Source organism: Acipenser ruthenus, chromosome 1 (genome assembly GCF_902713425.1).
Source record: "Acipenser ruthenus chromosome 1, fAciRut3.2 maternal haplotype, whole genome shotgun sequence".
Taxonomy (NCBI): domain Eukaryota; kingdom Metazoa; phylum Chordata; class Actinopteri; order Acipenseriformes; family Acipenseridae; genus Acipenser; species Acipenser ruthenus.
The window spans coordinates 88,016,161-88,147,106 of NC_081189.1; the positions used below are offsets into that span (position 1 = coordinate 88,016,161).

At 38.5% G+C, this 130,946-nt stretch overlaps 3 protein-coding genes across 6 annotated transcripts; all 3 read right to left on the reverse strand.

Annotated features, from left to right (window-relative positions):
* Positions 1-18,858: 18,858 nt before the first annotated feature.
* LOC131736893 (toll-like receptor 2) lies at positions 18,859-21,023 on the reverse strand (the record flags this gene model as incomplete). The annotated part of the gene is made up of 2 exons (XM_059022529.1): positions 18,859-20,814; positions 20,856-21,023. Coding segments are annotated over 2 exons (516 nt in total), but the record flags the coding sequence as incomplete, so codon positions are not given.
* A 3,229-nt stretch (positions 21,024-24,252) lies between these two features.
* On the reverse strand, positions 24,253-92,184 carry LOC117421274 (transmembrane protein 131-like). 3 transcript variants are annotated; one of them, XM_059031621.1, is made up of 34 exons: positions 91,897-92,184; positions 91,087-91,157; positions 88,971-89,014; positions 61,125-61,193; positions 57,252-57,375; positions 53,279-53,395; positions 51,431-51,535; positions 44,441-44,518; positions 42,428-42,563; positions 41,529-41,587; positions 41,267-41,372; positions 40,933-41,035; positions 38,214-38,361; positions 37,829-37,999; positions 37,372-37,438; positions 36,882-36,999; positions 36,436-36,505; positions 36,102-36,211; positions 35,215-35,278; positions 34,655-34,779; positions 34,256-34,398; positions 33,476-33,662; positions 32,842-33,027; positions 32,326-32,436; positions 31,497-32,082; positions 29,872-29,999; positions 29,513-29,682; positions 29,091-29,279; positions 28,452-28,512; positions 27,640-27,743; positions 27,421-27,544; positions 26,937-27,016; positions 26,230-26,366; positions 24,253-24,707 (listed from the first exon to the last, which is right to left on the reverse strand). In XM_059031621.1, exons 1-34 carry the CDS (start codon positions 92,021-92,023, stop codon positions 24,420-24,422), a joined length of 4,506 nt encoding a protein of 1,501 aa, XP_058887604.1. In that variant the 5' UTR covers positions 92,024-92,184; the 3' UTR covers positions 24,253-24,419. The 3 variants fall into 3 exon arrangements, with proteins under 3 accessions (XP_058887604.1, XP_058887599.1, XP_058887595.1); XM_059031616.1 differs by having other exon boundaries at positions 29,513-29,676; positions 42,413-42,563; XM_059031612.1 differs by having other exon boundaries at positions 42,413-42,563.
* Positions 92,185-101,169: 8,985 nt separating this feature from the next.
* On the reverse strand, positions 101,170-109,716 carry LOC131738129 (uncharacterized). 2 transcript variants are annotated; one of them, XM_059031690.1, is made up of 2 exons: positions 109,640-109,716; positions 101,170-108,377 (listed from the first exon to the last, which is right to left on the reverse strand). In XM_059031690.1, exon 2 carries the CDS (start codon positions 107,091-107,093, stop codon positions 105,693-105,695), a length of 1,401 nt encoding a protein of 466 aa, XP_058887673.1. In that variant the 5' UTR covers positions 107,094-108,377; positions 109,640-109,716; the 3' UTR covers positions 101,170-105,692. The 2 variants fall into 2 exon arrangements, with proteins under 2 accessions (XP_058887673.1, XP_058887670.1); XM_059031687.1 differs by having other exon boundaries at positions 101,170-108,329; positions 109,640-109,708.
* Between the last annotated feature and the right edge of the window lie 21,230 nt (positions 109,717-130,946).

The window sequence follows — 130,946 nt, forward strand, 5'->3', positions numbered from 1 at the left end:
AAACTTAAGCATGTGGGAATCAACAAAGGGATAGATAGCAATATACATGTCATATTGTTCTTTTTTTTATCTACAGTCTTGTCATGTCATAATGCCATGTCAGCCATGGGAAAAAATAAAATAAAACATGAATGCCTCCATTAAAATTACTGCATGTAACATTTAAACACAGTAAAAGAAAAAAAAACCAGAAGGATGTTGGACCTTTATAAAAATGAAAGTTCCACACAGAGTAACAATCAAATCATTATTGTCTTACTAAGCAACTAATAAGGCGGTGGCTGTAAAATGTACATGCCTGGAAAGTGGCAGTGTATCCAGGCAGTTGTTACAGTGGTCTGTAGATAAATTAAAATTTGGTTTCCTAATTAAATTTAACGAGGTAGTACAGAAATGCTACTGTAGGGTTTTTAGAGGTTTTCAAGTGGGTTTCTGCATTTCTTTGACAGATGGTGACCTTGGTGCAGATGTGGGTCGTTCCTTTGTATTTCACAGTAAAACTTTACTGGTGGCGTTTTCTCTCCACATGGAGAATGTTCTCTGTAATAACCAGCTACATCATCATCATCAGCAAACCCTCTCAGGAAGGACGCCACAGAATGTATTGTATTAAATCCTCTCCAGCAGATCTACATGGAGGGCCACTGTCATCATTCATTTGCTTTGTTGTGAAAATGCTGAGGCTGAAAGACATCAAAAGACAAATGTGACAAGGATGACAGAGGTTTGAGGCTCAGAGACAGTGAAAAGGGCAAAATAATGATCTTTATTAAACAAAAAATAATCAAATAAATAGGCACAAGGGCCAAACAAAAAGGTTTTAAACACAACATAATAAACACAAAAACAAACTTACAAATAAAGCTTCCAGGCTGGGCGTTGCCTTCACTGGTCAAAAACTTACAAAACATAGCACACACAGAAAAACACTTCTCCTTCCAGAACTCTCTCCCTAGCCAGGCCCTCTCCCCTGGCTTTTATCCCCTGTGGCTGGAGCCCAATTAATCAATAATTGCTGATTATTCAATTAGGCCTCCAGCCACATTCTCACATGTTTTCCTGGCAGGGAGGAATTTATCCCCCTCCCTGCCAGTCCCAACCATGTTCATAAAGACAGGGCAGTCCCCCGTCACAACAAATCATTATGGATTTGATTAGGATAGATGGGCTTTAGTGAGTTACAGGAAAATAATTCCATCTAGGGTTTGTGTGACGTCATAAACTACGAGAGTGTTGGGTCTCTTAAACCCGAGATGGAATTATTTTCCTTAACTCACTGAAGCCCATCTATTATTTTTTCATAATACATGGATATTAGTATCTGTAATTAAAAAAAGACAATAAACGTGTGTTGAGGTTCAAATTGCAAGTTAATGTAATGAATAATAACGTAAATTAAGTCAATATTAAAGAATCTTAAATATAATGTTTTTTCTGATAATTCAGGAACTGGGTCGATAATGAACTGCAAAAAATAACTTATTTTTAAGGAAAAGGTGTTCAATGGTGTATCCTTTTTTTTTTTTTCTTAGTTGCTGTCAGTCAAAGAATATTGGTCTCGCTCGCTTGGTTGGTGCTCCCCTTGGTGGAGGATGATTGTAAATCTTCACAGAGACAGATTTGTGAAAAGTGCCTAAAGACTATGAATTGTGGGGTGTTGGCTAGTGATTGAAAACGACACATGTTTTGTTTGAAAGTGGTCTTGGGGTGCACAGGAGGCAAATATGGGTCAAAGGTCAAGTATTATCTTCTAGAGGAATATGCCATTTTGATGTAATTACTGCTGTGTTATGCCTTTTTTTCCCCCGAATTGCTCAGGATGCAAATATATATATATATATATATATATATATATATATATATATATATATATATATATATATATATATATATATATATATATATATATATATATATATATATAATTATTTCTTAGCAGACACCCTTCTATATAGCAGTGTGGAGTAGTGGTTAGGGCTTTGGACTCATGACCGGAGGGAGGGTCGTGGGTTCAATCCCAGGGAGGGACACTGCTGCTGTACCCTTGAGAAGGTACTTTACCTAGATTGCTCCAGTAAAAACCCTACTGTATAAATGGTTAATTGTATGTAAAAATAATGTGTAAAAAATAATGTAATTGTATATAAAAATGATGTGATATCTTGTAACAATTGTAAGTCGCCGTGGATAAGGGCATCTGCTAAGAAATATATATATATATTGTAATGACCCGGTCTGGATGCCTCGGCACGGCGCCCTCACGCCCCAGAGGGACTTTGTTATTGCTGTTGCATTAATGTTATTATTTACTGTTATTGAAAGGTACACGGGCTACACCATTTAGGGCAGGGCTACTCAACCCTGGTCCTGGAGGGCCTCTGTCCCTCCTGGTTTTTCTTCCAACTGTATTCTAAATTACTTAATTGGACCAATTCAATGTTTATTAGAAGCTTGATTGGTCCAATTAATCAATTTAGGGGGTGGTTGTGGTAGTTAGCTATGGGGAGGTTCTGGGGGAGTTAACGGGTGGGAGAGCCTTAGAGGGGGTTGTGTGTGAGCGTGGGTGTCTGTGGGTGCTTGGGGATGGGAATGTGCAGGAGGTTGGGGTGCCTAGACTGGGTGGTTATATAAATAGTAAAACCAGAGAAACTGATAATTTTGCAGTGGTCTCTTAATTTTTTCCAGAGCTGTGTATATATATATATATATATATATATATATATATATATATATATATATATATATATATTAGGGATGGGCATTTGGAATTATTTCACAATTCGAGTACTCTCATGATATTATTATCGAGTACTCTTGAGAGTATTTATTGCGTGCACATTTCTGTAAATTATCCTAACGCCAGCCATGATGTAAGTCTTATTAACCATGACAGATTGTAATGGCTAAGGTTTGCCATTTCATACATGAGTCAACAACGAACACAAGTGCAATTTGAAAATAATTTATTAAACATGAGAACGGAGGATCACTTTGTGTCCTTCTAAGTAACCAGGCTACATTTAGCCTATTACAATTAAACCGTTTTTAATGAAACCGTCAAAAGTTAACATAAATAAGTTATTTCATTAACTGAAATCTGAGCGAAACAAATACTTAGCGTAGGCCTGACGCATTCTTGTGCAACAGTTTTAATAAAGTTCACATAGCCTAAATATTTCGCTAGCAAATTAATATTTTTTGTTAAAAAAAAACGAGCATGTCGACATGCTCAGGGCAGAGGTGAGTGCGGCGCCGATTTACAATTAGTCCCGCTGTGGAAAAGACCCTCTCTGCTGGAACTGAGGTTGCAGGGATTGATAGGTACTGCTTAGCCAGGACGCTGAGTTTGGTGTACTTTTTTTCGTTGATTTTCCACCATTGCAATGGGTTTTAATCGGGTGGGATGCATGGCTCAGTGAAATACTGCTCAATCTCGTTCCGATCGGCATCGGGGTCGGCAATGCAATAATTTTCCCCAAAGAGTGTGTTGAGCGCTGCGGCGATTGTGATGTGGGAGCTCGCTGTGGGTGTGTCATTGCGGCTTGTTGCTTCTGTCTGGGCATCAGCTCTGAATACCGCACCGTTGCAAAAACTGCATTAAAAATGTATTGTTAATGTAAGCATTTCAAATGTCATGGTCTTTGTATTTCACAATACCACACTGACATCACGTTTTTTGTGTTTTATTTTACGAAGCTTATGAAATTAATCCAGCATATTGTTGTAAATCTAAAAAAAAACAAAAAACATATATATCGTAAAACTTAAAATAATCGCCGGCCTCCCATACTCACCGGGTCTCTAATAAGCGCATGGGGCTGCTGGGAAATATGGTAAATATATTCGGGTCTCTTAAACACTGGGTTAAGTATAATAATATCATGCGTGTCATACTGAATGTTTCAGTCCATACACACACGGTACCAGCGTTGCCAGACGTACGATAATTATCGTATTTGTACGATAATTTCAACCATTGTACGATGTACGATCAATAATTGCAAAAAAAGGCCAAATATACGATAATTCAGGCATGTTTAAATTCCTTAAAACTTGTCTCACTCAGTTGCGCTACGTCAACACGTCTCTGGCTTCAGCAGCTTCAGCAGCACAGATGTGCAGCCAACTACAGTACATTGTGTACTACTGAGGCTTTTCACGTGACGTCACTGCTGCTGAGACGTCACCGGCGTTACCACAAGATTACGTGTGTGTTGTATGTCTTTTTTTTATATTCAAACATGTAAGGGAAGTTGCAATAGAACAAAGAGTTAAACAAAATGACTTGTGATCATTGCTTTTTTTGTTCATTTCAGTGCTTGTGATGCAGTTTATCAGGTAATATGATGTCACATATTAAGGATGGAAAAATAACACATATATTCTTAAAAGTTTTACAGTGTACTATAATTTTTCTGAAAATGCGATCATTTTGAGGGTCCAATACGGTATTTCCACATTTCAGATCTGGCAACGCTGCACGGTACCCTAAGGCTCAAGATGAATGAAAAGAAAACTGAATTTATTTTAAGGTACACGTAATGCATACAGTTTTTTTTAAATGACGTTATTCATTTTAAAACCAGCTGTGAAGCTTTTTTGAGCGTTCTGAAAGTAAGCCAAATACAAACTTGTTTTTTTTATATTAACAGGGTTGCTTTTTAGTGTATTTGCACGCGTTTTTTGTTTTTTTTTTCTTCAGTATTTCGTGCAGTGAATATTCGTATTTTGCTCCTTTTCCAGCGTTCTTATTTATCTACACGGTTTTAAAATAAATTAGTCACTTTTGTTTTGGTTTTTGTTGTTAATCTTAAAACCAGTTTGAAGCATTTTTGAGTGTGTTGTAGGCCAACAGTATTGTTTTGCGATGAAGATTCGTTGCTGGTTAATTTTTCATCGATTGTTCATGCATACCAATGTACACGTTTTGAGGGCGAACAATAAATATAATATATGTTAATAAAGATGATACTTATTGCATTTATTAATTTTAAAATGCTAGTTTTGCGATATTTACAAGGCTGTCTTTAGTGGATTTTCTTCTTCTTCTTCTTCTTCTTCTTCTTCTTCTTCTTCTTCTTCTTCTTCTTCTTCTTCTTCTTCTTCTTATTATTATTATTATTAACAATGGTAGATGCAATTGAGCATTGCAATACAGATTCTTTCTTCTGCTTGTTCATTTTCCAATGTTTTGCATATCCTTAATTACCAATCTATACTATATATATATATATATATATATATATATATATATATATATATATATATATATATATATAGTTTGTAAACGTTCTTATGATCTTACTTTCGTTTATACTTGGGGGTGTACATACAAACTGTTATTACCCACTGACACAACCCTTAATGACGTTGCTGGAAGGTTGTGTACAGGCAGCCTTTTCATGATGCAATCTGAAGTATTTGCAGGTTTTAGTGATCTTACGTAATGAACGCTGAGTCCCAATACGCGCCGGGGATACTAGCAAATATTGTAAATAAACGCCGGGGCATTTATTTAAAGTTTTACAAAATTTACATTTTAAGAAAGTGGTTCAGTCTCAGAAAAAAACTAAATAAAACAGGAATTATTATTATTTATTTCTTTAGCAGACGCCCTTATCCAGGGCGACTACAATTGTTACAAGATATCACATTATTTTTACATACAATTACATTATTATTATCATTATTTTTTACACATTATTTTTTACATACAATTACCCATTTATACAGTTGGGTTTTTACTGGAGCAATCTAGGTAAAGTACCTTTTACAGCAGTACAGCAGCAGTGTCCCCCACCTGGGATTGCCCAATGTAATTGTTACACTAATATTTTGTCTTTTCCACAGAATGGTTTACAAGTGGTTCCTCCTCATTTACAAACTCAAGTATCTTGGGGTATCTGGCCGTAATGTTTACCATTGGCTTTAATTTATTATTCAGATAGTTGTTTTTTTTTGTTGTTTTTTTTAAGTTTTGTTTATTTTGTTTATTTATGCTTTTGAAGAGAATTGTAAAATCTCCAAGACCGTAAACTTGAGTTTTTGTACCTGTTTCTGATAAAGCTGTAATATCTGGTCTAGTTCCAGGGTTTACTTCCCATCTTTTCCAAGGAGCAACATTTAGACTAATGAATATCTACCCCAACCCCCCCCCCGTTCACTAACTCCCCACCTTTATAAGAATACAGTTATGTGAGAAATTTACCACCCAAAGCTACTGGAGTTGTCATATTCTTTAGAATCTTTGTCCAGACATTATACTCTATGCAGAGCTGGAGATTGTAACATTTTTCAAGAATAAACTGAACATTTTCAAAAAGGTATACCTACTAATATGTTGAGTCATGTTTTTAATTATACAAAACAGGAGTAAAGTATTCTATGTTCCAAATCAGGTTGACTTGATCAGTGTGCACAGCCAAAGGTCAAGCTAACAAATCAACCAGCTTTTGGATTTTGTCAGGATATTGGCAACCCACTGTATAGATTTATGATTATTTTTTAAAAGCAAACGAGGGAGAAGGAGAGGATTCTGGTGAAGTATGAAGCCCACTCCATTCCTTCATCTTTGGTCTTGCCATGATGTAATTTACCCTACATTTATTAAACATTTTTACAGTACATGATGATGATAATAAAACTTGCTTCTTTTGCACAAATTATTGATTTGTAATAATTTGACTGTCTGTTGGTGAGATTTTCTGTGACATTTATCTTGAAAACTCTGTGCTGGTGAAACTTAAAGGGCATTATCTATCTGTCACAAGTAATTGAGGGGTTATCTGTCAGACTGTCTGCCTGTATACAACATTTACAATTGTACTTAGATCAAGAGAACTGCTTATCCAATTGTGATGACACTTAAAAAGGACAAGTTATTAAGAGTATAAAAACCTGGGAATATACAGTATGGAGGTGTACTCTGTTTGTACAGCTATCTCTTTGTCCATATTTCTCACTAAATTCTTAAATATCTGGAGAAACACTTATTCAGTCAATTCTGGTGATTCTTGGTCTTGACATCTCCCACTACTGAGAGTATCAGAATCTGGGGTATATAAAAGTATGTCTCTGTGTCAGACTTACCTACAGTGGCTATAGGTCAACCCTGGTGGGAATGAATGTCATTGGTGTGCTTGTTTTAGTGAAGTGCATTATTTAAGGTTGCAGGGAAGAGGGTTTTGTTAGTTCAATGTTCTGACCACACGAGGTCACTGTTGTAGCAACTGAAGGTTAAAGTCTATCTTGCAGGTCAAACACACCAATACATTTCTGTATAGATTTCATCAATAAAAAATGGTTTTTATGTGTTTAAAAAAATATTAATAAACAGCAAAGATATGATGGATGTTGTGTGGTGTGTGGCCACACCCACTCAAAAATCACGCTGCCCAGAATAAAACCGGAAGTTACGCACGAAAAGATGAACACACCTGGCCACTGCCGCTGAAAACATAGAAGATGAAGTCGAAGACCCAATTAATTTTAGGGAACAGGGGCCACAACCTTACATTTTTTAACTGCTGGCGAGGCAGCGGGATCCCACTGAGCAACAGAGGCAGCGACTAAATGGGGATCGACAAGAAATAGACTTGTGGATCCTCAAAATCTGTGGCAGATCGGCAACACTGCATGGTGAGTGTCATTTCCAAAATTGTAATGTGTTTGATCACCAATAATATACGCTTCAGTATCTATACTCTGTCATTAGTTTATATCAGTTTAGCGATTGTCTGTTATGGCCTATTACCCAATTTTGTCATTTTGTCTGTGATCACGCGGGCCACAGACTGTCACAGCAGACCACTGACAGTGACACTGAAATCTTTTCAAAGACGATGAATTACAACCATTACAATATGTACAGTAGAAATAAGGATTGATAAGATGGCTTTATATAAAGCAGATGAGACAACTTCAGCAATGGAAAAGTAAACGTTTCTTTACTCACCATTACGTCAGTGGTAAAAAGTTCAGATAGTTGTTTTTAATCCAGAAATACAGATTTATATTCCAATATGGTAATGCCATAACAACTATTTACATGTTTTGTATCCTGATGATGCACACACCGTAATTAAAGTCTCTATATAATTTTAAAAGTGAGTTCCGATATTATGACCATAGGTTTCTGTCAAAAATATTAATGTAACTGAAATACTGTAACTTACTTACTCGTTAGGTAAGCAAGGAAATTAAGAAACAGACAACCCACAGTCGTTGTTTAGCAGTTGTGTTGTCCCCATCTGTGTGTTTTAGGTGACATGACTTTTTCAACAGCACGATCCTTGCTGGATGAATCAACTTTTCTGACAACAACGATCTTAAAAAATGCATCATAACTTCTTCGTAATCCCTTTGATATTTGACACCTTTTTAATCCACTCTTTTTCCACATGATCACTGCAGCTAGTTTTATCCATTTTCATTACTGTATACTGTACTCAATACGCACTTTCGCAACAGCCTTTACTTGAAGACGAGTTATATTTTTCAAGTCTTATTTTCATTACAAAAAAAGAAAAAACCTTGCCTTATATTTGGGCTAATGCGGATATATATGTATATATAAGTTTGAGAAAAAGGAAAACTGCTGTTTACCAAAATGATCAATAAGAAAAAAGAAAAGGATATTTCAGATACTTAAAAAGGTAGAATAATTGATTACAAATCAATTATCAGAACGTTTCGTACAAGTCCTTCATCGGCTGAATACAAAAAAACAGTGCTTTGAAGTTGATAAAAAAAAAAAAAAACAAGTAGTCTTTTAAACAAAATTCCAGAATGTTGATGATGATGATGATGATGATGATGATGATGATGATGATGACCTCAGAATAGAATGTTCATTCCAAATGGCTCCAAAGTGCCTAGTTTGAAAATAAGTTCACATTCCTTTTGTTTCCTGACAGCATTAGTTCCATAGCGTTGAACCATCGCACAAATTGTGATGTCTTCTATAGTGTGGTCTTTTCTGTTAAAATGTCTGGTGACAGGAAAGGTAGAGGTGTTAATTCGTATACTTCTCAGATGTTCCACGAAGCGATCAGCCAAGCGTCGTTTTGTTTCACCAATATATAGCTTGTTACATTTGATGCAGCCAATGCAATATACTATTCCTTTTCAAGAACAAACTTCTTGAAAGAAGCAGATTGTTTATTTATTGTTTTGTTTTATTTACATCCATCATTTGTGAGATTTATTTTAATATCTTCCCATTGTAAACACTTATTGAGTACATTGAAAATCTTAAGCCGCTTTAAAAAAAAACAAAAAAACCTGCCATTCAACTAGTATTAACAAATTATGTGGAAATATATTTTCTATTACCTGTACTGTACTTGGCAAATTGCACCCTATAGACAAGAAATTAGGCAACACTTTTGGAGCTTCAAAAAGCAACATTCTACTCTAAGATACTATAGTGCATTTAATATAATAGTAAGCCGATAATGAAACATGGTAGGGACATTTGACTGTGTATGGTGGTATTTGAGACTTCATAAAAGCACAGAGGAAACACATTATGAAAATGGTGCACTTCTGAAGTCCTGCTTTACAGTGCCTTGCGAAAGTATTCGGCCCCCTTGAACTTTGCGACCTTTTGCCACATTTCAGGCTTCAAACATAAAGATATGAAACTGTAATTTTTTGTGAAGAATCAACAACAAGTGGGACACAATCATGAAGTGGAACGAAATTTATTGGATATTTCAAACTTTTTTAACAAATAAAAAACTGAAAAATTGGGCGTGCAAAATTATTCAGCCCCTTTACTTTCAGTGCAGCAAACTCTCTCCGGAAGTTCAGTGAGGATCTCTGAATGATCCAATGTTGACCTAAATGACTAATGATGATAAATAGAATCCACCTGTGTGTAATCAAGTCTCCGTATAAATGCACCTGCACTGTGATAGTCTCAGAGGTCCGTTTAAAGCGCAGAGAGCATCATGAAGAACAAGGAACACACCAGGCAGGTCCGAGATACTGTTGTGGAGAAGTTTAAAGCCGGATTTGGATACAAAAAGATTTCCCAAGCTTTAAACACCCCAAGGAGCACTGTGCAAGCGATAATATTGAAATGGAAGGAGTATCAGACCACTGCAAATCTACCAAGACCTGGCCGTCCCTCTAAACTTTCAGCTCATACAAGGAGAAGACTGATCAGAGATGCAGCCAAGAGGCCCATGATCACTCTGGATGAACTGCAGAGATCTACAGCTGAGGTGGGAGACTCTGTCCATAGGACAACAATCAGTCGTATACTGCACAAATCTGGCCTTTATGGAAGAGTGGCAAGAAGAAAGCCATTTCTTAAAGATATCCATAAAAAGTGTCGTTTACAGTTTGCCACAAGCCACCTGGGAGACACACCAAACATGTGGAAGAAGGTGCTCTGGTCAGATGAAACCAAAATCGAACTTTTTGGCAACAATGCAAAACGTTATGTTTGGCGTAAAAGCAACACAGCTCATCACCCTGAACACACCATCCCCACTGTCAAACATGGTGGTGGCAGCATCATGGTTTGGGCCTGCTTTCTTCAGCAGGGACAGGGAAGATGGTTAAAATTGATGGGAAGATGGATGGAGCCAAATACAGGACCATTCTGGAAGAAAACCTGATGGAGTCTGCAAAAGACCTGAGACTGGGACGGAGATTTGTCTTCCAACAAGACAATGATCCAAAACATAAAGCAAAATCTACAATGGAATGGTTCACAAATAAACATATCCAGGTGTTAGAATGGCCAAGTCAAAGTCCAGACCTGAATCCAATCGAGAATCTGTAGAAAGAACTGAAAACTGCTGTTCACAAATGCTCTCCATCCAACCTCACTGAGCTCGAGCTGTTTTGCAAGGAGGAATGGGCAAAAATTTCAGTCTCTCGATGTGCAAAACTGATAGAGACATACCCCAAGCGACTTACAGCTGTAATCGCAGCAAAAGGTGGCGCTACAAAGTATTAACTTAAGGGGGCTGAATAATTTTGCACGCCCAATTTTTCAGTTTTTTATTTGTTAAAAAAGTTTGAAATATCCAATAAATTTCGTTCCACTTTATGATTGTGTCCCACTTGCTGTTGATTCTTCACAAAAAATTACAGTTTCATATCTTTATGTTTGAAGCCTGAAATGTGGCAAAAGGTCGCAAAGTTCAAGGGGGCCGAATACTTTCGCAAGGCACTGTAATTACCCTCCTAAGATGAGTTGGACAAAATATCCTTACACCAATGTTAGCATTAAATTAAGATTGCATGAAAGATATAATACAGTGGGCTCTATTCAATTCAGTACTGTTGTTGTTTAAATCATTGCAAGAAGGGAACTTTGAGAAATGCAAGATTGTGTGTGACTAGCTCTTAGGCACATTTTTCCTTTAAAACTATGTAACATGACAGATGTGGTCCTAATTTGATGTTTAAAAGGTGGTGGAATTAGGATCTGTCAAATACACCCTTTGTGTAGTTTAGTATGATTATCTAAGAATCGTATTAAAATATAAGTGTTAAGTACCAAAATACTTTGATCAGAATAAAATAATTTTATAAATATGGAGAGATTGCAGTATTTTCCACAAGAAACTGAATGATCGAAATGGTTGTTTTATCACTGTGAAAACACCTCACTATACAGTAAATAATGTAGTAAAGTGTATGCTATGTATGGTTACCATACTATGTATAGTTGTTGTTGTCTAATGAGTGGACATACAAGTACAATGTGTTTTAAATGCTGCATGTACAGCTTCATGTAATTTTTTGGGGGTCTTTTTATTTGTTTATTTGCAAAATTATTGGTACCTGTTATAGTGAAACAAGTCCTAGGGTCTTACATTTTCTGAATTTACTGGAAAAGAACCATTCAAATTGTTGTATGCTCCAACGAGATCTGAGATCATACTGTGTAACATCGTTAAATAAAGAAGAATGAAAAATGTGTGATGCTATATTTTAATACTGTGCAAGGTAGAAAAAAAAAACAATTTTCAACCAAAACATTTTTATTCCAATTGGCAATCTTATACAAAATACAAGAAGAACAACAACAAAAAGCAACGCAAAGTATGTAGCCTACACTTTTATATTAATATCACATTACTGCCTACAATTAGTTAATATAAGTATGGTACGACGGGGATCTAAAGGACACAGTTCGTGTGGGAGAAGTTAGACAACAAGCAGTGGAAGGGTTGAAGAGCATAGACAGCTGCGCTCTACCAGGTAAACTAAAACTCTGGTGCTTTCAGTTTGGTCTACTGCCGAGGTTGCTGTGGCCACTGACTGTGTACGAGGTTTCTTTGACAACAGTAGAGAAGCTGGAAGCTTTAATCAGTTCATACATCAGGAAATGGTTGGGAGTTCCACGCTGCCTCAGCAGAGTGGGACTTTATGGTAAAGGAATACTGCAGCTACCAGTCTCTGCTCTAACCGAGGAGTTTAAGTGCGCCAAGGTCAGACTGGAAATGACATTAGTAGAGTCACGCGATAAATGCGTAAGGGAGGCAGCACCTGTGTTGAAAACTGGAAGAAAGTGGGCGGCAAAGAAAGCTGTGGAAGATGCAAAGGCTGCCCTTCGAATTGGTGATATCATGGGGCAAGTTCAGCATGGAAGAGGGGGTCTTGGTTTCAGTTCAACTCCTCCTACATGGCACAAGGCGGCCCCAGCTCAAAGGAGGAAGATGGTAGTCAACGAGGTGCAAAAGCAGGAGGAGAGGATGAGGTGTATAAAGGCCATTTCCCAGGCCAAACAGGGAGAATGGATGAGATGGGAGAGTGTGGAACAACGCAAGATTGGCTGGCAAGACCTATGGTCAATGGAACAGAGCAGGATCAGTTTCCTCATCAGGTCAACATATGATGTTCTCCCATCACCACAGAACCTAAACCTCTGGGTAGGAGAGGATCCCTCATGTCCTTTGTGTTCATCACCTGCAACATTAAGGCACATTTTGACAGGATGTAAGGTGGCTCTTAGCCAAGGACGGTTTACTTGGCGCCATGACCAGGTGCTGCGATGTTTGGCCTTAGCATTGGAAGACAAGCGTAACATGACCAATAAGTTGCCACCTGTTCCATCAAAACATTACACACAAAAGACAACATTCCTCCGCCCAGGAGAGCAACCACCAAGAAAAGGTGTTAAAACCAATCCTCGCCCAGGACAACTGGAAGCTGCTAGAGACTGGAAAATGCTGGCAGATGTTGGTCAACGGCTTATTTTTCCACCTGAGATTGCCACCACTAACCTTCGACCAGATATTGTCTTGTGGTCTGGATCAGCACGCCTTGTTCACCTGGTAGAGTTAACAGTGCCATGGGAGGATGCTGTAGATGAGGCGTATGAGAGGAAGAAACTGCGGTATGCTCAACTAGCCACTGAAGCGGAACAGCGAGGATGGAGAGTTCGGGTTTACCCAGTGGAAGTGGGTTGTCGAGGATTTGTGGCACACTCTACAACCCGGTTTCTCAGAGACGTCGGATTCAGTGGCCAAGAGTTGCGTCGCACAGTGAAGAACTTATCTGAAGCAGCAGAGAGGAGCAGCAACTGGCTGTGGTTGAGACGGAAAGATTCTGGCTGGGGACAGGTAAGTAAGCTGGGCTGAGTTGAGTGGGGGACGGAGGGGGGTGATGCTGGGACGCCAGAATCACCGTCGAGCCCTCTTGAGGTGTCGTGGGCTAGTCGACGAAACACTGAGGATGGAAGGTGCCCACTTGAAAACCCCAGAGATGTACCCTACTTAGCTCAATCCAGACGGTTGTCATGCTGATGCGCTGGGGAGGCCGCACTTTGGTTGATCCCCGGAGCCAGCATCGCAGCCGTTGTGTGTGCTGATGCGCCAGGGAGGCAAAATAAGCTGATCCCTGGAGCCAGCATTACACTTCAGCCATTAACACCAGACAGAAGGATATCTACATCATCATATGGAAGGAAACGTAAATGGAGGGAGACACATATGGATCACATTAGTTTACTGTAAAGCTACGTCTTAGTTGGTGCTTATCTTGGCGAGAGCCGAGTTCAAATCAGCATGAAGTTTTAACATCTACTCTCGTGTAATGGAAATCATGAAGATCTGGATACGTCCAGTGACTGCTGTGAATAGTGCAGCTGGCAACAAGGGAAAGACCTTGTGACAGCCTGGAGAGACAGCTGACAGGAGGAAAGAGACCCCACTGGGGCTGGTAAGGGTTAGCTACCCTTGTCGGCAGTATCCAGCTCTGTGTTTACAGGATGCTGGAGACACCCGCCCAAGGCTTCTAAGAAATTAAAGAGAAAAATACCCCTAGAGTCTGCGAGAGCGGGGGCGGAAGATGACTCAACGTTGGACAACACGGTTAACGACTTAGGAACGGAAACGGATATGAGTATGGAGAGTACTTCACAAAAGACTAGTTCAAGATCTGCAGTTAACAAAGACATGGAACTCCAGGTTTGTGTCTGCGGCTGGAGCAAGGTGACAACGGTCAGGGGTTTGAAGATTCATCAAGGGAGAATGAAATGCTTGAGGGAGAAGGGACAAGGGCCTCGCATTGATCAGTACTTCTTACGAAGTCAGTCAAGTCAGTCGAATGAAATCCAGCGACAGGAAGCAAACCACAGTTCGCAGGATATCAGCACCCCTGTCATAGATGTGAGGAGGACTTGCATGGACACAGTTAGTGATGAACCTAATGATCCTTGTGAACCCGGTCAGACAAACCAGCATAAGAGAGAAAAGAACCTCAACGGGCACAAGCCTGGAGTTAAATGGCCAAGAGCTTGTGAGAAAACTGCATGGGACACAGTAAACACAGATCTCTGCGTTGCATTGGAAAGATTAAGTGGAACAGTTGAAAAGAAGCTGGATAAATTTGGGGACATCATCTACGCATATGGAAGTGAGAGGTTTGGAGTTAAAAAAAGGAAGGAAAAAGTACAAACTATTCCTGGAAAGTCTAGACGGCAGCAGGAGATTGAACGCTTAGTTAGAGAAAGGAGACAGCTGAGGAACCAATGGAGAAGAGCAGAACAAAGTCAGAAGGAGGGACTCAATCTCTTACAAAGGGTCATAAAAGATAAGCTTGCAACATTGCGCAGAGCTGAGCGCCTACGGAAACGCTACAAAAAGAAGGAGCGTGCGAGAGCGAACTTTTATAAAGACCCATTCAAATTTGTAAAGAAGTTATTCACCAGTGAGAAGAATGGCACACTAAAAGCATCTAAGGTTGAGCTGGAGAGATATTTGGAGGAAACACATACAGATTCAAAAAGGCAGGAGCCTATGTCAGTTCCGTCAGACATCCCACCTATCAATCCACCAGAATACCAAATGGAGGACTGTGCACCTAAGTGGAAAGAAATAGAGCAAGCTGTGAAAAAAGCAAGGGCTTCATCATCTCCAGGGCCTAATGGAGTTCCGTACAGTGTACAAGAGTGCTTCAGGAGTTCTACGAATTCTGTGGAAATTGATGAAAGTGGCATGGGAAAAACAGGTTGTACCAAGAGCTTGGCGCCGAGCAGGTGGAGTCTTTATACCTAAAGAAAAAGATTCTACAAGCATCAGTCAGTTTCGTCCCATTTCCCTATTAAACGTAGAAGGCAAGATTTTCTTCAGCATTATTGCTCAGAGATTGTCAGCTTACCTATTAAAGAACTGCTTCATTGACACTTCAATACAAAAAGCGGGCATTCCAGGTTTCCCAGGTTGCTTAGAACACATCAATGTGATCTGGCAACAAATTCAATCAGCTAAAAAGGAGAGGAAGGAGCTCCATGTGACATTCCTGGATTTGGCTAATGCATATGGTTCAGTGCCACATGAACTACTTTGGGCAGCATTTGATTTTTTCAGTGTACCGATGACAATAACAAATTTAGTGAAAGCCTATTTTGGAGATTTGCAATTCAGTTTTTCAACTTCAGAATTCAGCACTACATGGCAATGCCTAGAGGTTGGAATAATGGCAGGATGCACCATTTCTCCACTGGCTTTTACCATGGCAATGGAAGTAATCATTAGGGCATCAAAATGGGTAGTAGGAGGAGAGCGCTTGGCTTCTGGAATGCGACTACCACCAATTCGAGCATACATGGATGACATGACAACCATGACTACAACAGTAGCCTGCACTAATCGATTATTGGGCAAATTAACCAATAACATTGAATGGGCACGAATGCAATTCAAGCCCACTAAATCAAGGAGCATCTCTATAATTAAAGGCAAAGTAGTAGATAAAACATTCTTCATTAATGGTGAGGCAATACCAACAGTGTCTGAGAAGCCAGTGAAGAGTCTTGGGAGATGGTACGACGGGGATCTAAAGGACACAGTTCGTGTGGGAGAAGTTAGACAACAAGCAGTGGAAGGGTTGAAGAGCATAGACAGCTGCGCTCTACCAGGTAAACTAAAACTCTGGTGCTTTCAGTTTGGTCTACTGCCGAGGTTGCTGTGGCCACTGACTGTGTACGAGGTTTCTTTGACAACAGTAGAGAAGCTGGAAGCTTTAATCAGTTCATACATCAGGAAATGGTTGGGAGTTCCACGCTGCCTCAGCAGAGTGGGACTTTATGGTAAAGGAATACTGCAGCTACCAGTCTCTGCTCTAACCGAGGAGTTTAAGTGCGCCAAGGTCAGACTGGAAATGACATTAGTAGAGTCACGCGATAAATGCGTAAGGGAGGCAGCACCTGTGTTGAAAACTGGAAGAAAGTGGGCGGCAAAGAAAGCTGTGGAAGATGCAAAGGCTGCCCTTCGAATTGGTGATATCATGGGGCAAGTTCAGCATGGAAGAGGGGGTCTTGGTTTCAGTTCAACTCCTCCTACATGGCACAAGGCGGCCCCAGCTCAAAGGAGGAAGATGGTAGTCAACGAGGTGCAAAAGCAGGAGGAGAGGATGAGGTGTATAAAGGCCATTTCCCAGGCCAAACAGGGAGAATGGATGAGATGGGAGAGTGTGGAACAACGCAAGATTGGCTGGCAAGACCTATGGTCAATGGAACAGAGCAGGATCAGTTTCCTCATCAGGTCAACATATGATGTTCTCCCATCACCACAGAACCTAAACCTCTGGGTAGGAGAGGATCCCTCATGTCCTTTGTGTTCATCACCTGCAACATTAAGGCACATTTTGACAGGATGTAAGGTGGCTCTTAGCCAAGGACGGTTTACTTGGCGCCATGACCAGGTGCTGCGATGTTTGGCCTTAGCATTGGAAGACAAGCGTAACATGACCAATAAGTTGCCACCTGTTCCATCAAAACATTACACACAAAAGACAACATTCCTCCGCCCAGGAGAGCAACCACCAAGAAAAGGTGTTAAAACCAATCCTCGCCCAGGACAACTGGAAGCTGCTAGAGACTGGAAAATGCTGGCAGATGTTGGTCAACGGCTTATTTTTCCACCTGAGATTGCCACCACTAACCTTCGACCAGATATTGTCTTGTGGTCTGGATCAGCACGCCTTGTTCACCTGGTAGAGTTAACAGTGCCATGGGAGGATGCTGTAGATGAGGCGTATGAGAGGAAGAAACTGCGGTATGCTCAACTAGCCACTGAAGCGGAACAGCGAGGATGGAGAGTTCGGGTTTACCCAGTGGAAGTGGGTTGTCGAGGATTTGTGGCACACTCTACAACCCGGTTTCTCAGAGACGTCGGATTCAGTGGCCAAGAGTTGCGTCGCACAGTGAAGAACTTATCTGAAGCAGCAGAGAGGAGCAGCAACTGGCTGTGGTTGAGACGGAAAGATTCTGGCTGGGGACAGGTAAGTAAGCTGGGCTGAGTTGAGTGGGGGACGGAGGGGGGTGATGCTGGGACGCCAGAATCACCGTCGAGCCCTCTTGAGGTGTCGTGGGCTAGTCGACGAAACACTGAGGATGGAAGGTGCCCACTTGAAAACCCCAGAGATGTACCCTACTTAGCTCAATCCAGACGGTTGTCATGCTGATGCGCTGGGGAGGCCGCACTTTGGTTGATCCCCGGAGCCAGCATCGCAGCCGTTGTGTGTGCTGATGCGCCAGGGAGGCAAAATAAGCTGATCCCTGGAGCCAGCATTACACTTCAGCCATTAACACCAGACAGAAGGATATCTACATCATCATATGGAAGGAAACGTAAATGGAGGGAGACACATATGGATCACATTAGTTTACTGTAAAGCTACGTCTTAGTTGGTGCTTATCTTGGCGAGAGCCGAGTTCAAATCAGCATGAAGTTTTAACATCTACTCTCGTGTAATGGAAATCATAAAGCAAGTTCTAGGTTTCGATAAACATATGCACTTCTGTGATACTGGAACGATACTGGAACTCACTTTGTCAAGTAACCCTCTTACTATCCAATGAACCATCAGATATTAAAAACGATTTAACATTTTACAGATGCTGTGTGTTTGTTTTCCAATAAATCATATAATTGGAAATATTTAACAAATTTAATTAGTTTTTAATTTTGTACAACAGATTTAACATTCCATAAATAATATTCATTAGAAAATGATTCAGTACCATCAGCCAATCATCTTCCAACTTTAGCAGGCATCTGTCCGATGGTAGAAGCCCGCTGCTATGTCACAGGCTCACAGCATCAAGTGTGGATCAAATTTAAAATCAATCCACTCAGGTAGACTTTTTCATTTTGACTTGCCGTAATGAAAACTCAGTTCACATCTATTTTACAACAAATACTAAACAAAAACACAACTGGCCGAAGTTTATTTTATAATCTGCCAAAACCGCCAATCAATACTTTGCACATCGAAAGCAACCAGTCCTGCACCGGCAATGGCCAAATCAGCCAATCGCAGCTTGAGTGGAGCTCAGCATCTTTCAACAACAAACCGAGACCCAGACAGTTCAGTAATACTGCTCCATTTAGATATCTGGCCATATGAACTTTATGCAACTCTGACAAGTAAAAAGGTTTTTTTTTCTCTAATTATGTATGTGATCCTTTATGAACATTTTGGGGACTATTTTTCTGAAGCTTGTCTCAGTGGAAGGGTACCGGGCGAATAATTACAAGTTCAAAGTAAATCTAGGTTTTAAAGAAAATAATGAGAAAATAATTTTCTAATAGCGATAGTGCCCTCTCAAAGGCTCTACTGTGTGATACTTGACCTTGACGATCTTTAGTGCCCTCGCCATTGGCTTGGGACACAACTCCCATCGTGGTCAACTACCACATGGTAGAGCCTTCATCGGTGGGCACTATAGCTTAAGTATACAATGGTTCTACCGTAAACCAACACAAGTCATACATAGGCTTTGTAACTTGCTATTTATAAGATTCTCATATTTTCCTGGAAGGATGGTGGATTCCAAATTTTCCATAAAATGCAGTATACATGATGTTGCTTTCACAGAAAATGCATACATTCAGTAAGCCGTAAATGGTTGAGCACAAAAAAATAAAATGTTAAAAAGAAAAATATGCAAATGTATAGAGGTAACCCCCCAAAAATGTAGAATATATATAAGGTATAAACGATGAAGGGCCGTGCGGTTCCCATGAAATATACGCAAGACTGGGTGTTGAATAGACCCGCGGTGAAGTCAAGTGCCTTTAACCACCCAGAAGTGAGTATATTTCATGGGAACGGCCCAGTGGTTTATACCGCTTGTAAAACGGCTATTTCAAAGTCAATTGTCGTTTAGGTGATGAAAAATAATTAAAACACTTTTTTAAATTAAAAAATACACTTGTATTATGTGTACATCCACAGTGTTATATAGTCCCAAAGGACATAATATTTCATTTCAATAATTTGTTTTAAGTTTTACTTGTTAAAAATAAACCGCACATTTCCATTTATTGTGAATTTCTTCATTGAAAGCGGCATCTCATAACTAGAGGGCAGAGTACAAGCTGGTGAAGAGTTTTTCTCTGGGTGGAGTTTCTTGAAACTAAGGAAATGGTGTAGCTGCAATGGAGGCTGGAGTCTGATTAAAGGTGAGTTTAAAGAGAAAATGTAACTTTGCTGTTTTTTGTTTTGTAGTGTTGGAGTCCAGTAGCTTAGCAAACTGCTTTCAGATTGATGTCTGGTTACAGACATTATTTCCTTTCATGCCATCCTGACTTCTGAAAGTAGGTGCACCGCTGAGCAGCGTTGCATGAAACTGGCTTTGTTGCTTAGTTTTGGCACCATTTCGCTGAAGAAATGTATTCCCATCAGTTCTAGTGTTCAGGATTTGCAGAGGAGCCCTGAGTGGTTGCCGGTAAAAGGCTGTTACATCAGAAGGGTATTTTAGCAAACATTTTTTTAAAGCTCTGCACCGGACAACTGGGGTCACAGTGTTAAATAACTGGAGACTGAATACTGATCGCCAGTTGAGCTTCTTTCACTGGCATAAAATGTTCTCAGAATGCTGTTGAGGTTTTCTGGACTTATTTCCTTAAAATTAATGTCCATATGTTTTTCTTTAAGTCAGCCTTTAAATAAATTAATGCTGTAGTCTTTTATGTGTCTACTGTAGACAGTTTATGTAGCACTTATGATTATGTTGTCCAGTATCCATTTTCCAGGCAGAAAGTCACGTTTGTGAAGGCAAAGTTTGAAGGGAGGTTGGGAACTTTCTAACTTGGACCAAATATGTCTCCACTCACCCCAAGTCCATCTCATGTAAGAAATTAATGCGTCATAGCAAATATCTTCTTGTCTAGTGTTGGTTGACCTCCTTCTGGTATATACCAAATTACATGCAGCTTCTTGCAAAGGATGACAGTGCTGACAAGTATATAAAAGAAATACTTGTGCAATAGCTATTGTCCTTTGGCAATCAAAGACAGAAGGGCTTGCGTCCCTAACCAGTGGTCCTCTCAATGCAGAAGGTGAATCACATAGTTTTTAGGTCATTCAACCAACCTAACCATATTTTCTGCTTCCTGGTGCATGAATGAAAGAAATTCACAGGAACACATGTAGCAATTATTACCCGCCTCCAAATTACCAAGCTTCTTGAATGCTTTCAGTTCGTCCTTGGACAAGGTCTTTAGTTTGTTCCCACCAACAAAGAGCACTTCTAGGCTAGGAGCTAATCATGCTTCAGGTAGGCTCATGAACTTGTTATTAGACACATACACCTCTTTGAGAAAAGGCAGGTTAATTGTAAAGAAATGTTGCTGTCAGTCTTCAATTTCTACATGTAAGGAGGCTGTGTGGTCCAGTGGTTAAAGAAAAAAAAAAAAATAGAAAAAGCCATTTTTTTTTTTTTTTTAATTACAAGTGGATTCTACTCAATGGTATATATTGAGCAATGTCATTAGTGTAGGAGTCTAATGAGAGTTGTAGTCCAGTGCAGGTTCAGTCTATGTAACTCAGAGTGCAAGTCAGTATAAGACATTAGATTCTATGGAAGGCAACTAGGAATCTAAAGTACTCCTATCTAAACAGAATCCTATTTTGTTTTTGTACTTCAGTAAGTTAACAAAGATTGAATTAATTTTATTATGAAGTTAACGATTCATTTAAAATCACATATAGTATTTGGGTAGTTAAAAAAAAAAAGAGAAAAACCACAAAGAAAGTGACTTCTATAATTTCAAATTGTTCTATATAAAGATATAAATTAAAGATTCAGCTTTATAATAAAACAACAAATTATCACAACATGGATAACATGAAAAATGACATGCAAAAACTAATTTTATACTTTGCTAAAAGTATTTGTGCAACCTTACATTAGTATTTTGTGTGCCCACCCTTTGCTTCCTTTTGCAGTCTTTTTTTGTATTTCAAAACCAGTTCCTGGCATCTTGCCAGATACATTTTTGCACATTCTTCAACACATGCAGCTTTGAGTTTGACTTTGGTTTCCGTTTTGCAAAAGCAGCCTTTAAGTCAATCCACAACATCTCAATGGGATTCAAGTCTGGGGACTGAGATGGCCAATCCATAATCTTCCTTTTTTTCAGAAATTCCTTTGTAGACGTCACAGAATACTTAGGGTTATTATCCTGCTGGAATACAAACTTCCGTCCAATAAGCCTTCTAGCACTGGGTAACAAATGAGAGTGCAACATTTCTTCGAATTTTGCAGCATTCATTGATCCTTCTACAATAGAGCTACTTCCTGTTATCCTGTGTTTGTTTATAATAGTCCACACAGTGCTTTTCGGAAAACCAAGTCTTTCTGCTATTTTTCTGGTAGTTTCTCCTTTTTCGTTTAGTTGTATCACTGCCATTTTGAGATCGTTGCGGTACTCTTTATTTTTAACTATTTAAAAAAAAATTTTTTTTTGCTTTTTTAAAATCACAAATTTCCAATTTATTTATTACAGCACTTGATTATATATTTTATATTTGTCATCAGGTGTTGGGTTTTCAATAATGATAATTGTCAATGTGTTTCATACGAAATATGTTGTTTGCCCACATACTTTTGTCAAAGTAGTAAATGTCATTTTATGCATGCTATGCAATAATTGTTTTATTATAATATCTTATCTTTAATTTCTATCAATAGAACAATTAGAAATTATACAAATCAATTTGTTTGCAGTTTTTTTTTTTTAACTGCTCAAACACTTGTCTCTGACTGTATATCCCAATACAATCTCTTTTTGTTAAAAAGCTGAAATAAAAACAATACACTTTAATGTAAATATATATACAAACTAGAAATAAAGTTTATGAGATTACTAATTTACGTGGAAAGGCATCTGTGATTGAATAGCTTTCAGGTACGAAACAAAACTAATCTGAAAAAGATTTATAATGGCCAGAGGTTAAAATAATGAAAACAGTTAAAAATTGACAACATTTGGGATGACAGTGCATTCATACTCACCAGCTGTAACAGGTTTCTTTTTTCCTATCTGAAAAAATGATTTTGTTACTGCACAAAACAGTTTTCTTTTAGGTCATATCAATAATTTAATGGTGTGTGCTTTTAAAACACATCAAAGGTAAATAATGTAACAGTGCCATTTTAACTGTGCTACAGCCCAAGCATCAATGTTTTATTTGCATGGTAATTCTTCATGTGCATTACAAAATGAAATTCTGTGGAACTTCAGCTCAAGTGGACTAAGGAGGGAGGCTTGACTCATCCCCTTACATCAACAATTTGTTTTTTTTGACGAAAAGCCTTTGAAAGCTTTAATCTGATAGCAATAAGATTGTCGAGGTCAAACCACACAAAAAAAGTAGGCCAAATTTACAAAACTCTTCTTTCACAATCACTCAACACCTACTTACTGGAACCCCGTTCTTGTGTGGTTTATATATTAACAAAGGAGAGAAAACTTTCCAAGATCATGATACACTCAAAAACTGTACATTTTTATATATCATACATTGCAATACAGTTCAAACACTGACATTATAACAACCTCAAATGTATCCAGCAGGCTGATACAAAATATTTGTACCAAAGACAACATTTTTTACCTTCAACTCAAGCCACGATTGGGAACTTAAAGATTTTATGAACTACATGCATTGAATACACAATTCAACAATGGTCAATTCTATCATACAATATGGATGTAACAATTGTAAAATCTGTTTGAAAACAATTACAAAATTGAAAATGATGTAAGAAAATGGTACCTACCAAAATCCCTTTGTAGTTTCATACAGAAATATTCAAGTGTCTGTGCTTGATTAACATTTAACATCCGGCTTGAAGTTTACAGAATCAGTTATTTATAGTACAGGTTTTTAAACAGGATGCACGTCAATTTAGCCAACTGAGATTTACCACAGCTACCAAGATTATCCACTTCTGAAGCACATAGAATCAACTCAGTTGCCTAAAGCAAATTAAACATCTTAGAACTTCATCTACCAATCAGGAAGCTCCATTCCATGGCACTACCACACTGAATAGAACATGCAGATAGAATGCTTATCCTTAAACAAAACAGAAGGAACGCCAAGAATTGACTACAGATGGGGATATTTCTCTGACTACTAGTGTCCTTGTCTTTATGGTAGTGATGCTGTTACCTTCTACCACAGGGGAATGCCCTCTGATCAGGGTTCTATTGTGTGTAAATTGTAAGAAAAAAAACAAAAAAAGAAAACCTTTAATCTGTACTTAAATGACCTGTATTTGTCTCTATCAAATCTGCCATAATGAAGGCTACATGTGAGTTCTTTATTTCTGACCCAATGACTTGATGTACCCGTCATTGTAAATTGGGGTAACACAATTATAATTCTTTGTTGTAAGATATTACAAAAAATAGAATTTCTACAATAGAAGGCTTGAACCATTTTGAAAAACAATTACTAATATGGACAAGAATTAAACAACACACATTCAAGTACAAAATGTTTATTTTCTATGATCCAAATCTCCAAAACATCCAGAAAAATATACAACAAAAGGCTTACCTTTTCACAACACAAATCTTGAAAAAAAAAAAAAGTATATTCACATTTTTCTTTTTTTGTTTGTTTGTTTGTTTAATAAAACCGCATTACACTTAGACATCCGCACAGTACCCTGAATCATTGGAGAGCTGCGAGTTGGTACTCCGACTGGATGAGGAATTCCAAATGTCCAGGTTCATGTGGCACCTAAAGGGATCAAAACTAGAAAATTGCTTCTGTCTGCAGATCACAGCCTGCTCTTTGCTGACAGATGACTGAGGCGAATGGGATAATGATCTGTCACGCTGGAATTGGCTTTGGTAAGGGTCGCTCTTTGGAGTCCATATGGAGCCAAACAGACTAGACATTGGTGAGAGACTCCTTGTGCCTGAGAAGTATGGCTGCAACAAAGAAAAGAAGGTTTAAGAGACACAGGACCATTTCAAAAAAGACATGTACGTCGTTTCCACTATACAACCGATCTGTTCTAGGTCCAGGCCAAGCCAGTCCTGCAGAGCCTGAGCCGTGCAACTGACGTCACACGCAATGAGACGATGCGGTATTAAGATGCACTGTATTTGAGTTGAGAATGGCGGATCCAGAGGTTATGGTGGTTTTACTTCGTTTTCATTATTCATATTCTACTCAATACAACTGAAATGCAATGACGGGCTGATTACGCAAAGAGAAGGCTTCTCGGAGAGAGCAGTAATTTGGATCTCACGAGCGAGACAAAAAATCGCCCCTAAACGCTGCAATGTAATGATATAATGATTAACCCTGTACCTGGCCCTGCTTGGCTCCAAGACAGATTCAAACCTGTTGTGAGGCCAGAGTTTCACGTTTTGGTTCTAAACAAAATGTAGTGCTCATTAACCCTTTGCGGTCCATTGTCGGACTGGGTCCGACATTGCAATTATCCCTCACAGGTCCTTTGTCGGACTGGGTCCGACATCATTATAGCAACGCAATAAACGGGTGTTTAGTCGTTTTTTCTCCGGAAAAAGCCGAGAAAACCATTCAATTGCCGAGTGGTAGCGACAGGAGCCGAGACAAGTCGGAAAAAATGAATAGTCATACATGGTATCAGGTATCAGATAATGGGCGTCCATAGTAAACAAGCTGGCTAAGTGCGTCAGCGCACTGAGACTATCATGGACATTTGCAGAGCTTTTTTCAGATGTTATAGTAATAAAATAATGACTTGGATCGCATTATTGAGGAGTTTGGTGATAAAACGAGTGATCTGGAGATGATCGATCGGTATGTACGACTATTATTATTATTATTATTTATTTCTTACATAGCTGAAAGCTATAGCAAACAAAAGGCTGGGGCGGGGCTGGAGATGCCTAGTGTGTGCTTTGTTGATATGCAGGGCCATTTAAACCCGTTTGACTGTGAAAAAAAATACTTTTAAACAGCGCGTATAAAATTAACTGCGCGTGTGAAAATTAATTAGACCTGGCGTGCCTGACGCGCGATTAATAAATGGACCGCAAAGGGTTAAAGAAAGAACAATGGAACTGACTACAGTCAGCCACATTGCCAAATCCCAGTGCTAATGCATACACACACACAAGAAGTAGTAATACCAGCATTCAATTTTTACTTTCACCACTGGGGCACTTTGAGTCTATTCAGAATATTTGAGGCTGCCGTTTCGTCTAACACTGACAATCAAAGTGAACCACCTCGTTCTTTTTTGCTGTTCAGTGATCTCAAGAGTCAGAAATCAGATCAAACTGAATACCACTAAGTAATTACATACAGGATATGGTACGAATGTTCATGCAGTACCATGTTTATTTATATGAGGTACTTAGCGACACGTGTGGTATAAAAGGTATTTATGTACTGTTAAACCAAATTTACCAAAACAATTAAAAGAAAATGTATCGTTACAAATTCTGGCTAACTCACTTTGCTGCCCACACAGCCTGTTGATTCCCAGGCTGAGGTAATGCCTTGTGTCTCTTCTTCATTCCAGCAGGGTTGAGTGGCATAGGGTAGGCTCTGTGTCTCCTGGCCATGAAAAGCATTCTGGAAATTTGCATTCCCTGAAAAATAATAAAATGAATGTGTCATTGTGTATTACTTATTAAAAATGAGTACCTTTCAAAACAATTCAGCAATACATGGGAAAAACAACAGTTCATACACTAGCAATAAAACAAGAGATTAAATCAATTGATCACAAATACATTCTAAAGTAAAACATGCAAGTCTTGTTATTAACTAATAAATTCAAATGGTTTACCAAATCATGACTACCATTGAGGCATTTCCTGCTTTATGCGTTTACGTATTTCTAAGGGAACAATACACAGTTAACAATTTTTACAAAACCTAAAATATTTTGGCATGAACCTTGCTGTGAATGTTTAAGCCCCAAAGGGTTTGCAGAATGTGGTACCCTTATAAAACTTACTGTGACCTTTTAAAGCTAAACAAGAAAAGGTATCCTGCTGCTATTCTTGCATTACCTGCATTCTTAGACATTAAAAGATAACCTGAAACATTCAAAATAACTGAAAACATTTGGAAATAGTTTACTACCCCCCCCCCCCCCCCCCCTTCAAGTCATGTTGTTTTGAGAATAGATTCACGTTCCCTCAAAAAAAACTTACCATCTAGCACTGGACAATAGGTACTCTGTTCACAGTAAGGATATGTAGTGGCACACTGGCTGTTAACATTCCAAGGAAAGCTTAAAAAAAACAAACAAAAAAAAAAAGTTATGTTCTTTTGTGTTCAACAGTTTTGTTTAGTTTTGCTTTTTGAATACTAACAGGAAAAGCAAAACATTAAAACGGTAATTTAAAATCATTATAAGTAACAAATAATATATATAAAGTATGAATTCAGTACCGAGGCTAAAGCGGGTAATAGTGAGAAGGAAAACAAAAGCGCTCTCTCCCCAATCTTTTCTTGGCAGCCGCAAGTACCGTGAAATACAGAAACTGCAGCAATGATCAGGCTCAATGAAAAAGCTGTACAGTATTTCACCATGTGCTGGAGGCAGTTCATGTCTTTTTTTTTTTTAGGAGGAGGGTATTAGATGTAGAACTCAAAGCAGTTAAGACCATGCCCTCACCCACACCTGCAACTTACCCATTATAAATAGTTCCTTGGGGGATGCAGGGCAAGCTTTCTGGTGGATTGTACCTGAATTCAGTGGTTAAAGGAACTGATGGTGCAGACCACATTTCTTCTGTTTGGTAAGGACTTGAAATACCTTTTAAAAAAAAAGAAACACGCTTAATATAGTACAACAGAAAATCTGGGTAGTATATCAAATAAATCGGATAACTAAATCTATAAATCACTCACCTGGGTTCCTCTCCACACCTGCAGCAACAGCAGCAAAACTGGGAGTGAAGTTTTTGGCTGGAACTGTTTCAGGCATTTGGGTTTTCTCCATTTGATACAGCAGGCTTAACAAGACAGGAAATGGTTCTAGTCAATGTATTAAAAATGTACATGTACCCAGGCATTATTTAACAAGATTATGATCCATTGCAAAGTTTGAACTTTTTTTTAATGAAAAATTAGAAATACACATATTTTTTAACAGAAATAGAAGCTTATGAGACATTGGGTGACTTGCTGAAACATCAGGGTTGCTAAATGAATTCATGTAATCTGTCTGCTCCTAAGACCTTCCCAAAATTAGAACCTGAAGACTAACCAAAGAGGCTGTCTAAAGAAACCAAAAAGATTAACACCAAAAATATCCCCTTCGTTCATGATCATCCTTGCATGTCACCTTTTAGGTTCTCACAGTGCGAATCACAGTAAGTACATTATGTGGGAGGCTTTTTACAACAAGTTAAAGTTCTGTTCCGCACATACTGCATAATTTGACTCTACATTTTAAATCTGGAAGAAACTATATCAACTACAATTACATTATTTCAAATTGATCAAAACAAGTAACACCATGTCTAACTCCCTTCAAACAAGCTACAATTCAATGCTGTGCGATTTCTTTTTTTTTACTTATCTGCCAAAGGAGCCAATGCTCAATTGTGAGGTTCTAACTCACAGCTGCCGTTTCATTTGTTCATTTCACGTGTTTGTTTTCTTTTAATTACTGTAAAATAGTTAAAGCAACACACAAATTAATTATAAAATATGTATACCTGTAATTCGGGTTCAGTGTCGGACAACAACCTCTATCAGCTGGAAAAACACCATTTTCCCCTAGGGGAAAAAATAAATAAATAAAATCAACCATAATTAAGTTTACAGCAATATGTGTGAAATGTTACGAAACATTTCCATAACACAGAAAACATGAAGCTGCCAGTTGAAATGGTTTAGGAGAGATTAGTAGTAGTAGGTGGCAGGGCTAGCGGATTTGCAAACTCATATAAGCTCCCCTCCATGAGATGCTTATTTAAACCAATTCAAATAGGAACAAGTAAACCCTGTATTGCACAGTGTTCTCCTGATAATTAAATATCATTATATTAATACAAATAATCTCAAAAACACATTTTATTAAACCTTTCATAAATACATATTTTTCCCCCTCAGTAAAGGTTAAATGATAGACAAATATTTTTTAAAAATAGTCATAATATTAATACAAATAAGCTCAAAACAAAAAAAGGTTTGAAATACATTTTATAAATATACATTTATTTTCTTTCCCTAAGTAAATGTTAAATTAAAATGTTAACTAACTTCCAAATATAAAAAGAACACAAAATCTGATCAAACAGCAATTGTAGTATTGTGGAACTACAACAAGGAGAGAGACATAGACAGTAGTTTACTTTTAGCTGTGGAGGTTGTGCAGTGCAGTTTGGTGCTGTTGTGGTCCTTCTCTCCCTCCAGGCTGCTCCAGCTCCCCCAGCTCCCCCTGCTGGCTCTCACACTGCCTGATGAGCTTCCCGAGTCTGAGCTGGAGTCTGAGAACAGCCTCCTGTCCTGGCACTTCTGTATTGGGTTCACCAAACAGATAGCTACATGGGGGAACAACAACATTTATATAGTCAATACACAGGGCTCGGTTGCAGTCTTATCCTATGCTAAGCTATTCTTCCTTTTCACTTCATTCAAGTTTAAACCCTTCTTCAGGACAGGTTGTCCAGATTCTGTTTGCTTATTGGCTGAAAGCTCTACATTTGAGTTATACAGAATAGTCCTCCCACCAGAATGGCAGACTAATGCTAAATGTATATGAGGGTTTCCCTACCACTCTGCAGCTGCTTGGGAGGGCTGTCCAGGTTTCTACATGATTTTACAGTTTCCGGTTTTCCATTTAGGTAGCGATTTCGTGATCTGTTTAAATTTCTTGGTTCTTTGCGCTCAAGATCTCTGTTCTTCTCTGTGGACACAGCAACACTGTGTTCGGGAACTCTGAAACTCAGAGAGATCAAGGAGAAGACAATAATTACTACAAGTACCATGACAATAATAACATTAAAATCAACGTAGTACCATGTTAAAAACTTTGTACTACAAAATACACTGGCTAGACAAGGACAATAAAACAAAGTGAATGGAGACTTAAAAGGCCAGAGAACAAATGATGATATAAAATTGTCCACTTACCCAACAACCACATCCGCTACCTTCCTTCTGTTTTTCCCAGAGTTCCTCCTTGCCTTTCCATTGGCAGCTGTGGTATTAAACTCCACTCTCTCCTGAGGCTTTTTCTTTAAATGTGTGTTTTTCCTAAGCTAAATGAAAAACATCAATAGAAAAATTGAGCATTAAGAACTAAAACTATCACTACAGCATAGAATGGAAATAATGGAAAGTGAATACAATTATGATATGATGCAGCTTAGAACCTTGCTATCCAACCCGAGCCCGACAGGGCCCAACAATAAGTGTTGGGTTTGGGTTGGGTCGGGTCGGGTGTAGTTTGTTTATTATAGTTCGGGCTCAGGTCGGGTCGGGTTAGTGTGTTATCAGTGAGTGGATTATGGCGTTTTTAATTTTAAGTGAGTAGTTTTTTTTCTTCCTCTGTGTGCTAGTGTTTCATAAAACTCACTTCCTGCTTCACAAATTTTGAAAAACCACTTGCCATGCACCATAGGTTCTTTGAGAAATTACCTCTCTTACTATCATCTCACATACCCGTTTACTCATTTTGTGCAGCCTGTCAAACGTTGCGTGGCCGGCCTTTACTAACCACAGGACATAATTAATTTCCAACACACCTAACAACCAATAATCATCTTGGCTGATAAACTGACATTTTGTGCAGCCTGCAAAATGCTGTGTGGGCGGTCTTAACGGGATAGAGTTCAGTTACAAAACACCAACATCACCAAATGTCTTACACAAATGCACGCAAAAAAACACCAAGTATTGATAGCTCTCATCAGTCGACAACTCATGCCTTTTTTAGATAATGACAGAAACTCTTTCGTTCCAGTTAATGATACCAAACGTATTTGTCCTGTAGTAAACTATTTGTTTAAATGTAAAGAACGACTAAATGTACAGTATAAAGCACTGCTTTTAATTCACCGCTCGTTTTCTTCCTTTTTTTCTCGCACTCGTAATGTGCTGTCATAGTCAAACGTGAAACCCGGTTTATATCATGACCCGCATTATATCACATATCACGCCTGCACGGCAATTGTGACAAAGCGGGTTCATCTGTATATAGGCTGATGGAGCAAAACATGAGTATGCGAGTTTGCAAGAGCATCTTCTCTGTGGCTATTTATGGCAACAAAGTTTTGAAGAAGCCTGATGTTGTCTTCTTTTAAATCATGCAGTGTTGGATTATTAGGAAAGGAAGTAAATGAGACATGATTAATTGAGAGTGATTTTTTATTTATTTATTTATGTTTTAACTGGAAACCGGGAATAGTTTACACTGAAGGTACTTGGTTTCAATAGCGTATGTTTGGAATATATTTGTGGAGATGGTCAGGTCAGGTATGCAAATATTTCTCGCTCAGGTTCGGATTTGTTTGGTCCGGTCGGGTTTGGATCAGGTTTTAAATTTAGGACTGAGCGGTCCTCAAATGCTGCTGCAGCAGACTGGAGTAAAGAAGAAAAAAAACCACCTTCTGAAACAACACAGTATTACCATGCTGTCCTCAATTACAAGGGAGATAATTTGGTTTGTTTTTCAATCTTGGGTATTTGCATTCATAAACCCAGACAAAGAATTAAAGAATGTGCAATAAGATGAAACAAATGGAAAAGACACACACCTCTGTGGTGGAGGTATCCACTTTCTCACATGTCTTTTTTTCCATAAAAGGCAAAAAAGTGCTGCACTGTTGTATTCTTGTGACTTGGTTGCTGAGCAGTTTCTCCTCCAAGCTGCAAGCACAGAGGTCTGGTCTGCTGCTTATGGTCTCCTTCAGATTCTCATTGTGGTTTGAGTGTGTCTCCATGGGAACCAGACATGCTGCCACCTCCCCCTCGTCTTCAGCACTCTGGGAAGGACCTTTAATACATTGTGCTGATTTTTCTGGCAGGGCCACGTCTTTGTCAGTGTTATTATTGCAGGTAGTGGGATCCTGATCCGTATAGTCACCCAGGCTGTCCATTTCCTTCATTGGCAGACACTCTTCCTCTGCAGCAGTAGCCACAGTAGCAATGGGGTTCACTTTGTATTTACTATAATACACAGAGACTTTGTGTTTCTTATGCTGCTGAGCTGGTGCCCCAGAGTTCTTTTTTGACCCGTTCTGGCTTCTGTTTGGACCATTTGCCACGGCAAGAGACCCTTTGCCTTTGCCTTTATCTGATGTACTGCATGAATCGACAAATGTCTTGCAACTACCTGTAATCCTGGTAAAAAAAAAAACAAAAAAAAACAACAAACACACTGTTTTAATATATACAGTATGTTACTACCACATGTGGTCTAAGTATTAATATTTTAATACATGACACAGTGTAAAGTTACCCATACACACACTTTTTTTTTATATTCCACTGCCAATGAATCAAGCACCCCGACTGTCATGTATCCTTAAAGATTTACAATCAATGTAAACTCTTCTCTGAAGTGGGCCACAGATGCCTTCTTACCTAGCGGAACTGGAGCGGACTGTATCAACAGGGCTGTTGTCTTGAGAAAATTCAGTCAAAATGTAGCAGGCTTGACGACAGGCCATCCAACACACCCCACACAATGACAAGCTGTTAAAACAAAACAAGCAAATTACCTTCAATTATATAAATCCCACTAAGAACACCATTAAGCTTAATGTTTGACCATTTTCAGTCTGACGAAAGCAGTACTCCCATTATAAAGATGTAGTCAGGTGCCTTCAGTGACCTTGCATTTTGTGTTCTGCCAAATAACGTGTAATGACAATGTGGGGCAAATGGAAGCCATGACCATACTGCCTTATAACTCGTACTGTGATATAAAGAGCAGCCTTACAACAAAGGAGCACTGTAATATCAAAAGGAAAACCTTTTTTTTTTTTTTTAAATCTGATTTAGACATTTGTTTTAGACTAACCATTTGCATATGATATTTTACTAACTTGGTTTTCATTAACCCTTAACTTAACCCATAGCTGCATTATTTTGCCTTACCATATAAAGATGATGGTGACCACCCAGAAGTTCTCCTCCCAGCTGGGTCCTGGAACAACCTGTGCACACAGTGGCAACATGTGATGAGGGAGAGTCACGTTGAGAGTGAAGGAGAACAACGAGCCCCGGCCTGTCACAAGGGTTAGATCTCTGATCACCCAGGACGAGGTAAAATCTGGTGTGAAACTGTGAGAAGGAAGAGCACAAGGCATTTAATCACATTCTTAAAAAAAAAAAAAAAAAAAAAAAAAAAAAAGGCGTGCTTCTCTTACACCTGAAAATCCGAAAACACTTTATAAAAAGTTAACTGCACAATTTGGAAAATTGACTAACTTCATGTAACAGTTTATTATGAAGGATCATTTAGACAAAGCAACACATTTAGGGATCAGCAGCAACACTCATCTTGAAACCCCCCCTGTTGGTTCTTACTGCATTCTGATAAGAACACTCCGATACCCCGGCTAACAGTTTCACGTCACCCACAAAGACAAGCTCCAACAGACTTGTGACGTGTGACAGCACTCTGCTCAACAGGTAGCAATGTTTAAATGTCCCTCTGCTTGTTTTAAAGAACCTGTTTCAGTATGACAGTGTGTATCACTAGTGAATAACAAAGACATTCTGTACGTACGCAATGCTGATTTCACGGGAGGAGTTGTAATCCATCTGGAATGAATGACACTCCAGTACTTCAAAGCCAAACCCTTGGCACTTGTATCCATTGATGTTCATTGACATCACTTTTAATGGCAGGTCTCCTGCATTTTCCACTTTAAAGCTCTTTTGAATGACAAATGGTGGTTTATTGGTTTTCAACCCTAACCAGGAATAAAAAAAGGAAATATAAATTCTTTGCAAGTTTGCCATGATTTGATATTATCTATGTGGACAACACAGCCTTGGATTGCAGCGTGGAGATGATTACCAGAACATGTAGGAAAGTGATATTTTGTTTGTCTGCATGATGCTTTGCTAGGCTAATAATAATAATAATAATAATAATATTACATTGCTTCCATGTAAGGGCTAATTACACATTGATGGTACTGGGCAGCAGTGTGGAATAGTGGTTAAGGCTCTGGACTCTTGACCGGAGGGTTGTGGGTTCAATCCCAGGTGGGAGATACTGCTGCTGTACCCTTGAGCAAGGTACTTTACCTAGACTGCTCCAGTAAAAACCCAACTGTATAAATGCATAATTGTATGTAAAAATATTGTGTAAAAAATAATGTAATTGTATGTAAAAATAATGTGATATCTTGTAACAATTGTAAGTCGCCCTGGATAAGGGTGTCTGCTAAGAATAATAATAATAATAATAATAATAATAATAATAATAATAATAGTCTATTAACTACTTGGCTGCTGTATCCTTGAATACAAATGCAGGTATCGGTATCAAGGCCCTCACCGTTTCTACATTCCATGAGCGTAGACTGCGGGAAGTTGAATCTAAGCGAGGCCTCTGGCCCTGGCAGCTTTCCTCCCACTCGCAGCATCTCTTTGGCACCTAACCCTTTCACAGTGACCATGTCAAACACTGTCAAGTTATTCCTGATTAGGAAAAATACAAAATACATTATATAAAAAAATAATATGGCAAGGATGTATTTTTATTGAGGATTGAGTTACACACACACAATTTAGGAAACACTGTTTAAATTCTAATATCCCCATACCAATAAAATGGTCAATTAAGTAATATTCTAGAACTCCTGAAGAAATCAATCTAATAATCCCAAACTAGATTCCGTTGGTATTTAACTATTAGGGACACATACAGAATACAGTTACTTGTGGTCATAGTCACCTCATCAGTATGACCGACGTTACGGTTTTGTGTTCTGCCGGTGTAAAAATGACACCAATTTCCTTTGTCTCCCAAGGTTGTAAATGGATCTGTTGCACTCTCTCCCCAGGCATGCTGCTGGTATCCTGCATTACACATATTGAATACTGTTAGATAAATCCCTGTAAGGTCCATTTAAAATTTGCTGTAGCTTGCCAACATTTTTAAAGTACATATTCAGTTGTACTACAGTAAATAATAACACATTTGTCCCTCACTAAATTCTTTATCGTATTAGTACTTGCATATTTTATAGTTTACAATAATGAAGAGTTGCAGCTGTCTAAAGGAAATATCTCAGCTTCAATTATATTATTAAAATTAATAAATAAAAGAGTCTTCCATAAGCACAAAAAATATTTTTTCCACTGTCAGGAAGACAGTTCCCCCATACATCCCCAGACTTGGAGACTCTCAATAATCAGCTGTTCTCTGGATTTCCAGTATGTATAACATGTTAATAAAAGGGATCACACCCTGCAAGACATACAGATATGCTGAAAAATATAAGATAAACATACCAGATTTTTTGCCAGTGTGAACTCGGTTGTTGTGACATTAACAGCTAGTGGGTTTATCTTGAACCTTAAAGAAAGAGAAAAAAATAATAACTAAAAACACCAAATTTTGGCCTACAGGCCAAACCACTTTATTAAATTGGAAACAATGATTAGCTATGAAGGAATTAGGTTAAATGCATTCTCTTTTACTTCACTCCACCAGTTTCAGGTGCATTCTTCTGTGTCGTCTCACTTGATCGTAGGTCTTAGAATTTGTCCATACTTCTTCATTTGATGTGAAGATATTCTGCATCTATCCATCAATGTGATGCTGATCATTACTGGCAATAAAATATTACTAAAGGAATGCTTTTATGTATTCGTTGACTCTGCATTTTGGCAGTCTGTATGATACAGGTGTTTTTACTGCCAGACTACCACTTATTTTGTCCTTTCATGGGGCAGTTATATCGATTTATTTATTTATCATATATTATATATATATATATATATATATATATATATATATATATATATATATATATATATATATATATATTCAGGATAGTTCATTTACTTGGAATTAAAATAAATTGCTGCTATTCAACCCATGTAATGTGAAATAATATCAAATTATAGGTGGAGAAGGTGATCCAAACTCTCAAAATCATTCTTTGTTTCATTTTACAGAGTATATTTTAACCCTTTATAGACCTCACTCTGTGCAGCACTATTTGTCCATCTGACTGCTTTAAATACGTAAAACTTTACTTCAACAATCTATATTTTTACTGGTAAGACCTTCAGTCTTACAGTAGGTTGAAATACATATCAGTGTGTAAGCTGTCACCTGGAACAATTGGGTTAACATGTAAGAAGTACACTACCATTAAAACGTTTATAATTACCACTTTGTGAGTAAATCCAGGGCTCCCAAGGGATCTGGATATAAAGACAGTGGAAGAAGTTGCACAGTAATCGGAGAAGCCGACGGGTTCTTTAGTGTGAAATGCTTCATCTGTTTGGTGAAAATAACAATTGAAAATATCACTGCTATGTGCAAAAACAGTCAGAGTAACGGCTTTAACAATTAAAGAAGGTAGCAAATCAGAATCCTTTTCTAGACAAACATATTTTGCAAGTAAAAACAAAACATTGCCATAATATTGCATGGCATAGCACTTGGCATTTACTGACCCCCTACTTAGATTCAGAAACGGTTTATTGTATATATTTCCAGACCTTGCTGTCATTGACCAGAGTAGCACCAAAGTCCATTGTGACACCAGTTTCCATCGGTAGCCGTGGCCAGCTGTAAAACAAATGTAATAAAGCTCAACAAAAAACCTAACTTCCAATAAGGTCTTCCTTTTACCTAATTTTACAGCTACAGCTACAACATGTAAAAGCAGGTCAAGCAGCCACAGGCATTCTTAATCCTCCGCTCTAACCATAGATCACAAAACATACAATTTAATCAAATCCTATTTACCATTGTCTATATTCTATATTCAATAGACCTCTTTTGCCGAATGCATATCATCAGAGATAGAAATAACTCCTAGTGCAGGCTTCACGAAACACAGCCATGGCAGACTGAAAATCAAACCCAATAAATCTATGCATTTGCCAGTAAGCTCAGGCAGACTAACTGAAGGTTTGTGAAATAAAATCCATGTTTAAATTACCTGCAGGTCTTTAGGTCCTTTCTGTTTTGCCTCATGTCGCACAGCTCTGTAGCAAGACCGATGTCTATCTTCCAGGTGCTGGAGTCCAACAGAAGACTCTTCTGCCACTGAGGACTCGCTGCCACACCAAACAGAAGTCATGCACCAAACACAGCATTACTATTATGTAGCTAAACCAACCTTAAAACTACTTTTTTTGTCTGCACCTTTTTCCATCACAGAAATATAGTAATTTAAGCAAAGTGGATTCCTTAAAAAAAAAATTGTTTTATTTTACAGTGTCAGGCATTCATCTGATTCTTTTCAGTTGCTTGATTTATGTCACAGCAAATAATGTGCCACTCTCAACCTGAAGTACAAGGAGAGCACACACAGTACACAGTAAATGTTGCAGAGCCTTATTTTATTTTCTGTATGGTGAGGGATGGCCGCTATGTGCACTACTTCACAATGCACCTTGTGATTCGAAAATGTTGAGGGTCCATTTTACCTGTGTCAGGCATCCCTAGGAGACACCGAGTATTGCGTTCTGCACTGGCCTCAAAAATCAGATCCCCCTGCGTGTGATAAAGAAGGATGCATGCATTGAGAAATGTGACATCAGGTAATTTATCAGATCAATACAAAAATGTATGCAAGCAACATACACACATACTCCCTCACAGCTGTAAATACAAGATCTGAGCTATCAGAACACCATGAAAAAGTAGATCACCATGACCTGCAGCCACCATATAAGTACCATGTAAAAATACATACAGACTGCTACACTCCAAAACGTGCTACAGAGTGACCTGACATAGTTTCAGAACAAATCTAGATATATGAAAAAATATACATGTCTGCAGCATTTAACAAATATAGGCAATTATTTAAATAGGGAAAATATGTATTACTTCTATTATACTTTATTATGAGTAAATCAGGGTATGGGACAGCAAAAGTACCTTTGACATGGTGGAACGAATCTGCAGTGGTATCTCCAAAGAGAAACCAGCGCTAGTGACCAGGACCAGACTGGTCATCACATTCACTGGAGCATCCCTGGCTGTGAACTGCAAAGAGAACACCTTCCAACAACCAGTAGGCAGAGTCACTGGACCACTGAAGTTCAGAATCTAAACAGAAGAAAGGAAATACAATACATAAGTATATTAGTGTGTATTCCTCAGTAAGAACAAATTGTGTTAGAAACACACAGGAAAAAAACATATTGTCAAGGAATCTGTCAATAGACCGGGTCATGAACAAGTAACCAGAAACTGCACAGACAGGTATGCACTATGAAAGCAGAAATATTCCAATTAAAATCAACCTTGAACATAACTTTACCTTTAATAAGCCTTCCACTTCATGGGGTCTGATGACAGAATTTACAGTGAAGGTAAAATCAAACTCATTTGTCAACCAAATGTCCAACAATTCTCCTTCATTCTGTTTCTGCTTCATGTGAAATAAAGTTGGAGATTGATAGCCAGAACTACAACACAAAACAAAACAAAACAAAATAAAACAATATTGTATGCTTGACTTTTCTAGATAATGCACTTGTGTACACTGATGATGGTTCAACTTTCTAATTTTTGCACTACCAATGTGCTGCAGGACAGGGCAGGGCAAGGAGCAGTGCAGCAGAGTCAGGGGTGTGCAATTTGTATCGCCCGACACCCGGGACAACAAGATTTTTGTGACGGACAACAAGTTTCGCTGTTATACTTTGTCCTTCGGACAAGTAGTTTTTATTTATTTATTTGTCTATGTTCATTTTGTTGATAGAAAGACACTCGAGTTTCTGAAAACTGAACTGCAGAAGTCTAGCACCAAAGCACAAACATTTTAAAAAGTGTTTACGTCCCACCCCTATCACTTCTGATTGGCTAGCTGTGGAAGAAGCTGGTCTTCGACTGGTTACAGAGAAACCCAGAAATGGCTGCCAAGAGCCTCTGGCAATGCAAGGTGTTATTTACGTTTTTTTGTAAATTAGCAAATAAGTGATACTGCTTTCTTAATACATAAATGCTGCAAGTTACAAAAACAAAAAAACACCAGTCGCTAAGGTATTAGGGGATTAGAAAAAATCGTGTTGTCAAATTTATAACACTTTATAAACTTTCCCTGGCAAAATAATTATATATTTTTTTCTTTCAATTTTAGTGTTGTTAACCTACTTTACTATTTAGCATATTTACATATTTTTTAGATTTAAATGCTATATTACAAAAAAAAGAAAACAAATTTTAAAGGTATGAAACCAGGGTCACCCTGCTTTCATACATTTAAATGTTATACACTGTTTAAAATAGAGGCAGCGGTGTGGAGTAGTGGTTAGGGCTCTGGACTCTTGCCCGGAGGGTCGCAGATTCAATCCCAGGTGGGGGACACTGCTGCTGTACCCTTGAGCAAGGTACTTTACCTAGATTGCTCCAGTAAAAACCCAACTGTATAAATGGGTAATTGTATGTAAAAATAACATGATATCTTGTAACAATTGTAAGTCATCCTGGATAAGGGTGTCTGCTAAGAAACAGCTTATAGAGAAAATGGAAAGAAACAGGCAAAAGCTATTTTTATATTTTAACTCCCAAGTATTGCTTATTATAGTTGTATTCTTAGTATGTTACTTAAAATTTACGAGCAAATGTGTTCCAAACTGCACTGAAAGGAACATTTCCTTAAAGTATGTACATTTGTTGAGGTGAGGTGGGGTCACAGGGAACCTTTTGTGTATCTTGAATTTAGTGAACCAGTCAAGCTACAAGGCTAGCTCTGTCCCTGCTAATCACTAATTGATTGATTGTGTTCACTGTTAAATAAAACCAAAATCCTACAAGTTATATTCTACTCTTTTGTGTGTGTTTTGTGAGATGGGTAGGGGGCAAGTAGATTTTTAAGGACAAGTACATTTTTATAGCATTTTTTTTTTTTTTTTTTTTTTTAATTGCACACCCTTGAGAGTACATGCATAGTATATGATAAATACAGAAACATAGTTAAGGAACTGTAAAAGCCCTCACACCCTCCTACAGCCTAATCATTATTTATCCTGCTGGCACAGATTGAGTAGAGCTGTATCTTTCGTGTGCTAACATTGATCTAATTTTAGAGCAGTCTTTAGCACTGATGAACGTTTTATGAGTGGATGTTTACATTTATGGATGGTTCACATCTAAAGCTACATGTTCAGAGTTCAATGTGTCTTCTGTCACCACAAAACTAGGCCGTGTTTTTAAAAAGCTTGGTAATACCTCAGGTCATCATATTAGCTTTCGTTAAAACGTTCACATGAATTCATGGATGGATTAAAACAATATTAGATTGCTGTTACTACCTGCTGCAAACTAAGGCACTAGAGGCATGCATTTGGTAACGATTCAGGAGACACAGCAACAGTTCTTATGCTACAAATATATTTAAGCAATAAATGAAAGGACACCAAGGTCTTCCAAATGGATAAAATGATGGAGTCCAGGTTTGTATGCTTGCAAGGCTACAGTTGTCTCGATGTGCACTCAATATGTCCTCTACTCAAAACTGTGGAATTCACGTTGCCCTGGATTTTGCCGAGTCTCAATTCAAAGGGAATCAGCATTCAGGCTGTGCTGTGAATTTGGAATGCCGGCGGGAGTGAAAGGCAGGGAGAGATTTCCTTTGTCATATAGTTACTGATTTACAGCTGTGGACAAAGGTTTTGCAACACCCTATAGAATTAACATTTTGCTTCATAAAGTTGAATGAAACCTACTGAATAATGTTACATTTACATATTGAATTGCATACCGCTTTGTAGTTTCCCATATACTTCACGAAAAACTGACAAAAATGAAAAAAATTTGACATTTTGAAATCCAACATAAAATACTGTACTATCATGGCTTCCGATAGACTTTTGCAATATAATTTTGTAGTTTCTTTGATTAAATGATGTTAAATACAAGATCTAAATTATGTTCACATACACACATTATATATATATATATATATATATATATAAAAAATGATGTCTCAATCCTAAAATTGTAGGTGATGCAAAACTTTGTACATGTTTACTTACCGATCTGTGACGTGGAAGCCTGGGTATGTTTTCAATGTGTAGCTGCCTTTCAGTACCTGCATACTGATTTGACTCGAGCACTTGTTATTATCACGTGAGTTAGCTGAAAAAAAACAAAAACAGACAGGTGAAAATTGTATAAACCAATCCAAAAGTGCACTGATAAGCCTGGGTGATGGTGGTTGGGAGGGTATATTTACAAATACAAATCTGCTGAGGGGAGCCTCATTTTATGTTATCATATGTGATCAGCATTGTCAAATAAAACAGAACCAATTAAACAGAATAAACAACTTTCTTTAATTAGTGGATGCCACTCAGACAAAATACATACCTTTAAATACTACTGAGGCAACATGTGTGAAATTTGCTGCAGAAGTACTCAATGGCACAGGCTTAAATTCTACAGTGCTTTCAGTCTTTGAAACAACTTCTATTTCCTAGAACAAAAACAACCAAGTAAAGACCATCACTACAAAGGATAACATGACAATAATCTATGCATGTTAAGTGCTACTACTTATTTATTTAACGACAAAAATAAAAACTACAATTTAGCACAAACATTCAGTACAAAACAAGAATTGAATTCTTACCTTTACATACAAAAGTTTGGCTCCTGAATTCAAAATATAAATATTAATCTTTGACTCCCCTGAAAAAAGGAAATGGCAACATTTAAAGCATTGTCAATTTCCTTGAAACTATTTAAAAACTTTTACATTGGCAGGCTTCAATGCATCAATTCATAGGGCAGCAGTGTGGAGTAGTGGTTAAGGCTCTGGACTCTTGACCGGAGGGTTGTGGGTTCAATCCCAGGTGGGGGATGCTGCTGTACCCTTGAGCAGGGTACTTTACCTAGACTGCTCCAGTAAAAACCCAACTGTATAAATGGGTAATTGTATGTAAAAATAATGTGTAAATAATTGTGTAATTGTATGTAAAAATAATGTGATATCTTGTAACAATTGTAAGTCGCACTGGATAAGGGCGTCTGTTAAGAAAGAAATAATAATAATAATCAATTGTTCACAGTGGTGTTCACCGTTATTTGGCTGGACAGACAAAATATAATTTTTTTTAAATTGGAGAAATACTGTGATTTTCCACTAGATGGCACTCTATCACTTTATTACATGTTTCATGACATAACTTCAGACTGCGCTTCTATAGAGAAAATGACAATATAGTACAATTAATACCTGACCGGAAATCCAACACTAATTATTTCCTGTTTGAAAACTGCTAACAAAGCTTTTGAAAAGCTTGTTAAAATTAATAAATACAATATAAATACAGCTATTACCCCCTTGACAGCAATATAAAATGGCTGATCCCATGTGTAACATTAATCACTAAACTAAAAATGAAAACGTCACATCATCCTACTCAGATTTCTTGAAGGTTTTGTGCCTTTCAGAAAGATATATTAAAATTCAACTAGTGTTGTATAAACCACATAATAATCTAGTATACTTACACAATCCATTCTCACCTGTTGGTATTACAAACAGCACAGAAATATTTTCTAGTATATACTGCTTCAACTTTTCAAACTCTTCATGTTTTTCTCTTTTTTCAGAGAGACTGATTTGTGCCACAAGCTTTTTGTCCGTCACAAAGGAGAACCCCTGGGAAATAAACGGGAAACAACAAGAAAACATTCCAGTCAAGCAAAAAATAAAAATAAAAGGCCAGGCGTTAAGGCCTACTTCAATATACAGTAATGTCCTGCTGAAAAGTTACTTAAAATTACAGTGTGTCTATGCACTGCCTGTTTTGCGGTAAACATACTTCCATAGCTTGATTTTGTCATTTAGATATCCGCATCTTGGTGCAGTCAGCCATGTTTGAGCATGAGACTCCTAAGACCAAAATCTCTCGACTCATGGAGGAGACAGACATTGTTAATCTTATGTTCAAAGAGCCAACTTCCCAACGTTTCGGTATGTTTAACATACCTTTGTCAAGGGAAAGTGTGTTTGAAAACAAACATTGGAGGTATTTATAGGCTTTTGATGCCATGGTAAATGTGCCACACATTTACTTCTCTTTAAATCTAATGTCTTTGTGATGTCATTCACTATATAGCTATAATGATGTAACAATCTACTGTTCCTTTCTATTTAAACCTTCAGGTATCATGTTATCAAGTCTATTTATCCATTTACTTTCTTTTATTCTTCTATACTGTACTTTATCTAATTTTATTTTTTCTAAAACCACAAACTTTAGGTCATCCATGGTGTGTCTGTTCCTTGTAAAGTGCTGAACTATTGGTTCATTTACTTTTTTTATTTCTTATATTTTATATAATTATGTATCTGTCTCTCCTACATATTTTCTTTTATTACATTTAATGCAAAATATACCATAGACAAGGCTGCTATCCTTGCATGGCAGATTGCTTTAAGACTGAATATTTATTTTCTTTATTTGCGATTTCACTTTTATCTTTACCAATATATTTGCACACTTCACATGTGCTTTTACAGGTTTCAATGTTACTTAATGTGTATCTATGATCCCTTTATGTTTACTGAGGACTTAGCATCCCTTCTAAAAACTACGATCTGTGCTTTCAGAATATTTCTCATTTTTTCTGAATTATGAAGTGTATGTGTAAATGCTTCTTTTAAATGTTGGATAGTCATTTTGAATATGAAATTATTAATGGTACTCTGTTAACCCTCTCTTCCCTTTTCTTATAATCAAGTAGTTCATTCCTATTGAGTTTGTCAACTTTTCTCAATTCTCTAAATAATCTGTTCCTTATAGCCTCTTTTCTTAAGATTTATTTTTAATTCCTTTCTCTGTTTTTTGTAGTCATTTTCATCAGAACAGATTATTTTTATCCTTATACCCAGTCCTTTAGGAATTGGTATTTTAGTATAGATAGGATGTGCAGATGACATATGTAGGTACTGATGCATATCAGTAGGTTTCGAGTAAAGATGTTTTAATAAATCCTTGATCAACTTTAACCAAGGTGTCTAAGATATATATATATATATATATAATTCTGGCATGTGATTGGTTAAAACCTCATCACATGACCAAAAACTATTGCCTCTGTGACGCTGATTTCAGTCAATAGTTTTTATTACAAACTCCCTCAAATTACATCATCACGCTGAGTGTCTTTCACAACAAAGGGTTAGGATACAACAAAGCACAATGGCAGACAAACCTGCATCTCGACCTGGACAGAGATTTTATCAGGTAAAAAAAAAAGAATTACAAAATATACTACAAAACAAACAAAGATGCTGCAAGCACTAAAATCGTCATAAAAACTCAGCTTTCAGTGTTTTCTGACCAAAAATCCAAACAAATTCAACGAGACGATGCAAATAACTACGACGTTCACAAACTCAACCGACTCTTCCAAGAATTCTATGCCGCAGTAAGAAAGTCAGACAAATTAGAACTCTTTTTGTAACTGTTTCTGTTACATTTATAATATAATATACCACAAGTACTATCTGATCAGACAGATTCATTTTACCTGAGAATATCTGTAGCCTTTATTCGGTAAACTGCATTCGAGCTGCAGTCCCAGAATGCGGATATTGGATGCATCTTCCTGTAAGCACAAAAAAATTGTGAATTAGATACTGCTCTATCACATGAGGATATGAGGATATTCCAGCAATAATTCAAATATTCAGTGTCATTCCACGCAGACCTTACAGACATTTACATATTGAATTGCATAAACAAATATAATCTTTATTTTAGGTTTGAGATGGCATGAAGAGTTACATCTGTGCTCAAACCTAGATGTGGGTCCATACTGAAAGAACTTAACCCCTAAGAAGAGCAGAACAGGGGAGTTTCTTACCCTTGGCAAGTAAGCACACTATAATTTTGATTCACAGATTTCTGGTGCCTGGGTAGTGTTTTAGTTTAGTCTCTCCACTTAGGACTGGGTCAAGAAGCCACCTGATTGATACCGACCCACACAGTACAATACTGTACCAAGTGGCATTACTGTATAGGCAGTGCCTACATATGACATGCTGTAGTGATACCTGCAATTCAATGAAACTGTGGGTGGAATGGAGATATTGTGAAATTAAAAATCCTTTAATAAAAAGAAACTGCATTTTTAGGAATTGCCTAAAGGGTTCCTCTGAGAGTTGCTGGTCTAATACAGTTCACCAGCAGTACTGAAGGGTGGAAATATTCAAACAAACTGTGAAGCTTTTATTTTTTCATTCCAACAATAATACAAAGGTTTTGTTATTATATTAAAGAATCTCACCGTGAAAGCGTAATTGTTCTAGAACGGGGGTGCCCAATCACAGTCCTAGAGGGCTATTCCACTCCAGGTTTAACAGGTAAAATTAGATAAAGAACTACTTCAGGGTCTGGATGGAGGTTTAATTGGTTCAGTTAAACAATTTAGAACAGGGTTGGAACACAGACCTGGGGCCATGTTACAAACGCATCCTAAGTGACCTTCTTATCTTATCTTCAGAGATAGAATGTTCTAACTGAAATGTAGGACAGCTGATATTACAGAAAATGCTCTTCACTTATTATCCTATCTTAATTTAAAATAGGAAATAGCATATTACAGAGCGTTCCTAACTTGTTAATTTCCTAAGTTTCTTTCCTAACATTTAGGACTTGGTGGAACCTTTCCTATCTGTCGGTTAGAAAAAAGAAAATTGTTAGTTTGCAAGATCTGAACAAACCATGCAAAAAACAACAAGAGATAATGATGCTCATGTATTAGTGTTGTTGTGCTTTAGATTTTAAGTTTTGTATTGAACTAATATTTGAGCATTTAGGTCTTATTATATCAGCATATTCTATAGTGAACCACAATGATCCATTAGTATATTTTAGGATGTGTATCTTTAACAGTAAGCTACGTGTATATGTCTAGATTTAGCCCCACCTCCCTTGAGAGAAGTGTTATGGAGTTAGAGTTAGATGTGGTCACAAGTTACTGTCAGTGATTATGATAATTATAATAAATGATATTTGAACCTTTACTGAGGAATAAGATATGAAGTATTTTGTGTTGATTCTGCTGTGTTATTGTATTACACAGCGAGACGCTTCCATTGAACTATAACCAGCGACTCAGATGTAATGTAACTAGAAAAATACAAGTTTGGACTTGAACGTACACAATTATATTACATACCTTCACACGGAGGCATGAACAGCACAGTACTGTTCTTATTTTTAGTTTTACTTTAGCCTGTGAGATAGGAATGCCAACACACAACAAATTAAAATAAAATGGTGTTTATGACTGAAAGTGAATAAGTATTGCTTTATTTTTACATACCGGTATTTATTTATTGTTAAAAAGATTTTATTGTAGATTTTTTTCTGTGATCAAAACCTTATTCTCTTCCCGAGTAAAATCTAGAGCCCTGCGTTTCTTTGCCACAACTGAATCGAGTTTAGACGCCACAACTTAAAAACATGTATATTCTGGTGACTGTTACCTGAAGCTCAAGCTGTAACCGGCTCTATTCAGACTCGACCAGTCGTTTATGGGTAAGATTGGCATAGATAGGATTTCCTCACTAATGTTAGGATAGGATGAGACACTTAGGAAATTGTAGACACTGCTGACTTAGGAAATGCTTTTGTAAAACCAATTTAGGAAAAATCCTATCCTAGCCATGAAAGATAAGCTAGGAAAGCAAGTTTGGAAATTGTTCTGTAATACAGCCTTGCTGGAGGGACCAGCATTGGCCACTCCTATTCTAGATGAACCACTTTTTTTTACCAAGCATTTTTATGGAAGAATGAAGGGTATGTCAATTACCACTGGATGAATATGTACTTCCTAACACTAAATGCTTAAATGTGCTAAAAAGGAAGACCACTGAATACAGGTTCATTAACGGTAAACTCTGTCAGGCTTCTTTATAAAGGCTTGTGCTTGCAGAACAAATGAAAAAACATTTCTATGTAAAATAAAAATAAAAATGTGTTTGCACTTTTTAATTGCATTGTCATATACAAGGAGCTTGGTCTTTTAAAAGCAACGCTGTCTATATAAAACAAACTGATTAAACAACTACTAATTCAATGATTATATCTAATCTGAAGTAATCTAAAACATGTTCTATAGACTTACTCTATAACTTTTGAAATTGCATTGTAAATGACTTCTATCAAAACTAGGACTTTAATGCAGTATATAGCCTGTTAGATTAGATATTTTAAATCTGCCATGCCCCTGTAATGCTGTAAATGGTCTTGAAACTATTCCAGGCTCTAAACATGTTTTTCACCACTCTTAAACATGACCCTGTGTAAACGCTCTTTAACAAATAAATACACTTGAATTGGTCTACCATGCTGTTCTTGTTCCCTTTTACCACACAAAATAAACATTACTAAATTAAGCAGTCAAAATTGGATACCAAGCATGCGTTGAATGCTGTATCTCCGCCCATGAAAACTAAAATAAAATTGCTTCCAGGTTAAAAAAAAAAAAAAGTTCCTGTGTTTTTTTCTGTAAAAGTGGCTATGGAGTTTTATTAGGCATTACAGAGCCTGCACTTAAAGCTAATTAAAATCAACGTAAGTATTTAAAATGTAAGAAATAATGTACTGGACAAATTTGGAATCATTAAAGAAATTACTTAAAAATAGTACCAACAGTAATCAAAGCTAGCTTTTAAAAAAAAAATACTGCAAGCAATAAGTAGATGATTAAGCAATTAATGTTTTGTATTTATTTATTATTCCACTACATTTAAAATAATTTATGTAATTTAGTCAATGTTCAAGTAATTATATTTAGTACATCATTTTTCTCCCCCATAGTATGCAAACATCAGTACCCTGCTAATGGAGAAGAAACCAGACACACAACATAGGCAGGTAAATGATGGGTTTGTTCCTTAAAAGTATGTGAGCAATGCACTATAGACGGTGGTAATGAAAACTGTCAACCGTGAAGAAACTGGAAAAGTCACAACGTGCTTTAGCATGACAGATACAGTAGCTGCATCTGTGTATTCATGAACGAGTGTGTACCCTTAAAACAGCTACCCTGTCAAAACCCTCTTTCCTTCTGAACTAAAACCTTTTAACAAACTAAAACAAAAAGCTAAAATGGTAATCATTCAACCCTAACCCTAACCCTGTTCATACATTAAATAGGTCAACAGACTGCGATTGAGGGAAATCATGACAGATTATTTTAAGTCATTGTCCTTAGATACATTTTTGATCAACCCTCCCCTGAAACAGTAAATGTGAAACTATTATTGTGTCAACAAACAGTCACTGTGAAATGGCGTCCAAAAACGTCACCAACTAGATTTGTTATAATTTAACACTATATAATACTAATATAATACTATAATTTTTGGGTGTCACAGGGAAGCAGTAGACGCAAATTAACAATTTCATCACAATTATATCATGCCTTGCATAAAAATAAAAACAAAAAGTGTGTCAACGATATACACCCACTCCCACACCTACAGTATAAGTATTCACCCCCCTTGGACTTTTCCACATTTTGTAGTGTTACAACCTGAAATTAAAATGGGTTTAATTAGGATTTTTTGTCACTGATCTACACAAAATAGTCCATAATGTCGAAGTGGGGAATAAAATCTACATATTTTTCAAAATTATTTACAAATAAAAAACTGAAAAGTCTTAATTGCATAAGTATTCACCCCCTTTGCTGTGACACCCCTAAATAAGCTCTGGTGCAACCAATTGCCTTCAGAAGTCACATAATTAGTTGAATGGAGTCCACCTGTGTGCAATTAAAGTGGCACATGATCTCAGATTAAATACACTTGTTTCTGGAAGGCCCCAGAGTTTGTTAGAGAGCATATCTAAACAAACAGCATCATGAAGACCAAGGAGCTATCAAAACAAGTCTGGGATAAAGTTCTGGAGAAGCACCAATCAGGGTTGGGTTATAAAAAAATATCCCAAACTTTGAACATCCCCCGGAGTACCGTTAAATCCATTATTAAAAAATGGAAAGAATATGGCACAACCGCGACTCTGCCTAGAGAAGGCCGTCCACCAAAACTCAGTGACCAGGTAAGAAGGGCATTAGTCAGAGAAGCAACCAAGAGGCCAATGGTAACTCTGAGGGAGCTGGAGAGATCCACAGCTGAGATGGGAGAAACCGTCCATGGGACAACTATAACCCGGACGCTCCACAAAGCTGGGCTTTATGGAAGAGTGGCGAGAAGAAAGCCATTGCTGAAAAAAACCCATATCAAATCCCATTTGGATTTTGCCAAAAGGCATGTGGGAGACACAGCAAACATGTGGAAAAAGGTTCTCTGGTCTGATGAGACCAAAATTGAACTTTTTGGCCTTAGCTCAAAACGCTATGTGTGGCACAAAGCCAACACTGCTCATCACCCTGAGAACACCATCCCCACGGTGAAGCACGGTTGTGGCAGCATCATGTTATGGGGATGCTTTTCAATGGCAGGGACTGGGAAACTGGTCAGGACTGAGGACAAGATGGATGGAGCCAAATACAGGGAAATTCCAGAGGAAAACCTGTTTCAGTCTGCAAGAGACCTGGGGCTGGGGCGGAGGTTCACCTTCCAGCAGGACAATGACCCTAAACACACAGCCAAAGCTACACTGGAGTGCTTTAAAAACAAGAACCTGAATGTCTTAGAATGGCCCAGTCAAAGCCCAGACCTCAATCCGATTGAGAATCTGTGGCAAGACTTGAAAATTGCTGTTCACCAGTGGTCCCCATCCAACTTGACAGAGCTTGAGCAATTTTGCCAAGAAGAATGGGCAAAAATTGCAGGATCCAGATGTGCAAAGCTGGTAGAGACTTACCCAAAAAGACTCACAGCTGTAATTGCTGCCAAAGGTGCTTCTACCAAGTATTGACTCAGGGGGGTGAATACTTATGCAACCAACAAATGTCTTTTTTTTTTGTTTAATTAACTTTTGTGTCACAATAAAAAATATTTTGCACCTTCAAAGTGTTAAGTATGTTGTGTAAATCAAATGGTAAATATCCCAAATTAAATCCATTTTAATTCCAGGTTGTAACACTACAAAATGTGGAAAAGTCCAAGGGGGGTGAATACTTATGCAAGGCACTGCATAAATACAAAATCAGAGCTATCAGTATCATGAAAAAGTAAAATCACCATGACCTGTCCTTAGCAAGTTTCACTATTAATTGAATGGGTCAAAACAGACAAGTCTCCTTCACAATCAGAATTAGAGGTACAGTAGGCACTGATACAAAATCATGAATGAACTATGAGAAAACAAATTTTAAACAGCAGCACTGCAGCCATAATTGGCTGATAAACAATTTGAAATGTGTGCCTATGACAGGAGTAAAGTCCCTGTTGTAATTCGCCCTCCCGACCACCGGCAACGCTGTGTAGGGCTGACAGTGATTGGGTCAGGAGGCTGAACTCTGACCAGACCTGTCCTGAACTGAAATACGGAAGAGACACGCTGTGCTTTGTTGTTTTGTTTTTATAACCTGCTGTAATCCACAGAATCCTGAAGCCTTGTGAAAACCTGGTGGATTACCACGGTGAAGGAACCCAGGACTATCCTTTATCCCTCGGAAGGGAGCCGAGGGGGGGGAAGTGAGAGGAAACCCACTGCAGCAGCACAGAGAAACCCTGTGCCTTCTTTGTTGTTTTTTATGTAATCGTGACGTTTTTGTTTACTCTTTTTATTTAAAACCTGAGTTTACCATTGCTGGTATTCCAGGTAGTTTTTTGTTTATTTTCTGCAATACTGCGTTGTGTGTTAAAATACAATCCTGCCTAGATACCATTGTTGGTACTGGGCTCCAGGACTGAACGTCACTTCCAGCTCCTGTGTGATGTCATTTCTGGTCCTTCCCTATGCCCCGCCCACTACCCTCTCACAATGACCAAATGGGAAAAGGAGATCCTAGACATGTTTGTGAACCTTGGTTTCAGAGTATCCAAAATAATGCAGGTTTGTATTTATTAATTTACTTACCTGTGTGACGATAAGCCAAAACATGCTGTTAGAAAATCAATCTGTGTCAGTCTTCTCACATACATTACAACTGAATATGCTTCAATGTGGTAAAGGGTTATACATTTATGTAATGTACATATAAAAAATATATATCCATGCCAACTTATCTAAAAAATAAACACATTTCCAATGCAATGGGTTTGCAAAGACCACATAAATGTAGTTTATCGGAAACACAGTCCATGGCAGGACCGGACATAGGATTGTAACTGCAGTTTTTTGCCTTGTTTCTAACAGCTGACTTCCTATGCAGCTATCTAGGTGTGATTGGGCAAACTTCCAAAAACACAATCCCCACAGAAGATCCTGCAGTTAGACCAGCATCAGCACTTGCTGACTGCAGTTGTCAGCTGTCACGGGCTATCAGATATCCAGAATTTCTACACCTGTAGGAACACTTAAGATAGCTGAGTTAGGGTGAGTGTTGACAGGAATCCTAAACACATTTTAAAAAGTATAGTTTAATATATCTTACCTGAGTTTGTGTTAACTGTATCCTTTGTATATGTGGGAATATTAACACACTGGGCTTTTGCTGAGCCACATTTGAGGCACCACTGGATACCCCAACTCCAAATATCTAAAAACCAAAAAGAAATCACAAAGTATTATTATGATTATTACTAGGGGTGGGTAACGATATAAAAATGGTATCTCGATATTGTGCACGTATTTCACATCTATTGGACAGTACATATTAAACAAAGACACAATGGGCCCAAATTAATTTTATTATCCACCAAAACCAGCCAATCAATACATTGCATAGACAAAAGCAACCAATCCTGTACCTGCAACTGCCTAGAGCCAATCACAGACTGTCAGCTCGACTGGAGCACAGACACAGCATCTTTCAACAACAACAAAGCGAGACGCGGACAGTTCAGTAATATTGCTCCATTCATATATAGATTCAAAGGCTTTGGCTGAAGGTAGAAACATAGTCAGTTAGGAAGAATTTTAGAATGGTATTTAATGAGAAATTGTATTGGTAGTTCAAACTCCATCGTACATGGACTGTTCAGTAATTGACTGTTCATTCCTTAGGCAATGTCCTGATTATAAATAAAATAAAACTCTCATAAAAAAAAAATGATTTACTAAATAAAAACGAATTGTTTTTCTCTTTATATGTATGTCATCCTTGTTCTTTATTTTAAAAAATGTTCTGGACTATTTTGTTAGAAACTCAGCGGAAAGGTGCCCGACGGATCTGTACAAGTTCAAGGTAAATCTAGGTTTTAAGGTGTTTTCTTAAAGAAAACAATGGTAAAAATAGTTTTCCAATAGCAATAGAGCTCTCTCGATGATGGCTCTACTGTGTGATAGGTGACCTTGACTTTAGTTAGCGCCCTCGCCTTTGGCTCGGGACGCATAACTCCCGTCGCGGTCAACTATCACACTGTAGAGCCATCATCAACGGGCACATTGCTTAATGATTTGTGACAGTGTGGGTTCCAGGTTATGTACATCTGAAAACCCTTATAAGTGAGAATTCGGATGTAACATGGATACCACTTTGTCACAAACTGGCCCCAATAATCACGTTATACCTGGTTTTACCAACTGCAGATTTTAAATTCACCAGCATGTATTATATGAGAAAGAAAGTGAATTATTAATGCAGAGGTACACACTAAAGAGTAGAATCTGAAAAAGGCGATTTAACGCGGAGAGATTAAGAGCACCACCTGACAAAGTCACAGGTAATATAATGCTTTTGTTTGACTAGTGCTATCTTGTAATCTTAATGCTGTATATAAATAATGAGATCACATTGAAATTAATGAAGCAGAGCTTTTTCAGTATAAACACTGGTACTAGGAGATTCATTCTCCACACTTTGTATAAATAGGCAACATCATTTATTTCCATTGTGTAACTTCAACTTAATCAAGAAGGTCAACAATAGAAATGATACACAGTAATACAGTGCACTGTACTCCAGCTGGCATGACATTTATAAATCCACAGGATATAAAGGGCTTTAACTGGTGTTCTCAGCAGAATGAACAGAGCCCTTGCTTTATAAAACAACTTTCTCTAACTTTTAAAAGCATTGTTTGGTAAAGTCTATGTTGGATATAATCCACCCCTGCAATATGAGGCAGAAAGCCTACTTTGAATATCCTGGTATAGGAAGTTTGATAGAAATCAGGATGAAATAAATTGCAGCTGTAGGAAGCGTAGAAGTTGAAAGCTTGTTTTTTTTTTGTTTTGCATGTTGCAGATGCTTTCCCATAGTCTTACATGTAGTCACATATTGAATGTACTTCTATCTAAGTCTATCTAAGCTCCATACAGGATGGGCAGTGTTACTGACCTGATATGACAGAACACCATGAGAGGACGTATTTATAAATAATGAATTTTCTACATGTCCTTCTTCTGTTGGCAGGAAGATTACCCTAAATAAGGTTTTTCCTCTGGGTATGATCACCTGAAAAAGGTAAGCAGAAAACAACAATTAAGAAAAAAAAAATCATACAGCAAAAATCTGCTCTGCCAGTCAGATGCAACCAGGTAATGATCATTTGATGCCCTGTGACCCAACCTTCAGTGGAAATTATAGAATGGATTATTAATAAGATATTTTTTTTCTGTTTAGCACTTGTACTGTTTACACAATGAGCTAGAGCAGTCTGGAACAGTTAAGCTGGTTTGTGCCAAACTGCATCTCACCAAGCATCAAAAAGCTGTGCAAAGAAAAATAAAAAATGTTTTATTTACTGCAAATAGGGCCATAAGAGCATGCAAGTGGCATTTAGAAAAAACAATAACATTATAAAAATGCAGTTAGAACCAGGGACAAACTATTTTGAACTAAAACTATACAGCAATTCTGATTAAATATAAAACCACATTCATTTGTGTTTTTTTTTTTTTTTTTATACAATTTAACGGGATAATTTATTTTACCGAATGTGTTTTGTTAAAGAATGGCAAAGCTTCAACAAGATTTCCATTCGTACCAGACATCTTGTTATAACAAGTAAATTGCCTGGTTCCCAACAGCCACAGTAATTACGGGGTAAGATAAAGTACACTGGAGCTTCTTTTTGAATCAGTCAGTACACAGCTGAATGCAGTACGCTTTTGTTTAACATACATAATGCAACACTAGATGATTTGATAAAACACAGGATATCCTCAGTCTTTCATTTACTGGTGTTTTTTTTTCTTCATTTTTTATGAATTTATACTAGAGAGATGAAAGAGACAATGAAAAAAGTGAGAATAAAAAAATAAAATAAATACTCAATTGTAATATATGGGGCAACACTAAAAGGAACTTGTAAAATCCTCTGACAAATGTAATGACATGTCACATCCTCTGTGTAGCAATACTAAAAGATATCTTCGCAACCATGATCTGAAACTAGGTGCTTAAGCAATTTAGTTGGCTAGTTTTATATTTTTTCAGATGCACACTTATTAATTAAAGATAACAAAGGGGTAACTGTCTGGCATGATATTAGACTATGTTCATAGTTCTGAATATGTATATACAGCTGTGGCCAAAAGTTTTGCATCACCCTATAGAATTAATTAATTTTTCTTAATAAAGTCGAATACAACCTGCTGAATAATTACATTAACATATTGAATTACATACCGCTTTGTAGTTGTCTAACATTGAAAAATGTGACATTTTGAAATCTAACATAAAATTTAATTTAACCCTAAATTATATACAGTTTTTTTTTTTTTTTTTAAATGTCTCAATCCTAAAATTCTAGGTAATGCAAAACTTTTGGCCATAGCTGTATGTTTGTAAATATTTTGGATTCCCCTTCATTAGTTTCAGCCTAACAGATTAAGTTGTTTTTCTATTTGGTAATTCAAATAAATATATTTCTACTAATGGCATGAAACCAACTCCAGCTGCAGAGGTATTTTGGATAAAAGACAAAAAACTGTGCCCAAGTACTTTATCAAAGCCCCACAGTTACATCTGCTCTTACTACACACTTGGCATGCCTCAGAAATACAATCAGCACAAGGGTTGTGCTGTCTGTATTCAAAGGTTAAAACCCAGCTTGAAAAAAATATATGTGGTTTTCTGTAACCTACAGAAACCTTTTTATAGCCTATACAGTATGTGCGGCTATTCTGTTTTGCAACGTCCACTGAATTTCAAGTATATAAACATTGCTATGCCTTGATGCAGTATTATGGATTATGCATTCAACTTACAGTAAAAAAATAAAAAAATAAATTATATATACAGTACTGTGCAAAAGTTTTAGGCAGGTGTGAAAAAATGCTGTAAAGTAAGAATGCTTTCAAAAATAGACATGTTAATAGTTTATATTTATCAATTAACAAAATGCAACAGAAGAAAAATCTACATCAAATCAATATTTGGTGTGACCACCCTTTGCCTTCAAAACAGCATCAATTCTTCTAGGTACACTTGCACACAGTTTTTGAAGGAACTCGGCAGGTAGGTTGGCCCAAACATCTTGGAGAACTAACCACAGTTCTTCTGTGGATTTAGGCAGCCTCAGTTGCTTCTCTCTCTTCATGTAATCCCAGACAGACTCGATGATGTTGAGATCAGGGCTCTGTGGGGGCCATACCATCACTTCCAGGACTCCTTGTTCTTCTTTACACTGAAGATAGTTCTTAATGACTTTCGCTGTATGTTTGGGGTCGTTGTCATGCTGCAGAATAAATTTGGGGCCAATCAGATGCCTCCCTGATGGTATTGCATGATGGATAAGTATCTGCCTGTACTTCTCAGCATTGAGGAGACCATCAATTCTGACCAAATCCCCAACTCCATTTGCAGAAATGCAGCCCCAAACTTGCAAGGAACCTCCACCATGCTTCACTGTTGCCTGCAGACACTCATTCGTGTACCGCTCTCCAGCCCTTTGGCGAACAAACTGTCTTCTGCTACAGCCAAATATTTCAAATTTTGACTCATCAGTCGAGAGCACCTGCTGCCATTTTTCTGCACCCCAGTTCCTGTGTTTTCGTGCATAGTTGAGTCGCTTGGCCTTGTTTCCACGTCGGAGGTATGGCTTTTTGGCCGCAAGTCTTCCATGAAGGCCACTTTTGACCAGACTTCTCCGGACAGTAGATGGGTGTACCAGGGTCCCACTGTTTTCTGCCAATTCTGAGCTGATGGCACTGCTGGACATCTTCCGATTGCGAAGGGAAGTAAGCATGATGTGTCTTTCATCTGCTGCAGTAAGTTTCCTTGGCCGACCACTGCGTCTACGGTCCTCAACGTTGCCCGTTTCTTTGTGCTTCTTCAAAAGAGCTTGGACAGCACATCTGGAAACCCCTGTCTGCCTTGAAATTTCTGCCTGGGAGAGACCTTGCTGATGCAGTATAACTACCTTGTGTCTTGTTGCTGTGCTCAGTCTTGCCATGGTGTATGACTTTTGACAGTAAACTGTCTTCAGCAACCTCACCTTGTTAGCTGAGTTTGGCTGTTCCTCACCCAGTTTTATTCCTCCTACACAGCCGTTTCTGTTTCAGTTAATGATTGTGTTTCAACCTACATATTGAATTGATGATCATTAGCACCTGTTTGGTATAATTGTTTAATCATACACCTGACTATATGCCTACAAAATCCCTGACTTTGTGCAAGTGTACCTAGAAGAATTGATGCTGTTTAGAAGGCAAAGGGTGGTCACACCAAATATGGATTTGATTTAGATTTTTCTTCTGTTCACTAAATTTGCATTTAGTTAATTGATAAATATAATCTATTAACATGTCTATTTTTGAAAGCATTCTTACTTTACAGCATTTTTTCACACTTGCCTAAAACTTTTGCACAGTACTGTATGTGTATATATATATATATATATATATATATATATATATATATATATATATATTTCCTGCCACAACTATTTTTAAAGTTGGTCTGTTTTCATTTTGGAGCAATACATAATTCAATTTAACCATCTGGAATACCACTGACGGTACATTGTTGTTTAAAGTTACAATCAAGGTTACCTTGAGGTATATAATAATTCATCAAGATAAAATCTACATAAATATATATATCAATGCATTTTCTTTTTTAAGGTTGTTACCCGTCTGAAAGGGTGTAATACTTACATTAGTATATTAAATCTATACAAGTCAAACTCTGGAATGCAATCGTATTCTAAATACCGAACATCAAATCAAAACTCTCTTTTATAGAAGTTAAATCAAATCTGAAACCTTGCTTTATTTTTAACTCGCACCTTCCTGTCTCTTTCCCCTGTGTATTCCCGATGTAAAAGACTTTGCAGATGCATGTGTAAAAGAGACAATATACTCACCCGTCTCTGGAATGAAGGCATATGAAAATGTCTACCAGATGTAAACATTGATATTAATGTCACTGGTAGATCCTGGCTAGGGTTGTGCACATATATTGTTTCAGCCCTTGGCAGCCCCACAATCCTACAGAAATCAAGTTAAAACAATGAGGAATTTATGACACACGTTACACTTTTAATAATTTCACATGCACAATAGGATTTGGGGATAAAAAAAAAGCAAAGTGTGTAATTTGTCATTTATTTAAATAAAGCACGCAGCTTGCAAGATTCATTCCAATGTTAATCTGAGGACTATGTGTTATCTTTATACTGTACCTAGATTTAAAACATAGTTAATTGGTCTTAAACTATTCTTTATATATCTTACAAGGGCGTGGAATTTGTATCGCCCGATATCGCCAAGATTTGTGGGATGGACAACAAAAATGAAACGTCAAGAAAAATCATAACTCATAATAGTTGGCAGTGACTTTGTATCTGTGATGCAACAAACTAAAACACCTGTACATCAGGAGTCGGATTCAGCTTATAGAGAAAGAGGAGTGGAAAAAACAGGCAGAAGCTATTTTTATATTTGAATAACTCCCAAGTATTGCTTATTATAGTTGTACTCTTAGTGTGTTACTTAAATTTCCGAACTGCACTGAAAGGTACATTTCCTTAAAAGTATGTTATAAATTTGTTGAGTTGAGGGTCACAGGGAACCTTTTGTGTATCTTGAAGAATTTAGTGACCCTGTCACGCTACAAGGCTAGATCCGCCCCTGTTAATTACTAATTATTTGATTGTGTTCACTGTTAAATAAAACCAAAAATGACATTCTACTTTTTTGAGTGTGTTTTTCGCGACAGGGAGGGGGCAAGTAGATTTTTAAGGGGGGGGATGTAGATTTTTCTAGCATTTTGTACCTTGGACAACAAGTTTTTTTTTTTCAAAAATTGCACACCCCAAGTATCACAGGACAGCATGATCCACCCACTCGTGATACTTCCTAATCTAATATTTTTAATACTCCACTTTGTGAACACTGGCATCTAGGTTCAGAATAATAAAGCATCTGTACACTTGTTTAGATATACTGCAGATTGAGGATAGTTCAAGCTCTGGGTTTTCAGTTGTAACTGTGGCCCTAGTCAGTTTAAAGTTTCCTCTACCAGGTATGGGGCCTGTCTCCTCCTAGGATGGGTGGACCTTTGATGCTGAATAAATTAACCTTTGGTGGTGAAAAAAAAACTGTGCTGATTCAGCAGTTCTATCTTGGGAAGAAACACTGCAGGGAACCGACTTCAAAGTGGAGACTGGTCACATTGTTGACATTAAAGGGATACTTCATATATCATGTACTCTTTCATAATATTTAAAAGGTCAGCTGCATGCCGTGTGGTCATTTTTAAACCACCTCACTTTCAGTAGTTGAAAATATACCAATTTGGTGCGCTGCTTAAACTAGGACAGACTTTAAAAATCAAGAGAACCCTGTCCTTCACACTTTAATATAGGTCGGTTTAGTAGCACCCCACTAGGGAGGTTACAGACTTCACGGTTTACCACAGTATACAAAAGTAGTTCATGTTTTTCTGTCTCTACCAGCTCCTAATTGCTGCTTGTCAGTTTTGAACTCCCCTCAAAAAAAAAAAAAAAAAAGCCAGCGGCACTGCCGTTTAAACTGCGTGGTGTACAGCAAAGGAAACTGGTGCGTTAAAACTAAACAAGCACAACAAAAATGTCAGATAGTAAACAAACAGACTGGCAAGCAACGAAAGCGACCTCTTTCCCCCAGCAAAACAGATATAATCATCCATCTGGGGATATTCTGATTATGAAAAAAACAAAGAGGGCTTTGTAGTTGAAGATGGAAAAACCAGTGTGCAGAGCATGCAGGATTCGGGTAACAGCTAGAGTGAGAATATATCCACCCTCGTCGCTCACACATGAGAGTATCACCCATCCTACTATAGCGAAGCTCAGGTATGTACATTCTTAGTACTGCACACTCTTGATCATGTTTCTATAATTAAAATACACTTTGTTTTGTGTACACGTAATAGATGCTGCTTTCAAACTCTATACAGTAAGCTTGTATTACAGGGTTGTGGCCAAGTAAAGAACTGCAGCTAACTAACTTGGTCAAAACAGATTTAACAGCGGCAGTTCCCTTCACCTTTTTTTATCTTTTGCCATTTAATGTAAAGCTGCTGAGTTAATCAAATGTATTAATAAAGTATCACTGATACAGAACAGATGAACAGTTCACTATGGAGTACATAATATAACTCTTTATTTAACATTATTTATAGCAATATCGAGTTTCTCAACAGCAATTGTGTACACAGTACACACACACACGTGTGTGTTATGGTTCATGTCTACAAATCGGTTAATCTATAGATTTACCATCTCATCGGTCAATCTATAAAATAACCTGTATATGTGTAGACTTACCAGTAGTCAATGTATAACTAACTCGGTCCCCTTGCTCGCAGTTAAGTGTGAACAGCAAGCACATTGATACATTGTTTCAAACGAAACGAACCAGACCAAGTCTGTTTGAAACAGACCCAGTGTGAATACAGCTATATATATATATATATATATATTATATATATATATATATATATATATATATACACACACACACACAAATATATATATATATATATATATATATATATATATATATATATATATATATATATATATATATTTTTAATTTATGTAAATGTTATATATTTATTGGAGCTAATTAAGCCCTGTTCACACTTGTATCAGTACAATACTAGTACAGTTTGTTTCGCTATAGAATATACCGGTACAAAACCACTTTCTGTCCTAACTAACTTTTCAATACCGGTACAGTACCGATACAGTTGCGATGTACCTGTCCACATTCATGTATGTTTAAATCGACAGTGTTCGGGTTCTGAACTTGTTTCCATGACGACCGCTGTCACATCTGCTAAAATGGATCAGTTGTTTTGTAATACAGCATGTTTTGCCATCCTGTCCACGTACAGTATTCTGTTTTGGTGTTCAATCAGCACGTGAAGAACGTGAAAGGATGAGATGAACAAAAAGGCGAAAACAATAAGCCATCTTTAAAAGCATGAGGTTGCGAAGACAACGGGCTTGCATCACGCTTTGGGTTTTTTTTTATTGCTTTTTGATATTCCCTCGCAAGGGATTTTATTTTAGAGTGGCACTGCTCTGCAGTACGCTTTACCTCATAGTCATCATCACTCATTTTGTGGAGATTATGTTGTCACTTATTTTAGCATTTTTTGGTGTAGCCATGATAAAGGTACTGCTCACAGTAAAACGTAAAGCTGTTTAAAGTATTTAAACTGTAAAGCAAGACGTATGTGTGCTTCAGAATATTGACTTAACTGTATCAATACCGTGTCGGGTTACCTGTCTACACTTAACTGTATCGATACCGTGTCGGGTTACCAGTCCACACTTCAGCTGTTCAGAGTCGTATTGAAACAGTGTACTATTGGTTAATTAATTTTCTTATTTCTAATTAATGAAAGGTGGAGGCAGTGTAAATGATTTTACCCAGATTATGACTTTGCTAGAAGTGGAATGGATTCTTACAAATAAAAAAAATGTTTTGCACTTTAAGATACCTATAAAATAACACCTCTGCAGAATCAGATTGTATTTCGGAGTTTTACCAGAGATCAAAATAACACGTTTTAGAATCACGCAACTTGTTATTTGGTTATTTAAGTGGCACACTCAACAGAAAACGTATACACCACAGGAAGGATGTGTGAATTTGGTTGTAGCATCTATGACCAGGTTCACATCCACATAGGATACCTGAGTCACTGGTGCTATTGTTAGAATTCTCATGTAGATGAAACTTACTGTGTTCCAAAGTCTAGCACTGATGGCTGGAAGTACAACGCTCTCCCACTTGGCACAGTAAATGATGAGCTGGGGGAACAAAAATAAATAATGGTTTGTTAGAACTACCTATAAGTTTGCACAAATTAACACCTGTCAAAAACAATCCTGCTTTGATAAAAAAAAATGCAATAAAAATTGGAATTGAAAAGTACGAACCGTGCAAAGGCACATACTGGACTATTATCCAGCTCCAAAAAAAAAAAGGAGTGCAATTTTAACTACTGGAGATTTAAAGACTCCAGCATAAACATTTAAATAATGCCATTTACTTTTAATTTTTTATTTTTTTTAAGTCCTACTTGAAAAACCTGACGAATTTAAGTTATTGGATGGGTAAAAGTATATACTGTAAACGTTGTTATATATAGAGATTCGTAATAACAGACATATTTGAGGATAACCTTGTTGCACAACTAAAAGGTTAGACCTCCATATGGAGTGGGGTGGTCTGCAGAAGTTATTCAGTTCAATGTTAGAAGATCAATCATACCAAATCACATTATCCAAATATCAAATTGGATAGCCATGCTTTCACTGAGGGCACTGGCCATCCAGTTAACTCTAAACACTAACTCTTCATTGTTATATTTCAGATACATTATTTTAAATGTATTTGATCTTTTGTGAATCAGAATAATCCAAACTATATATAAAAAGGCTTAGCTTCCAAAAAGCCCTGTGTATGTAGGATATATAGACATGCCATATTGTGATGCAATTATTGGTAGGTTAAGACCACAAGCAACCGGTGTAAGTAAGCTACTAGTGGTTGTTTTGCAATGAAAATTAAACTGCAACATTTTCTCTTATATAACCCTAATTTTAGTCCATAAATTGTACAGTACTACAACCTTAAATATACTGTACAGTACTTATGATTACTGCATACGCACAAATGCTAATACAAATTGAGAGAAATGGCACTATCCACAACAGTATTAAAACTCAATGACACCTTCTACTTTTCACTGTATAAAAATTCGCTTACTAAGATAAACCCTTACACAAATGTAGTCATATTGTGGTTAACAGAGTGTACAGTATTTAGAAAAGCAGCAAAAAATAGCAGGCATAAAAAAAATGTGAATATGGGTCATTCCATACCAACTCAACCAGAGCCATTGCTCGACCATCTCAGATTTTGCTAGACAAATTCAGCTGGGGATTTTCGGGCCCGCTGAGTTCAGAAATGCTTTTTTAATTTCCCCCTCGAGCTGTGACCTGGCAAAGGTCATCCTAAAGTGAAAAAGTGACCCTGACCAGAAAAAACTTAGTCATTACCATGTGTAGCACCTCGTTCGACTCGTAATGAATAGAGCTTTCGAGAAAAAAAAAAACAGGAGCACCTAACTCACTTTTGGCAAGTTGCCAGACGAGGGAGTTTTATTCAAACTTCAGCCCAACCCTTTACCCTGTAGGGCAGGGATGGTGAACCTTTTTTAGCTGGAGTGCACAAAGTTGGATTTTTTAAAAAAAATATACATCACTAAGTGCCAAGGGTGCCAATGATTAATTAGGGGTGTAAAAGGTTATCCGGCGGCTAAACTGTAACTTTTTAAAATAATATTTACTTTCCTTTTTTTGTAATTAAGTTTTTATTAAGCAAACATACCAAAAAAACAGCAATCCACAATACAAAATAATCAAGAACATTACATGAACTAGGACAGAACCCTTCCATCAGCCCTCATCCCCTCGCAACCTCCCCAAACCCTGAACCCCCCTCTCTTGTCTGGAGAGCAGGTATGGGGGAACAATATTTACATTCCTATGACTAATGGGACTTCTGCTGCTGAATATCCGCTGACATTTTTTCAACCCGTGGTTCACAGAAGCACACTGAAACAGGTTGTCTTACTATCTCCCCAGAAGAGGTCTCTATACAACAGCAGCTTTCAGCATGAACAGCTATCCCACTATTGCAGATATTTGCTGGGTGCCATACCTAACAAAAAATGGCCACAGTTAATATTGCCCACCACATCCCCTCCCCCCCATCCCCATCATAACTGCCAGACCAAACATACACTCTCTCTCTCTTCAACCCCATCCCACTCCTGTTCCCCTTTATACTTCACTGGGCACTTAATGCTGGTCTCCCCTCACCTCCCATAATTTCCGCTTGTCCCTGAGAACTCGCAATCTGTCCTAAGCAATTCCCTTACATTCCCCATTCCCTGTCCCTAAGTACACTGCACATTCTTTTTTTTTGTAAATTTACAGACATAAAAAGCAATAGTGATAGTGCACCTCACAGGGACCCATCAACTTTTGCATATGCCCCTCTATATATTTTGGACAATGACTCTTTAATCCTTATTCAAGTAAGATCAATCAATCTTAATTTTATATAGCGCCTTTCATAGTAGAACATCATCTCAAAGCACTTCACAGCATGTAAAAGAATAACAGTGCATCATACAATAAATACATAATTTGAATATTATATTACTAAACTACAGTAAAATACATAAATCACATTTCATGACGCATTAAGTTTAGAATTATAATGCTAAACATCAGTAAAAGCAACAATGACAGTGCATCATACAATAAATATCAGACGTTTGCTCAATTGGCGCGCTGCACCAGTAACCCTGGCCATAATTGTTTAGTTTTTTTGTTTGCAGTTGCACACAGTGGCAGCCATTCCCGCTGTACCGTCATTTTTTTCCAACTGTATATTTACTTACATAAAACATATCTACTGATTTTACATTTTGTAAAATAACTATTTAAAAGGCGAGTAGCAGATAACATACTTATTAGAAAAAGATTTCTGTGGTGTCAAACTACCTTGAAAAAAAAAGGAGTATCCACAAATGTACTCTACATATCAGTGGCATAATTTATTTTGAGACGATTGTTTTTTGAGAATTTACAACCTGCTTTTCCCCACTGTATGAAGAGGGGTAACATACCACAGTATGACCCGTAATTAAGATTAAAATAGTATTTAAAAAAAAAAAAAAAACTGTGCATCAAACAAAGATTACATAATTTGAGATACGAGTATGTGACAGTGAAATATATTTTCGGCATTTATGACAAGGGAAAGGTTTGACAATCAAAACAGCGTGGGACATTTGCTTTAAAGTTCAATGCACGTGTTGCCGCCAGTGACACCTGCAAAAGACCTTGCACTGCACATTAACACGTGTGTGAAAAGCTGTACATCTTTTTAAAAAAGACGTAAGCCTAAAGTGCTTGGTTATGTAATTTCAACCTATTTTAGGCTCGCAGACCCCCGACCCCGAGTGTAAAGTATGAAAGATTGTGGCCATTTCTCCATTTAGTACAGCAGATGACGGTCAGTAAAATGCTACGAGCATCAGGCTAACGATCCCTTCCTCCCCGCGTGTCCCGCTGACACATCCATAGCTGACCACAATTACATTTGATCCTCCATAGGACAGACTTACTGTTTTTGATCAGCTTTCTGTTCCCAGGGTACTTGAATAAAGCAGCTCAGCAGCATAAACAGCCAACCATGAACGTGTAGATAATAACGGCTACAGTTAGCGCTGCTTAATTACTGGGGGCGGGGCCGTCCTTGCAAATCAAACTGACTGGCTTTCCAAAGTGTCACTCGGAGGGCGTGCAAAAAAAAAAAAAAAAAAAAAAAGCAGATAACTGCTCACTCGCCGTGCCAACAAATACGACTCTGCGTGCCACTCTGGGCACGCGTGCCATAGGTTCGCCGTCGCTGCTGTAGGGGATGCAGGTCCTAAAATGTTAGTATTGCTGCAAGAACCTTAGGGACCATTCTTCCAAATTTTGTGAAACACGTTTGGTTTCAAGTCCCCCCACTGGTCATTAACCCAAAGATATTTTTGGACAGATGTTGATGAGATCTACAAGAATCAAGCAAAACATTTTGGTATCCGCGGATTTGGGATTTTAGAAGTTGCATTTGTCAAGCATTTGAGCATTGCTTATGGCCACTTTGGTGAGGCTAAAGTACCACATAGTCCTAACCGAACTGGCCTTATTCTTCAATATTGCATTGTCCGGGGTTAGATCTAGAGTAAAAAGTGACAGGGTGTGCTTCCAGTGGCACTAGCTTGGAGCTGAGGGGTTATGAACTTGAGTGTGGAACTTAAGATTTCTTTGCTACAGTGACACATTTGAAACAACCAAAAGCTAATTTAGTTGCATTTTAAAAACTACAAACTGGAGTCGAACAAGGTGCTACACATGATGATAGCGTCTAAGTTGAGCCCAGGGTGATTTTTCAGGTCAGGGTCACTTTTTCACATTTGGTTGACCTTTGCCAGGTCACAGCTCGATTGAGAAATTAAAAAAAAAAAATTATATATATATATATATATATATATATATATATATATATATATATATATATAATCATTTCTGAATTCAGCAGGCCCAAAAACCCCCAGCTGAATTTTTCTAGCAAACTCGGTCGAGCATGGTCGGGCAACAAACTGCCCCTTTTCTGGTTGAGTTGGCATGGAATGACTCATGTGTGTTTTGGATTGGAATTTGCACTGCATATTAAAAGGCTCTGTGCAATATGTGCCCCCCCATCTCCATAACAGTTTTTAAACCCATATTGTGTTGAAGTAAAATATGGGTTAAACAGGAAGAAATACAAAACAGAGGGGTTTAAGAGATATAAAGTCTATAAAGCAAGCCCATAAAAAATAAATAAAGCAAAATACAAATGTGAAACTTGATCCACAAACATATAAGCAACAGGCTTTTAAAAAAACATAAATGAAAAAGTCCACTTTTATATTCAAAGAAGAATACCCAACAGACATTGTAGCCTCTGGCACTAACGGTGTGTGTGCGTGTGTGTGTGGCTTCTACTGATCCAGCAATAACGGTTTGCAGCTGCTGCCATCCCACCGCCATATCTGCATCTGCCCTCATTTTGGCGTTGTTCTGACAGTGAACAGCATCGTTGGGAGACTGCCTGTTGTGCATGATCAGCATGAGCATGCAGGGGTATTACAATTAGCTTCAAGACTTCAACGCCTTTGCAGCTTTTAAAGTGGGGGTTTTAGTGGGTCGTGAGTGCTATTCTGGTCTCCATTTCAGCTGTAGCAACGTTATGCAAGCTAAATTCAGTTCAGGAGGAAGACTGTGTACCATGCTGTGCAAATCATCAGTAAATGATGATTTAAAAACAGCACAACTACAGTGTCCATTTAGGACATCTTCAGTCGTCAATCCTCACCCCTCTCCGAGTCAGTCGTCACCCCTCCTCGAGTCAATCCTCAACCCTCCTTGCGTCAATCCTCACCCCTCCTCGCGTCAATCGCCAGGCATCAGTCATCATTTTACACAGGAATATCACTTGTGCCTTAACTGCATTCAATATCCCTGAAAGAGACCAGCCTGAAATGATAATTTCCTTTTTTTCCTAGTTCGTGTAGAACAGACATAAGCCAGTTTGCATGCTTTGGCTTTATTGTGGGTGTTTCCACGTCCATCAATATCGCTAATGTCGGCTACTTACGCCCTCTAGAGGTTGGATGAATTTCGTATGAGCATTTATATACTGGAAGCATTTATATACAGTGCCGTGAAAAAGTATTTGCCCCCTGTCTGATTTTCTGCATTTCTGCACATTTTTCACATTGTATTTGGTCAGATTTTTTTGTGGGTTGTAGTAGTATATAGAGGGAGTCTGAGAGAAAAAATGACACCAAAGTTTGGTGCTTCTTTCATTTGTTTGGTGTGCAAGGTAATCAAACATGCAATCTTCAGGTGTGAAAAAGTTATTGCCCCCCCTAGTTAACTCAACCCAATTAAAGGGATAATTAGGGTCAGCTGTTTGAGTACTTTGGTTAACAACCAGGCCTGATTTGGGCCAGCCCTACCCAATATAAATCTGACTAACTTTGGCCCTTACCATCAGAGTGAAGTTGTCAGCACACAGATTCTAGAGCAGGGGTGGGCAATCCTGGTCCTGGAGGGCCGGTGTCCCTCCTGGCTTTTGTTCCAACTGTGCTCTAAATTACTTAATTGTACTGATTATTACCAATTATTGGTCTAATTAAGTAATTTAGAGCACAGTTGGAACAAAAGCCAGGAGGGACACCGGCCTTCCAGGACCAGGATTGCCCACCCCTGTTCTAGAGGCACATCATGCCACGAACAAAAGAAATTCCTGAAGACCTCCGGAAAAAAGTTGTTGATGCCTATCAGTGTGGAAAGGGTTAAAAAGCCATTTCTAGGGCTCTGGGGCCCCACCGAACCACAGTCAGAGCCATATTGTCCAAATGGAGAAAGTTTGGGACAGTAGTGAATCCTCCCAGGAGTGGCCGTCCTGCCAAAATCTCTCCAAGAGCAAGGCGTAAAATTGTCCAGGAAGTCACAAAGAACCCTAGAACAACATCCAGGGATCTGCAGGCCTCTCTCACCTCGGCTAAGGTCAGTGTTCATGACTCCACCATCAGAAAGACACTGGGCAAAAATGGGATTCATGGCAGAATAGCAAGGCGGAAACCACTGTTCACTAAGAAGAACATGAATGCTCGTCTCAAGTTTGCCAAAAAGCACCTGGATGATCCTCAAGAGTTCTGGAACAATGTTCTATGGACAGATGAGTCAAAAGTGGAACTTTTTGGCCGACATGGGCCCCGTTATGTCTGGCGAAAACCAAACACTGCATTCTACAGTAAGAACCTCATACCAACGGTCAAGCATGGAGGTGGTAGTGTCATGGTTTGGGGATGCTTTGCTGCATCAGGACCTGGACGCCTTGCCATCATTGAAGGAACCATGAATTCTGCTCTGTATCGGAGAATTCTACAGGAGAATGTCAGGCCATCCGTCCGTGAGCTGAAGCTGAAGCGCAGCTTGGTCATGCAGCAAGACAATGATCCGAAACACACAAGCAAGTCTACATCAGAATGGTTGAAGAACAAGAAATTTAAAGTTTTGGAATGGCCTAGTCAAAGTCCAGACCTAAACCCCATTGAGATGTTGTGGCAGGACCTGAAACGAGCAGTTCATGCTCGAAAACCCACAAATGTCACTGAGTTGAAGCAGTTCTGCATGGAGGAGTGGGCCAAAATTCCTCCACGGCGCTGTGAGAGACTAATCAATAACTACAGGAAGCGTTTGGTTGCAGTTATTGCTGCTAAAGGTGGCGTAACCAGTTATTGAGTCTAAGGGGGCGATTACTTTTTCACACGGGGGCATTGGGTGTTGCATAACTTTCTTTAATAAATAAATGAAATATGTATCAAATGTGTGTGTTATTTGTTCACTCAGGGTCCATTTAATCTAATATTAGGTTTTGGTTGAAGATCTGATAACATTCAGTGTCAAAAATATGCAAAAATGCAGAAAATAAGACAGGGTGCAAATACTGTTTCACGGCACTGTATGCGCCAAAAATGTTTGCGATTTATTTTGATATGCGAAAATCGCATAATAAAAGGCTCCTCAAATATTTCTGGATTTACAGTATTTGAATTTGTTTGCTATCATTTTCTGAAGAAAAGCATTAGAAAGTAGACATTTGTGTCTGTGAAGAAAAAAGCAAGCTTCTCCCATGTACCCCATACTACATGTGCAATTTAGATTGTTTTCTGTTACATTTTGCATGTGTGTTTCAGGGCTGCACAACTACGTTTAAATTTAAAAAAACGTAAGACGGTTTCCTGTGCTAACGGATCAACATGTTAATTCCTACCTTCTCTCATTGAATTTTATTTGTGAAAAATGACTACCTTACTATCCTCTGAAGAATGCAAAGCGGTGACAGGAATGTTTGGAAACAACTTTCTTTTGCCAAAATTGCTGCAGCTGCTCATTTAAACCTTTAACACCTTTCAATGAGGGTGTATTTGTCAAGAAGGAGAGGAGATGTACAGTCCCGCAGCCACTGCATAACAATGACCTACATAGTGTTATCAGAACCACAGCTCTGCATTGCACATTTCAGTATACTGATGCTGCTTCTATTCCAAATACCATGCACGTACAGTTCAGAAATAGACAGCTTCTGCTTATTCAAATCATTCTATGCAATACACTGATCTACACAGTCAGCATTTATACCATATAATACAGTATATTCTACCTGTATTTGATTTCCTATTATAATCTTTTCTCTAATATTTTCTGAAACTACTAGATTTTAGTAAATACTGTATTAGTGGTTCCTTCTCTGCTGTGATCTGCTGAGAGCTACAGTAAGACAGTCTGGCAAGATTTTACACCAGATATACAGTATGATACTCTCCTCTGAAATGTAATCTTCAATACCATTTAAAACTGTCAGGTGTTCAGGCAGGGAGGTACTATACAGTAAATCATGCACAAAGTTTGGGGATTCCTGGACCTGACAGACACTGTAACCAGACAAAGCACCAATAATGACTGTCTGCCTGTTAACTGATGTGAACTGGTTGTTTAACCAGTCCAGGTGGCACGATCCAGTGCCAGTAATCATCTAATATAACGCAGATCACTTTCAATTGTCTTTATTTCATAAGGCAATTCTATGGCTGCTGCAGCACTACTGACAGGATTTCATTCAGAAAGGAATTGGTTTACATGCAGATTTTCCGATAGAGTAAATGGAAACTTTTTTTTACCGGGTATTAAATAACTGTATGAAGTTGCGTTTTGATCTACAGTACACCACATGTGAAAAAATATTTTTAGCCCTTGCCTCTTCAGCGTATGTTTGAACACCAAGTGTGAATATTTTCACAGAGGGTCCAAATTATATTTTAATGCCTGCCTATGCAAAATAAATGGTACTAGCTTAACACCATTCAGCAGTTTATTAACTCAATCCTAAGTGTTTGCTGGTTATACTGTCAAACAGACACCTAAAAATGAGCTGGAAAGAAAATTAAAACCCCAGCTTCACTTCTATCAGCTTGTGTAGACTACTAGAACTAAATTAAATTGAAGGATTAATGAGTCAATTCAAGTGATCTACACAGTGGGGGATCAAAATAACACCGTACAATTGGCATCTGGCATTTCACATGTTTTTACAAATAAATACCAACTAAGCTGACCCCTCTATGTGTTACAGTATGTTACAGTAAAACAGATACAAGTTTATTTGATGGAAGTTTAATTAATAACCGATATTGAAGGGAAGTTTTCCTGTCTAACAGACATACCATCTGGTGTAATGAGATCTCTGGCATTTGCAAGCTAGGCACTGCCTGTCATTGCGTTGTCCAGTCTTTCAATGACTGTCTGTACTAAGGCTGTGGTGGCCTAATTTTTCACTATCGTTCTCCCTAAACGCAGATACATCGAATTATCAACGTTATGAAAGGGTAAAAAAAAAAAAAAAAAAAACTGCAGTAATACATGTGGAGCTGTGGATTGCTAGTAATGCTTTAAAAACTATTATGCATATTAAATTGATTACATCTGTTTATATTTATATATTTTTTTACCTTATTCATGTTGATTTGTACCAGTTGGTGGTCAAAGCAAAATCCCCACCCCCCAAAAAAAGTTGTTTAAATCCATAACAAGGTCAGAGTAACAACCAATCAATGGGGAGGGGCAGGGGGGAGAAGGTAAGCTCACCTACATGCAGATAGTCAGAACTGAGGGGAGCAGCTCTGGGCTTAATGCAAAAAAATAACTGCTGATTCCAAATGTAACAAATTTACACAAAAAGAATGCACAGGCTTGACTATATAGTTGTCAAACGATAGAATGTGTTGATAAATCTATGCACCGCCTCAGCCTTAGTCTTTATGAAGGATGATCAAACCCAATCTAAGGGCAGCAGTGTGGAGTAGTGGTTAGGGCTCTGGACTCTTGACCAGAGAGTTGTGGGTTCAATCCCAGGTGGGGGACACTGCTGCTGTACCCTTGAGCAGGGTACTTTACCTAGATTGCTCCAGTAAAATCCAACTGTATAAATGGGTAATTGTATGTAAAAATAATTTGTAAAAAATAATGTAATTTTGTGTATAAAAATAATGCAATATCTTATGAAACAGTTCTGTTAGTTCCAGACATTTCTAGGGTTTCTTATACTACATCTACTCATCAGACTAAATCTTTCAGTTGTTATCAATTAAAAGAACAGGATATTAGAAAGTGAGTCACTTTCACAACCAGTGCGGAAAAGGTTATGTGCTTTCTACAAAACAGAGGCTCAACTGTGCAAAAAACTCAGCCATCTGCTGCATAAACTCGTATTTGAGTTTTGTCAAAATGCTTTTAAAAGGCACTGTCATTATCTACACTGAACTGTTAAATATGTGGATTATAAACCAGAAGTTGTCAATTAATGTTAACGAGCAACATGTGTTCATAACTGGAGTGGAATTTTGTTTACCCTTGCAAAAACAAAGTCTTGGTGGGTGTGTTCCATTTTTTCCTGCCGAAACATGTTAGCATAATACAACCTCAGGGCTACTTTATTTTGCTGACTCCTCCAAAGATGCACTTACTACTGATGTCAGCAATGCTGCTTAAAAAACTACAAGTATCATGCAGTTCCCTTAATTCAGGTGAATCCAGGTCTGCTAACTGAATAAGTTCTCTCACCGTTTCTAATATACTAAAGGGTTTACTGAAGGGTTTACTAATATACTAAAGACCTTGGAAACAAATCTTGTAAAAAAAGTGGGGTTATTTTTTATTTATTTATTTATATATTTTTTTGTTTAGTACTCGCCAATTGATTTTTATCCCATTTCTCTCCCAATTTGAAATAGCCAATTGTATTATTTTAGGCTCAGCTTACCGCTACCACCCCCGCGCTGACTCGAGAGTGGCGAAGACGACCAAGCGCTGTCCTCCGAAAAGCGTGCCGTCAGCCGACCGCTTTTTTTTCCCTCTGTAGGCCCGCCATGCAGGCACCTCAGAGCTACAGCGTCGGAGGACAATGCAGCTCCGCGGCAGCTTGCAGGCAAGCCCGCAGGCGCCAGGCCAATCTACAGGGGTCACTGGTGCACAGTGAGCCAAGAACACCCTGGCCAACCTAAGCCCTCCCAACCCCGGCGACGCTCGGCCAATTGTGCGCCGCCCTTTGGGAGCTTTCGTCCATGGTCGGCAGTGGAACAGCCTGTACTCGAACAGGCGACCTCCAGGCTATAGGGCGCATCCTGCGCTCCATGCGGAGCGCCTTTACCGGATGCACCACTCTGAAGCCCCAAAAGTGGGGTCATTTTAATGATAGAAATACCGACACACGTTCACTCTAGCTGCGGTTTCCACAAGGAGTGATTTTTTTTTTGATCCACCTATTAACATTACTGCACACACACAAAAAAAACACAGTGAAATGAGAGCAAATTAAGTTTATACATTTTACTGTTTACAGCACATCATTAAAATACACCCGGGGCTCCCAAGTGGCGCATCCAGTAAAGGCGCTCCACGTGGAGTGCAGTATGCGCCCTATAGCCTGGAGATCGCAGGTTCGAATCCAGGCTATGTCATTGCCGACCGTGACCGGAGGTTCCTAGGGGGCGGCGCACAATTGCCCGAGCGCCCGAGCGCCGCCTTAGGACGGCAGAGCAATACGCGGTTCACTGCGCACCAGCAACCCCTGTGGCTGATAGGGCACCTGCGGGTCTGCAGTGGAGCCATTTAGATCTGTGTTGTCCTCTGGCATTATAGGTCCAACGGATTAGCAGGAACACGTTTCGGAGGACGCGTGTTTCAGCCGCGGTTTCCCGAGTCGCCGGGGGGTTGCAGCAGTGAACCAGGATAAAAAATAATAAATTGGGCATTCCAAATTGAGGAGAAAACTGGGATAAAAACTATTGGCGAAATATATACCCTAGTGTGTCAAATATGATCAATTTGACACTATTATGGAACTAATTGTCTTGCATACGCTACGCATAGATGTAAACTGGAATAGAACTGCATTTCATTAAAGTTCAATCTACACTGGAAGGAGTGTTTATCACTGGCCTAACTTCTAAGTTCAGGTCATCTAATGCCAAAAGCAGATCATGTATAGCAAGCTTTGCTTTAAGTGTCAAAAGCATACTGCTCTCATTAGATATGTTTAGGAGGCTCATTATTGCACAGGCTTGTAAAGTAAACTTTGACTTGAAATGTCTGTAAATAACAAAAAATATATATATTTATGTAATCGATTTTCTTTTCAAATAAATATAATATTATGAATAAAATGAATCCACCTTACTGCTTAATTTCAAAACAGAAAGAACTGCATCACTCTCTCTACATTCTAGCTGTGCACTTCCTGTTAACAAACAAAAAATAGTGTGAAACAGGAAGTGGAAGTCAATTTCATTGTTGCTCGAGCTGGCCTCTTCCTTGGTGTACACTTGCAGACATCACTTTCCCCTTCTACAATCAAATCAAGGGCCGTGTAGTACAAGTCGTCCAGCCGTTTATATTTTCATTTTTTAAAACTACAGTAGCAAAATTTCATAGCAGCCAGGGCATTCATTTTATTGGCAAAATCTTCAGTTTAAATGTCTGCGTCAAGGTATCTACTGCAGACAAAGATGTGGCAAACCACTTCCTTATGGCTAGTGCAGTATACATAGGGTGCCAGTCACAGGGTTATACTGCTGCTAACTAACCCCACAGCCCCTAAAATAAAAGCATACAAAAGTTGTTCCATTTACTTAGAAAAAAAAAAAAAACTAAAGTTAAATTTGGGGCTAAAACTGACATACCGTACATTGTTTGAATAAGATAAACAAATTATGGCAAGAAACCATAATGTTATCAACTTTTACAAATTACATTCATACAATCATGGTAAATTAAAATGTATGGTCGCTTTGCATGGTGTGTCCCAGTCTGTAAACGGTATGGACTAATGTATTTAAAATGGCTGTAATGCATACATTCAAGGGTCTATGCATGGCTCCCACATGTTTCACTTACATAGTTTATTTTTCTAAAAGCCTGGGTTACAAAGACCCCAATTCTCAAATTAGTGCCCAGTGTAGTCACGGTCATACCCGTGAATTATCTGCAGGGTAAGCGAGTTCTGTCGCTGTCACTCACACTGTGCAAGACCTGGCAAGCACAATCACTCCACATGATTGAGAAGGCAGCTTCTCTGAAGGTCACACAGACAGAGCAGCTCTCCAGAGGAATGGGCAAAAAACAAAACAGACACTAGCTCTTGTAAAACTAAACAAAATGAATCGACCATTAACTTATTTTACATGACCCCTTCGCACAAGGTCAAATAGTCTATATGGAAAACATACAGCAGTTTATTGGGGTGGAGATATGGGTGTGGGTGACAATTATCTTATCTACCTACTTCAATTTGATAATTGTAGGCTTGGCTGTAGGAAGCTACATGTAGTACTTAAACAAGCGTAGAACAGGAGGAGGTGTGAAAATTAACACTCCAAATCTGTATGTGTCAGCTTTCCAGATTCTCAGTGAGAGGCAATCCATCAAATATAGCTGGACCACCAACGCTAACCATCTTAATTCTTTTCAGTAACGGCACAAAGAGCTGTACATGTGAGTAGTTTTTTTTTGGAATTGTGATTTTATTTTGTTCTTCATGGACTCTATTTATTTGGTTTTGTTCTGATTATTTTACTTCTTTATAGTACACGTTCTTCTTTTCTATCTGAAACAAAATACCTACATACATAAATACATACATACAGTACCAAGAGGACACAAACAATGTACAAGCTGACTGGGGTGTATCTGGTTACAATGAGACAAGACTTTGTTACTTCGTCGTCTAATACCAGCAGGTTGAGTATAGCACCATCAACAGCTTACAAGACTGAGCCCTGACAAGACTAAAGGCTATAATTCGACCTGGATGCACAAGGAGCAAGTTCAACAGGTCTGAGTTTGATGGTTTGTTTAAACATTCTATTATATGTATTAAACTTTTTATATACAGGGAAATAAAAAACCAAATATCACACCAAATGAAAAATAAAACATTTTGAAAAACCTTTAAAAAGACAAAGTGCTGTTCAATGAATTTAATCAGAAATATTAACTCCATCCTTTGATTAAAAAAAACCTTCTTAAAATGAGAGTACAAAATTCCACAATGGGACCAGTCATGTGTTCGACCAATCCGTCCCAAAGAGGATGCGTGGTAGGAGTACAATCCAGTATAGTAAGACATTAATTCAGGTTTAAAAAATCCATGACCAGCACTTGTCATTGCCTTGTAAAATAAACCCACTGGGATGCACATCATTATAGTGCTGGTGTCTGGGTTACAGTACAACATGTCAGTATCTACACTACTGTATAATGAGCCTACTTACGCTCAGTCAACAAACACTATATCAATACTGTATATAGCAGAGCTATATATTTTCTGACTGTATAATTACTGTAGGCTAAATGTTAAAAGCTTTCAAAACAACCTGTTTATCAATGGATCATTTCTCATTTCAGGAGTAAAGGGGGCATGCATGTGGGACCAGGCAATATATTTTGTACAAACTGGTTCAAAAGACAAATAAAGTGTGGTATTTTGTTTGAGAACTTTTGGAGTGCTTTTACTTTAAACTCTGTTTCCTGTTTTATGCTTTTAATAGATTACTTTTTGCTAAACAGCCAATGATCTAAAATGGATCAGCAATGATACAGTAAGTATAAGCAAACTACCAGAAACCCCAGTGTCACACCCCTCCATCCTCCCAATTCTATCGTCGTGCAGAGCCAATCAAACTTCCACAAATCGATTTTTTTTAAGGTATCAGTTGCAGAGGTGGTCAATGCAGTGTGATACTTGCAAATAAAAACAGTAATGGCTATTTGCACATAGCTCGCCCCTGCAACACAATAATGTTTATGAACAAAATGCTACATTTAAATTAGACTGAGCTAACAAATTATTTGTAAAGAAATATTAAGTAAAAATGTATTACAATTTAATTCTTCAATGTTTGCATCAGTTCCATTTTCATACCTGGGGATACATTTTCAAACAAATTATAAAAAGTATTTAAAAAATGAACTCTAATGAAGGTGACATTGTTAACTTGAGCCAATACTTTATGCACAGCACAGAAATCAGGACAAGAGGACACAGTTGGAGATTAGAGGGAAAGAGACACTTTTTCACACAGTGGTGAAGGTATGGAATGCGTTACTGTGGCAGTGTGCCCCGCCCATATGTGTTTTATGTGTTGTGTTGCGTTGCGTTAATGTTGGTGTATAGGTATTGGTGCACAGGATATAAATGGGTCTGTGTAGCACAAGTGATTTAAAATATATAGTTGTATTTAGGCACAGGGATGCATAATCACTTCACATGCAGATAAAGTATGTGAGCACGGGATTGCACAAATTAGTTCACATGCTGGGATTCAAGTGAATAATTAATTGGAAATTGATTCCCGGCACAACAGTATACAGTGCCTTGCGAAAGTATTCGGCCCCCTTGAACTTTGCGACCTTTTGCCACATTTCAGGCTTCAAACATAAAGATATGAAACTATAATTTTTTGTGAAGAATCAACAACAAGTGGGACACAATCATGAAGTGGAACGAAATTTATTGGATATTTCAAACTTTTTTAACAAATAAAAAACTGAAAAATTGGGCGTGCAAAATTATTCAGCCCCCTTAAGTTAATACTTTGTAGCGCCACCTTTTGCTGCAATTACAGCTGTAAGTCGCTTGGGGTATGTCTCTATCAGTTTTGCACATCGAGAGACTGAAATTTTTGCCCATTCCTCCTTGCAAAACAGCTCGAGCTCAGTGAGGTTGGATGGAGAGCATTTGTGAACAGCAGTTTTCAGTTCTTTCCACAGATTCTCGATTGGATTCAGGTCTGGACTTTGACTTGGCCATTCTAACACCTGGATATGTTTATTTGTGAACCATTCCATTGTAGATTTTGCTTTATGTTTTGGATCATTGTCTTGTTGGAAGACAAATCTCCGTCCCAGTCTCAGGTCTTTTGCAGACTCCATCAGGTTTTCTTCCAGAATGGTCCTGTATTTGGCTCCATCCATCTTCCCATCAATTTTAACCATCTTCCCTGTCCCTGCTGAAGAAAAGCAGGCCCAAACCATGATGCTGCCACCACCATGTTTGACAGTGGGGATGGTGTGTTCAGGGTGATGAGCTGTGTTGCTTTTACGCCAAACATAACGTTTTGCATTGTTGCCAAAAAGTTCGATTTTGGTTTCATCTGACCAGAGCACCTTCTTCCACATGTTTGGTGTGTCTCCCAGGTGGCTTGTGGCAAACTGTAAACGACACTTTTTATGGATATCTTTAAGAAATGGCTTTCTTCTTGCCACTCTTCCATAAAGGCCAGATTTGTGCAGTATACGACTGATTGTTGTCCTATGGACAGAGTTTCCCACCTCAGCTCTAGATCTCTGCAGTTCATCCAGAGTGATCATGGGCCTCTTGGCTGCATCTCTGATCAGTCTTCTCCTTGTATGAGCTGAAAGTTTAGAGGGACGGCCAGGTCTTGGTAGATTTGCAGTGGTCTGATACTCCTTCCATTTCAATATTATCGCTTGCACAGTGCTCCTTGGGATGTTTAAAGCTTGGGAAATCTTTTTGTATCCAAATCCGGCTTTAAACTTCTCCACAACAGTATCTCGGACCTGCCTGGTGTGTTCCTTGTTCTTCATGATGCTCTCTGCGCTTTAAACAGACCTCTGAGACTATCACAGTGCAGGTGCATTTATACGGAGACTTGATTACACACAGGTGGATTCTATTTATCATCATTAGTCATTTAGGTCAACATTGGATCATTCAGAGATCCTCACTGAACTTCTGGAGAGAGTTTGCTGCACTGAAAGTAAAGGGGCTGAATAATTTTGCACACCCAATTTTTCAGTTTTTTATTTGTTAAAAAAGTTTGAAATATCCAATAAATTTCGTTCCACTTCATGATTGTGTCCCACTTGTTGTTGATTCTTCACAAAAAATTACAGTTTCATATCTTTATGTTTGAAGCCTGAAATGTGGCAAAAGGTCGCAAAGTTCAAGGGGGCCGAATACTTTCGCAAGGCACTGTATATAGATACTGTTGTGCCGTATATACAGATGCACCCTGTTTGTTTAGTGTTCGTCCACTGTCTGTTTTGTTTGTTTATTTTGGCCTCAAGTGCCGTGTGCTGTTTTAGTTTAAATCTTTTATTTGTTTAATTCAATTAAACGCACTGAGCGCCGCAGCGTCTCAGTTTCACCTGCCAGTACTGTCTGTCTGTGTTCCTTTCTGGCCTGACGTCACCCCTACAGCCAGCCTGTTCAGATACCTAGTCATGTTGTTGATGATGAGTCACTGGGATCCTTCAAGACCCAACGTGACAAAGTTCTGAGATGAATCAGCTACTAGGAACTGGACGAGTTTAGGTGGGCCAAATGGCATCTGCTTGTTCGTACATTTTCTTATGTTCCGCTTTTCAAAAATTGACAGCCCCATCTCCCAAAATAATTCAATTACAGCTATGCCCAGATATTTTCTTTTTTCCCTTTCACTGCTACTGGAATTGTATTATTCCCACCTGGAGAATTCTGAGTCAGTCTGATGTAGACAGAATGACAGACAGTGAGCAATAATGAGTCAACCCATTGCAGTTTTCTGTCTGTTTCTATCAGTTGGAAAGCATGTGTATCAGCTCATTTCTCTGTACTATAGTACCTGTCTTAACGCAAGTCGCTCTCACACTGTACAGCCGATGTACTGTGATCTGCATGACTTTCCTTTGTGCAAGCACGTTTGATTTTTGTTTGTTCTGTCTGTACCTGTACAGACCTCTTCCAGCACGGTACATGAGTAAACTTAAAAGGAATATAACAAAAACATGCAGAAATAACGCAGTACACTGAACTTTTTTTTCTTTTAAGGAAATCTACTTCTACTAGAGAATGTTTTATTTAATGTTACAAAGTTCCTTCTGTTTTTGCAACCAGTCTAAAATAATGCTCTTCTAATTTGGACTTGTAAGTATGACATGCTTTCATCCAAGTCGCCAGTTGACTGCTGTCAGAATCCCAAAAAGCAATATGCTGTTTGGAACAGGAAATTACAAACAGTGTAGTGTAGATTGTGCAATTCATTGCATTTTGGTGCAATTGATCTCCAAAAGTAGAAAGATTTCTCAATTCTGGGAAGGCATTATACAATCAAAGTCACAGCTATTTTAACCCCATCATGAGCGACCATTAAGGACAAAACCCAGCAAACCTGAAGTCAGCTGCACAACTACAAATATTTTATTACAGGCTAGCCCCTGATCATGTTGAAGTTCCAAGTGCAAATAGAAACAGCAAATCAGCTGAAGGTACTGGTACCAATGCTTTGTTGTGTTAAGGAAAAACACAGCGGTGCATGTATAAAATGTATTTTTGTTTTAATTTTTTATTGATTTACTAAATGAAGTGGTTTATTTGTAAATCGAAGGTCACTTAATTATGTTAAATAAAAGAGAGTTTAAAACTGCATTACTTAGCTACTGAAAATATTTAAAAGTGCCACATGAAACAACTTACTTAGGCTAGTATTTATGTCCCCTAAACGTTGTGAAACTGACACTGATTGAAGCATCTGTAGCTGAGCAAAAAGATGGCAATCTGGAATCTCAGCTCTACCACTGACTCGTGATCTTGGGCAAAACAATTTCCCTGCATCTTCAAGATATAAACCCGTTTAGAAAAAGGACACTTGATAATGTGAAATGTAAAAAAAAAGGAAACCCCTTGTTAATTGCATTGTACAGTTACAATTGTTTTCCTTAACTGCACCATAAAGTCAACGTTAGCCCATTCTCCATGCCCCTCTTATAATTTAAAGACCAAGTACTAAAAACGACATATTACAAACAGTATCTATTGACCAAGAACATAAATTATGGTACTGTATTATTAGCACAGTCTGTTGCCTATGAATGTGTTACTATTGGCAAGGTTTCTGTGTAGCCTGGAAACTGCACCGCTGGGTATTTTCACAGTGCGATGGCGCTAGTCCGCACCCGGGCACACATGAGCTTTATGCACATTGCAACTAACTTTTCTTACAATATTGTAGATAAATTGAATGGTACAGTGCAGTTGGTGTCAGTACCACACTGTAGGCTATGTACTTGAATATCATTTACATATATGGTCAAAGGTTTTGCATCACCTAGAATGTTAGGATGCACTGAATTGCTGAATAATAATGTTTTTCAGATTTATCTGTTTTAATTTTCAATGAATTCTTTGGGATGCATTAATTATAATATTCATGAAGCCCTGTATTACTGTACAATAGAGTAATTTCAAAGTAGGAACCCAGTGTTTTACAAGGTAAGAAAATTTAAAAGAGCAGAAACTCACATATCTACTATATCTATGGATGAAGCAATATCCAAAGTGCATGTCACCTCACCTCACGAATATCATGAATATCAGATATTTTTGTTCTTATTGCAGTACAAGTAAATCACAAGGAAATTATAGAAAACACAGCAAGTTAGACCTATAGTAAGCATACAGTCCCTAATACACAAAGTTGATGTCATGAGAGTACAAGAACACTTCAAACTGTGAGCAAGTTGAACGATCATACAATACAGAAGAACTGCCCATCATGGTTTCTGTTCTGCTTGACTGAACTGCAGCCATTGTTAGTGGTTACTGGCTGCTATCAAAAGACGTTCCTGCCAGTTAATTCAAACGTGTTATCAAAAATTATTATGCCGATTTCTACATTGCAATATCAAAACACTAGCAAGGACAAGAGGGTTAAGGTCACTTGCCAAACAGGTAGTTCAGCCACTGCAAAAATATATTGCTTGATCTCAATGTCAAAACCAACTACTGCAGCTCAGCAAGCTTTTTACAACATTTAATGACACAGGTTATTAATATAGGTAGGACAGCTGTTATTTTAATGCTTTCTCAGCTTATTTGTTTTCTGTATAACTCGCAATAGTTGTTTTTGCTTAGATCAGTCTCTGGCACACTGATGAACTATTCCTGCAAATAAAAAAGAAAAAGAAAAAAAAAAATCACCACTGGGACTGCTTCTAAGATGATTGTCTGAAATGAGGGTGGAAGAATTTTACAGTTGCGCTGTGTATGAGGCCTATGCACCCGTTGGAATGGTTAGTAAGCATGAGGGGAAAAAGGATCTAATTACAGAACACAATTTATATATATATATTTTTTCTTCCACATCTTTTTTTGTTTTTTTTAAGATGCAAAAATTCCAGATGCCAAGTATGTATTTTAGCGCTTGTGTAAACCATGAAGCAAATTATTTATGCAATAAATCATCAATTTGTATGTCAAATACTGCATGCACTTCTCGGTCTCCAAGATAGAACACAAAGAAAGACAACAACTGGCAAACAGATGCAAGGCTTTTTTTTTTTTTCATATGCATGTACATGCATTTTGTTTATTTTTTTAATTGCAACAATACAATATTTTACTAAATTTTTTATAAATATTGTAAATTGTCCTCAAGCAAACAAAGGCAATTTCATACAAGCACAGTAAAAAAATAAAAATAATATGGGAGAAGGGGGGAGGGGGGCAGTGTAGTTGCACTAGAGGCTGTTACAGGTGTACCTACCACCTGATCTGAAATATAATCCACCAGACCAGCATGATATTGATAGTGTGATAATACCGTTCAAGAAAAAGAACTTCAGAACACGCTCATAAAACAAATTACACTTTGGTACTGGAACAGGGAGATATAAGGGCGTAAGCCGAGTTATCTCTTGCCTGCAATGAAACCACTCAGAGTGAACTCCAGCACAAAGTTATCTTTCAGAAAAGCACATATCACAGGTCACAAAATTGTTGTATATCACCACTCTCATGTTGGACCCTTCAACAAATATCATTGCTTACAGTACTAAACAGGAGAATATTAGATATGTTATCATTTACCACAGTTTAGGACCAAGCCAACTGAACACTTGCTAACCACTAGAGCAGTGGTTCCCAACCTGTGCTACGCGGACCACTTGCGGTCTGTGAGTAAACTCCAGGCCGTCCACAAACAAATAAGCGACACAACAAAACAGCTTGTGATTGTGTAAACACGATAAAAAACACACTTAGTTTCTTCGACTTGCTGGGCCACCATGATTTGTAGTACAGCTTGATAACGCATATCATTGGATAGGGGAGGAATTGAATTTCACTGCCTGCTAGTTTGTTTTTTTATGTGACATCACAGAGACGGGCATTTCATTTTTAAAGGGCTGAGACATTTTCAGCAGAGAAACAAAACATGACACAAGAACTTGGGAAAACACTGTAAATCTGATTTATTTGACTTCTCATTATATTAGAACACGTATTCTGTTTCATGTGTTTTAATATATGTTTTTACAACATTTACAAATATCAAGAAACGAGTTGATATAAGCAGATACTATTTCATGAACTAAATAGGTCAATAAATTATTGCTGGAATGGAATGAATGAACTATTTTATTTCTAAATATTTACATAAATATGTATATGTCATTACAATCACTCCGGTGAAACAATGTCTTGTAATTTGCCCGATTTGATCGATATTTTTTTAACAGAACTTTCAGGAAGTATTGTAAGGTCCCTCAGGTTACAGAATAACATGTTTTATACGTGTACTTAACATTTAAAAAAAAAAAAAAAAAAGTGTTGAAAAAAAAAAAGCAAAACATTTTTATAGTTTGTAAAGTACTTTATAGTGTTCCCCAGTGTTCTGAAAAAAATGACACAAATTCCAAGATGCTGTACAAAATAGATTTGTGGTGAAATTTTATAGGAAGAGAGTCAACTACAGCCAAAAAACACTGGTTGATCCTCAAAAGGGTTAACCACATTACATACAATAATAAGATATGTATGTATGTAACAGGGTTTTCCAAATAAGCGGTCTACCGTCACGATCCACTGCCTAATACTATATTCGCGTCAGCTACTTAATAAAAATGATTACGATTATTTTCTGGTATTATTAGTAAGTCAATTTTTTTGTTGTATTATCGTACTGTAAGGAGATATATAGTACATAATAGCTATGCATATGCGCCCAAAAAAAGTGTATTCACTTTATTGTGATATCGTAAAAATATGTACTCAACTGCTTGACAGAGATACATTGGGGGTTCATGTAGAGAGGCTGTACGCCTTTAAGACAGGCATGCTTCAGTGCACACAGAGGTGCTGTATTAACACCAGCAGAATACAGTAACGCCAGTTTCATGCAACAGTTGTGATGGTGACCAAAAGTGTGAGTACCGTTGTGTAGAAATTTAGAACAAGAACAGCGAAAATAAAAATACACTTAAGGTTTGTGGGCTGCATACATCGTGCTATTAACAAGATGCCCTGAAAACTTAAAGAAAATCATTTTAATCAAGGGCTGTAATGCAGCAAAAAGCTCAATAATTAATTTAAAAAAAGGAAGTGAAAAGGTTACCTTAACAAGATGAAAAACGTTTTTTGTGAACTCCACTAAACCAACCTTATCTTTCGCCAGTCAAATCGAAGAGTGCCTAAAGTTCTGAGTCCCACGAACATATTATTTTCGTCTGTTGCATCTCTTTAGCAGCCGCAACATTGTTTACCGTCAGGAGTTTAAGTATGATTTAAATTGCGCCGCCGATTGCCTAGATAGATGATGAGCTGATAATATCTCCTCAGCCAAAGCAAGAACCGTCATTCAAGACATTACCATAATGAAAAACAGTAATGCAGCGCGAGTGTTGTACTAAAAAAGGGTCAGATGTTGCAGGGAAAACAAAGTTTATTTCTCAAACTGACCAGAAAGGTGAAAACAGAACGCATAGAAATACTTGAGACTGTAATTAGGAAGTGTACTGCTGAGAAAAAAAAATGTAGGGAATTAAAAATTAAATGTACTCCAGTAAAATAAACTGCCATTCACTAAAATAGCTCTTAGATTGTTTCGAGCTTACAAGCGATGTTGGTAACGAAGGCCAAACTGTACAATCATACAGAGTTATGACTAGGGCTGTGTTAGAAGGTTTGTTCGCTAGCCAGGAATTCGAAGGTAGTTTTAAACCTTCGAATGTTCGTCAAGTTGCATTCACGCACTGTATGTTTTTTTTTTTTTTTTTTTCTGTTAACAGAAACCGTTTGACAATGTTAATATTATAAAATCACACATTAAATTTCACTCACATGCAAAATTCGATCTTTTGATTTGTATAATGCATATTACGTAAACAAAAGTAAAAAAAATCCACTACCATTGTACAAAATCGTTATACGTGCGGTAGCAACTCTACATAGCGTCGCTGCCATGTGTGGAGTAGGGTATAGAATGCCAAAGCACTGGGGCAGTAACTATAGCGGTTGTAGAGCATCAGTAAAATATGTACTGAATACCTCGTGAATAAGACAGTGTAAGGTAAGTGATATGGTAGAATATGTTTGAAACATACAAAATGTAAACCAACACTAATCATTTTAACACTGGTTCTGTCTTTTTTTCAGCACTTTTTTCTGTGTGTAAGTACTGCAAAACCAAAGTTCGCTTAAATATGTGGACTTACTTTGAAATTTACTGTGTGCTAAGACAAGTTTGTGGTTTTAAAATTCTAATACAAACACATTATTTTGTAATTACTTTTCATACACACAAGTAACTTTTACTTGCTCTTTAAATCCTAAATGCCTAAAATCATACAAAAATGAACAAAGTTATACACTTATTTTGAATTTTGGGTCCCTATTAAGGCACATATTTAGGCCCAGGATATGCAGGATTCAGACCCCTGCAAAACGCTGACATTCGATTTTGGTGGGGGGTGTTGCACCCGCGCTGGGGGAGGACTCCCATACTCCCCTGCCTTCTACTTGGGATTTCTAGCCTCCTACTTTAAATGAAAATAAAAAGACTGGATAACTGTATAGGCTACATGTACTCTAAACTATGAATAATTATAAATATCAATGTTATTTAGGATTCAACCTATTTTTTTTTTTTAAGCATCAAAGTAATCACACACAGGGACATAAGCCCGATATACGCTCCTTGCAAGGGAGCCGGCTCTTTTGTACAGTGGTATCGGCGCTATGCTTTAGTGCGAGAGGTCCCGGGTTCTCGTGAAAAGAGGGCAAAATGGATGCAGCAAAGTACAGACAATTCCTGGAGGAAAACCTGCTGAAGTCTGCAAGAGACCTGGGACTTGAGAGAACACAATAAAATGTGGAAAAGTCCAAGGGGGGTGAATACTTTTGAGAGCCACTGTACGTGTTTTGTTTTTTTATATATATAGTCATCTCAAAACATGTTAAATGTACACAAAGCCTGATAAAATATATACATCAGCTATGTGTTATTTAACGTGAAAAAACACATAACTATTAAACAAACATCCATTTAAAACAAAATAAATGACTGCTATTGTTATGCTTCAGTTTTGTACTCATAAAAAGCCCTTACAGGAGCAGCGTATCACCAGTCTATCATTAGGGTGGGTGAACACAGCGTGATCGAGTTCATCCTCTCATTCTACCACCAACTAATACAGTGGAATAGTCGTATGCCTTTGTGTTATGTAGGTATTAACTTAAATTCAGGCCACTAGATTCCCTTATTTTGAAAACTAAACCTTGCCAGGTATGTGAACCCACTTTTGCAGTCAGCTACACTCACTCGAGTTTCCACTGCAAGTATTTTTTGGTTTAGTTTTACAGCGTCTTTGTGCACCGAATCAAGAATTATAATCCTTGAATTGAATAAAGCTAATATTATGGAACGCCCAGCCCTAAGTCACGTGAACAGGACCTAAATTAAGTTCCGAGTTATTTGGTTTAAACTCAAATCAATATCAGTAACCGGACAACCAAGAAGAAGCCGGGAGGTGGGAAAGTAATTAAAATACAAAATAATAATTTATATATATATATATATATATATATATATATATATATATATATATATATATATAATGTAGCCTAAAAAATAAAAATAGCCTGAAAATCAATATATAAAATTACCTTGACAAACTGTTTTCCCGGTACTCTATACAAATGTTTTACCAGTACGCAGAAATATCATTAAAATAGCCCTTTCACCCTTTGCAGGAAATTAAATCACTGTGAACACATTTTCAGAAACACGCTCATACCAGTAACACGCCTATATGTAGACATTATTCTTGAAAATGTTTCTTTTTATGGCTTATCCCACAAGGTTGCGATATAATGTTGAACACAGTAAAACATCGCAATCCAAACGTTGGGAAACAGGAACCATTTATTAAATACCAGCATCCAAGTTACTTCTGCCTGCAACGGACGTGTTTTGCAGAATGCTTTAATTCAGCTCTACAGGCAGGTGTTCTGCAGCACCCAGTGCTGTGCAATCACGGGGGGTTTCAATTTACTGACTTTCAGATTGCAATGTTTTATAATGTGTACTGTATGATTACTAGTTCACTTTGATCTGGTTAATCCAACATTTTTCATTTGTCAATTGAAATATGACAGATTTCAGATATTAATGTTGCAAATACATCATTGCAAATCATGTTTAAGACAAATAAGGATGCATTCTTTAAAAAAAAAAGAAGCTGTTTAGTGTCTAAACACATGTACCATGATAATATTAATAATGCACAAAAAACTCAATTTATGTTATTTTCTGAATTCCATCAAGATTACAATTACTGCAGATGTGTTATTTTTAATAGAAGTCTCATCTCTCTTTTTTTCCCCTCTACTACACAAATGACTTTATTTGCAGCAGACTTTTTATGGCAATATTTTTTCACAGTGTAGAAAAGAATGTACTGACAGTCATTAAGTGCTTCAGCAATGCTGCTGCTATATTTTAATCCCAGTGGTTTCACTCCTTTGAGCTACCTGCCTATAGCATAAAACAAGGCACGTGGAAAGTGTATTAATGAAGATGGACCCTCAAAATGAGACTGAGCCAGCTGTGAGGTGGAGAAAGGGGAGCTGGTCGGAGAATGAAGCAAGATGCAGTGTAACTAATGAAAGTACAACAGGGGTACCTATTAACAATGTACTGTAAAATAGCCCTTGCCACTTTTACCATGTTCACACTGCTTATTCAGGAAATGAAAAAATAAAGTTTTACCTACCTACCTACCATATTTTTTTTTCCAGCGTAACCTGAACCACACATATTTTTTTTTTATTTGACCTTAGCTGCATATAGTAACAGACATTAATGTGAAACAAAAATAGGTCATACTTATTGCTTGACTTCTGAACTGTACCATACAGCTCCATGTTCCCATATGGATTTATTCAGCCAAGTTTAATATCTCACAAGGCTATATGCCAAAAGGAAATTCTCTTAATACTACTTCTGGAAATTATGTGTACAGTCTGTTCTGACTCCGTCACATTTAACCAAATTCTATAAATCGTACCGACTGTGCGCCACCAATCCCATTTAATTTACACATCAGACCACCAGACGTGGTATGTAACATCCGGGACACTCTCCAATCATTTTTTAATTTATCAAATTGCTTCCCTCCCACCTTGTCTTCGTATTCCAGTGTTTTTTATATGTACATCCAGCGATGTTGGTGACTCAGCGAGTGCAGTAAGTTGTGTTAGAAATTGATTAATTTGCTACACACGGTAACGATTGCGGGGACCAGCACTGGTATTTACATTTACTGGATCCAAGGACGACCCAAGCGCCAGTGCATTATTTGTCAGGAGATTTTGTCAAACAAAACTCCTGCAAAATTGAGACACCATTTATCTACAAAGCATTCAGAATGAGAAAAGAAAAATGTAAACAAAAGAAACAGGACCTTTGCCATCAGCAACTTTCACAATGCGCAAAATGACAACATTCCTTGGTGAACTGGCTGTGAAGATTCAAGCCCAGGAATCTCATTAAGTTAGGTACGTTATATATACTTTACTTTCTACATGTACTTATACATATACAAATTAGTTTCAAAATGCTGTTGTGAAAAAATGCACGGCAAGGGGTCAGTTTTAAAAATCCAAACACTTAGTGGTCCTTCCCTTGAAAAAGGTTGGGAACCACTGCACTGACTAGAGCAAGCTCAAATGTGATTGACTTTCACAGGCCTGCAATCCCTCGCCATGCTGGCACCTCTAGCCTCAACAGCCTTGTGTCAAGGTTGCTAACCTCACAACACATCAGGAAGATGGTCGTTTTCAACAGTTTGCAAAGTAAAAGTGTTTAGGTCCTTATAGAAACATTTCTAACTAATTCATTTCTGTAACCTTAACCATGACTTTATAGCTATACAGCAACCTACAAGTGCAATAACTATTTGTATCCTATTGCCACTTGCGTAAGGTACATGTTGACAGAACACTCAGATGTCATTTCAACACTTTCAGCAGCTCTCATTTTTTATATTTTACAGTACAAGCGCTCAACTGCAAAAGTTAATCATTCAACCAGCTGCTGGATGCCATGGAAACAACATTATGCTGGATTTTGAAAACTCAAAAGGGACTTTACTAAAAAATAAATCCCCCCCCCCCCCCCCCCCCATTTGATTTTACACCTAATACATGCCAAATACTGCTCTCTGATCAATTGTACAACTTAAATACTACCCACTACACTACAAATAATTATTTGATTCTGCCCATGCATAGCAGATGCAGCCAGTGTCTTTGCTGCAGTTAAACTGGACTTCATTCTTGAGTCTTCTGGTTATTAAAAAAAAAAACCTGCTCTAAAGAGCAAACCATCATAACATGACAGATCTCTAGTGACTTTTTCTATTCTAGCAAATCTAAACTTAGCAGCTTGGAATGTAAGCCTGTGAGGACTTTTGCTCTCACCACTTCCCACACAAATCACTGCTTTTTTTTCTTCTTATTCAAACTGCTATCACAAATGTTGTTGTATAGTTTATAATATTAAATAACTTTACCCTTCTTCCTGCTGAAGGTTTTCTGTGCTCTTCTCAGCCTCCACCTACAAAATAAAAACAGTACAAATCTCTTTATCACATTTTGTGATCATTATCAGCTTAGCTCGCAAACAGACATTCATAACACAAAGGGGCAGATCACAAGCATGTATGAATTAGTTCAGAAAAATGAAATACAAACACTGGCAGACCATGTTCATACTGTATAGAGAAATCAAGGAGTACAGTGCCTGTCTCTGCAAGTTCTTTCTCTAAACTTTAAGGCAAACATAATCTATTTTTTCTTCAGCCTTACAGGCACACAGTTAATCCTACCCAAAGTCCAAATAAAATTTAAAATGGGGTTACCCTTCTAAAAGTTGACTATGGTGTTTTTGCACAGTATTTCTGTAGTTTTACTATGCATTTACCACAGTTTACCCTGGTTTACCATGTTTATTGATATGCTTTACTATCACAATGCTTTATTATATTTTGCTATGCTTTTACTATGGTCAGTTTATACAAGGGTATTTATATCATTACCAAATGGTACACTGAACTAATGTACCCCTGTCCCCATTTCTATGCAAATTAGTCCTAGCATGATCAATGTTCCTAGAAATATTGGTTCCAGAAAATACATACTGTACGACACATAAAAGGCCATTTCCACACAAACAGCACAACACCTCCAATGTGAGATGCAACTAGACACTGAAATGTCACACAAACATCAGCTGACCTTGTCAACTGGCACAAAACCTAAACTCCAGCTCTGCAGCTTTAATTACAAGGTTTCCTAAAAGATGTTCAGAGTACTCAACTAAAACGTCACAGCTTTTTTAGAAGCTAATTTTAGCTTCTTTTTTAACTCATTTGTATGACTTTTTAATATGATTAACATTCTAATCGTTTGTAGAGGTATCCATACATTCTGTATTTTTGAATGGGTGCTCTAGTACTAAAGGGGTGTGTGTGCGCTCAATGTAAACTTGTACATTATTATCTCAAAGCCAGAAATGACATGCAGTTACAGCATGTTACTGTTGTTTAACATGTAGGCTACAACCTTCCAAACCACACCTAATGGAACATTGAAGCACTAGTATTTGTTTATAGAGGGCAGTAGCAGCACAACGCAAATGGCATTCAAGTGGCAATATATTACTAGTTAACCCTGCTGCAGCAGTCTTGAGGTTAAAACGTTACAGACAACGGGAAAATTAGTTGAATACCATTTAACGTGATGGCTCAGCTTTCAATATACCGTGTATATACCCCATATATATATATATATATATATATATATATATATATATATATAAACCTATAAACAGACATATTAACAACAGTTTGTGGGAAAAAATACTGCATCATATGTATATTTCAAAAACTTTTGAAACGTTCCCAATAGGAGGATGGCAGTTCCAGCAAATCAAGATTCAGTATTATTCAGTATGCTTGCCAATAAAGACTTTCCCAGTATAATACAGGCAAATAAATAATCTCCCCCGACATGTAACCAGCCTACTGTATTATTAAGGTGAGCTGTACCTTTGACAACAGATAAACACAAGTCAAACGGTATTGTCTGCTAAATGTTAGTATTCATTAACATGGACATGCATGCCCAAGCCACATGGTCATTAGCCAACAGGTGGCTCAGCTCCCGAGTCTTCCCGCCTGAGATTGACCTCTCTTTTTTACCATCAATATATGCTATCTGCTCCGTTATTGAATCGTATTTTGTCATACTTGTAATTGCTAGAACCGAAGTCATTGTATTTTATATAATAATAATAATAATAATAATAATAATAATAATAATAATAATAATAATAATAATAATAATATGAAAAGCCTCACGCTTGTGATCAAGCAGCAGACTTGTATAAACAACATCAAAAAAAAAAACAACACCCCGTCATACTCTGCATTCCAGATTCCTAAAATTCGAACATGCCATACATTCTCCAGCACACACACACACACCCCTCAACCTCTCTAACTTCTTTCCTGTACAGATGACCTCGAGAGTGAAGCCTGTTACTACTTTTTGTATTTGTCTGCATTGCCATTTGACACTGATGTAATATACACATTTTAGTTGCTTCTGCTGCAATGAAACTCTCACCTGATTTGGAAATAATATGCCCACTTCTTCAGCCTGCCAAACTTCTACCATGTTGGGCATCTGAGTAAGAGCTTTGTTTGGAAAAAAAAGTTTAGAATTAAAAAGGAGACGCAAGAAGGAAAGTAAACGATCAGGAAGTAACCCTAACAGAATGAACGTCGTTTTCTTTTTTCCCTAAAAGCAACCACAATGTCAAAACACAGTATATATGTGTATTTACCTAGACTGAATTACTCAGTAATGCTAGACAATGCTTTACAATCACAATACCATGTACATACATACGATATTGTATATATATATATATATATATATATATATACACACACACATATATATATATATATATATATATATATATATATATATATATATATATACATTGCCACAAGTATCAAACATTCTATTGCAGTAAATGTATTATCATACTGAAGAAAAAAAAAAGAAAGTCTAAATGTGACAGTCATTTTTATCAACACAGGAAACACACTCCACTCACTGTGCACAACACGAATGTGTTCAGAGCACACGGGGAATAACGACCCATATAACTTCTTTCACAAAACTGTTATTTCAAGACGTTGAACGGCTTTAAATTCTACATTTCATACTTATACGTAACAAGGAATAGTAATAATAATAATAAAAAAAGCATTCTTCCGCCCGTTCACAAAAACGATTTATGTTTTACTAGCTACGGAGCACAATTCAGTACTCAACAAATATACACGACCCGTATTGAGATCGCCTCTTCCCCTTTCAAAAATTCTCAAATGTGGACATTTTAAAAATGTATTTGTCGTCCCTAACCTTGTACTTGTGCTTCTCCTTGGCGAAAACAGTGCAGAATGATCTGTAGCAAGCTGCACAGCAACAGTTCGACCCATGTTTTTCTATGGCAGTGGCTCCCATGCTGTAAGTCCCGTAGACCCGCCATGCTGCTCTTGCTTACTGCTCGCTCTCTCTCTCTCTCTCTCTCGCTCTCTCTCTCTCTCTCTCTCTCTCTGACTGAGTGGGTGAGTGTGAGGGAAGTGAGCACAGCAGAAACGCTGTGCAGCCTGCAGCACAGAGAAACATTCAACAATAACCTCAGACCACCGCCTAGAAATGAGAGGAGATATAGTACAGTACAGAGCAAGAGCAAGCTGCATACTGCACACATCGGCATACAAAACTACTGTATAGACTAGTATCCAATCAAAATGATTTGCAATAGTATTGGATTCCTTTCTTTCTCATCATTGTATTGTGTGGATAGAATTCAAAGAAAGAGGTGCACAACCGCAGTCAATTCACAACTGATCGGATTTGGCTTCTCAAAGGCACAGAACTAAGCTTGTATCATCTGATTTGTGGGGAAAACAGCATGTTATGTTGATGTTTGGTGACAGAACATTGTAATAAGGGTTACTGAACTGTTGAACAAGATGATTAACCAATATGCATTCTACGCTGTGCACAGTAGAGAATGCATGGCTCTGACTATTAATAATTATATGCATTTAATCAGCTTTCACAAATACTGTTTAAAAAAAATATTTTTGTAATCAGTGGAGAAAATAAAGGACAAGACAGACACACTCTCCACACTTCAGAATGGTAGGAAAAATATTTAACTAAAATGTGCTAACATGCTGTTTTAATTGTATGCACCATTATCAAACACACCGACGCGTCGCTCATACACTCAGTCTGCAGGTATTTGGTTCTAAACTGCAAACTCCAAAAACAGCATTGTCTTGTTTGCTTTGCTTGTGAACTGTAGTTTGTACAGACCTACATTGTCTTTTAAGTTATTAACACAATATGCAATAGGGGTAGGTGTTGTTCTGTTAAACCAGGGTATACACTCTGAATTGAGATTGCAATGCTGTAGTTTTGACCACCTTTCTATAGCTACCCCCTTTTCCTCATATTAAACCAAACATGTGTAAAGACCATGTGTTTATAAATACCACTTTTGCTGTAGTTGGCCCTTTGAGACATCGTTATAAACCCTTTCTTCATTGAACAGTGTATTAAAAGACAAAGAGTTTTCTTCATGGGGAACTGGAGAATTTGTGAAAAGATATGCCCAGCAATAGTTTGATACACAAACTTGCAAATCATCAAATAAATCTGCACGGTATTTGGTTTAAGATCTCCACCCCCATTACGTTGTCACCACACTTTTTTTGTGCTGAAGATATTTTTGTTGTAACTTTGTACTTTTTTTTTTTGATGCAGTTGAGTTCTAGCTGAAATGTGTATTGTTCACCTGTCAAAGGACTTCTTTAATCATCTTTACATAATCACCCTCTTGCTATATACACAGCATTACAAGTATCTACTGCATTTAAATTGCTTGTTAGCTATTGCAATTCATTTCAATGGCAGGATAACCTGAACAGAAGCAATCAGTGTTTGTTTTTGTTTTAGAATGTGTCTTCAGAGTATTTTATTTGCTATGCAAAATAAAGATATTATTCTACATATATAATGTTAAAAACAAAATAGAAATATATTGTATCTCTTGTGTGGGTTTGTTCCAGTTTGATATCTTATGTAATTTCAACCAATGTGCAACTAATATGATTTAATAGATTTTAATTTGTAAATAAGTATTAACTTTCCAGGCTTACCCCTGAGCACTGTCTTTGTAGTATTTAAGTAATAAAAAAAAGGATTGCTGTACCATAACGAATGAAGAAACGGGGTCAGTAACTCCTGCAAATAACTCGGTGCTAATCCATTCAGGGCCTTGTAAGTTAACAGCAACATCTTAAAATCAATTCTATACTGCACAGGGAGCCAGTGTAAAGAGTCCAAAACAGGGGTAATATGTTCACTTTTCCTGGTTTTAGTCAGAATTGTAACAGCGGCATTCTAAACAAGCTGCAAGCAGGATGTCACACGTTTTGGGATACCAGAAAAAAAGTGCATTACAATAATCAATTCTAGATCAAACAAAGGCATGCATTAGTCTCTCGGCATCAGATATTATCTTCCATTATCTACAGAAATCAGTGTTTCTGTGATAAAAAATAGCAGAGGCAGAATTCATTCTTCAAACTGTAAGCCTACATTTAAAAAGATCTGATTACTACATGATTAAGCAGTAAAAAAAATGCATTTACTATATTATTATCTATCTCCCAATATTTGTTAGAGGCTAGTGTAAGTAACCTAAAAACAGAAACCTATTACCTGAACTAGCCTGCCCAACTTGTTGGCATTTAAAGACATCTGAATTTAGTTAACAAAGTCCTTGGAAAAGTGTTGCCCAATAGCTTAACAAAGTGCTAGTAAACAACATTTTAACTAGATAAGAATGTTTGACTGTAAGAGATCAAACACTCACAAGTTTGTATGAAATAAAGTCTTATTGTTGACAAGGGAGGTGATACAGAACTGTATACGGTATTGCAGCATTTCTTCTCTTACCTTGATCTATTTTATAATCCTCTGTTAGGGATAGTGGTGGCATATGTCCATGTCATTATGTCACCTTTAATACATATACTAATCCAATTTTGATGAAACTTGCTAAGGTCATTCTGTCTGTCTCACACACTGTCTACTCTACATTGTGCAATATAAACATCGATACATCGATACAATACTTTTCCTAAATATAACACACTTCTTAATTGCCTTAATGTAGGAATCATAGTTATGGGAATCACAATGAATGTTATTTACTAACAAGATGGGACTCTAATATTTGATCATCCTCTTGTTAGTGAATAACATTTACTTCCATTCCTAAGTTAAGGCAATTAGCTTACTTGACAACATTTGCTTTAAAAAACTTTTTCTTCAGCTATGTTAAAGAGAAAGGGTTAGCCAAGCACCATTTCCTATTTCAAAATCTTTGAAAATACATCCACCTGCTTATCACATTTTCCAAAGAAGAAAGTCTGGAGATAAGCAACTCAAGTGGAGTTCATTGTAATTCTCTGGGACATGAAAACCTTGGATAAAAAGTAGTAGGGAGTGCAAAACACAAACCTGGATTTAAGTAATTTCCAAATTGGGGCTCCCGAGTGGCGCATCCAGTAAAGGTGCTCTGCGTGGAGTGCAGGATGCGCCCTATAGCCTGGAGGTCGCTGGTTCGAGTCCAAGCTATTCCACTGCCGACCGTGGACGGGAGTTCCCAGGGGGCAGCGCACAATTGGCCGAGCACCAGGGTGTCCTCAGCTCACCGCACACCAGCGACCCCTGTAGATTGGCTGGCCACCTGTGGGCTTGCCTGTAAGCTGCGTTGTTCTCTGGGTTGGCTGCATGGCGGGCCTGCAGAGTGAAAAGAAGCTGACGGCACATATTTCGGAGGACAGCGTGTGTTCGTCTTTGCTGCTCCGAGTCAGCACAGGGGTGGTAGCAGTGAGCTGAGCCTAATTACAATTGGCCATTTCAAATTGGGAGAAAAACAGGGTAAAATCAATGGGCAATTACTAAATAAAAAAAAAAAGTCACTTCCAAATCTCTCCTTTATAAGGTGAAATATATATTTTTTATTGTTTAACATGTAATCAAATAAAGTTTTTATTTTTATTCCCTGTCCCCAAGAATACAACAATTGTCAATCAATCAGATAGATGGATTAATCAATAAAACTGCCAGTGTTCTCAGCTTCTCAGAACATTCTTTGTATACATGCTGAGTTAGTAAAGATACTGTAATCAAATTGTTATTGCAGCATTGTTAATATGGCACAGGAGTCCCAATAATTGCATTATAACCCCCTACCACTGAATATGGAATGTGCACTACTGTATTAAAAACATGTGCCAGCTTTGCTACAGTAGGTACCAGTTTGGATGTTTGTAAAATCAAAAGTATTCACAATTTTTGTCACATATGTGTAGCTGTTATTCCTGGGACATTCCATTGGAATGCATTATAAACCTGCCATTTTTTATGAAATACCAGTAAAACAAGAAAGTTACTGTACCTTTTTAAGCTTTTTTGTATTGATTTAACATAATATCAATATGCTACAAGATTTTCATCGAATTGCAAATCAGATTTTTTGGAAATAAAATGTGAAAAATGTAATAGAAATCTACTGTCTACCGTAGAGTAATGTCTAAGTTCTTAGACAGTGACCCCTGCTGGTTGATTTGACTCAAGGCAGCAGGACTGCAGCCCACCTACACACTCCTCAGCAAAATAGTGCCTCCCAATGCTTCTGTTTATTATCCATCTGCAAGTTCATAGCAAAATCTACTGTCATTTATCAAATACCCCCATTAGAGAGCAGAAGCAACTGCCAAAACCTCTTCCCACAAAGTGAGGGCTTTGTGCTGGACACTGGAAACCAGTCAGCAGGGGGCTCAGTTCAGATCGAACAGACAGATCTGACATTTTAAATCCTAACCTTCAGATGCACAGTGCTGACAACACAAAGCCAGCAACATGCAGACGTTCAGGACTATTGAACTAAACCATAATGGATACAAATACTGCTTTCTTCGGCTGCCAAGGTTATGAAATCAATCATCTAACAGTGCATGGGAGTCTCTTTGGTGTACAACGGTCAGTTAGGGAGGGTGTATTTTTTAATGATTTAAAAGGACAATACTTAGATCAACTGCCATATGCCCGATCCTTTGAGGAGAAAACTATCAGTGTTTGACCCACTGTTGGCTGCATCCTTTGCAATTTTATCCGCTTGCCCTTTAAAACAGAAACTGGGAAATGAACTACAAAGAATGGCTATTTTGTCAAAATCTAAATAAAGTATGTCAGGACATTAATAAATTACAATGCTGAAAACAACCTCATGCAGTTTGTTGGGCAAGGCACCAAAAACAACTAGAAAACCCTTAAGGACCAACACCTGACTGGTTTCAGATATCCTCAGTTTCAAGCAGTCAAACACTGAGAAGCAAAACTAGTTATTTTATTTTGTACCAACACTATTGTTAAGTGTCAAGCAATAGTAAACATGTTATCCTGTTGTTTGCCAGCAGCATAGGGTTTTGGTAATATGCATGAATCTAAATAAAGGAATGCAACACCTTAAAAAATTATTCTTTATATTAAGTGGAAGCCAATACAAGTCATGGTTATATGTCTACTTTTCAAGTGCCTGTACTGCTGTTCCATTTATTATAGCATTTAGAACATTTTATTTTTATAAAAATATGGTACACTACAGAAACTCCTTGTGTGTGTGTGGGAATGTAAGGTTGGCAGGAATGGGGTTAAATCTATCCCTGCTAACAATCACAGGTGTGGCCATTCACCAACTAGGCAATTGATGCTAATTGCGGAGTGGCCACATGTATATAAGGAAGAGGAAAGTTTGTTGGAGAAGTTTGGGGGAGGGGGAGGGGTTTGTGCTGGTGCTGGTGCTGGTGCTGGTGCTGGTGCTGGTGCTGGTGCTGGTGCTGGTGCTGTGAGGTTTGTACTGTTTTGCAACTTGATAGTGATGGCTAATGCCCAGCCTACACGTTTATTCTTTTCTGTTAGAACCTTTTATTTTGGCCCTCATGCCTTGCTTGTTTTTTTTCCAGTGTTTTTGTTTCTTTAAATAAACGTGCTCACAGCGTTTAAACTGCATCTTTTTGTCTCTGGATCTCTTTCCTACGGGTAGCCAGCTACCCTGTCACACTCCCATTTGCAGACATGCAAATACCATGGTCTGATGTAATAGGATCATTTGGCCTCACATATATTAGGATTATTTACATTGGCTGCCACCAGGATATAGAATCCAGAGACCATATCCTGTATTTCAGTATTTCAAAATGAGGTTATCATTGAATGTGCAGAATAAAATGCACTGATGCCTTTCTGTTTGAATCCAACTTACCTGAGAAAATTCAGCAGAAACAATATGTTTCCTAAATTAACCATTTGATTTTGCATAAAAGCTGTTAATATTCTACATAAGTACTGTATAGATTCTTCTTACAAAAGCCATTTCAAGTTTTGTTGAAATCTGTTGTCTAAAATGAACACATTTCTAGGCACCTTACACTTGTAACCACAAGCACCCAGGGCCGGATAAAAAGAAGTGGGGGGCCCTAAGTTAAGCCTTATTTTGGGGGTCCCCTACATACTCACTCTTCCACAACAACCAGGGTACACAAGTTAAACTATTACAAACTTTATTGCTGTACGACAGAAATCACTTGTGAATGAAAACAATTAAATCTGATAGTTGTTAATGATAATTCTTAACGATTGTAATACATTCAAACGATAATACATGTTAATAATACATTCAAACATCTGAAGGAACATGTAATGCAAAATTATGCAATTAAAAAAACTTCACCAAAATGATGCATGATGCATATATGGATACAGAAACTATCTTCCAGTCTTTATATTGGTACATATGGAAGACGCAAATGCACGATAGCCTCACAAGACAATACAATTTCCCTCCCATAAAAACAAATAGACAGAAGCAGAAGCAGTTTTGACACTTTCACCTGTATATATATATATATATATATATATATATATATATATATATATATATATATATAAATGGGCTTCAGTGAGTTACAGGAAAATAATCCCATCTAGGTTTCTGTGTGTGACATCATAAATTACGAGACCGAAGGTTGGCTGCATTATCGTAGCTTTGCCCTCTAAAGTCTTCAATGATGAGGCACAACTCTTTCATCGTATCTAACACGTAATCCCGTAAATCTTCAACGGTGTGACTACGAATAGGTAGAAATTTCAGAAAGCGCTCTGTAGTCTCACCACTTGCGTTGACAAATCGTACAACAAATGTAAGCTGGTCTGTGTGACTCACATCAGGGGTTGAATCGACTATAAATCGAAAAATACTTAGCAGTGCAAACCTTTGCACACAGCTAACAGAACTTTGGTGCCCATTAGTTGAATAAGTTCATAACAAATTGTAGATGATAAATAGTTTGGATTCCCTCGCCCGTGGTTGCCACACCGTGAGATATGCTCTGCAAGAAAGGGGTCAAACCTTGCTATTAAATTCTAGTATGCCAAGAACGTTTCCGTTGTTGGGTGAACCTATAAGATTGTTATCTCCTCTGAATGCCAATCTGCGTTCTAACAGAAATGTAATAACCTCAACAACTCGAAGAAGCACTGATCGCCAGTAGTTATTTTCACCTTCTTGCTGTCTCTGTAGTTCCTCATCTATGGAACCCCTAGCCGATGCTCTCTTTAGCCAGGCCAGCATGGCTGCTCGGTGCTCATCACTGTTCTCATGCCATTTAATTCATTTACTTGTGTTACTCCAATCACTGAATCCATTAGTGGCGAACTGGGAGGAGTGCATCATGGACAGTAAATTGCAGCAAAAACAATACTGTTGCCAGTTACTGGTGACTATAGCAGCCACTCACGGGAGTACTGTTCACCATTCACTTTAGTCCCGCAAAATAAAATCTTGGAGAAGTATCAAACTTGATTTGCGTACTCCCGAACATTCAAAGGGTCCTTCCCGATTTTGACAAGCAGCCCTTTGAAATCCAGTATTCAATGTCAGTTTTCGATAATTTGCCCCACAAACCAGGATCAGATGAAGTACTAATGTGTCACGTGCAAAATCAGTTCTAGAAGTCTCTTCTGTGCTGGTCTGTGATGAGCTGTGCACATGACCAGAAGCAGCAGGAGTTTGCTGTGTATCAGGTAATGTACTAGATACCTCTGTGTCCGAAGATGGAGACAGTTGCAAATCTGATGTAAGTGAGTTTTCTGTCCTCACTGGTACATTCCCAAAGAAAGATTCTAACTTGGGTGTTTTGTCTAGAATTGCATTGTGTGCTTCCTGCACCGCTGACATACTTTCGATGACTTTTGGACATGTCTCTTACCTATATATGGTTGCACACACAGCAGATAGATCTTGATCAAAGATATTGCTTCCGGTTCTGACCAGTATGTTTTTAATTTACCACTTTAATTTCAAATCTGCTGTCAGAGCAATCACATGACACTGAGCCCTCGCTCTATGCCCCACCCACAGCTAGACAATCTGAAGTTCTGATTTGTGAAATGGCTTGTTTGCTGTTACCATGTCAATCACAACGCATGACGTATTGGGTAATGCACATTTAGAACAGGAGAACGGTAGCAATAAAAACAAGATACAAAAAAAAAAGATTTAAAATACATAAATGTATGTATTTTTGTTCTGAACATTATATAATGCAAGCATGGGGGTCCCAAATCAACTGGGGGCCCTACCCTATAGCGTAATTAGCGTATAGGTTAATGATATCATAACCTATGGTACATTGTTTAATATCATACACATAAACAAGGAGATGACTATCTGGCTTGCAATCTCCTGAAAAATACGGTAAGTATTTCAGCCCATGAATCAAGAATCAAATTACACCCCTGGTCTCAGACAGTGATCTTTTAAACCAACAATGTTGGAATGTAAGATCTTAAACTAAATCATTAATGTTGAGTAAAAGTTTTGGAAACCCTGGAACGTGAAGTATAACTTCAGCTGCTTAGAATTCATGTTTCACTGCAGCTGACTGGCAGGACCAGTTTGTCTTGATGTGCTGCAAGTACATCCTTTTTTTTTTCTTCTTTTTTTAACTCAATACCTGCACAATGCTGCATTACAAGACTTGTATTGAGCATGAAGGATGTTATAAAATTGAGACATCTGATAACTAAAAGACAACACAATTTAGTTATGATCATGTTCGTGCATTCTTCTTTTATTCTGTCATAAGTGGATAGTTTGTATACTGGCTTACAGATTTTAACATACCCAGAAATACCCAGACAACAGTCAATGAAGAATAACTTATTTATAGTTTAACAAATCAGAGTATATATATATATTTACTCCTTCGGTTTATTAACGCTTAAATGGATCGAGTGATCACAGATCGACGTCGAATCTTAGCTCATAGACAATCCGGGCAGTCCGGTGTCTGCACAAACTAACAGCATCGATTCTATAAAGCAATATGGTTACAATATGTACTAGCCAAGAGCTCCAAAAGCCAGACCAAAGCAGACAATATAACAACCTCTCTAAACTAAATATAATAATCCTATCCTTATAGCCTGCTTCAATATAGGTGAGATACAAATGCAAAAAGTATGCTTACCAAACTAATACAGTCAGCTTCACATGAAAGATCTTCAGGGGGTGGATCAGCTGGGTCTGTGTTACCAAACTCAACATGAATAAACTGCAGTTTTGCCCCAATATTTATAGGACTTTTTCCCTGCTTCGTGCATCAGAAGGCTTAATTATACACATCTGGCTACTCCTAAAATGATTCATATGCAGTACCAAGCTTTTCTATATTTTTCTAACCCCAGTATATATGAGGTCATTTCCAAAAGCTTTTAACATATACCTCCAGTACCATGGAGTTCCATTACTTTGTTAAGATAAAGTTTATAATGACTAGGTGTTCCTGATTGAAAGCATCTGTAGTGTCAATTAGTCCTGGTTTGCTTGATAAAACATCGCTCCAGTACCAAGAAGCTTCTGGTACTTTCTTAGATAAGACTTTCCAAGCACAGGGTCTCTGTTTAGGTTAGGCTGTTTCTTGCTTATAAGGAACTCCTGTGAGCATATTCCAATAAGCACTATCACAGTTACTGAATTAGGTCCGAGATTTTTAGTTTTACTGAATCTTCATTTAGGCTAACACATATTTTATGCAATAATATTTCTGCTTGTTTAACACAGTACAGAGTTTTACAATATTATAATATTATTGCCCTTTACAATTACTTTTAATCGCAGTGTCCAGTTCACATCCCAGATATCAGAGTGCTTCCAACAGGATTGAAATTCTTTGTCTGGTTCTACTCTCAGTGGATCTGTAAAGGCAACCACCAGTCCCGAAATCCATCTCTGAGCATCGCAGGTGTGGGTGACAGTTTACACCTGATACCTGCAAAAAGCTTGAACCGGGATAGTCAGACTCCTATCTTTGCATTTTAATTTTCCCATATGAGCCCACTTAACTGGGTGAGCAGCATCACATCCCATACATTCAATTCTCTTTACATTGTCTGGTTCAACAATCAAATGACAGAATGATACACCTTGTACATCATTGCATTCAAACATACTTTTGCAATGTTTTACCATGTGTGTGCAGGCTGGGCATACTTTAGGTTCTGCTTGTGACAGTCCTGTTCTACACTTCTGACATCCACACTCTAGGTTTGGTATCTTTTCCCCTTTTTAGAGAGAGACTCCCACTAGAAGTAAGGTTTCTGGACTGATGACTATTATGTTTATATATTTCATTCTGATCACATAGGGTTATTTTATTAGGTATCCCTTCCATCCATAATATCTGAGTTGGCCAGAATTCACTATGTTTCATATCAATGGGTTCCCATGCCTCATTATCATGTCCAGCATCAATGGGGAACCCCCAAAGAAATTAAGTTGGTTCTATTGAAGGACCATATACTTCTGCAGCATAAGCTCGCCATTCAAAAGGCGCTAGCACCTTGTACAAGAGAGAAGGGGTTTCAGGGTCACTTGTGACGTTACAATTATGTATCTTGCTAGGTTTAGGTGTACAGTATATTTGAGTGTGCATTTACTTTCACATAATTGTGCAAAGCCCAAACACTGTCAAAATAACGGTAGCTCAATAAAGTAATGGTTAAAGCATTCAAATGTTGAGACAATATGGAGCTGAAAAGTCATATTGTCATAAGATTTGAATGGAATGAGAACAGCTGTTTAGTGCAGGTACTTTGGATCTCTGATGAAGCTTAAGCAAGATCAAAGCCATGTTAAGGCAGATTTTGAGAAAAAAAATATTGGGGCAATAGAACCCAGAACCACAAAGAATGATTGCAAACATCATAAAATACTAAAATAGTAAGGGGAATATAAAAAAGAAATGATGAAAATGAAATTTTACACTACTTGCTCTTTAAAACAAAGCTTCAAAGTGGTTCTCAACTTCACTATGGACCTTATAGAGTAAGTTCACAAAAAATCTGTATTGCTATAGATGCCCAGATGTTTAGGACCGCAGTAGTTGGGGTGGGGGTGGGGTTTTACTCTTGAACACATTTATAGCAGCTGAATACTTTTCTGTTGAATAGATGTTTCATTTAACGTCATGCCAAGAGCCAATCATGTTATCATATACAACACATTGCAGTTCATCTTCTGGTTATAATTAACTAAGTATCAAATAAGCCAAGATTGAATTAATTTGCAAGGAAATGCAAAAGAAAAAAATACAAATAAAAGATCACTAGGATCTGGAATTGTTTTGTTTGTGTCTCCATTTACTTACCTTAGTGACCGCATTAGAGAAACTAGGATAGGCAGCCTATGCTATAGCAAAGTATTTGAGGAGTTTATTAACTGGTTTAACAGCAATATTGTTCTGAGGCCTTTGGCAAGTGAAAACAGCACAATCAATAACACACAGTACAGAAATATGGAACTTCTTAAAACAGACACGAAACCTGAAAAAAAAAAAAAAAAAACATATGATTACAGACAGTCCTGCCAGTCAGCTCAGGGATAAAGTTGTCCTTTTCAGGATTTCAGTCACTTAAATTCTATTAATATTTAATAAGAATTATTTAATTTGGCAGGGGTTAAATGATTATATTAAAAAGGATGTTGCAACACTAAAATATCTGGAATGTATGTTAAGGTTGGAGGCCAATATCCTCTCTCCATCACAAAGGTTGTTTCCATTTATGTTCACTAATTTTGCTTCAGTATGTCCATTAAAATCACTAACTTATATGGCTACTAATTGTGCTGTATTGTGGTGTACACTACAAAATACAACAGTTGTACCGTTGGTCCTTCATCACTAAAATGCAAGATTTTCCTTTTCATATTGAGTGTTATTATGCCCTTGCAAAAGAGTCCCCTTCTTAAGCTTAACAGATAGATAAACTTTTTCCAGTAACTGTAGTATTGAATGATGATTTATTGCCACCAGTTCGTAGGTACAGTATTAGAAACTGAGTAAAAAGACAATGCTTCTACAAAATAATTGAAAGAAGGATGGAGTTTGATAATATCTGCAGCTCCACAGAGTGACTTTCACCATTTTTCAATGCTAACAAGGATTCTTCTTTTACAGGATATAGAAACTTAAGCAAACAACAGCTGTCTAGTGGCCAAAATGGAATTGACCTTAAAAAATGAACTCTAACCAACTACAGGGGCCAGAACACTCCACGCCTGGTATCTGTAAGGATGCCAGCATTAACACTAGAACTTAAAGTTACTTATCAGTCTCTGGAGAGAGGAGTAGGACAGTCTCTGAAACTGGATGCAGAAAGGTCTTGCATGACCCCTCTCTTGCTGTCTTGACTTCAACCTTTCTTACTTTCCCATCTCTGCCAGGAAAGGTCTTCACGACGATGCCCATGGGCCAGTCGTTCCTTTTCACTTGACTGTCTCTCAGCATCACAATGTCTCCCTCCTGAAGGCTGGGCTTCTCTTTCTGCCACTTCCTACAGCTCTGCAGGGTAGGAAGATACTATTTCTTCCAGCGGTGCCAGAAGGTGTTGGCAAGGCTTTGAACTTGCCTCCACTGCCGGCTGAAGAGGTCTTTCTTGTTGAATTCACCTTGGGGAGGAGGAACTACAGCAACATTTTGGGTGAGGAGTGTCACTGGCGTCAAGATTGGGGGGGGGGTCTGGATCCGTAGACACAGGAACCAATGGACGAGCATTCACGATGGCTGAGACTTCCGCCATGAATGTAGTCAGGACTTCGTGAGTAAGCTTGGATGGACCCACCTTCAGCAGCATGGAATCCAGGATGCGCCTCATGACGCCGATCATTCTCTCCCAGCTGCCTCCCATATGAGACGAGTGCGGTGGGTTGAAGACCCAAGTACACCCTTTGTCACTCAGGTACTCTTGGACCTCCTTGTCGCTCTGAACGGCCTCCATCTTCAGCTCTGCAGGCCCTGATAAAGTTTGTACCACAGTCGGACCTGATTTGTTTGGCTGGTCCTCTGACTTCAATGTGTATGGCCCTGGTGCTCATACACGTGAACAGCACAGCCCAGCGCTTCATGCTTGCTAGTCATTGCTTGCTTGAGTGTTCTGAAGAAGAGTGATGGCTTCCTTCTCTGTGGGGAGGGATACGAGACCGTCGTCGACGTAAAAGTTCATCTCGACGAAGTGCCTTGCCTCTGCTCCACAATCCCTCTCACCATCTAAGGCGGCTCTCCTGAGGCCATACACGGCCACTGCTGGGGACGGGCTATTACCAAAAACAAGTTAGACCCACATCCTGTACTCCACAAGTTCATTATCCAGGCCGTTGTTGCGGTACCAGAGGAATCGCAGGTAGTTTCGATGGTCTTCACGAACCACAAAGCAATGGAACATCTGCAGCACGTCTGCTGTCACAGCCATTGGTTCCTTTCTGAACCGCAGCAGTACCCCAAGCAGGCTGTTATTCATGTTGGGACCAGTAAGCAGGACGTCATTCAGAGATACCCCATGGTGCTGGGCGCTGGAGTCAAATGCCACTCTTATCTGTCTGGGTTTTTGTGGATGTTACATCCCAAAGATCGGAAGATATCAGCACTCTTCTTCTGCTTGTAGGGGTAGAGTGATTTCAGAGTGCCCAGTCTCAAAAATTTTGCACATGAACTCAATGAAGTGGTCCTTCATCAAGGGGCAGGACAGGCGTGAAGAGCTTGCAATATGCTTGTCGCTTCGCACTCGGAGCACTGGATGACAGCTTTACAGTTCTTCGCCTGGTGTGCTGTTGAGGAGACACACCTAAAGCATATAGAGTTCTCTCTAAGGAAGGTTTTCCTCTCCTCTAGGGGTTTCTCCCTAAAGCCTCTACACTTTTGCAGGGGGTGTGGCTTTTTGTGGATAGGGCATTGTTTGTTATGGTCATCCTTCTTCTTAGATTCATCTTTCTGGATGGCATTGTCCACTTCTGTCTTGTGCACTGTGATAGGGGCTCTCGCCGTTCTCATTGAGATTTTCTCTCCTTTAGGTGGTGCTGCGCTGGAAGTGGAAGTGATGAAGCTTGGGTTGTTCCTCATTTTTGCTTCTGCACAGGTTAAACTGGAGAAGAACAAGAAGGGTGGGAAGCTGACACCATGCTCCTGTTTGTATCTGGTCCCCTGTGACATCCACTTCTCCTGCATGCTGAAGGGGAGCTTCTCCAGAACAGGGTTGATGCCACTTGCAGTGTCCAGGTAGGACAGGCCGGGTAAGTAACCTTCAGCTTTGGCTGCCTCCAACTCGAGGAGAAGGTCACCTAGCTCTCTCAGACGTTGGGGGTCTTTATTGGAGATCTTCAGGAAGCGTTCAAGCTTGTTGAAGAGGGCTGTCTCCATAGCTTCAGCAGACCCATAGCACTCCTCTAGCCATTGCCAGACCACACTGAGGGCTGCAGCAGGATGATTGACATGGACAGACCTCATTCTTCTCACATGCTCAGCTGATTCTGGCCCAAGCCACTTGATTAGTAGGTCGAGGCCTTCAACGGCGTTGGAGAATGTTGACTTCCAAGCCCAGTAGTTTTCTGGCTTGTCATTGAACTTGATGAGTCCAGCTGTGAGGAGGTCGCGGCATGCTAGGAACTTCGCCAGCTCTGCAACATTGGCACGATCAGAATGGGTCCCACTGGACTCATGACGTTCTACACCAGGTGGCTGGCCGTCATCATCTGCGTAGCGCCTGGAAGACTGTGAAGTGTGGAGCCTGCAGGTGGGGTTAGGCACGTTCACCTCATGCTCTCTGATAAGGTGAGTCGTTGAGTGTCTTGAGGTAGCTGGCACTTCAGTATGAGTGGGGGCACGAGAGAGAGGATGTAGTCGTGGTTGTGAGCTCTGGACCAGCTTGTTGTGGGAGGGAGAGGAGTTGTGTGGCTGGAGGTGATCAACTCGGGGAAGCGATTCAAACTTGACGTCTGGCTGTGAGACTTCCTTGTATGCCGATGGCTGATGGTAGTTCACGTAGGCTTGCTGGTCTTGTACATACTTTTCAGCCCTCTCGAGAGAATGGTAGGATGAGCCTTGTTTGTTGTCGTCAACCCCAGACAACTGTGCCATATCAGCTGCATCCACTGCTGTCTCAAAGACATTAGCCTCAGCTAAGGCGGTCTCTGCCTCTTACTCCTGCTGAAGAGCCTCTAATGTGGCTTCCAGGCGGGTCTCCTCCACTTTAAGCTGGGCCTTCTTCACTTTCACTTCTATTTCTCTCTGTGCATATGATGCTCTTGCTAGTGCTGCTTCAGCCTTGGCGCGAGCTTCTAATGCAGCCAAGCTTGCTGCAGATTTGCTGGAGCGTCTTGATGACTTAGATGAACGTGAGCACTCTGACCTGGTTGCAAGACTCTTATGTTCTGAAGCTGACATCTTGCATTGGACGTGTGAAGAGGAGTAGAGCAGACTGGATATCTTGTCCACCGGAGGTTGCAATCACCGTTGAGAGTGTCTTTTTACTATTCTGCCCTTGCAAAAGAGTCCCCTTCTTAAGCTTAACAGATAGATAAACTCTTTCCAGTAACTGTAGTATTGAATGATGATTTATTGCCACCAGTTTGTAGGTACAGTATTAGAAACTGAGTAAAAAGACAATGCTTCTACAAAATAATTGAAAGAAGGATGGACAAAATTAAAAGTTTTCTTACACACTCAGTCTGCATCACTCTGTGGACTAAATTAATACACACAGTAAAATGTTGTTCACATTTGATATATTAGCTGTCACTATCAGCAGTTTGTCCAACTCGGCTCACAACCCAACTTTAACTACAATAAAACGGGAGTGCCACTTCAATCCCTGAAGAATGCTGTTAAGTTTCATCAGAATAGGAAGACTTGATATGCATAACAATTGTATTATATCACTATTCTGATATAATACAATTGTTATGCATATTAAAGCAGGTATCACGCCACCACAACGTTAGGTCAGGACGTACAAGGTGAGGGCCCTTCTCATGAAGGAATTGAAACCTGTAGGGCAGCAAATCCTTACTTGAAATTAAACACGGTATACCTTTAGCATATAAAATTAAAAAATATGTTTTTTTTGGTTTGTTTATTTACAGCTTTTCAAGGGTGTACATGCAACTTAAAAAAAGAAAAGACTAAGCATTTTTAAAAAAAAACATTTCAGCCATAACTGAAAAATATAAATACTTTTTCTGTGCCACAAGTGTACATCCATCCCTTACTTATATTATTCAGGTTAGGGTTAAAGATTTTTTTCACCTCTGCTCTCAGCTGCTTCAGTTGTTCCCTCAGCAGCTGAATTTCCTTCAGCAAGGCTGCTCCATCTTCCTATGGATAATAAACAGGATTTGATCTCCCATTCGATTATACTTGCACCTGAAGTGAAAACGGTATTTATGTTTATGTTGGGTTGATACTCCTTTCATTCTCCCAAATTGTTATTTGACACATTAGTGATTTTAACATCAGCATCAACCAACTCTGCAAATGTACACTATTTTACAGCATATGCAATGTGCATAATGGTGGACTCCACTTACATTTTAATTGACAGATAATACTAGTGTAAGTCAATTCAATGGAAAAAAAGACAAAGTGAATTTTGCAAATGAACTATATAAACAGGAGATAAATAACGTGGGCCAATTACTGTATATACTACATATCTTTAAATCATCTAGGACTCTGATTTATTCTATATATACTGGTCTATGAGCTGGTTACCATGATCAGTTTAACTTGTTCCACTTATTCAGATCAGCTAAACAAATAAACAGAATTTTCTGACCAGTACGCTGCAACTGGGACCCATTGTGTTCAGTTTATGTTTTATTTTCCTAAAGTCAGTTCACTTGAAGTGAACTAAATCACAGATACACTGCAGTTGAACAATAATGTAGTGGAAGTAGAAGAAAAAGAATCTCAAAAACAAAACAGAAAAAAAAACATCAGAAAAACATAAGGAACAACTAGAACCATGAAAATGCACCATTCACCTCCAAAAGAGCCATGCAAATCAGCTTCCACCCAGAGCAAGTCTCTTGAAAATGTTGTAAAACATTCTCATTTGCTTCAGGCTACTTAAAGAGTAAGTAATGGGGTTCCGAAAAATATAGCGCTATACGTCCCCACGTGTTGCTACAACTGTTTAATTAAATAAAACACCTGTAATTTTTCTTTTCATTGTTAACATCTTGACAACCTTTTACACTTTAAAGTCTGTTTCAAAACTATTTTCAAAATAGACCCTCTAGTGCACTTGGGTTTGAGATCTGTCCTCTAAATCACTGCAGGAAGAGAGATTTAAAAAAAATAATAATAACAACAGGTGTTCTGGCTTTTCTGTTTCGTACCACGAAATCGTATCATGGATCATTATTGCTGTTTTACTTGTTTGACAGTGTGGGCAATAATCGTTACACTATTAGTGCACTAGAGCGGACATTCTGAAAAGAGCTTTGAAACAGACTTTAAAAGTGTAAAAAGGTGTCAGGATGTTAACAATGAAAAGAAAAATTACAGGTGTGTTATTTAAACAGTTGTAGCAACACGTGAACAGCAATTTCTAAATTAAATACATCCACCAAGTTTTATTTATTTATTTATTTCTTTTTTAAATGGATATTGACTTGACTTACCATGTCTTGCCAACCCACTTTTGCCTGTTCAATAATGTAATTCAAGAATGTTTTCCTCTGGCTTCCCTCAGCATACTGCAAAATGAGAACAATTAAAAGGTTACATGAGCAATTTCTCTTGAGCGCCTACATCATTCTTTTATGTGCATGTTCTAACATATTTGATGAATACTGACTTGTCACACTCAGCGCTGACTGCATACTTTTTTAAGTCTGTCCTGTTTTGCCCGAAGGTTTAATGTCTATGTGTTAATGTGGAACAGTTGAAAAGAAGCTGGATAAAATTGGGTACATCATCTACGCATATGGAAGCGAGAGGTTTGGAGTTGAAAAAAGGAAGGAAAAAGTACAAACTATTCCTGGAAAGTCTAGACGGCAGCAGGAGATTGAACGCTTAGTTAGAGAAAGGAGACAGCTGAGGAAGCAATGGAGAAGAGCAGAACAAAGTCAGAAGGAGGGACTCAATCTCTTACAAAGGGTCATAAAAGATAAGCTTGCAACATTGCGCAGAGCTGAGCGTCTACGGAAACGCTCAGCTCTAACTAAGTTTTATAAAGACCCATTCAAATTTGTAAAGAAGTTATTCACCAGTGAGAAGAATGGCACGCCAAAAGCATCTAAGTTTGAGCTAGAGAGATATTTGGAGGAAACACATACAGATTCAAAAAGGCAGGAGCCTATGTCAATTCCTTCAGATATCCCACCTATCAATCCACCAGAATACCAAATGGAGGACTGTGCACCTAAGTGGAAAGAAGTAGAGCGAGCTTTGAAAAAAGCAAGGGCTTCATCATCTCCAGGGCCTAATGGAGTTCCGTACAGAGTGTACAAGAGTGCTTCAGGAGTTCTATGAATCCTGTGGAAATTGATGAAAGTGGCATGGGAAAAACAGGTTGTACCAAGAGCAGGTGGTGTCTTTATACCTGAAGAAAAAATTTTTGCAAGCATCATTCAGTTTCGCCCTATTTCCCTATTAAACGTAGAAGGCAAGATTTTCTTCAGCATTATTGCTCAGAGATTGTCAACTTACCTATGAAAGAACTGCTGCATTGACACTTCAATACAAAAAGTGGGCATTCCAGGTTTCCCAGGATGCTTAGAACACATCAATGTGATCTGGCAACAAATTCAATCAGCTAAAAAGGAGAGGAAGGAGCTCCATGTGACATTCCTGGATTTGGCAAATGCATATGGTTCAGTGTTACCTGAACTTCTTTGGGCAGCATTTGATTTTTTCAGTGTACCGATGACAATAACAAATTTAGTGAAAGCCTACTTTGGAAATTTGCAATTTAGTTTTTCAACTTCAGAATTCAGCACTACATGGCAGTGCCTAGAAGTTGAAATAATGGCAGGATGCACCATTTCTCCACTGGCTTTTACTATGGCAATGGAAGTAATCATTAGGGCATCAAAATGGGTAGTGGAAGGAGAGTGCTTGGCTTCTGGAATGCGACTAGCACCAATTCGAGCATACATGGATGACATGACAACCATGACTACAACAGCAGCCTGCACTAATCGGTTATTGGGCAAATTAACCAATAACATTCAATAGGCACGAATGCAATTCAAGCCCACTAAATCAAGAAGCATCTCTATAATTAAAGGTAAAGCAGTAGATAATACCTTCTTCGTTACGACAGGGATCTAAAGGACACAGTTCGTGTGGGAGAAGTTAGACAACAAGCACTGGAAGGGTTGAAGAGCATAGACAGCAGCGCTTTACCAGGCAAACTAAAACTCTGGTGCTTTCAGTTTGGTCTACTGCTGAGGTTGCTGTGGCCACTGACTGTGTACGAGGTTTCTTTGACAACAGTAGAGAAGCTGGAAGCTTTAATCAGTTCATACATCAGGAAATGATTGGGAGTTCCACGCTGCCTCATCAGAGTGGGACTTTATGGTAAAGGAATACTGCAGCTACCAGTCTCCGCTCTAACCGAGGAGTTTAAGTGCGCCAAGGTCAGACTGGAAATTACATTAGTAGAGTCATGCGACAAATGCATAAGGGAGGAAGCACCTGTGTTGGAAGAAAGTGGGCGGCAAAGAAAGCTGTGGATGATGCAAAGGCTGCCCTTCGAATTGGTGATATCATGAGGCAAGTTCAGCATGGAAGAGGGGGTCTTGGTCTCAGTTCAGCTCCTCCTACATGGCACAAGGCAGCCCCAGCTCAACGGAGGAAGCTGGTAGTCAACAAGGTGCAAAAGCAGGAGGAGAAGATGAGGTGCGTAGAGGCCATTTCCCAGGCCAAGCAGGGAGAATGGATGAGATGGGAGAGTGTGGAAGAACGCAAGATTGGCTGGCAAGACCTATGGTCAATGGAACAGAGCAAGATGAGTTTCCTCATCAGGTCAACATATGATGTTCTCCCATCACCACAGAACCTAAACCTCTGGGTAGGAGAGGATCCCTCATGTCCTTCGTGTTCATCACCTGCAACATTAAGGCACATTTTGACAGGTGGCTCTTAGCCAAGGACGGTTTACTTGGCGCCATGACCAGGTGCTGCGATGTTTGGCCTTAGCATTGGAAGACAAGCGTAACATGACCAATAAGTTGCCACCAGTTCCATCAAAACATTACACACAAAAGACAACATTCCTCCGCCCAGGAGAGCAACCACCAAGAAAAGGTGTTAAAACCAATCCTCGCCCAGGGCAACTGGAAGCTGCTAGAGACTGGAAAATGCTGGCAGATGTTGGTCAACGGCTTATTTTTTCCACTTGAGATTGCCACCACTAACCTTTGACCAGATATTGTCTTGTGGTCTGGATCAGCACGCCTTGTTCACCTGGTAGAGTTAACAGTGCCATGGGAGGATGCTGTAGATGAGGCGTATGAGAGGAAGAAACTGTGGTATGCTCAACTAGCCGCTGAAGCAGAACAGAGAGGATGGAGAGTCCAGGTTTACCCAGTGGAGGTGGGTTGTCGAGGATTTGTGGCACACTCTAAAACCCGGTTTCTCAGAGACGTCGGATTCAGTGAAGAACTTATCTGAAGCAGCAGAGAGGAGCAGCAACTGGCTGTGGTTGAGACGGAAAGATTCTGGCTGGGGATTTCAAGCACAATAGAAAGAAAGAAACGCTGATGTACGGGTAAGTAAGCTGGGCTGAGTTGAGTAGGGGACGGAGGGGGGTGGTGCTGGGACGCCAGAATCACCGTCGAGCCTTCTTGAGGTGTCATGGGCTAGTCGACGAAACACCAAGGATGGAAGGTGCCCACTTGAAGTCCCCAGAGATACCCTACTTAGCTCAATCCAGACGGTTGTCATGCTGATGCACTGGGGAGACCGCACTGTGGTTGATCTCCGGAGCCAGCATCACAGCCGTTGTGTGTGCTGATGCACTAGGGAGGCAAATAAGCTGATCCCTGGAGCCAGCATTACACTTCAGCCATCATCACCAGACAGAAGGATATCTACATCATCATATGGAAGGAAGCGCAAATGGATGGAGACACAGATGGATCACATTAGTTTACTGTAAAGCTATGTCTTAGTTGGTGCTTATCTTGGCGAGAGCCGAGTTCAAATCAGCATGAAGTTTTAACATCTACTCTCGTGTAATGGAAATCATGTGTATTTATTTTTACATAAAGGCGCATGTGAGTCACTGTTAGCAACTGGTTCAAATTTGATTAAATGATTCAGCATGTCAATATTGTAAAAACCCTTCAATACTTGCAATATACAGTTACAGTGATTTTTTGGGTTCCTGCATTAACATCCAATTTTATAGACAAAAAAAAATGTATTATACATCTGAGCACTGTTCTACATACAGCTGTGGCCCAATTAGAGACAAAATTAAAAAATAAACAAAAACAAAAACTGTATGAACATAATTTGGATATTTTAGTTAACATCATGTGATCAAAGAAACTACAAAATGATATTGCAAAAGTCTACCGGAAGCCATAATCGTAGTACAGTATTTCATGGTAGATTTTAAAATGTCACTTTTTTTTTTTTTTTTCAGTTTTTTGTGAAGTATATGGAAAACTCCAAAGTGGTATGAAATTCAATCTGTTAAAGTAACATGATTCAGCAGGTTTCATTGGACTTTATGAAGCAAAATTTGTTAATTCTTAAGAGTGATGCAAAACTTTTGGCCATATCTGTAGTATACTTCTGAAATTATGAGACAACACCCACATTTATATCACATTCTAATTCATAGCTTTAGTTTAAGTATCACACAATACAGCCTCTTTCTTGACAAAGCCACTGATCTCAACAGATAATCCCTTTAACAACTGTTATGGGAAGAGAGGTAATATTCAGTAGCCAGGCATTCATGGATATAATACTGATGTCCAGTAAAAACCTTTATCAACAGTGCAAACAATGTCAGAAAATACCAGTCTTATTTCACTTTTTGACGTGTATCAAGTTATTCATGGTTGTTTTTTGCAGATTAAGATGATGTATCTAATTTTTATGTTTATTTTATAATCCTTTTAAAACATCGTTAATATGATTGTCTCACAGGGTTGACATACAGGGTTGAAAAATCACTGGTCTACATATGTATCTGCCTTGAGGGAGAAAGACATCACATTGAATTGGATACTGCATCAACCTAGTAGGAGGCCACGTACAGCTTTCCCTCATTATTTCACAATTATTATTCACAAGGACATATTGACTGAAAAATGTGCAGATTGACTATACTTTACAGTAGACCAATGCTGACCCTTTTATTCATATCTTGTTCTAAATTGGATAATTGAACCAATTAAGCCACAAAGCAGCCTCTAAAGTAGCATGATTTTTATTTTAATTCTGGAGTGGAATGGCCCTTTGGGACTGTGATTAAACACTCATGCTTTACTGTTTAATGGCCCCTCACTAATTCACTGTTTTATGTCATATAGTGGTATAACATGGGAACACTATAGTTAAATGAAGGCAAAAGCACTACTGTTCTTGCATTTCACTTCCTCCTTCCACAATAACAAAGTATTATATATTTACCTGGTGACAGTATCTTTTTGGAAACTCCCTTCTTCTGAAACAGATTTCCAGACAAAGCTATACTTTATTAATATATTAATGTTATAGATTTAAAAAAAATAAACAAACTCTTAATTGAAAAGCTTTTTTTTTTTCTTTTTACAATTTTGCGTTAACAGAACCATGACATATCAATAGTTTTTGCTCCGATCACCAACCTACCCTGCACCTGTAAAACAAAACTATAACCTATTGTTGTCAAGGTCGTACACCAAGAATGCTCTGCTGAAAACAAGAACTGAAGCTGAAAGTAGAATTGAATGTCTGTTTTGTGTCAATTTCACAAACTGTTTTACAAAAGACAGAATATACTGTTTGTAAAATACTTATGGGGAAGTACTTTATGGGGAAAAAAATCTACATAACTATTAAGAAAAGCTGCTTTATCTGTTTTTCCAATTCTTCCATCTTACGCTTCTTTGCATGAAGAGCTTTGCTTAGGAAAGCCTACAAGTAATTGGAAGTGCCAACCCTCTCGGAATCTACTAGACTGTCATCCACTATACTGTCATCCACTAGACTCTGCAGGACCTCCTTCACGGACATGGGGGCTGGGAGGAAAAAGAGTAGAACATTTGTTGTAGAACTGTTTTTCTAGGCACGCTATGTATAGATCTTTCAGTTGTTAATATACGTTTTGCTCATAAAAATGTAATAAAATTCCTAAAATGGCACTCATAAAAAGGCAATAAAATGCAATATTATTCTTGGACACAATGGGTAGACTTGGGACTCTAGCCAATGCAAGTAAAGCAAGCCAGCTTTTATCATATTAAAATGCTAACTGATTTTCAGTACTCCTCTGTTACTTTAGCCAACCTTACAGATAGACATTATTATGTTTGGCTATCATCTCCAGAATGGCTCTGGAAATGTGACGATCTGGAAATGTGACGACAGCATTCATGATTGGTTATTTGAGTGCACGTTAAATTAAACTATGACTAGATTCCAATCCTCTCAAGAACTGAAAAGTGTGTCATGTCCACATCCTAGCATCTCCATTCATTCCAGGCTGTCAGGGATACATGCATCCCAAACAGGAGATAATAAAGATCACTTGATGGTCTACTACAGGCCATAGAAGCAACAAACATGAAGACAAATCATCTTTCTTTTTGCATTATTGTCACCGGAACCAGATCTAAAACCAATGAGTTAGAAATTGCTTTAAAAAAAAAGTCAACTACTGTAGTCTCACCCCAGAAAAACACTTCAGTAAAAGAAAACTTTCCTGGCCTACAACATGGCAACACTATCCACTGCATAATAATGTAATTGGCTCCACTGAGTTCTGAGGTTTTATACTGGAGGTGTATTAGATGTCTTGATGTATTGTGGTTAAACACTAAGCACACAGTGGAATGCAAATGAAGAGGTCTGGTAAAAATGTGCATTAAAAGTAAGCATTCGGGCCTGCAACCAACAGATTGGCTTTGGGCTGGCTTTTATGTTTTGCATGAACACCCGGTTCAGTCCCAGGGCAGTCAATAAAAATAAAATGAAGAAACCACAGGACGTTTGTGGTTTAAAAGCAGGGGTGCAAATGCTTCAGAAACAGCATGACTCCTTTACGTGGATTTGAAGATGACATAATGCATGTTGTGTGTGAGATTCTGGGAAAACTACAAACAGGTTAGTTTTAACTAGCATAGGCTGCCATGAATGCATTGGGAGGCTTATAGTTCACATGCAAACCCTCACTATCTTCAAAATTTGTGATATTTTTGTTATGTGCAAGACAGAGAGTGAAAACAATTGTATTACATGTATATTCTAGTTTGCACTTCACACTTTGGGAATTTAACCTACTTACAAAATAATTTGAACAATTTGACTTTAGAGACTCCCTTTCAAGGACATGAAGAAAATAGCTGTAATTGATTCACACCTTTTTTAACATTGATAATAACACCCACCAATTAGAAACATAAAGGCTTATATTTTCAACTATGGGCAAATTGCAGGTACTTGCTCCGTCCATAATACATGTACTGCACATGGGCAATTTGCCCAGTGGAAAATCAGGCCACAATACTTTTCAGATTATCTGAGAGTTGGAATTTCAGTCATGAACAGCAGCATTTTCAAATACTCTCATAAACAACTGAGTTTGAATAGCTGCACATCTACATACTCTCAAGGCTTAAGTTATTTTTAGTGATTTCAGAGTTTGAATGTTTAGGTTCAGCAACAATCCTTTTCCACAAACCACGCTATTAAAATAAAGGCTCTTTGGCTTACCCACAATTGCTGTATAGACACTGCAGACCTAGCCTATATTTTCTTTCTTGTAATTAACATAGAGACATAAAACTAATTATTTGGCTACATAACTACAGTATTGTAATGGGTTATGTTTTTGAAGAAAATACATTTTCCTAACCGATAAAAAAAGGAACAGATAATGTTACTGTCTCAAAGAACATCTCCATCATGCAAATCCGTTTCTCCTCCAAGCTCAAACCTTTCTTCTTGGACAATTATAAGAAAAAGATTTGATTAATGCCTGGTACTAAACGACTCTAGAGGCCCTGAGTCACTTAGCCCTGAATGACCACACCTTCTATAACTGCCGTTATCCGTACCTTTTATGCCACTTGAATCGAGAAACATGTACCCATTATTAAAAAACAAATCTATTTCAGTCCATACTACATTAGCCATGACTAAGACTACTGTAAAAGATAGACCTATGTGGGAATTGTAGTCTGCTGTATATTCCAAATGAGAGGGTATTAAATTACAGGAGTACAGTTTCCCAAAGTTGTATATCTGCACACAATCTGTCAATTAGCAAGCTAGGGTACACAAAGTATTACAGCAATTTGATACCAAAGTAGTAGTAGATGGGGTTCTCCAAAAAGGAATTGCATTGACACAACAAATTAACCCTAAAACCACCAAATACAAAATAAGCTGAATTACTTTCACATTTAATGATAACCCTTAAAAGACAGGGGATACCAAATGTTATAGCCAGCTGTAATATCTGGCATCCCCCTGGACAAAAAGAAAAGGTAAAACAATACAGTAGACACCCTGAAGAACATATTGCCCCAAGGTAATTTCACATTTTAGTGTGTGCAGATGTATCTTTAAAAAAGAATGTTTTGAGGCAATGAGTTTTATACATCTGTATCCAATAATAAAAACAAGCCAGCAGCAGCCCTATATAGTAGTACTCCATTGAGGCTGACTTTCTATATAAAAATACCTTCCCGGGATAATGCCAAGTGTCTCATATTGTATGGACTTATATCTCATAGGAAAAATAAATATCAAACTATACAAAAAGGACATTTGCGGATCATTAGTGCATGTGCATAAACAGGACATTCCAAAGAATGTTTTGCAATCCGTAAGCTTGGTAACAAATGATAATAAGATGTAATTGATATGAGAAAATTGCATGTGAAACATTTTTTCACCGTTTTATTTTCTCTTTATAAAAAAGGACAAAACAGCCTGGACTGGTCACTACAACAATGCGAAACGTCTTTAAAGCTATACCCCACACTTATTCCATCATTACTATAAATTTTAAAAAGAATAATCATGTTCATATCTTTTAATCAATCAAAAGACCAGGAGATTGGAGAAAGCAAGTGATAGAGCCCAAGGGGGGGGGGTGGGGGGGTGGGGGCAGATAGATAAGAGAGCAGAAAAGGATAAAATTAAACCAATACTACTGTAACAGACCTATTTTAAAGGCCAAATGGATTTTAGTAGCGTGATTAGCTGCCACTGTCATGGCAAATTTTGCCCCCCTGCCAAATTTATCCCCCCCTGAGTCATGTGACATGTCAGCGTTCTGTTGCTATGCGGGTCACTGCTTTTGCGCCACAGATCTTGACACTGACAGTTGGAGTTCGTTGGTGCCGTCATACAATTGTAATCAAATCATTTTTCTTTTTACATTACAAATTTGTAATACTGTGTTTTTTCCCCCTCAGAAAACTACATTTATCAATCGATATGGATCACTTGAGAGCGGTATATCGCTACCTCAGCACAGGTGAGTATCCTGAAAAAGCCACCAAAGAAGAGAAGAGGGGTATCAGAAAGTGTCCCTGAGAAGAATGGAGAGTGTCTCTGTAGGGTTGTGACCGATGAAGAGGAGAAGACTGCCATTCTCAATGAAGTTCACGCAGGACACTTTGGGATCAAGAGAATGATGGGGAAAATCATTCAACGATTTTACTGGAAAGGGATTATAAAGGACGTGGAGCAATGGGTACTTTTTATTTTTTAAAAACCTAATTATTTTGCTTTTTGTCGCTTTTCCATTCATGATTTAAGTATTACTTGTTTCATCATTACTGTTTCCCTTAAGATCCTGAATTGTGAAGCATGCCAGAGATTTGAGAGGGTGAAGACTGTTGCCCCAGAACTGAAGCCAATCAAAGTTGTTTCTCCATGGTACATGATCGGTGAGTATTACATCATTAAACTTTTATAGTGAGGTCAGACAAAGAATGGAAGAACATACGTAATTTAAACACAGTCTGTAATATGTAGAAAACTAAGAGCTTAGTCTGGTAACAAACTTTCTTGATAGCCAGTTAAACAGATTGTAAGCATGTGCTCACAAAACATCATTTGACAACAGGTTGCAGTTTACAGACTAATTAGAGCAAGTGTCACATTGTCACATGACATCCATCTGTAATATGATTAATGTGTCATCCACAGGGGGTGGAAATCTGCTATGTTTTGTACAGATAGGTGCATCAGGACAATTTCTAGTACAAAAAGATGCAACACCCATTGACAACAATGACTGCCCAAAAAAAAAAAAAGGGTGCCCCATTTAAATGTGTTTGACAATTTGGGAATTAATAATAAAAATGATTTCCGTTCCCAGGTCGTATCACTGCTGCAGTACAGTGGAAAGACCGTTTGGATCGTGTGGCCACATGTACAGCAGCAGCAGGGATGTAGTGACTGTGGACTGTTTACCATCGCAAACAGCCTCACACTCTGCATGGGTGAAGATCCAGGTAAGTTATGTTATGATCAAAAGCAAATGCGTGATCATCTTTTTTCTTGTTTTGTAGCTGGATCCTCTCAGTCCTTTCCCGAGCTGTGAGAGAACTCCCCTCCCAGAGGTACATTTCTGTGATGTGGAGGTCTACTGCACATGCAGGAGACCATACAGGATTGGACTGGAGCTGATGGTGGAATGCGGGAGGTGTGGCGAATGGTTCCATGGCCAGTGTGAAGATCTACAGCCAGATGACCTCATAAGTATGGAGGAGTATATGTGCTCCATTTGCAGAGTTACACACATGGGTAAGCATGTAAGTAAAGGTGAAACAGATTTATTATTTTGTTTTTTACTATATGTTTTTTTGAACATTTTATACTAAGCATTCCAGCTTAGTATATTATACTAACACTAAAATTTGGTAATGCCTGTCAAACAACTTTACCATAATTTATAGCTATTTACATATGTACAGTAGGGCATTGTTAATAAGGCTCATTGTCTTCAGTGTTTATTTTTCATGAGCACACAACTACTTATTTTGAAGACTTTTTTTTTCAGACCTTGATTCTGTATTGAGACGTTTTTATTTGAAGAAATATTGCAGATGCTTTTGCACTTTCATTTTTAATTGGTATGGTAATCTTAGTTTCTGAGCTACTGAATTATTGCCTGACTTGAGTATTTCCAGGGCAGAGATATCCAAAGTAAACTGGATGTCAGTTCTAACACCCACCTTGTTTAATGTAGTTATTGTGAACCAGCTGGGGGAGGGGTTGATTCACTGTATTGAAGTGAAATTGTGCCAAATAAGGTGGGTGTAACATGATATAAAAGTACAGTAAATGTAATTCTGAAGTAATAAACAACTTCACATTTTACATGTACATATTTCAGACAGTACATGTAATGCTTCAATTTCAAATTCGATTTCCATTCCTATTAAATGATATTAGACAATTACATACTATACAAGTTAACAGTATGAAATGTCATTTTTAGACAGACAGCCTCTTTAAAGTCTTTCTTTTTTTGTGGGTTATGTGAGAAGGCATTTTAAAGTTCTGTTAAACCTGCTCCTAATACCCCACTCCATAGGTCAGGACCTTGACGTGGTGAGTGGGCTTTTTACCAAAGCTGACCTACAGTATAGCTTTTTTTTTTTTTTTTCACCACTGCTTACGCATTAAGTCCTAGATAGCACTTTACAATGGAAATATGCAATCTGATCATGTACTGATCATGTTTTATTGTGAAGAATACAGAAAATAAAGTTTGTTACATTTTTCAACATGTTGTGCCTTTTTTGTGAATGTCTTTCTGGTTCTGACTACTACAACTGATACACAACTCACTAAATTATTTTTCAGATTTCTGCTCGCCATGCAGTGCTCTGTTAAGGGTTCACCAGCACTAAGACTGGACAACTCAGATCTAGATTGACTTCTACTCTAGCATTTACACAAATCTGACATCCTCTATGCTTCATTAGTTAAGAGCCTGAATTATAGACACTAAAGTCAGGGACAATATGTAGTGGTTAACAATCACATTGCTTCTAGTTCCAAATTTGTACTTTTGAGTGTTGTATGTTATGGAAGAAACATTCTTATTTTATAGCATATGATATAATTTGGCTTCATACATATTTAACAAATGCATATACAGTATTACTCATAACAAAGGAACAACAACCAATCTGCAGACCTGCTTTGAGAAATGATAGGCTCCACTCCAGGATGATGCCAATGATCTGACAAACACTGTAGGAAGTGGCAACACATACAATGAGGGTGTATTACTTCATTTTTTTATGACAAGTTATATGGTTAAACTAAGAGAAATTTGTTTGCAGATTTAGTGCAAGACCATGCATGAATAATGCTAAATATTAAACCTTTTGACCTGTTAATTCCTTTAATTTTTAACATTCCCTAAATATTTCTCACAATATACACTGAAGCTACTGTATAACCTATATTAATCATACTGCCTTATTGAAGTAAATAACAATATTTGTTGATCACAAACTTATTGGCACATTTTCAATTAAAGTCTGTAAGTTAAGGTTAGTCTTAATTGAGTTAGTCACTATTAATCAATTAGAAACCGCTACTTATCAATTTAGCAATATTATTAAAAAAAAAAAAAAAAAAAAAAAAAACATTAGCTGTAAAACATGCACAGAAACTGAAGCAAAATAGTTTGTGCACTTAGCACAGCATGGTCAAAACAAAGGAGCTGGATCTAGATGTGAGAAAACCACTTGTTACAGTAACTACTACAGCAGAAGGGGAATCGATAAAGAGCGTTGTGGATAAAAAAAAATCGTAATACAAAAATCCACAATAATCAAGAAGTATTTGAAGACTAATTCAACTGAAACGATGGAAAGAAGTGGACGTCCCAGGAAAATTACGACTATAGCATAAAGAATTGTTCGAGCAGCTCGCAAAAATCCACCATTAACAGCCAAGGATTTAAAGAAACATCTGGTATTGCAGTGTATGAAATAACTATACAAAGTCATCTAAACACAAAAGGCTTATACGCGACCTTAATGGTAACCACATTTGACAACAATTCAAATAAAAAAATAAAAAGCGTCTTGAATGATCTTTAGTTAAGGGTGTCAATAATTTTGTCTGCAACTGTATGTAATCATGACAACTCCCTGATTGTGATCCATAAATATAGCAAGACTAAACATCAACATGACTACCCACAAATGTGTAGAAATTATTACCAGACTATACTTCTAACTTATTGTTTGTTATAAACATTTTGTTTATTTGAAAAGTTACAATTTTAATATAATGTTTGCGTTACAGTTGTGATCATTTAAGCTGTTCTACTTTATTATTATTATTTATTAGCATATATATGTAATTAAACAATATTTAATGTATTTTATATTTACTGTAAAAGCTATTATGTAATCACGTGAAGAGCAATCAAATGCAATACAACCATTTATGATACAAAAAACATTGTTAATTATTAAAAAAATTTGCCATGACACCACCGCATTATTTGACCGGGAAGGTCCAGTTTAACAGATCCCAAAAGACTCAGGAGGGTAAAAGCTCAAACAAGACACAAAGCAAGCTATAGTTTAAAAATATGTCTTTGTAGAGAAAATTAGGTACATGATTTCAAAACAACTACAATCAAATTCAATCTATAGATCAATTGCACAATCCCAGACTAATTTAGCAAAGAGTAATAATAATAATAATATTTATTTCTTAGCAGACGCCCTTATCCAGGGCGACTTACAATTGTTACAAGAGATCACATTATTTTTACATACAATTACCCATTTATACAGTTGGGTTTTTAACTGGAGCAGTCTAGGTAAAGTACCTTGCTCAAGGGTACAGCAGCAGTGTCCCCACCTAGGATTGAACCCACGACCCTCCGGTCAAGAGTCCAGAGCCCTAACCACTGCTCCACACTGCTGCCCGGTCTCATTTTTTTTTTTTTAGCGACGTAAACTCAATCCCACTTCTCTACACCAATGTTGCGTCTTTGATTGCTATCGACTTAACTTAAAATAATCGACACTTTGCAGGCGCCAGAATTTAGTGTATCACTGAATCGGGTTTATTTCCTCACACTAACAGACTAAGGACTCTGTTGGCCAAACCCACGCCAAAAGAAAATAATAAAACTTATCTCTAACCAATCGCTCTTTCCTCTCATACAGCCCGTCATTTTTATAACAAGCCATATTGTGTTTTTTTCCCCATAAGATAGCACATTGTTAAACGAAGTTAAACTAGTTTATCTGGTTCGTCAAACAACAACACACCCTCCCTTCGAACGTGGTTTCACCCACTAACATGGAGCACACCTGAGGCCACTATTTATAACTCTATCCCACGTGATCCCGTCCTCCCAATCGCTGCACCCCTGCGGTTCCCGCATCGGACTAAACTCCGACCCCAGGAACTACCACAGCTCCTGAAGACGAGGGGGGGTCGCAGGGAGCCTCAACTACCATCCCTCCCACACTCGTTTCCCTATTTATCTCCCCACCCCGCATACACACTTTTACACTCCCCCCCACCCCCCAATTCCCCTAATGGCATGGGCGGTCTCACAATACACAAGAATGACACACAAATGAACACACAACTGTTTACTGTCTCTGCAGGGTCAGTGATACAGAAGTCCAAAAGTTACAAGATTGCTACAATATATATTTTAAATTTCAACTCCCAGTTCCCTTTCCCTTATGTTATGATTTATTCTGTGATAAATTTAATATATATATATATATATATATTCCCATCATTCCGGTAACATTTTTGCTAATAAAAAAAAGCACTAAAAATCTTAGAATGGTCATTCCTGTTGATATGTAATGCATGGGGAGGAAGTAATAATTTGATGTGCAATTTAAGACAATATGAGTAGTTTTAATGCCTCGTCCAGGTAGTTTTGTCTTGGTCGGGCTTTTATTCTATCCCATTGTTTTAAGTAAAACAAGTACTTGTACTAGTGTAATATTTAAATATTTTTCATCCTTACAAACTGTAGGGGAATTACTATTTTAAACGCTACAAAATAACTGAATGATGGGGATATATAGCAAAGAAAGAGGACGGACAACAAAGTCTGCTCACGTGTAAAAGAAATCAGATCAAACTATAAGAATGCATTCGTTTTGAATGGGATTTGGGAATATTATCAATGGCGTGACACACTGGTCCAGCATGACATGATGCAGCTTACCAGTTTAGTGTGCACCGTATAAATAAATAAAATATTTCACACATACACAAGTATTAAAGCAAAGTCTCGTACTTTTTGTAGTGTATGTATTTAAGCTATAACAAATATTACCAACATGTTTAAGTTACATAGTTTAGATACAGTGAGTTAAAAAAACACCTCTAACTTATTTCATGGAGGCAGCTCACTCTTGATCAATAAATGTAATTAAGTACATAGTTTGAATAAATGACTGCTTTCTCTTAACGATAAACATTACTCTCAGATGCCTTAACCTGTTTCTTCCCATCTTGTGTAATCAGTTCACTGTTTGAAAGTTTAATCAAACAAAACTGCGTCTTCACTTACGAGGTTATTATTTACTCCTTTGCTCCATAGGGTTTTGTTTTGCTAATTTCTGCGCAACTCGCCTGGGCATCTGAAGAGATACGTCTCATGCGCCCTCTGGTGGGAAAACAGCACAGAACAATACAGGACAGCCTACGTTAGGTTGGCACTTGCTGGTAGGTGACTTTTCCTTGACTGGTGGAAAGTTAAGAGATTACCACTATTCAATGTACAGGTTGACAACTGGGGATCCAGTGCCTATTGGTATTAATAAAACAATTCCTAAATAGCATAGGATTGCAGTCTTTTGCTTTGGTTTTATTTTTGAAGAAAATAAAATACAACAGGCACTTATTTTAGTGTTGTACCTGATCTACCCTAATTTCTAGACCCATATTTATTTATTCTTTAACTGGGGTTTAACCCGATTCCACCCCAAAATGTTGCTTTTGTTAATGTGCCAGATCCTCTTAGTAATGTCTTGTAGCCATTATAAATTTGAGATCTTTTTTTTGATTTCCATTACACGAGAGTAGATGTTAAAACTTCATGCTGATTTGAACTCGGCTCTCGCCAAGATAAGCACCAACTAAGACGTAGCTTTACAGTAAACTAATGTGATCCATATGCATCTCCATCCATTTACGTTTCCTTCCATATGATGATGTAGATATCCTTCTGTCTGGTGTTAATGGCTGAAGTGTAATGCTGGCTCCAGGGATCAGCTTATTTTGCCTCCCTGGCGCATCAGCACACACAACGGCTGCGATGCTGGCTCCGGGGATCAACCAAAGTGCGGCCTCCCCAGCGCATCAGCATGACAACCGTCTGGATTGAGCTAAGTAGGGTACATCTCTGGGGTTTTCAAGTGGGCACCTTCCATCCTCAGTGTTTCGTCGACTAGCCCACGACACCTCAAGAGGGCTCGACGGTGATTCTGGCGTCCCAGCATCACCCCCCTCCGTCCCCCACTCAACTCAGCCCAGCTTACTTACCTGTCCCCAGCCAGAATCTTTCCGTCTCAACCACAGCCAGTTGCTGCTCCTCTCTGCTGCTTCAGATAAGTTCTTCACTGTGCGACGCAACTCTTGGCCACTGAATCCGACGTCTCTAAGAAACCGGGTTGTAGAGTGTGCCACAAATCCTCGACAACCCACTTCCACTGGGTAAACCCGAACTCTCCATCCTCGCTGTTCCGCTTCAGTGGCTAGTTGAGCATACCGCAGTTTCTTCCTCTCATACGCCTCATCTACAGCATCCTCCCATGGCACTGTTAACTCTACCAGGTGAACAAGGTGTGCTGATCCAGACCACAAGACAATATCTGGTCGAAGGTTAGTGCTGGCAATCTCAGGTGGAAAAATAAGCCGTTGACCAACATCTGCCAGCATATTCCAGTCTCTGCAGGTTCCAGTTGTCCTGGGCGAGGATTGGTTTTAACACCTTTTCTTGGTGGTTGCTCTCCTGGGCGGAGGAATGTTGTCTTTTGTGTGTAATGTTTTGATGGAACTGGTGGCAACTTATTGGTCATGTTACGCTTGTCTTCCAATGCTAAGGCCAAACATCGCAGCACCTGGTCATGGCGCCAAGTAAACCGTCCTTGGCTAAGAGCCACCTTACATCCTGTCAAAATGTGCCTTAATGTTGCAGGTGATGAACACAAAGGACATGAGGGATCCTCTCCAACCCAGAGGTTTAGGTTCTGTGGTGATGGGAGAACATCATATGTTGACCTGATGAGGAAACTGATCCTGCTCTGTTCCATTGACCATAGGTCTTGCCAGCCAATCTTGCGTTGTTCCACACTCTCCCATCTCATCCATTCTCCCTGCTTGGCCTGGGAAATGGCCTTTATACACCTCATCCTCTCCTCCTGCTTTTGCACCTCGTTGACTACCAGCTTCCTTCTTTGAGCTGGGGCCGCCTTGTGCCATGTAGGAGGAGTTGAACTGAAACCAAGACCCCCTCTTCCATGCTGAACTTGCCCCATGATATCACCAATTCGAAGGGCAGCCTTTGCATCTTCCACAGCTTTCTTTGCCGCCCACTTTCTTCCAGTTTTCAACACAGGTGCTGCCTCCCTTACGCATTTATCGCGTGACTCTACTAATGTCATTTCCAGTCTGACCTTGGCGCACTTAAACTCCTCGGTTAGAGCAGAGACTGGTAGCTGCAGTATTCCTTTACCATAAAGTCCCACTCTGCTGAGGCAGCGTGGAACTCCCAACCATTTCCTGATGTATGAACTGATTAAAGCTTCCAGCTTCTCTACTGTTGTCAAAGAAACCTCGTACACAGTCAGTGGCCACAGCAACCTCGGCAGTAGACCAAACTGAAAGCACCAGAGTTTTAGTTTACCTGGTAGAGCGCAGCTGTCTATGCTCTTCAACCCTTCCACTGCTTGTTGTCTAACTTCTCCCACACGAACTGTGTCCTTTAGATCCCCGTCGTACCATCTCCCAAGACTCTTCACTGGCTTCTCAGACACTGTTGGTATTGCCTCACCATTAATGAAGAATGTTTTATCTACTACTTTGCCTTTAATTATAGAGATGCTCCTTGATTTAGTGGGCTTGAATTGCATTCGTGCCCATTCAATGTTATTGGTTAATTTGCCCAATAATCGATTAGTGCAGGCTACTGTTGTAGTCATGGTTGTCATGTCATCCATGTATGCTCGAATTGGTGGTAGTCGCATTCCAGAAGCCAAGCGCTCTCCTCCTACTACCCATTTTGATGCCCTAATGATTACTTCCATTGCCATGGTAAAAGCCAGTGGAGAAATTGTGCATCCTGCCATTATTCCAACCTCTAGGCATTGCCATGTAGTGCTGAATTCTGAAGTTGAAAAACTGAATTGCAAATCTCCAAAATAGGCTTTCACTAAATTTGTTATTGTCATCGGTACACTGAAAAAATCAAATGCTGCCCAAAGTAGTTCATGTGGCACTGAACCATATGCATTAGCCAAATCCAGGAATGTCACATGGAGCTCCTTCCTCTCCTTTTTAGCTGATTGAATTTGTTGCCAGATCACATTGATGTGTTCTAAGCAACCTGGGAAACCTGGAATGCCCGCTTTTTGTATTGAAGTGTCAATGAAGCAGTTCTTTAATAGGTAAGCTGACAATCTCTGAGCAATAATGCTGAAGAAAATCTTGCCTTCTACGTTTAATAGGGAAATGGGACGAAACTGACTGATGCTTGTAGAATCTTTTTCTTTAGGTATAAGGACTCCACCTGCTCGGCGCCATGCTCTTGGTACAACCTGTTTTTCCCATGCCACTTTCATCAATTTCCACAGAATTCGTAGAACTCCTGAAGCACTCTTGTACACTCTGTACGGAACTCCATTAGGCCCTGGAGATGATGAAGCCCTTGCTTTTTTCACAGCTTGCTCTATTTCTTTCCACTTAGGTGCACAGTCCTCCATTTGGTATTCTGGTGGATTGATAGGTGGGATGTCTGACGGAATTGACATAGGCTCCTGCCTTTTTGAATCTGTATGTGTTTCCTCCAAATATCTCTCCAGCTCAACCTTAGATGCTTTTAGTGTGCCATTCTTCTCACTGGTGAATAACTTCTTTACAAATTTGAATGGGTCTTTATAAAAGTTAGCTCTCGCACGCTCCTTCTTTTTGTAGCGTTTCCGTAGGCGCTCAGCTCTGCGCAATGTTGCAAGCTTATCTTTTATGACCCTTTGTAAGAGATTGAGTCCCTCCTTCTGACTTTGTTCTGCTCTTCTCCATTGGTTCCTCAGCTGTCTCCTTTCTCTAACTAAGCGTTCAATCTCCTGCTGCCGTCTAGACTTTCCAGGAATAGTTTGTACTTTTTCCTTCCTTTTTTCAACTCCAAACCTCTCACTTCCATATGCGTAGATGATGTCCCCAAATTTATCCAGCTTCTTTTCAACTGTTCCACTTAATCTTTCCAATGCAACGCAGAGATCTGTGTTTACTGTGTCCCATGCAGTTTTCTCACAAGCTCTTGGCCATTTAACTCCAGGCTTGTGCCCGTTGAGGTTCTTTTCTCTCTTATGCTGGTTTGTCTGACCGGGTTCACAAGGATCATTAGGTTCATCACTAACTGTGTCCATGCAAGTCCTCCTCACATCTATGACAGGGGTGCTGATATCCTGCGAACTGTGGTTTGCTTCCTGTCGCTGGATTTCATTCGACTGACTTGACTGACTTCGTAAGAAGTACTGATCAATGCGAGGCCCTTGTCCCTTCTCCCTCAAGCATTTCATTCTCCCTTGATGAATCTTCAAACCCCTGACCGTTGTCGCCTTGCTCCAGCCGCAGACACAAACCTGGAGTTCCATGTCTTTGTTAACTGCAGATCTTGAGTCTTTTGTGAAGTACTCTCCATACTCATATCCGTTTCCGTTCCTAAGTCGTTAACCGTGTTGTCCAACTTTGAGTCATCTTCCGCCCCCGCTCTCGCAGACTCTAGGGGTATTTTTCTCTTTAATTTCTTAGAAGCCTTGGGCGGGTGTCTCCAGCATCCTGTAAACACAGAGCTGGATACTGCCGACAAGGGTAGCTAACCCTTACCAGCCCCAATGGGGTCTCTTTCCTCCTGTCAGCTGTCTCTCCAGGCTGTCACAAGGTCTTTCCCTTGTTGCCAGCTGCACTATTCACAGCAGTCACTGGACGTATCCAGATCTTCATGATTTCCATTACACGAGAGTAGATGTTAAAACTTCATGCTGATTTGAACTCGGCTCTCGCCAAGATAAGCACCAACTAAGACGTAGCTTTACAGTAAACTAATGTGATCCATATGCATCTCCATCCATTTACGTTTCCTTCCATATGATGATGTAGATATCCTTCTGTCTGGTGTTAATGGCTGAAGAGTAATGCTGGCTCCAGGGATCAGCTTATTTTGCCTCCCTGGCGCATCAGCACACACAACGGCTGCGATGCTGGCTCCGGGGATCAACCAAAGTGCGGCCTCCCCAGCGCATCAGCATGACAACCGTCTGGATTGAGCTAAGTAGGGTACATCTCTGGGGTTTTCAAGTGGGCACCTTCCATCCTCAGTGTTTCGTCGACTAGCCCACGACACCTCAAGAGGGCTCGACGGTGATTCTGGCATCCCAGCATCACCCCCCTCCGTCCCCCACTCAACTCAGCCCAGCTTACTTACCTGTCCCCAGCCAGAATCTTTCCGTCTCAACCACAGCCAGTTGCTGCTCCTCTCTGCTGCTTCAGATAAGTTCTTCACTGTGCGACGCAACTCTTGGCCACTGAATCCGACGTCTCTAAGAAACCGGGTTGTAGAGTGTGCCACAAATCCTCGACAACCCACTTCCACTGGGTAAACCCGAACTCTCCATCATCGCTGTTCCGCTTCAGTGGCTAGTTGAGCATACCGCAGTTTCTTCCTCTCATACGCCTCATCTACAGCGTCCTCCCATGGCACTGTTAACTCTACCAGGTGAACAAGGCGTGCTGATCCACAAGACAATATCTGGTCGAAGGTTAGTGCTGGCAATCTCAGGTGGAAAAATAAGCCGTTGACCAACATCTGCCAGCATATTCCAGTCTCTAGCAGCTTCCAGTTGTCCTGGGCGAGGATTGGTTTTAACACCTTTTCTTGGTGGTTGCTCTCCTGGGCGGAGGAATGTTGTCTTTTGTGTGTAATGTTTTGATGGAACAGGTGGCAACTTATTGGTCATGTTACGCTTGTCTTCCAATGCTAAGGCCAAACATCGCAGCACCTGGTCATGGCGCCAAGTAAACCGTCCTTGGCTAAGAGCCACCTTACATCCTGTCAAAATGTGCCTTAATGTTGCAGGTGATGAACACAAAGGACATGAGGGATCCTCTCCAACCCAGAGGTTTAGGTTCTGTGGTGATGGGAGAACATCATATGTTGACCTGATGAGGAAACTGATCCTGCTCTGTTCCATTGACCATAGGTCTTGGCAGCCAATCTTGCGTTGTTCCACACTCTCCCATCTCATCCATTCTCCCTGTTTGGCCTGGGAAATGGCCTTTATACACCTCATCCTCTCCTCCTGCTTTTGCACCTCGTTGACTACCAGCTTCCTTCTTTGAGCTGGGGCTGCCTTGTGCCATGTAGGAGGAGTTGAACTGAAACCAAGACCCCCTCTTCCATGCTGAACTTGCCCCATGATATCACCAATTCGAAGGGCAGCCTTTGCATCTTCCACAGCTTTCTTTGCCGCCCACTTTCTTCCAGTTTTCAACACAGGTGCTGCCTCC

Bases quoted from the DNA above. Each gene is read 5' to 3' on its own strand.
- LOC117421274 (XM_059031612.1), bottom strand. From the start codon at position 92,023: ATGGCGGGTCTACGGGACTTACAGCATGGGAGCCACTGCCATAGAAAA. The intron at 27,744-28,451 runs GTATACATATTT...TGTCTTGTTAAG, and splicing joins ACACTGAACCCGAATTACAG to CCTGCTGTATCAAATGGAGA. The intron at 24,708-26,229 runs GTGAGTTAGCCA...TCTTTGTTGCAG, and splicing joins CAGGCTGTGTGGGCAGCAAA to CCATACTTCTCAGGCACAAG.
- LOC131738129 (XM_059031690.1), bottom strand. From the start codon at position 107,093: ATGGCACAGTTGTCTGGGGTTGACGACAACAAACAAGGCTCATCCTAC.